The 108,748-nt window shown below is 37.3% G+C and overlaps 6 protein-coding genes across 13 annotated transcripts; 4 read left to right on the top strand and 2 right to left on the bottom strand.

Moving 5' to 3' along the window:
* Positions 1-4,055: 4,055 nt before the first annotated feature.
* Positions 4,056-15,437, bottom strand: LOC128514669 (syntaxin-11-like). Of its 3 annotated transcripts, XM_053488467.1 has the most exons (4): positions 14,202-14,294; positions 13,748-13,884; positions 7,014-7,109; positions 4,056-5,204 (listed from the first exon to the last, which is right to left on the bottom strand). In XM_053488467.1, the coding sequence occupies exon 4, from the start codon at positions 5,190-5,192 to the stop codon at positions 4,329-4,331; it is 864 nt and encodes a 287-aa protein (XP_053344442.1). In that variant the 5' UTR covers positions 5,193-5,204; positions 7,014-7,109; positions 13,748-13,884; positions 14,202-14,294; the 3' UTR covers positions 4,056-4,328. The 3 variants fall into 3 exon arrangements, with proteins under 3 accessions (XP_053344442.1, XP_053344441.1, XP_053344440.1); XM_053488466.1 differs by lacking the exons at positions 7,014-7,109; positions 14,202-14,294 and adding an exon at positions 15,395-15,437; XM_053488465.1 differs by lacking the exon at positions 7,014-7,109.
* Positions 15,438-17,857: 2,420 nt separating this feature from the next.
* Positions 17,858-20,385, top strand: stx11b.1 (syntaxin 11b, tandem duplicate 1). 5 transcript variants are annotated; one of them, XM_053489240.1, is made up of 3 exons: positions 17,858-17,959; positions 18,362-18,408; positions 18,763-20,385. In XM_053489240.1, the coding sequence occupies exons 2-3, from the start codon at positions 18,372-18,374 to the stop codon at positions 19,659-19,661; spliced, it is 936 nt and encodes a 311-aa protein (XP_053345215.1). In that variant the 5' UTR covers positions 17,858-17,959; positions 18,362-18,371; the 3' UTR covers positions 19,662-20,385. The 5 variants fall into 5 exon arrangements, with proteins under 5 accessions (XP_053345215.1, XP_053345217.1, XP_053345218.1 ...); XM_053489242.1 differs by having other exon boundaries at positions 17,859-17,959; positions 18,759-20,385; XM_053489243.1 differs by having other exon boundaries at positions 17,859-17,959; positions 18,362-18,474.
* A 2,477-nt stretch (positions 20,386-22,862) lies between these two features.
* irf4b (interferon regulatory factor 4b) lies at positions 22,863-27,445 on the top strand. The gene is given in 10 exon segments (XM_053489106.1): positions 22,863-22,946; positions 23,517-23,714; positions 23,890-24,076; positions 24,190-24,272; positions 24,377-24,491; positions 24,644-24,751; positions 25,543-25,875; positions 26,745-26,857; positions 27,009-27,125; positions 27,128-27,445. Coding segments are annotated over 9 exon segments (1,284 nt in total). The 5' UTR covers positions 22,863-22,946; the 3' UTR covers positions 27,158-27,445.
* A 2,063-nt stretch (positions 27,446-29,508) lies between these two features.
* exoc2 (exocyst complex component 2) lies at positions 29,509-61,597 on the bottom strand. Of its 2 annotated transcripts, XM_053489007.1 has the most exons (29): positions 61,520-61,597; positions 56,113-56,240; positions 55,767-55,943; positions 55,522-55,648; positions 54,906-55,019; positions 52,964-53,088; positions 51,106-51,186; positions 50,439-50,584; positions 50,214-50,295; positions 48,560-48,662; positions 48,360-48,478; positions 46,335-46,448; positions 46,103-46,227; positions 45,941-46,009; positions 44,308-44,465; positions 44,091-44,212; positions 41,726-41,787; positions 41,569-41,649; positions 41,339-41,398; positions 41,151-41,212; positions 40,965-41,021; positions 40,079-40,145; positions 39,509-39,625; positions 36,721-36,862; positions 34,470-34,525; positions 32,409-32,531; positions 32,240-32,301; positions 31,986-32,045; positions 29,509-30,224 (listed from the first exon to the last, which is right to left on the bottom strand). In XM_053489007.1, exons 2-29 carry the CDS (start codon positions 56,228-56,230, stop codon positions 30,131-30,133), a joined length of 2,823 nt encoding a protein of 940 aa, XP_053344982.1. In that variant the 5' UTR covers positions 56,231-56,240; positions 61,520-61,597; the 3' UTR covers positions 29,509-30,130. The 2 variants fall into 2 exon arrangements, with proteins under 2 accessions (XP_053344982.1, XP_053344983.1); XM_053489008.1 differs by lacking the exon at positions 40,965-41,021.
* A 36,026-nt stretch (positions 61,598-97,623) lies between these two features.
* On the top strand, positions 97,624-98,905 carry foxq1b (forkhead box Q1b). The gene has a single exon (XM_053489398.1). It carries the CDS (start codon positions 97,693-97,695, stop codon positions 98,581-98,583), a length of 891 nt encoding a protein of 296 aa, XP_053345373.1. The 5' UTR covers positions 97,624-97,692; the 3' UTR covers positions 98,584-98,905.
* A 5,350-nt stretch (positions 98,906-104,255) lies between these two features.
* Positions 104,256-106,989, top strand: foxf2b (forkhead box F2b). The gene is made up of 2 exons (XM_053489301.1): positions 104,256-105,540; positions 106,687-106,989. The coding sequence occupies exons 1-2, from the start codon at positions 104,616-104,618 to the stop codon at positions 106,866-106,868; spliced, it is 1,107 nt and encodes a 368-aa protein (XP_053345276.1). The 5' UTR covers positions 104,256-104,615; the 3' UTR covers positions 106,869-106,989.
* Positions 106,990-108,748: the final 1,759 nt, after the last annotated feature.

Genomic DNA, 108,748 nt, shown 5'->3' with positions numbered 1-108,748 from the left:
GGCTGCATGTGTCTCTTAAAGCCTTCATTTGTCGAGAAGAGCTTCCATGTTCCCACATTAACGTACTACATCAGAAAACATTTTACTCTATGCATTATATCCCTCTGTGCGTTCCTCAACAGAAGTCAGAAGTGCATATTTCACACCTGCTAGACACATGGATGTTGACAAGAGGATACAGAGTGATTAGTTAAGTCAGATATGTAATGAACATTACTAGAGTTGATAGAGTATTGAAATGATACAATGGCATTTCCTCATGTCACTGAGATTATGACCACTTCCCTAGCAGCTTATTATACACTGGTCAGCCATAACATTAAAACCACCACCAGGTAAAATGAATAACAGTAAATATCAATTATATATAATTAAACTGGTGGCAGGATCATTGGTACCCAAAAGAAGCGGGTGCAACTGTCAAAGCAGTCGAAAAAACAGTGGGAGGTTCCGCAGAATGCTCAGTAAAACTTTGTAGCTAATTTAAATACAAATATGGTAATTAAATAATAACTCAATTGTGCACAATTGTGTTGAGGAGAAAAAGATGATGGACTGCAACAGCAGAATGCTGGGTTCTATTTCTATCAGTCAAGTACAAAAAGCTGAGGCTACCTTTGGCACAAGCTCTCCAAAACTGGGAAGTTAAAGACTGGAAAAATTGAGCCTTATCTAAGAAATCTTAATTTCTGCCAAGCCACATACGGTAGATGATAGGATCTGAATTTGACACCAGCAGCACAAATCCATTAACCCAACCTGCCTTTTGTCACCATTCCAGGCTGGTGAGGGTGATGTAAGGTGTCAGGGATGTATTTTTGGCACCCTCTGAGGAGATTTTGTTAATATCAAATAAACTCTTTTTTGTAATTACAGTAAGTATTTCTGCAGCCCTTCTTGGTCACAATTTACCATCTTCTAATAATTACTTTCAGCATGAGAAAGCATCATGTCACAAACAATGAAGACTTGGGTGTGACATATGAAAAAAACTTGCCTGAGACAATTTGATCTAGCTAATGTCTGATGCCTGTTGAGTCTTGCTGCTTACAAGCAAAAATTGAGCAATGTTTTCAAACTCAATAGTAGTCGGCACCTGTACGTTACCACCTGTTATATATCCCTACTTGCTTCTCATATGCAAATATCCTGTAACAATACTATTCTCAGCTGAAGACAGTGTAATAACATACAGTAAATGGAGTCTACACAATCGGGGCTTGTGACTATGTTGAAATCAGTTTAGAAAACCTATATAAAATATATATAAGCTTTATAAAAATATATTTAAGCTTTATAGAACACATTAACACATTTCTTCATTTTAAAGTAGCCATTAGTGTATCTTTAGCAGCCAGTTGTCTTCATTAACAGTTGGTTTCAGAACCAAATTACACTTTTTACATTTACTCACCAAACATTGATACAGTTATCAGCCAACTGTATGAAAGCATTGCATCACATTAAATTTCAGTAATTTTATTTAGAGCAATTTTTCACCAAGTACTTAAAGTGTGCAATAAGATAATAATCCAGTGAGCAACACTTTTGCAGACAACCCCTCTCATTAACAAACTCCTTGTTAATGAGAGAGGTCAATTGGGAGAGTCCAGACTGGTTCCAGGGTATACAGCGGCATGAAAAATCCTTAATTTCTTTTTTTTTGTTGCATATTTGTCATACATATTTGATTGAGGTCATCAAACTAATTGGAATATTACACAAAGATAACCTGAGTAAATACAAAACACTGTTTTTGAATAACTGTTTAATTTATTAAGAGAAATTGCCCCTAAACATAATTAATGGTTGTGCCACCCTTGGCATCAACTCCTGCAATCAAGTGTTTGCGGTAGCTGACAATGAATCGTTCACTGTGGAGGAATTGTGGCCCACTCTTCTTTGCAGAATTGTTTTAATTAAGCTGCATTGGAGGGTTTTCCAGCATGAACAACCTGTTTAAGGTCATCTCAATCAGATTTAATTTAGTTTTTTGGGCCATTCAGAGGTGGATTTGCTCAGAGGTGTTGTGGATCATTGTTCTGCTGCATACTCCAAGTGTTCTTGAGCTTGAGATCACAAACTGATGGCTGGACATTCTCCTTTACGATTTTTTGGTAAAGCGCAAAATTCAGGCAAAGTCATCCAGGACCTACAGTAAATATGCAAAGCAGCCCCAGACCATCACACTATGTTTAAGTTATCATTAGATCATACAGATATCATTAGAATAACAATGAGATATCATTAGAGCATCATCTTTCCTGGCATGTAGTAAAGTGCAACCATAGTGCAGCAGTGCAGTAACCATAATGGCTATGTGAAATAGGATATAAAGCGGGAGGGCAACGAACCACAAGAAAAGTGTGTCTATTGTGTGTGCTCCAGTTCACAGTTATTGTAATAGTGATGTGTGATATGAAAGAATAGATGGGGGCAAGGGCAGAGAGGGGGGTGACTAATCATATGTATGGACCTGTACCTTCTTCTACCTGAGGGCAATAACAGGAACAGGTGATGTGCAAAGTCATCAGATTGCGAAGGATACTGTACACTTAACGAAGACAGCGTGTAGTGTAAATGGTGGAGTTAATTTCTAGGATACCAATAATTAAAAAATGTTTCAATGTCACCATTACAACTGTTTAGGCAATTTTACCTTGTGTTTAAAGTTGTTGTGTTTTTTTTTTTTTTTTTCAAATTCAGCTATGTCTACCATTCTATGCAGCCGCCACTAGAGGGCGCATGGGTCTCTTAAGGAATTAATTTATTCAACAAGGAGCTCTGCTCGGCTCTTCTCTGAGATGATATAAGTCCAGTATGTAAACATTTTATTAACATTCTATATTTTCTATATTTTTCTACATGCCTATATTTAACACCTGATAGACAAATAAATGTATACAAAAGAGTGATGTATAACAAAGTGATTAGTTGGGCCAGATATATAATAATATAATAAATATTAGTAGAGTTGATGTCAAAAAGATATTTGACCACTTTATATATTTTGCTGCACCCGCAAAACCACCAGCATTGTGGCTGATCAGACACACCCCTCACACAGTCTTCACCCTCCTGTCTTTTGGAAAAAGGTGGGAAGCATTCGGGCCCTCACATCCAGACTGTGTAACAGCTTCTTCCCACAAACCATTCATCTCCTCAATAATAGGGACTGGACTAATAAATGCACACACACACGCACAAACACACACACACACACACATACAGACATACTTACTCATTCAGATAAACACAATGACCTAAAGTACAGTGAGACTGCACTGACAAACACACACGCTCAAACACACTGATCTACAACCATCTAGCAATTTCACACGCCAACCTGCAATTATTTGCACTAGAACTCTTTTCTTGCTGCTACTTTAACAAGAATGTTTACTGTTTTTTATCTATCATTACACGAACAATTTACTTGCACTACTTTAACTCATTAGCATATGCACTTTATATTGTCTTTTTGTATAGTACTTAGTTGGTGTTAATTTTTTTTGTCTTAGCTAATCAGTTAATAAAGAGTCTTAGTTGAAGAGTTTATTTTGTTAATTTATATTGTTAAAAGAACCTTGGTTCTGGAGGAACATTGTTTTGTTTCACTTGGTCCTGAACAGTATATACTGTACTTAAAATGACAATAAAAGCCTACTTGAGATTGAACCTGATAACAGCGATAACATTAAGACCCCCGCCAGGTAAAACAAATAATACTGATTATGAATTATGCTTGAGTTATCTGGTGGCAGGATTGTTGGCACCCAAGACTCATCTATGCCTGTGGGGAGCAAAGCCTTGCCACCAGGTCTGAATCCACAGAAAAGCCAATGCAGCACAATTCACAATAAAAATAAATGTTGGCCAAAATAGAAAGGTATCAAAACACACCTAACCAATATGGAAAGCCTTCCTCGAAAAGTGTGGATTTACAGTAAATAACGATTAATCTGGAATAGGTGTGAAGACATGGCCAGATGTCCATAAAAATGTTGACTATATACAGTAGTGCATATTATATAGTACATAAAAAAGAAACAGTGTTAAACATTTGTTGTTTATTTTTTACCTCCAATATTCATACCTACATAGTCAAATCTTTGGGAGGAAAACTTTTTTTGATACAGCTTAACATATAAAAATGGTGTTACTCATAAGACAAACCCATCAATGTTAGAACTTAGTAACAGTTAATGTGTCCATTTTATCCAACTTTTAAAATTACAATATTATCTGTTATAAAAATTCATCTTTTAAGTAGTACACAAAAAAATCTTAAAGGCAGTGTACAAAGTACAAAGATGATACACAGTTGATTAACGCTTCCTAAAAAAGAGCTTCTTGAAGGGGTTGCTTTTATCATATTTCTCGGCCTTTACAAGCTTATCCAGCACACTCTTTATATCTGCATCAGTTTTTTGGACATTTGTCTGTATGTAGTCAATCATGTTGTTCTGTTCTTCTACTAGCATGGCCATGTCTAGAAACACTTCGTGGATGCTTCTTATGCGGCTCTCCAGTTCCAGTAGCTCCGTGTGTCGGTTTTCAATCTGGCTGAGTGCAGACTGTATGGTTTTCCCCTCTGTGACAAGGCCCTCACTAAAGATGTTCCACTGGTCATTAATTAGCATTTCCTCAATCTCTTCACCAGTCACCTCTCGCCCCACAATCTCCATCTGCCTCTGGATAAACATTTTGCACATTTCTCTGTGGCTCATCTCAGCTTTGTTGTATTCCATCATCACATCACGGAAGCTGCTACTTAAACCAGCATACTGTGTTCGTGCAATTCGAGAAAGGGCACTTCTGATCCCATGGCTTTTCTCTAGCTCACTAGCACGCATGTCCATGGTGCGAAGACGTGCAAGCACGTCTTTAGCACGGGACTTAATGTTAGCAGCAATGGAATTAGTGTCTAGAATAAAATTTTGCTGCTCATTCCAAGCATGAGAGTTCTGCTCTTCAAAATGCTTCACATCCAAAAGAATTAGGTGAATGTCATGCCGAATATTATTAGCTTCATTAAATATGGCTTTCATCTCAGGGTCAGTTCCATGTTTCTGAAGAGGTTCTTCATGACACTTCTTCAATGAATGTGGGAAAGCTGCTGCACTTTTCCTGATGTCTACATCACTTCTGGAGGCGGAGATTGCCTGAAGTTCGCTTAGTCTGTCCTTCATAGCTGGAAAAACCTGGTAAAAATGATAAACAGGCACGTGTCAAAATACAAGCCAACATGGCATGAGAAACAGCAACAGATTTTTCTATCCTTTTTTCTTGACCTGATTTGCATGTGCTGGACTTGCCCAACAAGTCAGACTTGTTTGCATACCAGTTTCAGTTTTCCAGCATCAGTGTTATGATATACAGTATATATGCATATACAGCCTTAAGGTGTCTGTAATGAAATCTACATAGTGGTAATTTCATAAGGGACATCCAACCTACACTGTTGTGAAATGCCACACTTTGTACCTGTAGCATTTTTTTATGATGCACAATTTGTCAGCTGTATCAATGATTCTGAATATTGCTGAAATTACTGGAATTGCATTAATTATTGAAACCTGGAAGGATGGTGCTGAACCAGCAACTTTGCTATAGAAAAAAAGACTTGAATCTTTGGTAATGTTGCACCATAAAAAAATGACAGTAGAAACCACAGCTATGTTTAATAGTAAACATTTACACATAGCATTTACACACACAATAAGACCTGTGTGTCCAAAAGGGAGCATAAAGATGGTTCTCTAAGGCAATGAAAAAAGTCATATGGTCTGATGAGTCTAGACTGACCATATTCCACATGAGCGAGGGTGTTTCAGAGTAAGAAGGGAAGTGTATGCACCCCCTTCATAGTGGCCACTGTACAAGCCTCTGGAGCAGTAGCGGCTGGTGCAATTTTTAATAATTTTTTTAGTAATTTCTTTTTTTTGGGGGGGGGGGGGGGGGTAGGGGGAATCACGTGACTGCTGCGTAATTAGATCAGGTCGATCTGGTCCAAGCTCTCTAACTTTTTTCTTTCTTTGTCCAATCGCCTTGCGAAGGGGTATTTTAGCAAAGAAATTACAGAATTTTCTTTCATATTTAGCTGGCTTCCATGTCAATCACTATTCAATACAATTAACTAACAATCTGCCGGCCGTTAATAAGACTCGTTGAGAATGGTCCAATCACATGAGCCCAAATATTTAAAAACAATATTGATTCGCTAAGAAAAAGTGGGAGGGTTCATGGCGCACGGTGCAGCGGCCCAAGGATGATATGATAAAATCCAATTAGAGCTCAGTCTCAAATCTCATGTGCAACTCGTGTGTCCGGCGCCCCGCGTACACGAACACAAATGAACGTAATACAGTTTATAAAAATGTTTTTTAAATGTTAATTAATTATTTTGGGAAATACATCAGAATACTCGACTAAATGACTTTATTTATTAAAATAAATATTTATTATGTTTAATAATTATATGTTAAAGCAGCATTCCTTTCTGCCTAACTTTAAGGGGGGCCCTGCATCCCTTATTGACCGGCCGCCACTGCTCTAGAGGCAGTGTTGTGATCCAGTGTTGCTTATTTTGTAGCGGCCCCTTGGATATCAAGACGCAGAGAGTTTCAAACGGGTGTCATTTTATTTCTTCTTCTTAACGAGCACCATGCAACATGAACACCGTGAAAACTACAGAATAAATACAAATACTTTTATGTAGCTTCACAAATAAATTGCACATACATTATGTTCACATATGAATCATGTTTCCAAACAATACAAATAATTTCAACAGATGACCAATATGAAATATGAAATATGTTTTTAAGCCTTTATGACAAATGAAATATCAAATGCTTCTTTTAGTTGAAATACAATATATTATAAATGTTCACAGAAAGAATATGCTTTTATATTGATGAAATAAACCCATAAAGAAATTAAGTATTCTTTAGTATTTAGTATTAAGTTCTCTCAAAATCTCTTTTTAATAATACAAACTCCACACATACCTCATTCCGCTTCTCCAAGGGCGCTAATTCAAGGAGTTTACACCATCAGCTACCATGCTCTCTATCTCAACACACCATCACAGTTCGGAGTACGTTCTTCCGACGAAGCGCGAGCATATTGTGCAGAGAGTATAACAGGAAGTTTTAGCGTCATAAAAAACAGCCGAACTTTTCGAAAAAGAACAGCGCTTTTTCAAAATAAAAGCCTGAACAGATAAGGTGACACTGTCGAAATATAATGTCTTAAAAAATATATGTATAAACTTATAAACTGTGTAGGAAAATATTATTGCTTTAGGATATAAGACATTTACACTCCCACCAAATCCTAGTACAATGAATGAACAAACATACAAAGAGTAAGTGAATTGTGCAGGATTTCTTGACTCACATAGATAAAAAAAAAAAAAAAAAAAAAACAGCCTGAATTTAAGCTATCAGAGGTGTACCACAGAGCAGTGTGTGCAGTGTTATCAATCGCTTTCTTATAGTCTGTTCTCTAGGAGGAGCACCAATTTTTTGATTGGTCTCTCAATAACGGAGGGCTTGGAAGAAGGATCTTGTTTTTTATGAGATTTCTTCTCCCCAACTTGCACTTTTACTCGACGAACCAAGCCATCACTATTTTGAACGGTCTCAATCACTCGTCCAAGTTGCCACTGATTTCTTGGGAGGTTGTCATCTTTAATAATGACAATGTCATTCACTTGGAGGTTGCGTTGAGGTGAGTGCCATTTCTCTCTCAAGGATATGTTCAGCAGATACTCCCTTTTCCAGCGGCTCCAAAACAGTTCAATGAGATACTGAACTCTTCTCCACCTCTTTGTCACATACAGGACCTCCTTGACAAATACTCCAGGAGGAGGAAGAGCAACTTTAGATTTCATCATAATGAGGTGATTCGGTGTTATAGGCTCCAGTGCCTAAGGATCATTGATTCCATCCACTGTTAATGGACGGCTGTTAACAATAGCCATGGCCTCATATAGCAGTGTTCTGAGGGAGGCATCATCAAGTAGACCTGGGCACTGTGCGAAGGTGGCATTCAGCACATTTCGAACAGTTCTGATCCGGCGTTCCCAGACACCACCTGCAGGACTGTCAGAGGGAGCATTGAAGACAAATTCGCACTGCTTCTCAGTCAGGAAGATTTCCAGTAGCTTAGTATCACACTGTTTAAGTGCTTCCTTGAGCTCATTCCTGGCGCCAACGAAGTTAGAACCTTGGTCACAGCGAAGTTTTTGAACAGCTCCTCTCAGGCTAATGAAGCATCTCAATGAGTTGATGAATGAGTCTGTTGACAAATCTTCGAGCATTTCAATATGAACAGCTCTAGAGTACAGACATGTGAAAATTAAGCCGTATCTTTGGTATTCTTTGCGGGCTCTCTTCACAATGAAAGGACCGAAACAATCCATGCCGCTGTGCGTGAAAGGTGCTGAGGCTTCGACACGTTCTGCAGAAAGCTCGGCCATTTGTTGTCTTTCTGTCGGCCGTCGCAGTTTTTTGCAAAGCACACAAGTGTGTATAAGCTTTGCAACCAACTTTCTCCCACCAATTACCCAGAATCCATAGGCCCGAAGCTCCATTAAAGTCTGGCTTCGACCCTGATGGCACGTTTCAGCGTGGAAATGAGACACAATCAGCTTGGTGATGTGGCTGTTATTCGGTAGGATGACTGGGTGCTTGACTTTGTAACAGAGCAATGACTCTTTCAACCTCCCACCAACACAGAGAAGTCCTTCAGACCAGATAGGGTCGAGACGGAAAAGAGAGCTTGAGTTTGGAAGGTCCTTTTTACCCTGAAGCATCTTTATCTCCTGGGGGAAGGCTTGCTGTTGTACGATCTTAATTACTTCGTCTGCAGCCTTCTCACGCTCCTTAACAGTCACATACTCACTGTGTCGTTTCTGTTTAGAACCCAACCTCTTGATTCTTGCCACCACCTTAATAATTGTTGTCCAGGAGGAAAACTGACTGAAACGCCTGAGGATGTCATTGCAGTTTTTGACTTCCGTTGCAAACACCGGAATTGTCTTGACTTCAGATGAGTAATTCTGATGGAGTGCTGGGTGTTAGAAGTAATTTACTCCCCCAGAGAAACTTTGGTCCTCGCAGCAACAAATATGTGGAACCTACGGGCATCATTGTTAATATACGGAAGCACAACTTGTGAGTCTGTCCAGAAAACCTCTTCATCAATCTTTATGTCAAGTTCACTTTTTAACATGACACTGACTTTTGTAGAAACCACAGCTGCTGCGAGTTCTAGTCTCGGGATACTTAAGACCTTTGAGGGTGCAACCCTTGCTTTCGCCAGAACAAGACTGCAATGGACTTCATCCTTGTCATTTTGGAACCTGAGGTAAGAACATGCACCGTATCCCACGCAGCTGGCATCCAAAAAAATGGTGCAACTCTACTCTGACAATGTTATGAAAGCCGTGTGGGTGGTAACATCTTGGGATTGTAACCTCTTTCAACCTCTGAAGCCCAATTATCCACTCCTCCCACAGTGGCCTCATATCTTCTGGAAGTGGATCGTCCCATCCGATGCCTCTGTGACACAGCTCTTGAAGTATACGCTTTCCAGTTAGGCTAAATGGAGCGATGAATCCAAGAGGAAGAAAGGAAACCAAGCCTGGTTGAAGGCTGATCTTTCAAGCTGCTGCTAAAACTGAAAGTGTTAGTTTCAATCGACCATTGAATGCTGAGTGCACGCTCTGATAGGGTTGGATCCAGTCCTAGAGGTTCGATGGTTGCTGCTCTTTCGGAGGGATCTAAGCAGGTGAGGGCTGCTTCTTCATTTGAGTTAAATTTATGGAAGCGTAGACCTCCTCTTTTGCACAACTCCTGTGACTTAATGATCAGTTTCTGGGCTTCCTCAACTGATGGGACGCTGACTAGCCCGTTATCAACATAAAAGTTTTTCTCCACAAATGTTGATGCTAGTGGATAGGCAGCTTTGTGTTGTCGTGCGAGATGTTTTAAGCCAAAGTTGGCACATCCTGGAGACGAGGCGGCTCCGAAGAGATGAACCACCATGCTGTATTCCTGTGGTTCCTTCTCCAAATCTCCACCTTTCTACCAGAGAAATTTCAGATAATTCCGGGATTCAGGAGTGACGGAGAACTGATAAAACATTATTTCGATATCCCAGATGATCGCTACGGCCTCTTTCCTGAAGCGGCAGAGAACTCCTACTAAAGGATTGATAAGATCAGGCCCAGTTAGCAAAGTGTCGTTTAGAAAAACACCATGGAATTTGGCTGAACAGTCGAATACGACTCTCAGCTTGTCTGGTTTTCTGGGGTGATAGATGCCGTGATGCTGAAGGTACCACTCAGTCTCTCCTGCAAACGTTGTAGGGGCAGGCTCTGCATCACCCTGGTTAATTGTTTCTTCCATAAATGTTTTGTATTGATCATAATATTGTTTATTGGTCTTTAATTTCTTCTTAAGGTATTGCAGGCGAACTGTGGCTAGCCTCTTGTTGTTTGAAAGGTTGGGTGGACTATTGCCCTTGAAAGGGAGGGGCATCTCATAATGTCCGTCTTTCTTCTGCGTGATGTTGTCACTGAGAAAATTTATGAAATGAACATCGTTCTGGGACACATATTTATCTTCATAAGTTCTCTCGGTGAAGTCTCCTTCTAGGGCTTTTAGGGCTTCCATCTGTCGCCGATGGAATTGGCAGTTCCTTTACTGTGAGCCGATGCACAAAGCACTGACTTCCTTGTCTGTCTAGGTGAGGATTTGATGAGCCTATGATACTCCATCCTAGTTTTGATCTCTGTGCAAACAGTTGATTTTTGTCTCCAATGATAACCTCAAGAGAAGCTAGTGCTGCTGGACAGTCATATCCAATCAAGAGCTCCACATCAGTCTTGAAGGGGTGGTAGCTTATCTGCCAAATGTCTGAGATAAGGCCAGAGTAAAGCTGTTTCCTTCTTTGGGACGTAAGACTTGTCCACTGGGATAAAGTCACGGCTGTAGGCTTGCTGTAATTGGATGTGGTTCTTAGAGTGCAGTCCTCGTACTTGCTAGATATGATTATATCAATAGCTGTCATAGTACTCAATTTTAATTGTACTGGTTGGGCATCAACATTCAGTTTGTCAATTACATCTTCTAAGACAAACGTTGAGTCACTCCGTGTGTTCAAAATTGCGTACGTAAGTACTTCTCTGTGTGGCTCTTGTATTGAAGACACAAGGCCTGGGACGATACTTGAGGTAGCTGAAACACGTTGTGTTGATGCATGGGATACGACCTTATGCATTTCCAAGCTTGCATGGTTTTCTGTGAAAGTGGAGCTATTCGCTGGTCCTTCCACAGGTCTTTGTTTCCTGTCATCGTGCAAGCTGGTTGGGTGACGACGGCTGCATGTTGCATGTGTGTCGTCTCTTACAATCTTTGGTCATGTGACCCTTCCTCAAGCACCCAAAGCCGAGCCGATTTTCACAGATGAATGCCTTTTTATCTTCACCACTCTTTGCTGCGAAGGTGGGAAACTTGATGATGTTATGAGCTTCACTTTTACAGACAGAGCAAGGTGGTTTTGGTTTACTGCTATTTGTTTCTTGTTTCTCCTGAGTGAAACTCTTAGTTTGTGTATTTGTGTTGAGAGCTTTGGCTCTCCTGGTGATCTTTCATCTGTGGCCTTGAAGTTCATCAACAATGGAGAAGCAATAGAGTTACAGGCTATCCGTGCTTCTTTGCTCAGGAACTTTGTGAAGCATGCAAGATCTGGATAGCTTCCGGATGAGTCAAGTTCCTCTACAACAATTCGACTCCACTTGCGCACGACCCATTCGTGTAGTTTTTTGAGCAACTTGTGGTTTTCCTCACAATCGTTAAGGAAAGCTAGTCCTTTGACGTGGGGAATCGCCTCAGTGCAGCCTTGAAGGAAGTCAGCAAACTCTTGTAGTGCAAGTGGATCGTTGTGGTGATCTTTGGCCATCTCATGAGCTTATCTCGGAAAGCCTTTTGTATGATAAACGGGTTCCCATATCTGTCTTTTAAGACTTTCCATGCTCCATTGTATGTCCTTTCCGAATCTCGATAAAAGAAACCATTTACAGCTTTGCGCGCCTCTCCAGCAAGAAAATTTTTTAGATAAAACATCTTCTCACTTGGTGGGAGGGGCTTTGTGTCAATAAGAGCTATGAATGACATCTTCCAATCTGTAAACTGTACAGAGTCACCACGTAACATGGTTGGTTTAGGGACAGGCAAGCGGTTCATGCTTGATGAGCTGGCGATTGCTTGTGATAGACTGACAGACTCCTGGTACATTGTCACCTCCGGAGCAGTTTGGTGAGGTTGGAATGGTGCAGCATCAGGATTTAATCGAGGTTTAGTTCCCTTTCTGTAGTAAGCAGAGTTAGTTGCGTCATTAATCACCTCATCATGGTTCTTAAACCGTTCAAAATCATCATATGCTCTCACACGAGCTGCTGCTATGGCAACATCTTTTGCTGCTTGTAACTGCTGCAATTTTGGTTCTCTCGTTCCAACTGTTGTTGCATTTCCACCTCTTTTTGTTTCATTTCTACTAACATTTTCGCCTCTTTAATTTTCCATTCACCTTCTAACTTCTGAAGATGTGCTTGCTGTGCTTGGATTACTTTCATGACTTTTGACTGTTCCAGCTTAGCCGCAAGCTCGGCTTGTGCACCTACTCTACTGCTGTGGGTACTGGCTGATCTGGCTCAATCTCTCCGAGGACTCCACTGAGCTCACCGTTTCAGTTTGAGTGTAGCCAAAGACAGACCCATATTCATCTTTGTTTAATGTTTCTCTTACCCTTTCCTTCTAAGTTGATCATTATAATCTTGGTTAATGGTCTCTAGACAGATACTTATGAGGTCACAAATGTCTTTTGTTAGCGTAACACAGGCATCCATTTTCTTTACAATCTCTGGTGTGGTGTTACTGTTACGAAGTATAGGTTCATACTGCTTGTTTACGTCATCATACTTTGCTTAAATGTCTTGCTGTAATTCAATAAGGCCTACTGATGAACAGAGGGTTTTTAATTTTGTCCTAGTCACCCTTGCTACCAGCTTCCAAGCGTCATAGGACTTGTTAAATCCTTTCTCACGTTTTCTGGTGTCTTGGTCATGCATCTCTTGGCCTTTCTCTGTTAGCTTTCTTTCATGTGAGCTAGACCTGCATGGGGTGTCTTTAAGTGACATCTTGTTTGTTTGTGCTGCTCTAAGTCGAGTGTTGCCTTTGATTGTCCAATGCCTGAATTTTAACTTAAGTAAGCTGTAGTTATCTTTTACCACAGAGTAATGTTTATGCTGAGTATTAACAGATTATGGACATCTAAAGGATTTTTAGCTTAAAACAGTAACAAAAAAAAAAAAGACCTTTCTACCTTTTCATAAATAGACATTACCCAAGCGCATGAGCTAGTTTCTTAAAATAGTCACCAGTTTTAGAAGCATTAGGAACTGAGAATTAGTTTGCAAGATATTTTGACCTTATAATACCATATTATTATTGAGGTCACTTTAGTTATGCTGCAAGGATGTGGGTAAAAATTGTCCCTTTTTTAGCTTTTTGCTCCTAGGCACCCAGTGTCGTTTTTTGCAGCTTTAGCTGTACCTTAAGCATGCTGTCCATTTTAAGTCTTGCCTGGGAGCATGAGCTGGATGCAAGTAAAGTAAACTGCCTGGTATTAGGCTGGTGGATGGACCTCAAATGTGATGGCGTCAGCTTCTTACCAGGGATGGCAGGGCTGGTGCAGCAATGAGTTTTCACTGTAGCGGCCCCTCGGATATCAAGACGCAGAGAGTTTCAAACGGGTGTCATTTTATTTCTTCTTCTCAACGAGCACCATGCAACATGAACACCGTGAAAACTACAGAATAAATACAAGTACTTTTATGTAACTTCACAAATAAATTGCACATACATTATGTTCACATATGAATCATGTTTCCAAACAATACAAATAATTTCAACAGATGACCAATATGAAATATGTTGTTAAGCCTTTATGACAAATGAAATATCAAATGCTTCTTTTAGTTGAAATACAATATACTATAAATGTTCACAGAAAGAATATGCTTTTATATTGATGAAATGTGCAATAAACCCATAAACAAATTAAGTATTGACATTCTCTCAACATCTCTTTTTGATAATACGAACTCCACACATTTTCCTTCATACCTCATTCCGCTTCTCCAGTTTGGAGTTCGTTCTTCCGACAAAGCGCGAGCACATTGTGCAGAGAGTATAACAGAAAGTTTTAGCGTCATAAAAAACAGCCGAACTTTCCGAAGAAGAAGAACAGCGGTTTTTCAAAATAAAAGCCTGAACAAATAAGGTGACACTGTCGAACTATAATGTCTTAAAATATATATATATATATATATATATATATATATATATATATATATATATAGATAGATAGATAGATAGATAGATAGATAGATAGATAGAAACTGTGTGAAAATATTATTGCTTTAGGATATAAGACATTTACATATATTAGTCAGGTCTAGGTTTAGCAATGTCTTCCTGTGGGCACGAGCAGATTCCAGGTCCACAATGGCAAGATTTATCAAGCTTAAATTGTGAAAGAATGGATTTGGGAACATTATTAATTTTTACATATGAACTGGCCGCCACTGTGTATTAACCACAACACCATTTAAAATCATTGGAATGTGCTGGAAAAGATTTCATGTAGCGGTTCCACTCTAACACCATCAGTATTAAATGAGGTTTGGGCATTGGTTGGGAATAGAACCCAGGCCTTCCACATGACAGGCATGAAACATACCACTGAGCCCCCAATGCCCAAGGTAGGTAACTAATGATTGTCAGTAATTTGCAATATGGGAAGTAGGAGGTCTGGTGGAGGCAGTGTGACGCTCTGACACGTCCCACCTATTTAAACTTTGTTGTACTGTAGACCATGTGTGTACAGGGAAAAGGAAGGGAGCTCCCAATACTCTGAGTAAATGATTGACTGACCCAATATACACAAAGGCTCATGCAGCAGGATAGACCTATTTGTTCTACTTTGGGCTGATATTGCAAAAATAATGTATAACTTTAATCACAGCAATGAGACATAAAGTAAAAAGATAACATCTGCAAATAGTACATCTGCAAATAGCGATCATAAATTAGGTTTGTGTAAATAGTTCTAATTCTCCATCCTCATCAGCATGTCCTGATCCGAATGCGTGTTTATTCTCCTACCTGTTTTTCACGGTCTTCATTAAAAAATCGCAATCCTTTAAATAGTTCCTTTACAATAAACCTCTAACAAGCGACATGAACATATATAAACATGTATATTATATAAAATTTGCACAACATTGATCACCCGATCACGTTTAAAGTATACTCACTTTCAGTAAAGTATGACCTAATCCTTTGCCTGCTCCAGTGACAGGTAGCTGAGTCATGTGACCTCAGGGCGTGTAGGAGCGTCGGGGGGCTTAGGTGAGCTGATCTACTAATAATAGATGAGTAAGAATTCCTCGTGCACATGATATATAGATCGAATAACAGCACCCGCTTCCTGCTTTTTATAAACTCCGCCCCATTAACCGCCGTTGCACCTGTTGTGTTGTTTACCCTGGAAGCCGGAGTTACCTGTAGCTACTATATGTGTTTTTATAACTTTGGCACATACAATAAGCCATATTTTATATATATATATATATATATATATATATATATATAGGGGGATACAATATCGTTCCCATATTATATACTGTATATATTATAAAAAATATTTCCATATCACTGAAACTAGACGATTTTCATTGTAGGATATCTTGTATGCAGTTTTTTAATACCTCAGTTTGGTCTTTAGGATAGCTTAGATAATTATTATTTTAATAAATATAGTATATTTAACAGAGGTATGCAGAATTTTAAGTTTAGTATATTGAGTTTACAGTAAGCTTATTCTAATGCATAATTAATAAATAATACAGTGTTACATTATATTAATCCACATTTATTAAGTAGACATATTATCTGTTAATGAAAATATAATATTTATTACAGCAAGTGACAATTTAATCAGAATTTCTTCCTTTCTAATGGTTAGCACTGTCGCCTTGCCCTCCAGTGTCAGGGTTCAATTCTTGCTGCGGGATCTCAGTAAATGGAGGTTGTATGTTTATGTTCTCCCTGTACTTGGTAGGTTTCCTTCAGGTACCCCGGTTTCCTCCCACAGTTCAAAGACATGCAGATTAGGCTAATTGGCACTCCCAAATTCCCAAAAATGAGTGTGTGTGTGTGTGTGTGTTCCCTGCGACCACCACCCTGTATACAGAATATAATGGTGTAGTCATTTTGCCAATAAGCCTAAACTCTACAGTTTTTATATTATTTAGTTTCACCACACTGTATCCAGCCAAAAGCTTTGTATAATTTATTTGGGTGTGTAAAATCATTATTATTACTTTTTTTTATAAAAGGACCGAAGACTTCTTGCAAGATTTGGTGCTGATCCCAGCTGCTTAATTTCATCCAAACTTGAATTTAACATTTCTTTTGTCTTTAAATACCTTGTTGTTCCTAAAAAAGACTTTTTCTTTATTCATTTCTGTTCTTGCAGAATTCACCAAATTATCCCACTCCCCTTGCCCACTGTCACCTTGCATCTCCCGGGTATGGGTTCGATTCCCACCTTGGGGTCTGTGGAGTTTCTGCATGGAGTTTGCATGTTCTCCCTGTGCTTGGTGGGTTACCTCTGGGTTCCTCCCACAGTCCAAAAACATGTGTTCTCAAATGTAAGTATGTAAATGGCAACCTGGCCCCTTACGTAACCAAATATCACCAAATGTGGTGGTTGGCACGTGGATGGACTAAAATAGCAAAAAAATAATAAAATAAAATAAAGAAATCTGATCACAATCCCAATCTGATCATTTTGATTCATACACATTCACATTTCATACAAACGTCCATAATTCTTATGATTGTGTAAAGCTGCTTTGAGACAATGACAGTTGTTAAAAGCACATTACACATTAAAATAAATTTAATTGAATTGAATTACATTAAATAAATAAATAAAGGTACAGTCAGGCAAGAATGCTAAAGCAACTGAAACTGTTTTGTGTAATACATTTTATCCAACTAAAACTGATACAGTATGTGCTTTGTATACGTAAATGTTTGTATGTGTCCTCTTTGTACAGTTACTTTATATCCTACTTGTTTAAATGCTTTTTCCGTTTGTGCTTTACTTAAGAAAAAGGTAAAGAACAGTGGGTTTGTTTGTTGTTGTTGTTTTTTTTCATTTTTTGCACAATTGCGCCACCTTGTGTTCAAAACAGGAGCCACCGCGTCTTTAATTTTCTTAACCCTGGGTGAAACTAAAAGATATGCGGGTTAGGCTAATTGGCGTGTCCAGATTTCCCATAGTGTGTAAATGTGAGTGTGTATGTGTGTGTGCCCTGCGATGGATTGGCACCCTGTCCAGTGTGTCCCCTGCCTCTGCCCTCAGTCTCCTGGGATAGGCTCCAGGGCGCCGCGACCCTGAATACAGGATAAAGCGGTATAGAAGATGAGTGAGTGAGTAAGTGAGTGATTGAAACTATATTTTATTTCCAACATCGTATATTTGTGGCATAACATATCGAGGATGTATTTATGATAGAGACTGAAAAGCTCTTCTATAGTTTTGGATAAGGACTGCTCAAAATAGAAATACACTGCAGCCCTAAAATATGCAGCCCATCTTCATTCCACAATGAAAACTTTACATTTACATGCTAATATTTCCGTCTGCTCTATTTTAAATGCAGGTCTTGCGCAAAAAGGTGTGGCACCGCCCTGCCACGCACGCTCTCTCAGCTGCTCACTAACCTGAACCACTCACAATGCTATGGCACCTGAGAAGACCTGACTCCAGAAAGGGCTCACACTGCTGACAGTTCAGGCAAATCATTAAGGTATGGTTGAACTAAATGTTTGAATTAATTCTTTTTTATGATTGTGAGGTGGTGCATTCTAAAGCTGGGCTAATATAATTTTAATTTCACAAAAGTTAAATCTTTTACAATTATAGCAAGTACACATGCATCCTTTAAAAAACAGAATATATATAGTTGTAATTATTTAACAAATACATATACAAAATAAAAACACACAAGAAAATTTTAAAGTTTATACATGGAGTTTTCTGATTGTCTCTCTGAGGGAACCTATAAGGTTCTATATGGAACCCTAAAACAGAGTGTTCCCCTATTAGAAAATGCTCCAATTAGTAGCTAATTACCAGCAAAGAACCAACCACTATTTCTAAGCATATATTTTCTAACATTTGCTTATTTTTTAACATTATTACTGGACAGAAATACCACCATGCAAGAGTTCCAAACTATTTGTGCAAACTCGTTGGGTGAGTGACGCCACCCTTAAATACTTTTGCTAAGTAAAACTTGTTGTGTGACTTTATTCTTTCGAGGTGAGTAGAACCCCCCTTTCTACCTGTTTCAAGTAGTCATTAAAATAATCTGAATATTCTTAGTAAGGTAAGATTTTACATCAAAGTGTTTTCTGACAATTGTGTCTTTGTCTTTGGTCTTTTTAAATTTGCATTTAAGTATGTTGCTTTAATACTATGCTTTAAAAAATGCTCACCGGTGGTTACACAAGCAAGGTAGAATACTTGAGAGCTTAAATTACTGTACTGTACTGTAGGTCAGACATGCTGATATTTTACATTAACCTGTCTCTTTCTCATCCAAGGCAGCCATGAGGGACAGGTTGAGTGAACTAAAGGATCTTGCTGTGTCCAGAAATAATCTGGAAGAGCAGGAATATGCAGAGTCTGTCTCAGACTCATTCAGCAATGTGGACCTGGAAGATGGATTCCGTCAGCAGGCCATTGTCTTTGACAACAATGAGATGGACTCCGTGTTTGATGAGGTTCAAGATGCAAAACGTGAAATTCAGCTCATCCATTTGGATGTAAAGCAGCTCAGACAGCAAAACACACGCATCCTTAGTGAACCAACTCGAACCAGCACGATAAAGCGAGACTCCAATGTCATTGTAGCTGACATTAAATCTCGCGGGGAGGGTTTACTAAAACGTCTTCATACGATGGACTCTCATGCCAAAGAGCTAGAAGAGGAGCATGGTATTAATTCGGCTGTAGCCAGGATCGCTCGAACACAGTATGCTGGCCTAAGTAACAACTTTCGTGATGTGATGATGGAATACAACGAAGCAGAGATGAACTACAGAGAAACATGCAAAACACATATCCAGAGGCAGATGGAGATTGTGGGGCGGGATGTGACAGGTGAGGAGATTGAGCAAATGCTGGAGATGGGGCAGTGGAACATCTTCAATGATAACATTCTCACAGAAGGGAAAACCACACGATCTGCACTCACCCAGATAGAAAGCAGACACCGTGATTTGCTGGAGTTGGAGAACCGACTCCAAAGCCTCCATGAGGTGTTTCTCGATGTGGCCATGCTAGTGGAAGACCAAGGGCCAATGATAGACTACATATTCACCAACATTCAGAAAACTGATGCACAGCTCGAAGAAGTCATGATTGGGCTTGAACGAGCTAAGAGACATGATAAAAACAATCCATTCAAGAAGATGTTCTGTGGCTGCTTCCCATGCTACAAGTAATTTTGTTGGGCAAACCTGTCTGTGTGTTTTATGTGTGTGCATGATGGTCGAAATACACAACAGAACATACAATAGTACAAAAAAAAGGGCCATGTAGGTACAAAATATAAAGTGACTAATCGAAACCCTTCGAAACTGTAAACTCAAAAGTATTTATACAGTTTAAAATGAAGTAAATTTCTTAAGGATATTTAAAACAAATATGAAGTATGCAGTGGTGGCTCAAAGTATTAATGCAACATATGCCATGTATTATAGTTCTGCCTATGCAAAAAACATGTGATGTCACTAATTAGTCACAATGGATGGAAAATTATGTGGCAGGAATTTTACTTTCTAAAGCCGGCTTGTCCACAGCTGCTCAAAAAGTGAATTCGATAATTTCTCTACATGATTCTCAAGAAGGGATCAAGCAGGCATGGATTAAACAAGTGACACCAGAGTACTGTAGACATCTATTTGACTCTATGCCCAGCTGGATCCAGCAGGTTTTAAAGAATAAAGGACATTGTACAAAATATTAATTGGTATATAGTGGATTTATTACATGAAATAGCTAATTAGTCTTATAATATTGATTGTCATTATTTAAAAAGTGGGAGTGTCATTAAAACACTGAATTTCACTCATGTCTCAAAACCTCTGAATTATGTTGTCCTATATCTAAACTTTAAGAAAATGTGAGAAAATGTGACCCTTGTATTAAAAGGATGTTTTAGACCTTTTTTGTACCTGTACATTACTGTTGTATGTATTTGTATTATATGACATGTATATGTATTTAATTATAGCTCTACAGTAGCAGCTCAAATAGCAAGCATGGTAAGTCGGTGTGTTTTTAGCTGTTGGTCATCCCACACACTATTTCCTTTTCAAAAAACCCTTGTTTGAGAAAAAATAGATTAGATTAGATTAGATTAGATTAGATTAGATTGTAATAAATTCATTTTTAAAGAGGTGGAATTTTAGCAAGTGAACAGGGTTATATGGTAGGTTTTTATTCTTTTTTGTTTGTTTGTTTGTTTGTTTGTTTGTTTGTTTTTAAGAGGAGCAAAAATATTTTCCTACCTGAGGATAATCCAAAATTCTGTCAGTGTACACATCAGAACATCTCTATTAGTAACACTAAAATAGTAATGTGTATTAACTGTTAATAGTAATACTCATGTGTAGGTAACCCTAACCCTCTAAATGCTCTTAACTCTTAGAAGAAAAATTGTCACCCTGCATTTCTATTTCAAATATGTCAACACACTGAATTAAATCACATCTTCCAATAAATATATTGAAAACATAAAATAAACCATACAGAATCATGCAGGAATTATTATTTTTTAATTCTTTGGGCTGGTAAACTAGGAAGAGCAGACAATTGGTGAACCGCTATATACCGCACATACCTTTTACATCAGATACATATGTATGATGTGTAGGCCAAAATCTACACAATGTGCATTACCAAGTTACAAGAATGTACTGTACATTTCTCTATCTCTCACAGGGCATCTAATGTCATTCTGTCAGTTGTCACTGATTGCTTCAAATAGAAAAAAAAGGATTTACGTTAACAAAAAAATGATAGCATTCTTCTTCATTTCTTCATTCTTCCAGAGTATTCTTCTTGAGTATTAGTGGAGAGGACTGAATACATTTTCAAAACGTATTCTACAGTGATCTAGGAGGAAGAACAAATCAGACATCTGAAATCTGAAAAACTGTTACTTTATAAAAGTTTCAATGTACAGATGCAGATGAGAGAGAGAAGTATTCAAGTGATCAAGTATCTTGATCAACAGCAAATTATGAATAAGTCAATTAGTTATTTACTTTTTTGCATTGGTCAAACTGTTTTTTGATTATTCCACTGTTCTTAAGACATTTTTACTGCACTTAGAAAAGATTCAAGGGTTTGACTGAAATTAAAAAGTTTGGTAAAATAATTACCAAACAATCGATTCATGATAATGGTTCTGAAATCAGTTTTTTCCCCTCTCTCCCTGAGGGTCATAATGTGCTCTCTTGAATCTGTTGAAATATTTTTGAACCACTAAATTACAATAACAAATACCAGGCTCGCCATGTCATAATGGGCCTTTTATTTAGGAGTTTCCCTTTCCCCATTCTTCTCATGAACAACTTGAATCCCTACTAAACCTGTTCTATTGGCTTCTTTTGTCTCCAATGTTTAACACAGCATAGCATGGACAAATGTTGTGCACCGTTAAAATGTCTGACCAATGTATTACCAAACCTGGGATTTTAAATGCTCTCCAGCCTTCAAGGGTTTATTTTCAAGGTGGTGGAAATGCAGAAATGCAAATATCTCACAGTGATTCATGTGAATCCTCATCTTCATTATCCGTAGGTTCAACATGGACAAGAAATCGGGTGAGACGCCATCCCAGTAATACTGCATGAAGTTATTTTATCCTAAAACAACCATTCTGTCATATGTGAGTGGCTTTATGTCTTGTCCAGAGGAAGACGGTACTTTGCCTCATTCAGAGAAATCATCTGAGTAGGCATGAGTGGTAGTGCTTATTTATGTGTCTTGGTGAGTTAACAGGTGGTTGTAATTAACAGTAAATGCACTGAGCTTCTGTCTAGCGCAATTTTTTAAAATGACGTTCTACCACTACTTCAAAGGAGAATTTGCTTTGATCTATAAATATAGTCAATTTAAGAGCTAATATGTTTTACTTGTAATTATGGAATGTATATAAAAATAATACATCAGAATTTTTTTTATCTTTTATATAAGATGCAATAGTAGATATTATCGGCTTTATTAGAATAACTATGATAAGTGAACAAAAGCCACGCCAGATCACCATACTGTAGGCTATGTATGAGGCATCCATGTTTATAGATTTTTATTATATATATTTTTAATTGTAAAAAAGAAACATTGATTGGTATGTTAAAAAGCGTTTAGATCAGGGCTCAATATTGAACCTAATTTGAGACCTACTCTTTAAGATGCAGTTTATTTATGGATTGTTTGAGCATTAGCCCTAACTAAATGGGTCGTGATTTCAAAGAATGATAAATGATATTTTGAAAACAATGTGAGCAAAAAAATCCATTCAAGCCGCGACCGAGCCCACGCGCGTTTCCCCGCAGGTCTGCTTACGGGACGTCCGCTTCTGACACGTGCACGTGCGCGCGCGCGCACTCTGCCAGCTCCCCGCCCCTTTTGCACTCGAACCATTTAAGATAATTCGCGGTCGAGAGTAAGCCTGCATCCTTTTGACAAACACCAAAACCCCTGAACTCCGCAGCGAGGTAAGGACAAGTCATTCTAGCCACGTAACATGTTATAGTGTGTTAAGGGTTTCAGCAGGTCTAAACAGAACCAAACACTTGTTTAGCTTGGACTGTATACAGGGTGTCCCAAACGTCTCCATTCATATGGGAAATTATAACTCTTTATAACATATACACCAGGTGCGTTAACGCGAGCTCATCGCGAGCGCGAGATAGTGTTTACAGAGAAATGGCTGATGCTTTGTAAAGAAAGCTCTATTTTAGATATAAGCATTTTGCTGTGGTGTAGTGAGTCTTTTGGAAGACGCTTTACGATAGTTTTTTTTTTTTTTTTTTTTTGCGCATTTTAAGTATCCGGGTTTTTCTGTTAGATTAGCCAAACGTGAGTCATAAATCATTGCTTTACATTAGGAGGCAGGTGTTTCTAATCATGGTAACACCGGGAACAATAATCTATGAACTTTGGAAGTTGATAAATGAAGTTGTTTTAAGTAGAAAACGTTCTTGGTTCTAAGTGCACTGAGGGTTCTGTCAGGAATTATTTTTGCGCAGTCTGATCTCTTTTTGCTGGTGCATCTCTCGGGTTAGATGTGTTCTGATGGAGAGCGCGCGGCTATGGGCAGCTCGGGAAACGGCAAGCTGCGACAGTGGCTCATCGAGCAGGTGGACACCGGGAAATACCCGGGGCTCGTGTGGGAGAACGAAGATAAAAGTGTGTTCCGCATCCCGTGGAAGCACGCGGGTAAACAGGACTACAACCGGGACGAGGACGCAGCACTCTTCAAGGTAGAACTAAAGAGAATGCGCATGCACTGTGCATGCAACTTTTAGGCCATGCTGGCGAGTGACGCAAGCCAAACACTTCATCATGACTATACAGTTAAAACGATCAGCCTATTTATACTATGCCGACTGAGTGATGTCCCCCGCATTGCGCTCACATCTTCGACCCTTTCCATAGGCTTGGGCGCTGTTTAAAGGCAAATACCGGGAGGGCATCGACAAACCAGACCCACCCACGTGGAAAACGCGCCTCCGGTGCGCGCTCAACAAGAGCAACGACTTTGAAGAGCTCCTGGATCGGAGTCAGCTCGACATTTCGGACCCTTATAAAGTTTACCGCATCGTTCCTGAGGGCGCCAAAAAAGGCAAGTCGTTCACACTCACAAACCTGCAATCTTTTAAACACCGTAAACATGGAAATGTAACTTCTGTAACATTATTACCGTGCAGGTGTACATTTATGATTTATGTATTACAGCCTCCAGATCTCCAGAGGATACTTCGAACCCAAGCCCTCCAAGTTATCCACTACATCCTTCCTATGCACCCCTCCAGAGTCAGGTAAGGCTTAACGATAGAAAGAACACTTACACTGACCACATGGTAATAGTGTGGCGTGTGTGCATGTCAGTGAATGAGCAGTGACATCGTTTATCCCCATGCAGGTCTGCAGTTTTGTTTCTCCAGCAGAAAGAAGTTGGAGGGATTATCTCTCAGAAAAGCCCCCTATGGCTGAACTCTCTTACAATCAAAATCCATTCACCACTCGTTGGGATACAGGTGAATTACACACTATGAATATCTCTCCATTTTGGTGTAGAGAGCATGTCTTAATGGACACTACACTTTCATATGTGTTCCATTTTTGACTTAATTTTTATATAAATGCACTGTAAATGTAAAAATACCTGTTGGTCTGCTTATCTGCACAGGATACCAGTTTAGTGGCTCCTTCTACAGCTGCAGCGCCTCAGAGTCTTTGCCATCTGCCTTTACGTTAGATGCTAGTATGAAGTCAGCAGAGGCCATGGCTCTCTCAGGTACACATTAATTTCTGTTATGTTCAATAGAAACATGGCCAAATTTTATGGTCATGTAATAGCTAAAAACATGCCTTATATGACAAAGTTGTGTTTGCAGAATGCAAGTTTATTTAATGCTTAAAGATGTTCTATTGTTCTATAACATGTTTGCCAACATGAACAGGGTATGCAAAAATTGCACAAGTTGTAGACCTTAAAGACGCAGGAGGACAAACTTGTTTATAGTAGTCCACCATTTAGTGTAGATAATGCCACAACTTGGATTGATATGGGATCTGATTGTTCAAATCTAAGAACTGAAGTGCAGGATGGCCTGTGCTTGTGCTAAAAAGCATCTCCTATTTGTATAAAAAGAAACAGGTGACCAGGTAGGTGCCGGGTAAGAAATTCTGGCATCAGGTTGGAATATATATGGGGGTCTAAAAAAGAGGTAGGATTTTCAGGCATAAAACTTCAATTATTTTGTAACTTAGATCATCGTTCAACTACTTTAACCCTAGAATGTTTCTTGTTCCTAAAAGGGGAAGACTTGCGGGGGAAAGTGAGGGGATTAATTAAAATCAACGTTATGTTAGTTTTAGTTACGGTCCAGAAAATATCTTTACCATACTTTTAAAGGCCAAGAATGCAATTTCTGTCCAATTAAGGTGTACCCACCTGTTGAGTCACTTCATCATGGTCTTCGTTTAACTGTCCACAACAGCTCACACCAGCTCTGATACTGATAAAAGTTGCTAAATGAAAGGATGCTAAATAGTTGATCTTCTGCTCTTCCCTTTCCTATTTAGATTACCGGCTCCATGTGGCAGTATATTACCAAGAAGCCCTTGTGCGCGAGGTGACTGTGAGCAGTCTAGAAGGCTGTGTTTTGGGTGTGAGCAAAGATGGTTTGCCATACGGAGCCTCTCAAGGTCCAGAGCTTGTGGAACTTCCACAGATTGAACACTGCTCTCTGGAACATGGGGTTCTGCTGTGGATGGCACCAGATGGGCTGTACGCACGCCGATGCTGCCCCTGCAGGGTGTACTGGGAAGGAGGGCACACTCTGCTCAACAGCAAACTTAACAAACTACAAAGAGATCAGACCTGCAAACTGCTGGACACTCAGCAATTCATCACAGGTTAGAATGACTACCTTATGATGATTTTATAATATTTACAGTGTCAGTTTCATTAATGACACACATTAATGAAACACAATATTAATGAAACACATGAATGTGCCCATTCAGCTACAGTAGGATCAGTGAATATAAGCGCTAGAGATTTACTACACTTTTAAGTAAGGTATTTTTATAGTTATTCAATTTAAATTAACTTTTGGGTTTTCTCTATTTTGGATTCTTTATTCCTATATCCGTACAAAGTTTCTGATCATCTGCGGTGGTGTAGCTAAAAGCCCATAGATCAGCCTTTTTCTGTGAAATCACCACTGATAAAAGACCACCGGGAAAAATGTTGTCCAATTATTACAGTAAATAAGGTCAGCGAGACTTACAGTAAAAAATTCACCACACCACACTCAGCATACAATGCACCACAAGCGATAATCTCTGTGCTACAGAGGCCACCCACCTTTCTCACGTCACACTTGGCTGGTTGCAGCATATTTGCATACATGCACACAGGACTTTCCAGGATGTGATTAGTGCACAGATGAGAATCCCCATCATGTCTCCATTAAATGACTTCTTGTAAGACAGATGGCAATCAGGCCAGAAAGAGTGAGAGATTGTATGTTATTTTAAGGACAGATGACCAGGTAATTTCAATGAATGAGCTGTTACAGTAATACTACTACTCCAGCTTGTAGGGGAAAACCTCCTCCATTTTTAATGTGGCTACAAGAGAACATAGATCCAGCAGTCTTTTTAAACCCACACATAAGTTTTATTTTTTATTTTTATTTTTTTAGTTTATGGATTTGCTAGATTGTTTATTTGTAACAAGGATGTGTTGGAATATACTTATGTTTTCTACTCACTCTCAGAATTACAAAGCTACGCTCGGCACATACGTCCTCCACCCATGTCCCAAGTGCTCCTGTTTTTTGAAGCTGACAGCACGGAGCTACAGATACCACGAAGGACCCTCACTGTCCAGGTAATTCATTTTAAAACTGACATTTTACTATTAAGCTTGTAACAACTCATTCACACGGACAAGAAACTGTGGCCTAACATAAGAATGCTTTAGACCTCATTTAGTATGTACACTGTGCTAAATTGAAAATCCACTTTCCGTTACACTTTAGGTAGAACCTCTGTTTGCTCGCCAGCTTCTCTACTTCACCCACCAAAGCAGCATGAACTACATTCGCAGCCACAACCTTTCACCCCTGAGCCCAGAGCAAACGATTCCTTCCAGTCAGGAATTCCACAGAGTCATCAGCCATCACCATAGCAACAGTCTGTAAAATTAAGCTTCACCTTGGAAAAAGGTGTCATGTCAAACTGAAGCACGGACAAAAAGTGGATGCAACAAATGCACTGAGTATCTGGATATCAACATTACCAAATACTTTCTCTGAACACACATAAGCAGTTGGACTTGTGTCTGCAGAATGGACAAAAAAACAAAAAAACAAAAAACAGTGCACTGAGCATAAATCTAATTAGCCCTTGGTATACTTTTTTTTCTTGTAGGTTTAGAGTTCTTTAATATCTCAGGGAACTGTAATAAAACAGTATTAAAATTCTTACGACCAAAGACTGCTTTTCTTGTGGTTTGTATATCCATATGTGCTTCTACAGACCTGTGAAACATTACAAAAGAAATTGATCGATCACTCAGGTTATTGAACGATAGCATTTTCTATCATGTTGAACAAGAAAGAAGTAAGCAATCTACTGTGTGTCTGAACGTATGTGTGAGCACACAGGAAATGTGGTTTTTGTGACAGGATGGTGATGGTTGATAGACCTGCAGACTGATGACATCACGCAGGATGAGGTGGATTTGTAACATAAATAAGTTTTTTTTTCTGACAATAGTTTAGTCCCCAGAAAGGAAATTGTGTATCCAGTCATTATTCCACTTGCTAAAAATAACAACTTATATTATTGTCAACATGCTTCAAGACTAGGTTTAATAATACAGATCTATGTAGCCAGGTTGGTTAGTGTATATTTTGCCCTAGTGTATTAGGGTCTACCTATTGTGTGCCTATATTCACTGTCCATTTTATCCTACCATATTGCTATTATTTTGTAGGTATACAAGTACTGACTACAGTCGATATGTTGCTCTTCAACCCCCTGTACACAACTACCTACCAATAGCCAGGGACCAACAATAAGTTGGCATTTTGTATTGCACCAACATAAATGTTCAATATATGGGTCAGTACTGTGACCTGCTTACACATACTAGCCATTTTATTAGACAAACGATGATATTCTTAATAGAAAGTTGGTGCCAGTTGTTTTCTAGGCCTTTATAGACATATCACATGATATGTTTACCTGAAAATTACCAGTGAGTTTGGGTTAAAGGGTAAAACAGGGTGATGACCTTCTAGGGGAAAACAATTAGATCATCAGTAATATCCTAACTGATGTGATCTAAACAACTAGTGCTTTTTAGTGCTTTCCTGCTGCTTTTTACTGTACGTTCTTTGTGTAAAATAGAGAGACATCTTGAAGTCAAGTGTACATGAGATATTCTTTATGGCTTAACCATGTTAATAATTTCTCCACAAATTAAATTGTTTTACAATATTATCTAGCACCAAAAAGAGAGAACCCCCAACAATAAAACTAAGAAAGACATTGCCAAAATTCAAACTTCAGCTGACAGCAACAACAGAAAAACCTTTATCTTTCTTCAGAAAGAACAATCTTTACTGAAATAGTTAGGGAATAAATAATACACACATGCTTATCTGTAGTCTACATCCTCTCTTTGGGGATTAATCAAAACTGTGTAAACATGTTTGGATCACCTTCCTTCTGCCTACATATAATGGAAAGACAAAATCAGAAAAACTTCCCTTAACACCTTAACCTACACCCACATAGTTACCTGAAACCACAAAGAGTTGAAAAAGTCCTCCATCAAACCTGTTGCTTTAAATAGGACCGTGTGAAGTAGGTACTAAGTATAGAAAAGTAAATAAACAAATCAGACTTAAGTAAGGAAGAAGGTATGTCATTTCATAGAACATTTACCCTTCCAGTAAGAAAATGTCACAAAAAGCATAAACAGGAAACTTCCACCTCACTTATCATTGGCTTTAAAAGAAATTTTCATCAAATGACACACTTTTGTGATCGCTGGTGACTAAGCACTTGTTTTTATAATAGCCTTTTTTCTGTGAAGTAGGTTTTTCCAAACTTCAATTATATGGCGCTAAATCATTAACATGCTCATAAAAAAAATTAATCTAAAGTTTCCAATTTAGGCCTTAAAATCAGTAGTTCTATTACATTCACTGGTTAAAATTATTTCCACAATTTGTCAATTATTCTAATAAAACATCAAAAAGGCCAGCAAGTTGTGAATTTTAATGACCAAATTTTTGGTCAAACATTTCAGTTGTGATTTCAGTTAGGAAGTGCCTGCCACCATGCACACAGAAATAACCTCATATGGTGGGGAGGGACAGGGTGTGAGGCTTTCTTTATGATACCAGACAGGGTGTGTATTCATCCTCACCAGACAGGGTGTGTGGTGGAAGTTAGAGAAGTACAACTATACAAAATATTGTGACCTGGCCTATTAGCAGCCAATATTAATAAAAGAGAACAAACATATAATTTTACTAGCAATCTCAGATTTTATTTACAGTCAAATGGAGAATTATTGGCTCCACAGCTCTTCGTTCTGGCAGGATTAACAGAACTGCACCTGTTACTGAAATGTACTATGGGTTTAAAACCTCTCCATGCAAAAAAAATTAACTCCTGATATTCATTGACTTACACATGTGTTCTGGTCCTTAATTAAGCAACATTGTTTAAAAAAAACAATAATAATATTACAAATTGAGATCTTTTAACAATATTATCACCAAAGAAATGAGAAAAGAAGTTTGTCCAAGGAATTAAAAGTTGGGTATCGTTTCTGAAGTTGATAGTATCTATATATAATTCTGTTTAGTAAGTAATTTGATTAAAATCATCTGCACATTACTACACTAATATTTCCCCTACCGCACAACACAAACCCAAACCGACTTCTCTACAACAGCAAAGAAACTTTAAACACAATATATTATTTAAATGTGTATCCTTTTAATAAATGCGGCAACAAGTGAACGCAATTAGTGTAGTAACAGTGTAATTGTGTAAAGTGTAACAACATTTTAGTCCTATACTAACAGTAGTAGGTTAAGATGCTTTATGTTACTGTTCAAACACTGTGCAGGTTATTGGCTTATCTTTTGATGGGCTGAACAGATGAAGGCTGGAAACAGGTGAGCTGAAAATGCATACTGCTCTTAAACTTATTCAACAACTCCTCCAACAACCTGAGAGAGACACAGAGACAGATAGAGACAGAAAGAGGGAGAGAGACAGAAAAAGTAAAAAAAAAAATGTTTTTAATGCATGAGCTGTTACTTTCAAAATGAGGCAACACAAGAGTAAAGGCAACTCAAAGCCAATGCCACATGAGCCTGATCCTATCCAGATCAATACTAAAATCTAATCAATTCATCTGCTAGTTATAGCACTCTTTCCATATAAATCTTACAAATACTTAACCTCTTCTTTGTTGAGATTCTGTGCTGTCACAAGGTCAAGCCGGAAACATAACGCCTCCATACTTGTCCCCGTTAATCAACATCCTTAAAAAGCTAAATATCTGTGAATGTGGATTACGTCCTGGAAATTAGCACTCCTATTAAGATTAATCATAGGAAAAAAGGATCTATGATTATCCTTTGTATTGATTTTCAGTGACTTCTTGCTATAAAGTGAGCAAAAGGAACACAAAATGTGGGCAAAAAGCTTACAGCATAACAGAGCCAATATTTTTCTCTTTATTTTTCTTGTGCCTGTTGATAGCTAGATAGAAAAGCGCCCATGCGCCAATGAGTTCAAAACAGGCATGTATTACAAAGGCATACACAAAAAATCTGGTAATAATCTGCATCAACTGTACCACTTAATAAGCAACTGTGACTTAATTTAATGGCAGTTGATATCCAACAAAGAACCGATTTAACTTTATTAAAGCTGATAATCAGAGGTTAATTATTATTATTATTTTTTTTATCAAAGCGGCTCAGGCAACAGTGGATTCAAATTAAACAAAGTTAGAGTCAACGTGCTTGAAAAATTTGTTACTGTTTCTCCTTTACAGACCCCCGTACAATTAAAGCTCTGCATACATTTATTATGAAGGGTGTTCGAGTCAAACCAGAACTTGTAATAAAACTTCACAAACACCACTTGCACATTAGAGAAACTAGACTGGGAGTTATTGCCACATCAGCCATTTTTTTACCTGTTTGGGTCATAAAAGGAGTTCTTAGGAGGCCAGTGCATCAAACGTAAAGCAGAAAGTCTAATCATGGCTCGGAGGAAACTTTCTACCTTGATGGTTTCCAAGCACTAGTGAAATGCTGTGATTAGTGTAGCAGAAGATGTATGGTAAATGTTACTCTCATTAATTTGTTCTGTTATTCTGCAATCATAAGTCCTGGTTTGACTTGAACACCCATTTTAATAAATGTATTTTAAAAGTGGCAAGAAAGCATGGCAAGAAAGCTAACTGACATTTCCAAATTCCTTGTAGTGTGTGTGTGTGTGTGTGTGTGTGTGTGTGTGTGTGTGTGTGTGTGTGCACCCAGTTAAGGGTGCACCCCACCTAATGCCCAAAGTCCCTTGGAATAGGCTGACCCCCTGTACAGAATAAGTGGTATAGAGAAGGAACATGTGAGAATTTATGTGGCTTTTCTAAAGGGGATGTTTATTATTAAACATTTACAGCATCTTAAGCTTTACAAAATTAAGTTTCCTGCTACAGGAGACTCTTCTGGACAGAAAACTTCACATGTTACATCAATAGCTGTGTTTTTATTATTATTATAATAATTATAACTTAGGAGGGGCTGCTTCGGGATCAGGCTGCATGACACCACCATATCATTTATTATTTATTCTTTTAATAGCACCCCCAGAATGTTTTATTCTTGATGAAAGATTGTTGATGATTAAATGTTTTAGTGTTCATTTTAGATCACTGATGTTGGATTTAAGGAGGTAGCTTTAAAACACACACTCACTTCTTGTCAGCTCCGCTCTGAAGCTGTGGCAGGGCCTCGACTGCTTGCTTAAAGCTAGCTCTGAAAAAAAAAATAATAATAAAGAATAATTACATCTTTATGCTGTAAAAACAAACCATGAAACACTCCACAATTGATATATATATATATTTTTTTTAACTAGGAATGACATTTCTTATATAGAAGGTGTGTGTGTGTGTGTGTGTGTGTGTGTGTGTGTGTGTGTGTGTGTGTGTTAATGAGAGGACTCTCACTGGCTCTCAGAGGTCAAGTAACAAACTACAGCATCCTTCAGTGCACAAATTTCCAAACGAGCCTAAACCAAAAAGCAAAGAGAAGTACATTAGCATCTTGTGCCTAAAAACATGGCAAGCCTTGGTATTAACATAAGGTACTATTTTTGTTGTCATGTTTTTTGTGTACCTGAAGAGCACCGTTCTTGCTAAAGGATGAGACACACTGCATTAATCGACTCAGCTCTTCAGCCACAGACTCAACGATTTTCGACAAAACACGTGAAACCAAGTCCTTAGAGATGGTAAACACCTAGCAGATAGAAAATGCAAAAAAATATAAAAATACATATAAGAAAAGACTAGAGATTGATGAAATTATGTAAAATAATACATTAAACACAGCAAAATTATAACTGACAAGTGTCCTCCAGAACAGTTGATCAGTTAGGATACAGAATGCATCCTACATTAATTTGTATCCGACATAATTTTGTTAGTTACAAAGGACTTTTTCCACTGAAACCACAGATAATGCATTGCATGTAATACATATATTTTTTTTATAAATGTTTCCAAATACACATCTATTCTGACATGTCATTAACCTTTTAAATACAAAACTTAACATCAAGTTAAATGATGTCCACATCCTGCTCTAATGCATATTAGAGCCTGTTGCAGTTCCCATTTTTTGGCCACTAGCTGGAATAATTAGTCTATGAAAGCAATGTGGGACAGTGACTAGAAGACATCCAAAATGAACACCAAAACATCTGCATCTCTAATTTTTGTGTCAAGCAAAGAATGTACAAATAAAATGCAGGGATTAAAAATAAAAAATAAACTTAACACCTTTAAGGAAATTAATATGGAACAGTTGATATGCAGTACCAGTCAAAAGTTTGAACACAAAGTTGTTGTTTTTTCTTTTACATTCTACACTGTTGTGTTGTTGTTTTTTTGTTGTTGTTTTTTTTTCAAAACTTTAAAATAACACATAGGGCATTAGGTAATTATGTAACAACCACAATCAGGTGTTATTTTAAGACATGAAGGTCAGCCATTCTGGAATAGTTCTTACAAGAACAGTATTGTCAAGTGCATTTGCAAAACCCATCAAGCATCATGATGAAACTGGCTTTCATAAAAACTGTCATATAGTTTTCAAGTTTTAAGTTTTCAAGTTTTATTGTCATATACAGATAACAATGAGGCATCATAACCGTAATGAAATTCTTAGACCCGTGTTCCCCAACTTTACATAAACATATAAATATAAAAATATAAAAGAGGGGGAAAAAACCATTATTTCAAAGGTATGTGTATGTGCAAGTAAGCTAAAATAATTTAGTATTTACATATAACAGTGCAAGATGCAATTAAATATTTTGAATATATATTTAAAGTGGCATTGTTTAAAGTGACATTGTTAAGAGTCCAGTGGTTGTGGTGAGTGTACTGTATATTGGTGTGTGCAGAATATAAACGTAACACCAAAACTTGCCTCTGCTGCAGAGAGGTTGTTCATTTACAGCTATCAGCCTCAAAAATCACCAATTAACAACACCTCAGATTGTAGCTTTTATGAAAAATTTAAAGAGCATAAGTAGCAGACACATCTCAATATCCACTGTTTTAAAGAGATGATTGCATATTTGGATCCCTATAGCATTGTTTTACAATAAAAAAAAACAGAAATAAAATGAGGAAAAAACATGGAATTAAAAGGTTTGTCCAGACTTTTGACTGGTAGTGTATATAGTAAAGATCTGCCCCAATAAATGGGCCACCATTGTCTTGTGTTAATGCAGCTAGAAAATGTGAGTTGCTCAATGGCTTCTAATTTTGATCTCATTAAAAATACATAATAAATAAATAAATAAACATACGGCTGAAGATCTTGGTGTTACAATACTGAAGTACAAAAAGAATGTTAACATAAACTTGTGATTGACCTAGTGGCCAAGTCTTAAAAAAAAAAAAATCAGATTTGAGAATTCTGCAGCGCTCTATGTCTTTTAAGTAGATTTTAACTGAATCACACACTGATACTTTGTCAGTTAATGTCCTAATCTGGGTCAAGTGTGTAAAAAACAGTTGCTGTGTGCTTAAAATTTGGGTGTGAGTCAGACAGGATCACACCCTTTAACTTATTCATAGCAAATGATGGTAAAGTGCAGAGATAAAAGTAACAACACAAATCTAAAATATGATCAGACTTAGGCAGATCCAAGGTGTTATACCTTACCTCAGCATGAACAGAGATGATGCTGACCAAAGCTTCCTTCAAGTAACTCCGTACACCTAACAGAAAGAAAGAGAGAGTGAGAGAAAGTGAGACAAAGAAAGTGAAATACAGGAACTAAAAAAAGAAAGGGACAGAATGTTAAACATGTATGCAGGCACATCAGTGTACAGGGTGTTTCTCATTCCTGTAAACACCTGATGAATGCTGTGTGGGTGTGTGTGAGTAATGTGCGTGCACACACACACATTAACGGAGAGACTGTTTTATCTTAAAGATTTGCAAGAAACATCGCTAATCACACTCGCGTGAGCGCAAACTAATGGAATCACTGCTGTAAAGTAAAAAAAAAAAATAAAGAAAAAAATGAACCTGCAATTTCAAAACAAGAAGCACATGCGTGATACATGATACTTGGTACTCGTAAATCAAGACAATGCTCGTTTTTCAAGTCAAAATTTATAAAAAATCTTTGCTTGTCTTGCGGAACATTTGCAAACCGCATTACTCGTAATCCAAGGTTCCACTGTACATAAACAGTACATCTAGGGCTGTGATAAGCAATAAGATATGCAACAAAAGATGGGTAATTTTTTACGTACCATAAGCTTAAGCATTTGGCAACCCTACTCTACTACTTTGTGGTCCACTTCATTGTGGCTAAATTGTTGTTCCTCATAGACACCTTAATTTTGCAATAACAGCACATGCAGTTGGCTGGGTGGCTGAACTAACAGCAGAAATGTCACAAACTGCCTTGTGGCAAAGGTGACATGATGTGCCAGTGCAATAATTTAAAGTCATTGAGCTCTTAGGTAAAACCCATTGTACTGCCGCTGTTTGTCTATAAAGACTGCATGTCTATGTGCTTAAGTTTATGAAGCTTTGATGTTAAGGTATTTCAAAAGGGTTGAATTATTGGCCTGCATTAAGCTAAGAAAAAAAACTTAGGAGCTAAGATGTTGTGAACTGTCAAGTTGTCAAAAGAAGTATGGTTTGAAAAAAAAAAAAAATCATGAATAAGCGTGATAAAGTAATTCTCACAAAAAATAATAAATAACAGCTTCTAACAACAGTGAAAGTAAGGGCATTTCCACACATAATGTGATGAGAGTATTTTGACTAAACAGCTGTGTAGCCTTAAGAACACCACTTGTTACTGAGACAATTAAAAAAAAAAAGCCTTGGGTTTGTTAACAAATAAAAAGATTGTACTATGAAGTAATGGAAAAAGATTATTTGGTCATGAGTCCAGATTGGCCTTATTCCATAGTGACAGGTACGTCAGGGTGAGAAGGGAAGCGCATGAAATCACGCACACATCATGCATAGTGGCCACTGTATAAGCCTCTGGAGGGAGTGTTATGACCAGGGGTTGCTTCAGTTTATCAGGTCTAGGTTTAAAAAAAGTTATGGAGCAATAAAATTAAGTTAGCTAATGACCTGAATGTACTGAATAAGCAGGTTATTACATCAAGGGAGTTTTCCTTCCCTGGTGGCATGGGAATATTCCAGGACGACTGTGCCAAGATTCATCAGACTCAAATTGAAAAAAAAAAAAAAAAACATGGTTCTGGAAGCAAAAGAAACTATTTTTCACACATAAATTGGAATCCTGACCTTAACCCCACTGAAAGTCTAAAGAATGCTGTGGAGGAAATGAGAAGATTTTATCAAGTTTTCAATACAAGAGCTTGAGCAAAAAGTGAATGCAACTCTGGATAAAAGTAAACGTTATGATGTTACATAAGAGTGTTGAAAGAACACTTGCATTTAAATCACTTTAGGACTCTTGACTACGAGAGCAATAACACAGGATAACTCTAGACATTAATCGTTTGATTTTAATCAGCATTTACACATGCAGCTTTTGATTTTAAATCAAAGATGCTGATAAGTGTAAAATATGTGAACTTAACACTTACACCAAAAAATAAATAAATAAATAAATAAATAAATAAATGCATGTTTCCTAATGGAAGAGTGCAAGGGTAAAAATGCAGAAGTGACAGTAAAAAAAAAAAAAAAAAGTCCACGTGTGTGTGTGTGTGTTTAAAATTTTCCACTCAATCTCTTGAGGACTACATTATTTTTCTTCTGAAGTGTTGTGTCTGAAGTGTTATATTCTGAGAGACAGGAAAACATGTGTGCATAAATTCGTGATAAAAACAGTTTATAAGATAAGAAGAATTGCTACCAGTGCATTAAAACCTCATTTCATTACATCATCCTATAGAGCAGTGTGCAGTAGTACCTGTAGGTGGTAGGCAGTCTTTCCAGTCAAAATAGCCTGCATAGATTCCTGGCTCCAGAGAGCCCACAATGGGATCAGACTTCTTTTCAATGTATGACTCAAGCAGTAGCTCATCTAACTGACGAACTGCCTCGATGCTCACCTTAAACAGACATGCATGCACAAATAAAAAAAATTGATAAAAAAAGCTTATATATGTTTAAATAATGCTTGTATATAATACTGGATTAAATTTACTTACAGTGCTTTTTACTTAGCACAAAACTTTTTTGCTCTCTCTCTCTCTCTGACACACACACACTCTGCATAAACCATTCACTTATGCGTTTGTCAGCTTGACTAAATTTCCCTGAAGTTGAGAAACCACTGCCTCATTAATGAGAAATGAAAATGTATTGATTACTAAGTGTGAAATCATTCTTGGTTATATAATGCAATATTAATTCCCAAAACTGATGTCTTAGCCAAAACATAACCAGTAATAATAACCAGCATTAAAGACTTTACTTCATCTAATAAATCTGGGAAATTATGCAACAAGGTTAAACGGCAAAAGCTTTAACCTTGATATTGACTGGTGACTGTTCGTCCATAGGTCAGTCTGAGATGTTTGTAGGAGTTACACGGAATTTTCATTATAACTATCAGATGAACTGATCAGGTTAACAAAGGGTCAAATGTCTGAAATAGTTTTTCTTTAGCAGACCGTTTTCTGATTGAAGACTAAATTTAGTATATTTAATGTATACCAATTAATAACAAAAAAAAAATGTCATTAGAGGCAACCCCATCCATCTTCTGGTACTAAAAGGTAAAAACGTGGTTTAGTGGTTAGCAACGTTGATGTACAACCTTAGAGCTGGTAATTAAATCTCTCCTCCAGTCTCTATATATTGAATTTGTGTGATTTCCCCAGGCTTGGTGGTTTTTCTCTGTGTACAATGGTTTCCTCCTACAGTCCACATGTGGTGTGGGTGTTTTGCTACTGATGGGACAAGCAGTGATTATGGTTGATGATCAGTTGATTTCAGGTGCATTTTACATGATTGCAATCGATTTTAGTCGTTAAAAAAATTCTAAAACATGCTAAGTTGCACGTTACAACTGCTGTGTAGGGAAAACACCCATAAAGTCCTAGGAACGTGCATGTATATGTGTATAATGCTGACAACTGCGTGTGATTACAACACGGTTGTGTAAAATTGTGGAATATTTCTCTCACAGTGACCAAAAAAAGACCACTCCCGAATGTTGGCTTGCCATGGATTTGAGTAAAATCATACAAGAGCCAAGGAAAATTTTAAAATGAAAAGCGTAATACGCAAAACCTGTTAGAAGGAAAATGCATAAAATGGTACAGTAAGTACTAGTTGCCCTACAATGACAATTTGGGTATGCTTTGACAGCTGTGCAGTAGTTATAATGTTAATATATTCGGTAATAGTTGCTACTGTGAGTAATCCTGGTTGATGTCACTACCAGTCAAAAGAACACACCTTGTACTTCCATTGTCTTTCTTGATTTGTATTTCTTTCTAAATTGTAAAACAATGCTGAAGACATCCAAAATGTGCAATAAGCTCATTTAAACAGTTTATCTTGCTCTGTAAGAATCGCTCTAATCTAAAATCCTGTTAAATGGAGATTATTTTTTAAGGCTGGTAACTCTAAATAAACTGCAGTAGAGGCAAGTCTTGGTCTTGCTTTCCAAGGATGGTCTTCACACTTCATCTTTATGATGGTTCATGGGTTTTGCAAATGCACGTGGCCATACAGTTCTTGCAAGTTTTCCAGAACAGCTGACCATATCTTAAAATATCAATTAACTGTTGTTGTAGGTACTTATTTACATAATGCCCTGTGTGTTAATTCATAGTTTATAGGAAAAAATCCAGTATTGTTCAAGAATGTAGAAAACAAATTTAAACTTGTGTCCAGACTTTTGACTAGTACTGTTCATATAGATAATGTACTCTCTGGGTGAAGAAGTGATTGGTGGTGGGTTTGTTTTTCCTGAAAACACGACGCTCGATTATGGCATTGTTCCTGCTACTTGAGTGCTCTGTTCTTGTTTTATACCATAGTACTATTCAATCCTGGATTCTGATGTTGATTACTTTTCTATGTCAGGCCCCTTCAGACGTTACAGAGGTGACAATTTATTGAGAAAGTGAATTTCGAAATGAAATTAAATAATGATAAAGATAATAAGAATAATCTGTTATTTTATGCAGTGGAATTGCTATACCACAATCAATATATTATACAAATTCCTTTATTCTTCAGAACCTGCTGGAGCCGGCTTGGCATAGAGCCAAAAAGACAGTAGTACTCTAGTGTCACCCACTCAATCCACGGTTGCTTGATTTCTTCCTGAAGATCATGTACAGAAATTTTCCGCAGAAGTTTAAAATCCACTTGAAAAGTCCCTAGTTCTATTTATTTTTGTGCAAAGGGGGACAACACACCGGCTTCAGAAATTAAAAGTCCTGCCTCATATTTGTTCCATCCATTAACTAAACCCGCTATATCTAATTAGCACAGCTCTTCAGCAAGACAGACTTGAACTAATTTGTGACATACCCTATTTTGTGCACAGGGAGAACCATGACTTAAATGTAATGTAAAGCCATAGTACTCATGTGAATGTTGTAGCATTAATATAAAATCCCTCATGCCACTTCTGAGAAGCTTGGCCATGAATCATTCACCAACAAGAAACACACACACACACACACACACACAAACCAGTATCATTCATCTGTAGGCGTGTGAATGTTTGTGCTTACTCTGGTGATCTTGTCAGCTGTAGTGAATCCATGTTTCTCCAGGTGCTGAGCAAGGTTAAGGAAGGTGTGTCTCTCCAGATACTGACAGTTACTCAAAATTATTAAAAGGCGCTGTTCCTGTGCATGCACACACACACACACACACACGCACATACACACCACTCAATTACCAACAATTAAACAGACTTCAGATTATACAACTCTGCACTGCAGGGTGTGAGAGTAAAAAGCCACTAAGAACTAATTGATAAGGCTGCATTCGGCATCAGATTTTATAAAACATGTGAGTCATTAAGCAAGAAGTGAAGGGGGTGCAGGATGAGTAAGAGAATGACAAAAAAACGTGTGATTAAAAGCATAGAGAGACAGAATGAAGGGGAAATCAGCGGCCCTTCCACCACATGTAAGGGGAAACCCCTGAACTTCTGCATGGTCGATATCATGCTCACTGTATGATTTTTTTTGCAGTCAGTTTATTTTCCTGCTATGTTGATTTCATAGCATGCTGTGCTATATGTTTTATGTTAGGTATAGAATGGGATTTAGGGAAATGATTAAAACAAAATTTACCGATGATGGACCAAAGTGTTCGTGAACGCTTCCAAAGAGATCAGGTGACGCCATATCCACAGACAAACTAAAAACAATTAAAATTCATGATGTTAAACAAACATCATAAATGGGCAGCTGACAATTTATTTTAAAACTTGCATTCAAATTTACTCAAATGCACCTAAATAATAAAATAAGCTTATTTTTTTATAAAACTCTTAATTTGAAAGATTGACATCTTAATTTACATCTGTTGTCACTTCAGTTTCCTACAACACTTTGTTTCCTACAACGCTTTTAAATCTTCTAAAAGTTGTTTTTCTCATGTCCCCCAATTTGGTCTTGGCAACTCCTACCCACTTACTAATTAGTTCTTCCCTTTAGCATGACAACTACAATGGAGGAGAAAGGGGGAAACCCATGCATCCTTCGAGACATGTAACACCAACCTGTGTGTCTTTTTAAAATGCTAGTGCAGGGTCACAAAAAATGGCTATGACATACTCTGGATTGAAAATCTTTGTTACACCACTAACTGCAGGACACTGTGCAAATGAAATCTGGCTTTTTCTACATCCCTGTCTAAAAACAGTGCTGTAGTTCTTTAGCCTGTCCAGTCCTCACACCACCTAATCTATACGCAAAGGTTTCAAAGCTTGAGATTTATCCCAATCACACCATAAAAATGCCAATATCAACTTTTTTTTCACAAATTAAAATCTATTGTGTAAGCCTGATAAAGCATCACATATAATAATAATTATATAATGCAGATATATTGAATAATGCAGCAGTTTGGTAAACTCAGTGGTTCAGTTACTGCAATGAAGGAATATGCAGTTAAATATAAAGTGTTGTTCACAGATAATCTACTTAAACCATCCGTTCCCATCCTTTTGCTTACCTAAAAATTGAGTGGTATGCCACCAAATGTGGATGTGTCCCAAGTTGTTTAACACATCTCATGTAAATCAGGAAACAAAAGATAAAAATCCCATCTCTTGTCTCTTATTTATATCTTTTGATGACACACACACACACACACACACACACATACATACATACATACATAGACACACACAGAACTTACATGGAAGTATCGATGTCTCCATCAGTCTTGGTGCTAAGCTGTTCTAGACAGTTGATGAACACCTAAAAATCATCAGAACTGACGATCAGGCACTGACTGAAATATCATTGCAGGATTGCAACTCAAAACACAACTATTTCCGGCATAGTGTGAAAATTGGTATCTGGCCTGTTTGCTTTGCTACACACCTTCATGATGCCCACACACAGCTCACATGCCTTATTTTGAGCTAGATCCAGCTGAAACACCTACAAAGAGGGTAAAAGTGAAAGAAAAGCAGCACACAGCAACACAACCACAGCGACTCTGAAACAGTTCTGTAAGTCGAATGACAGATTTGGTTTTGTTTTTTATTTGTCAAGTGCTGTATTGGAATATATATTAAGAAAAAAAATAAAAATAAAAAAATGCAACTTACATTGATCTCTCCAGGCTTGCACTCCATTGGCTCCTTGAGGGACTGCAGCATGTGCACTATGCACTGCTCAAACTGGGCTGGCTGAAATACACACACACAAAGTTAAAATCCTTGTACATTGTTTTCTTTAATGCCGAATAACATTAAAATGCATCACCAGTGATGTGATTCCTTCATTATCTACGATCCAGTCTTCTTTCTCTGGAAGTCTCTTGACATCTGAAATTACACAGAAGCACAATTTATCCTGATTATTTTGGATGATTTGTTTATGGCTTTATTCCAACAGTCTTTTAATCACTGAGTATATTACATAAATTATATCTGACTTGGATCACAGTCTCCATGTACATGTTGTGTTACTTATATTATAGATTCTCATGATCAATGGCCTGCACAGCTTAGTGCTGAATGATCTAGGTGATCTTAAAACAACAATTAGCACAGCCATATTATTAGGCCAAGTTAGGAAAAGCCAATTGGCAAGTACTGGGTACTGTACTATAACAAAGTGCTGATCTCTATCGCCCTCTGCTGGTCTATAACCCATAATCATGCACATCAGCATGATGGCTGTACACTTTTAAACAGCTCTCATGAAATTTATGAAATGTATTTATTATTTTTAAATATCAGTTGTGCGTCCTGTAAAGCTATTTTCTTAAGCACGATCATTTAAAAAAGTTTAGAGGTCATTTAGAAGAATTCAATGGTAATAGCAGAGGTAGTAATGAAATAAGAATGAAGTATTATTTCTCTTTAGAGTCAAAGCAAGAGGTCTCAAAATGAAAAACCAGATGAAGCCTTATTCAGTGAGTCATGTCTAGATTAACCTAAAAAAATCAGATAAAATTTATGAATAAGAGCGAAAGCTTGTGTTTTGCTACTAGTGGTTTATGAAGCCATGAGAGGAATTTAAAAACAACTTTTCATTGATTGTTCAGGAATTAATTAGCTTTACAAGTCACAAAATCTTTACACATATTTTGCACATACTGGAATTACTGTGTTTACTTGTATTGGTTATAGAAATTAATGCATCTGGAAGATTTATATGTGCTTCCACATTTCCGATGCCTTATGGAAAGAGTTTGAAAGATACCAACTTGATTAAGCACAGTGTAATGCTAGAAGCTTCATGAGAGTCTCAGCTGATCTTTGGAATGCGAGGGTTGTAGAATTTTGTGATTCATTGACTTGGATTCTGTGCAATGCTCTGATTCAAAGATAGCAATGCAACATCCAAGGACCCACAGGCCACTCTAGCTTTGAGTAATGTCAATGTTCATAAGTCTACAATATGGCAAACTCTAAACAAGAACAGTGCGCAAAGAGTAAGCCATTGCTCTCTAAAAATAATGCTCCTGCGCCGCTAAAGTTTGTTTCAGACCACATGGATGAGCCAGAAACCCATTAGGGCCCTATTCTCTATTCTGTAGAAAGAGGAATCTACACTATAACTTTTTAGATTAAATGAAAAATATTGTGTTTGTTGAAAACCAAAATGCAGCATTCCAAGATAAGAATCTCATCCCAAACTAGATAAGAATCTCATCCCAAACACTGGGATGGCAGTATTGTGGTTTGGCGCTGCTTTGATGAATATTAAGGGAAAATTCATTCTGGATTTAAAAAGCATATTCTACAAGAGAATGTCAGGATAACCTTCCATGAACTGAAGATGATTGGCTAGAAGAAGTTAGTCATGCAGCAAGACAACCGTTGTAAGCACTAGAGCTTTTGGGGGGGGGGGAGTCTGAACTGTCCGCACATTGGCAGACAGCACATAATCCTGGGTGTTATGAGCAAATTATTGGCAAGGTTTGGTTAGAATTGTAACTAAATCAAATCAGAATACAGTGGTAACTCGGCATATGAGTTTAATCTATTCTGGAGTCGAGTTCTTAAGGTGAAATTTCATATTGTCAAATGCATTTTCCCAAAGGAAATAACGTAAATGCAGATAATTCGATAAAAGCCATCCAAAAAGTATTACCAATATTAGCAATTTCAAACAATATAATTATATTTGTGCATATAAAAACTATAAAATACAAAAAACATGTAAATTAAGTAAAATATTAAATAAACAGACATTAAACCTCACTTAACCTTAATTTAGGATACCTTTTGGCACCAGCTGCTTAAAAAAAAAACTGAAAGAGGCTCCCTTTGCTTCGTGCTACTAAGTTAGTTCGCTCGAATGCTGAAAATGATTCATATGCAAGACAAATTTCTTGCAAAATTTCAGTTCTTAAGGCAAAAAATTCATGAGGCAGGGTGTTCATATGCTGAGGTATGACTGTATGTATAAAATCGTGATACTTATAGATATGAAATGCAGATGAAATCAGCATTGTGATAATATCATAGGGTGTGTTTCCTGGTGATTCCTATCCCTAGTATTCACACAAGCAAGTGCTTACTGATGACAAAGTATATTTAATGTGACATTCTTCTTAATAATCTTAAATATAAATACCCATAAATGTGGTGACACACATCATTTCACAGTGACCCACCTTCGGCAGTGTGCTGCAGAGTAACAAGCAGGCAATGCATACGAAGGTCGAGCAGCAAATCCTGAATCACCTGCAGCAGGTCATTAGGAATCTCTAGACCTGAGAGAGCCTCATGACTCAGCCTGTGGAACAGAAAGGGGAAAAAAAGCAAAGCCCCTTAATATTAACCACTTTAGATTTGGATAAGAAATGCCACTCAGCTGCTTTGTCCTCTCACCTGACAATGTGTATAATCTGTGTGAGCCAGGCACCAGTGAGGGTGGTCTTGTTGTTCCAGCCCCCGTATACACGCAGCTCATTCTCAGTGAGACTACTGGGCAAAAGAGCGCCACGCACCAGCTGAACCAAACGGCGAGTCACCTCCTCGATCATGCCCTGTATACACGCACAATAAATAATTATTAATCAATTACACACAAATGTGTTGTTATACTGCTGTATAAGATCACATTTCCAAACTGAGCTGTTAAAGCCGTTTTCCAGTGCTGTGGTAAGGACTCTGTTCCTTTAAAAATATAGTAACCTTTATCGACTACTTTATCAATTTAGTGGGTTAGAAAAACATTCACACGGTTTCACTTTCATGTATTCTTGCAGCAATACATTCTTAACACCAATAGGAATGTGTTTTATCCCTCTTTTGTCACAACAAGTTGAATAAATGCAGAGAGTTAGCGGTACTTCAAAATCATACTTCTGAGTGAAAATAATAAGTGGGCCTGTGCATTTTTTCTGTCGTTCTCTTTCATGTGTAACAGGATTAAAACAAATAATATGTGATCAGTTGGTTGATTTTTATTGTCAGAAATAAAAGACATGATTTTAAAAAGACTCCATAATTTTTCTTTAAATTAAAAAGAACAATAACATGCACACAAAAAAAGAAAACAGATATTATTTTTTGGCCCACTGACTGACTCCCAGGGGTTTCACATAAACATAAGAAAAACAAACACTTGACTTGGCTTTCTAACCATAAAGGACTTAAAGAACTGTAACTAGTAAACATTCACAACACAAGCTCAGAAATTGAGGCGAAACGAGGTTCATATTTCTAACTCATTCATGCACTAACCTTCTATAACGCTTTATCATGTATTCAAGGTCGTGGGGGACCTGGAGCCAATCCCAGGAGACTTAGGGCACGACTTAGGGATACACCCTGAACAAGGTGCCAATCCATCGCAGGGCGCACGCGCACACACACACACACACACACACACACACACACACACACACACACACACACACACACACGTCCATTTACACACTACGGGCAATTTGGGAACGCCAATTAACCTAACCTGTGGGAGGGAACCGGAGTACCCGGAGGAAACCAGTTTATATTTTACAACACAAAAAATTAACAGGAATCTTCAGAAAAGAAAGTGAGACGGATAGGCATAACATTACTCCTTTACTGTACATTTCATATTTGCTTCCGTTCTCCTGTCTTGTTTCACAAGAGTTAAACTAAAACTGTATCACACTATACTGCAAACAGTTTGTGGACACCTAATCATCACACCCGCATGAGGGCTTTCCATTAAATTGCTGCCACAAACACAGCGGCTGTATTATTATAATTGTCTACTATAATGGTCTGGACACACCTTCTAATTCCATTGCCTTCCTTGATCTTTACTTCTGTCTACATTGTTAAAACAATGCTGAAGGCATCTAAAATATGTAATAATCGCCCTTGAACAGTTTACATCGAGATGCTACTTGGGATGATCTTTAAAGCCAGCATGTAATGTAACGAAATGTAATGTAATGTGTTTTTTTTAAGGTACAACTCTTTTTTTTCCGCACACATTGTCCATGCACACTGAAGCAGAGTTACTCACTTTAAAGTCATTCTGTCTCTGTCGGGCATTCTTCTTCAGCTTCTCCACCTGACCTGACTTCTCTCCAGTCTGTCAGAGAGCATGCATATTGCACAGCATGTCAGTGCTTTTAAATTATAACACCAGCATTTCGCTTGTACACACATCTGCTTACATACATACCTCACTAAAAAGACTGCCGTTAACATAGGAGATCCACAGTTTCCAGAAATTTGGCAGCTGGCTGATGACAACATCTGACAGTTTCTCCACAAACCTAACCTGCTGAGGGCTCTTGTACTGCCAGGCTGAGAGAGAGCATAATCAATATTACCACAAATGCAGGTCATAATTATTCAAATGATGTGTTACCTGTAATAAGGCATTACTGAAAATAATCAGTAACGTTCCTTACAGTCATCTCTAGGTGTCTGGAAGCTGCTGCCTCTATTTAGAGAGGAAGTGTGACTGATTCTGCTCAGAGCTGATGAACGAGGTTCTCCATCCAGCTCCAGTCCTCCACCACCCACTTAGAAAGAAAGAAATAATAAAAGAAAAAATATTGTGATTCAGAGGGACAGAGAGAAAGAAAACAAAAACTATGACAAAAACTATATAATCACTAGGTGGCACTAGAGGACTTTAAGTTACTGTTCCATTCTCACTTGGGCAAAGAGTTGTGCAAAGTAATACTAATACACATACATTTACACACAAAAACATTTCTCTAGAAAATATTTGGCCCATTGTTAATCTGTTGTGATCTGTGATTTTGGGATTCCTCTCTTGTAGAAGTCTCGTCTCTCATAACAACATTTCTCCTCTCTTTAGAAAGTCTTCCAAAATGTTTCTCTCTCTTACTTTCTCCCTAAATTTCTCAGTGTCAGGCTGCTCCCCTCCTTTACTCTGTGGAACAGAGGACTTCCTGTTTCTGTCAGTTCATGACCAGACCACACATACACTGCTCTCTAACTAAACACACAAGGGCACACCACATGGTCTTGTGAACACAGGCCACTCGAAGAGATCACACAAGATAGTAGAGACACCACTATCAAATACATCTGTAAAACACATAAAATGTGTATGTCTCTACATCAGGACCATAACTTTCAAGAAAGAAATAACCCAATGTATTAAGTTTAATACTACTTAAAGTTGCAATTTTTATTGTTTAAAAAAGTGTTTCCAGGCCTGTAGTAATCAAATAAATAACTAATTTCAAAATAATAACTAATTTTTCATAGTGCCAATACAAAATATACAGTCCGCTCTAAATGTTTTGAAAAGGCAAGGCTAGTTCTTTTTTTTTTTTTTTTTTTTTACTACACACTTAAAACATCTGGATTTAAAATTAAAACATGGATTTGCTATGACAGATCACAATATCACCTTTCATTTCCTGATATTTAGGACATGGCACATTTTGTTTTTACCAGGCCAGATTTCTGGCAATCAGAAATACTGGAACACAAGCCTGACATGTGTTTCTTGTCTTCTAGGTATAAACGTGTTTAAATGACTAATAGTTCTGAATGCCTTTCAAAAGAAAAAAAAGATTTAAAAAAATGCATATTTCACCCTATTATGTGTGTGTGTCATAGCACAGAAGTAAAAGGCAAAAAATACAACTTAAAGTTCAAATAAACATTTCTGAAACAGATAGTCAGCTGATGTTTAAAATGTGCATGATTTCTTATTGAGAGGAGCATGAAGCACGTGTAAATGAAGAAAAACATAACATTCAGCCAAAGGGGGCAAGGATGGCTTGGGCAGCTGAGGTTCTAGGTTGCTAATTGGGGGGTCAGGGCCTCGAGCAGTGCCACTGCTGGGTCACCACTGCTGGATCCTTAGGCAATACTATTGACCTTTACAACCCAGCCATTGCATATTATGCTGGTCCCAAGCCTCTTGGGAGGGTTTTAACAGGAGGGCCATTCTGAGTAAAAAAAAATGTGCCTTGTGGTTTAAATGATACAATCTAGTGACTCTTATGATAAAAAGGACAAAAACCACATTTGAAAATAAATAAATAAAAAAAATTCACTGAAGAACTTTTCTGCTGGTACAGAGATGATTCAAAGCAGAGAGATTAATCAGGATGTCTGTGTGACTAATCAGTCAGTGTCTGCACTTAGCTCCAACTGCCATGGCTAGTATGAAAAAAAATAGAAGCAATCAAACTGAGCACTGGCACCTAAATAAGTAGCAACAACAAGGAGGTTTATGGGTAATTTTCCATATCCAGACAGACTGTCCAGTGGAAAAAGGGCTATGTGAGTTCAAGAAGAACTGCAGCTCTTATTGTTTCGCTGATTTAGCAAACCAGACTTCTTAGATATAAAACATATTGTTGTTTTTTTCCACCATTAACTGGAGACAACACCTTACACTCAGCAAAGCTGTGGCCCAGATGTGTACAGTGTGTTTGTTTACAGACCTCTCTGTTCTTTAATGAAGTCTTCTTTACAGTTCTGCATCAGCTGTAGTATCCACTTATGTTGGGCCACAATACACTGCCATGCAGGATCACCAGGAGCATGCAGGTCTGACAGGTACCTGTAAACCATGAGGAAACATTTGCCTAAACATGCTTTTGAGTAAACAAATAAAAATAAAATTCGTGCAATACCTACTTACCTGATGTAACGTTTCTGATCGTGCAGAGTGGAAGGCATCTCCAGTAATTTATCCAGCAGTAGATTTCTCAGGGCACCGATACGAGTTTCCACCTCCGAATACACTGCACACACAAATACACAGTTAAACCCAAACCATTCATCTACTACAATAATAGGAGGAACAGACATGTTAAATAGATGTTTTAGAAAATGAAAATCTTAAAAAATCTAAATCTTTCTATGTAATCTAATCTACGTAAATAATGATTTTGTGATCCTCGGAACTTATAGCACGTTGTTCAATTTTGCTTTAAATCCTCACTTACGACTGCGGGATTTCAGTCAAGCGTTACAGTTAGAGCGTATTTGATCGTACTTGATAGATAATCTTATCAGACAATGTTTTATTTAATAGTTCATTTAATTAAAACAAAGTAAGTTTGCAGTGGAAAAGAGAGGAAATTCCAATGCCTAGCCAGCATCTGATGCAGCCTTGAAATGCTTTTGTTAGGTATGATGTTTAATGTGTTTTATTGGGTTACTTAAATTGTAGGGAGATGCTGCAGTTTCTCCTGTTAATATTTACAGTATAGTAAATTTTACTATACTAAAAAAATATACATATACTTTAAATATGAGTACAGTTTGTAATCTGCTATCAGTGTAGGTGCATCTTTAATGAATACGAGTACAAGTATAAGTAAATGACTACAGCACCGGGTAGATACCCGACACCAGTATCAATAGCAGCGCGTCTCTAAATCATGTTAAACACAAGGCGTGTTCAAGTCAAACAGGGACTTTTGATTGATTGTACTTTTATTTTTCTATATAATCCTCTGCTACAACTGATGCATTTATCCCAGTATTTCACTAGTGATTAGATAACATCATGATAGAAATTTTTTTCAGTACAACAGAGCTATGATCAGACTGCTCGATTCATGTTATGGAAAGTGATGAAATGCTGGAACGCCCAGCCAAGTTTCTGTAATGTGCAAGGCGTGTGGTGGACATTATGAGGTCGTGCATTGTCCTGCAGAAACTTAAAGAACAAGTGAACAAGTTTGTTTTCTGTTTAATTCTCTAAATGTTAAGCTGAGGCTCAGGGCTGCTGATCAAAGGGTCAGGGGCTCAAGCAGCACCACTGTCGGGTCATCACTGCTGGGTCCCATATAGTACCAGTGCCAAGCCTGTTAAAAAAACAGGAGGGTTTCAAAAGGAAAAATGTGCCTTGTGGATCAAAGATCCAATGTGGTGATGCTTATGATAAAAGTGGCAAAAAAAAAAAAAAAAACAGCTTAACACTAAAATAACTGTTCTGCTAGTAAAGGTCATGTGTTGCTCTAGAGAAACATTACAACTTTGCTAAACAAGCAAAGAAATTTTTTTCTCTTTCATTCTCTTAATGTTCATGTGAACAACTGCAGTGGGTACCGAGCCGCCTCAGCGAGGATCGTCATTCATTCATTAAAACGATTGCACCATTGAAATTTCTTTCTGCAACTGAAAGTCTTATTACAGTACTGCGCTTGGCGTATTCCGTAAATGTCATTCAGTTTTATGCCCTCATTTACGAAAAATCTCATCACAAGTCCAGGTTTGACTTGAACGCTCTTAGAAATAGACAGCAATATTCATTAAAAGGAATGACTATTTCAAGGCTTGTATACCTTTTTTAAATACAGGAACCTCTGTGTTCCCAAACAGGGATTTGGCTTTCTCATAGTCATTAATAACCACGTCATAATCTCCCTAGAAGAGAGAGAGAGACATCAATAATCTTTTACAGTACCAAGATATTGATAACGCAAACCAGAATTAGTAGAAGCTACTTCGTTATAATTACAGTACATACTGAAACAAAGGCTCTGTATATTATGTATTTTCAGCCCCACCTTCTGGATGTTACGCTCAATGTTGAGTGGCAGGTTAAAGAGGAATTTGAAACGCTGCAGTACATTGAGGGCGTTGCGTGTAGAGTCGGCTTTATCTTTTCGGCCCAGAACCTCCTGAAACAAAGTGTCAGCAGTATTGCTTGCTCCTGAGAGAGAGAGAGAGAGAGAGAGAGAGAGAGAGAGAGAGAGAGAGAAAGAAAACACATAAAAGAAGGTCACAGATCTCTTGCTTGCACACGGATGAAATCTGTTCTGCCTGTCTCTGCCTGCCTGGGTGGCCGTGGCCTTGCTGTTCGCACCAGGTCAGAATCTTTAATTAGAACAAGACCTTGAACCACAATAAAAAAAATAAAAAATTACAAAAGGAAAAAGAAAAAAAAGAAATCAGAGCAGATGGCCAAATTATTCACGTTTTCCCCACACTGTGCCCTGCACTGGCTGAGCGACAGACAGTCAGGCACTGAGGGGAGTTAAGGATGAAAGCTTGTCAGTGTGACTGGTTTATTTACATGTGCTGCAGGAAACGAGTGTGTTTATTAATCTTTCATCACATCCATCAAATTAACATCCAGCAGGGGAGAACTATGGATCTCTTTCTAACTACGGGAGTGGGTGTGTGTGTCTATGTTTATTTATGTGTAAGAAAGTGCCTTCTTAATGATCTTACTGTTGAGCACATTCTCTAATCGCCGAGTCATGGAGCCCTCGACCTTCTCAGTGCCATCTGATTCGAGCTTCTGATGGATAGCTAGAAAAGAAACAAATGACAGATGTAATTTGTGGATTATCCACGGCTGGTTTATGGTACCCCAACACAAACTGAGTCAGACACAGACATGTAGACAGACAGACAGACGCACTTGGAAATGCACACATGCACAAAAATATGTAGACACCTGATCCCAACACCCATGTGTGGTGGTGCTCCCTTTTATTGCTGCAAATTTAGAAGCAAAGAATCATCTAGAATGTCTCTGTAGGCTGTAGCTTTAAAATTTCCCCTTCACTGCAACTAAAAGCTCGAAACTGTTCCAGTAAAACAATACCCTTGTGCACAAACACATGGTTTGTCAAGGTTGGAATACATGAACTTAAGTGGCCTGAGCACCTTTGGGATGAATTTGAATGCTGGCTGTTCTCCTCGCATGACATCAGTGTCTGACCTCACTAATGCTCTTGTGTCTCAATGAATCAATCCCTATTGCCACCATCCAAAATCTACTGGAAAGCCTTCCCAGAAGAATGGAAGCTATTATTACAGCAAAGAGGGACTAAATCTGGAATGTGATGTTCAACAAATACATATGTGAGTGATGGTCAGGTGTGTACATACTTTGACATATAATGTGCAGATGCACATAGACAAACACCAACAGACACGCACTGTTTCCTGTTTGCTTCAGGACAGCAATCCCACATATGATTTCAATAGAGATCTGACATGCAACGTGCTCCCACACATACAATACACAAACCCACACAGACAGACTGGTGACGTCAGAGCTAACCTCCAGGCCCCTGGGGTCCCGAATGCTGTTCAGATCATTTCCTGTGTCCTTGCTGTGTTTTGACTTACCCAATGCAAGTTTTGGAAATTTTCTCTGGGAATCTGTGCAGTTTCCTTTAAACACACTCCCACTTCCTCTCAGGACAGTGTTACTAATTCTAAAAAACCTGATCAAAAATCCCTCTAAAAAAGCACTACATTAGCCTCAACAATCTGCCTGAGCTGAAACAATCATATACACATATGCATCTAAATATAGATGTTCCTTTCTTCAACCCTGTGTGGCAGACAAACGTACACAGTTCTTTTAGCCAAATAACAATGCCGCAGAACATTAGCGTGAATTATTATATGCGTTCGAGCCAACCAGAATTTCTAAAACCGATTAACATTTACAGAAGACTTTAAGTACAGTCTGGCCATGAGACAGTGCAAACATTTTAAGCCAGTATATTCGTAAAAGACAGTCCCAGCAGAGGTAGCTTGGGGCCAACTGCAGTTTCTGTAAACACTCAAAAAAAAAAAAATCGATGGATAACTTGTCACCAACTTGTGGAAGAGATCCTTCTGTGTGTAGGATCTGTACACAGAACCATTTATGAACCAAGTGATTTTTTTTACATTTTTGGGCCATTAGAGGAGTTCCTGAAAAGCCAGCGTATTAGACATGATGCAGGCAGCCTTATCATGGCTCCGGCATATTGAGAAAACTTTCTATCTTGATGGTATCCAAGTACTGGTGAAACGTAAGTGCATCATTTTTACACATAAAAAATAACAACACTTATACAACTTAATGACTCATAGAACATAACTACGTGTAAACCACCACAATTCAAATCCATAAAGACGAATAAACCCACAAAAAAGACATACAATCTGTAATTTTTTTTATAATCTAATCAGATTCTGAGAATCCAAGCGTATATATTCCAAAAAAAAAGACATTATGATTTCCACTTTATGAGCAAAGGGATCAAGGAAAAGCACAGAAATGTGTGTTTTGGGCCATGCATACCTGCCAAAGCATCCTGGGCTTCAAAGAAAGTACTGAGTCCTCCTTTCACACAGGCCAGACCGCCTTCATTCTTCTTACTTGCCTGTTTTTTTAGATTTCCCACTGCCATGCGCAGCTGCTCAAAACTAGCACAGGGGAGAAAAAAAAAGCAATGTGTTATTAATATGGTGGGTTTATCAATGCTTTTTCTGATACTGTTTAGTTCCAGGAATATAGAAACCTGATCGCTTTTCAAAGTTTTTATAATTTAACATCATATTCAATATTCACTCTGTTTACAGTGAATATTCCAATCGCTGAAAAATCTATTAGAAATACTATACTTGTTCTGGCTACTTCCTCTGCTTTCCAAATATCTTTTCTTAATATGTTGGAAATATTTATTAACGCAGATTTTGAAGAAAACAAATTGGGTACGAGTGCATCACACAATGACTCCGAATTGTTGAGGTGCACTTTAATGCGACTCTCCTGTTTTTCCACATCCCAAAGGTGTTCTAATGAACTGAGATTAGGTGTCCGAGAGAGACACCCAGACCAGCGAACTCACTGTTATATTTACAGCATTACTATGTCCCTAATAAAGTAGAGTACTTACAGTAGTAAGTATAAGTAAAATTGTGGTAGCAAAACTAACATGATTTGACAACAGAAATGTACATTAAAGTTTGTACAATCTTAACTAGAAATTCAGATTACAAAAAAACGCAAATTCAAAATGGGAACCAACTCTTCATGTGCCATTCCTTGATAATGGAAAGGAAAAAATATAGTATATACTTAAAGATTTTTTTTTTTAAAGTAATATCACATTTGTATTATACTGAACATCAAAGAATCCTGATATTTTATAACACAACAGCACATGCCTGTCACACATTCACTATAAAGTAATTTTCCAGTGAGATTTCAGCTGCATGTTTCTTTACAGATGTGGAACAAACCTTCTAACTAGGTTGTACTTTCAAATTAATAAACCTGAGCAGTTAACACACAGTTAAATATGACCCCTCAGTGACAACTGCACACAATTCCAAATAAACCCAATCTTCCCTGTCCCGGGGTGCTGAATGGTGTAGTAGACTTGGAAAGGGACATATGGAATATTGCGTGGTCATTAAAATCTAAATAACAAAACACATTTATTTCTCTTTATCTCTCCTACACTGATGCATTTTGGCTTGTTTTTAACTAACTAAACACCAAGCAGTGTAACTGCTTTGTAAAAGTTAAAAGGTTTTATAAGTATACTGGAGCCATGATCAAACTTGTTGATCAAACCCATGATCATGTCTGAAACACTGACCTCCTGGGAACTCCTTTAATGACCCCAGCATGTGGAAACGGGTCAGAACTGTACGGAAGATGTGGCATTAATTCCGAGACAAATTGCTGTAATGTGCAAGTGGTGTTTGTGTGGTGCAAAAGTTGTGCAAGTTTGTGTGTACAGTTCCCACTGACAGATGCATCAAGTTGGCGAAAAGTTATCTGGTGATTTTCAATGATCAGGCATTCGAGTCACTGAACTCGGTCACTGAACGTTTTAAAGAAGACTGTACATCCATGAACACAGGGACAAACGCAGTGGCCTACCTCGGCCGGGATCGTCATTTATGGATGTACAGTCTTTTTAAAAACGTTTGCACTATTCAAGTATTTTACTGTGACTAAGACTCTCATCATCATACTTGTGCTTGACATTTTTTTTTTGCATACGTCAATGTATTTTACCCATAAATTTATGATAAATTTCATTACGGGTCCCGGTTTAACTTGAACACCCCTCATATCATATATTTTATGGACCCACAGTTATTATAATTAAATTAGTTTTGCTAATTTACCAAACAATAGCTAAACTAGTGTAATACCCATGTTCATTTTCCTATTCAGTATCCATAATTGTCAAATAACATGTATACGCATCTTAGAGTTGACTAACCTGGTTAAGGAGTGGTTTTCAATGAGGTACCAAGTGGCAGAGAAATTCTCACTTGTGAAATCTCCGCTCATGCCTGGAAACAAATTCTCCAAATCTTTCTGTTGAACTTTTCCCCTAAAAAAGATATTAGAACCAAGCAACTAAGACATTTTTATTAATTTTGCACGCACACACACATATATACATATACATACATATACACACACATATATATCAAATAAACAAAGCAAAAAAAATGCAATTGCAGTTTTCTGTATGTTTATGTACTTTTGTGGCAAAAAAAAGTCTCACACTGTAAAATTTCATTCAATCACCTTTAGCTTTGATAATAGCACACAAAGTAGTTGCCAGTTCTTGTGTAAAAATGATTGATTATTGCAGAAACCTGCAGAGTCCCGGAATATGCCCATGCCATCAGGATAGAAAAACTCCACAGATGTAGTCATTCATTACATTCAGGTCACCAGACTAGTATAATTTGGATGCTGTAGCTTTGCAATTTCCAGTGGAAAAACCTCACTTGGCTTGCACAGAGCTCTATCCTCAATCCCAATTTATAAATTACATTAGTACATTTTTATAACAGTTGTATAATGTCTGTGCCTGTATGACATACTTATCAGTTTCGATGCCCAGTGGGTCAGCCTGCCGTAGAGACAGTGGAGAAATGCCTTTATTCCGGTTAAGTCTCAGGTCATAGTAATTTCCTTCATCTACCCACACAGCAGATTGTTCTAGAATATCTGTGCAGATTCACGCAAACATACAACACACACTGGAGTCATTCATAATATGAGCTATTCACATTTAACTTTATATAAGCGAAAATGCAGAACAACATTCCAAAGGTGAACTTCTAACCTATCTTATCAGCTTTAAGGACTTTAAAAGAGACGGTGGATGTGCCTAGGCCTCCGCTCCTGGTCGTGACGATGATCTCGCCCTTGTCGTCTTTAGCAGGACCAACGCGGCACACAATCTTACTGGGAGCCATCCATTCAGCAGTCAGCAAACAGTTGTGCCCACAGATAGACAGGCCTGGTGAGGTAAAGGCAGAGAAGCACGATTTCTCATCTTTTACTCTTAGGCTGAACATTCTCACTACCCAAGGTATTAAATAGTCAATTAAGAGATACAATCCACACTGTCAACCAGAGAATCTGCTGCACACAAGATTCCAAAAGAAGCAGAAGTACCCATGGCTTACCAATGAGGTCATTAGGTCCAGTGCCCAGGTTTTCTCCACGAATAGTGACTTTGGTCCATGGTGTGCCCTCATTGGGTGAGATGCCAGTTACTAGCGGAGGCTGTCGTGCACGAGACATGGCTCACACCCTAGTGAGAGAGAGAGAGAGAGAGAGAGAGAGAGAGAGAGAGAGAGACAAAAACAACAAGAAAGTAATATTCGTTGCTTGTTATTTTTACTGTGTGAGATACAGATTGAGAATCTGAGGTCAGGAATGTAACACTAAACTTTATTTGCCTACATGGATTCACACCCTGTTATATCTTTATATTTTATAGCTAACATTTAATTTATATTAAATATCTTTAAATTTTATTAGAAGGGAAACCTTGTTGTAAAACAGGCAAGGTTTTCAGTTTGATACACATGCACATGCACAACAAAGCCCTCTTATAGACACTTAAAGGCATCACTGAAAAAGTGATGAAAAAACACTCCAGCCACGAACAAATAAATAAACCCATCTGGCCCTTGATGAAATGGAAACTGAGACGGTGAGTGTGTAGCGAGAGTAGTGTTGTAAAAATTTCACGGTTAGCCGTAGCATATGACCGGACTGTTACCCCAGTAAGTCCAGTGGTTCCCATCATTTGTATACATGTCCTCAACTTTTCTAAATAACTGTAGTCTTTGCCTTCTTCTGCAGTTCCATTAAACCTAAGCTAAATGATTGAAACAGACACCTCAACAGACATTTATAATCTAATCAGCTTTTAAGAAAACATTATATTTTATAACTACATACATTATAACTAACAGCACAAATATTTTCAGTTATTTTACATACATAAATTCATATATTGCAAAGACAAATGTTTACATTTTCTGTTTTAGATAGTTCTGACAACTACAATGTTTCCTGAATTTAAATATATAGGGGTTGGACAATGAAACTGAAACACTGGCCAATTTAGTGTTGAAGGTTTCATGGCTAAATTTGACCAGCCTGGTGGCCAATCTTCATTGATTGCACATTCCACCAGTAGGAGCAGCGTGTGAAGGTTTAATTAGCAGAGTCATAGCACAGTTTTGCTTAAAATATTGCAATGCACACAACATTATGGGTGACATATCAAAGTCCAAAAGAGAAAAAATTGTTGGTGCGCGTCTCGCTGGCACATCTGTGACCAAGACAACAAGTCTTTGTGATGTATCAAGAGCCACAGTATCCAGGGTAATGTCAGCATACCACCAAGAAGGCCGAACCACATCCAACAGAAGAAACTGTGGACGCAAGAGGAAGCTGTCTGAAAGGGATGTCCGGGTACTAACCCGGATTGTATCCAAAAAACATAAAACCACAGCTGCACAACTCACTGCAAAATTAAAAGTGCACCTTAACTTTCCTGTTTCCACCAAAACCATTCTTCGGGAGCTCCACAGGGTTAATGTACATGGCTGGGCTGCTCTAGCCAAACCTTTGTCACTCGTGGCAATGACAAATGTCGGTTTTCAGCGAAAATCTTGGGCTGAGGACAATGTGAAACATGAATTGTTCTCTAATGAATTCACCTTCAATGTCTTTCCCACAGAGTTACGTTGTGGAGAAGACCCAAATGGTCCTACCATTCAAACTGAAACTCCTAAAACCAGGCATTTCAGTTTCATTGTCCACCCCTTGTATTTCTTTTATGCAAAAGTAAAGTTATGCCCTAAAAAGTCTGTCCCCATCTCCCAAAAAAATGATAATAATAAATACTATTCTCATTTAGACTGAAAGAACAACAGCTGATGCAGTTTGGCATCGTTATTGGCGGTAGTTCATTTTTCTGAAATATTATTTTGTATAACCATCACTCTCATCAAGCCAATGATAAGTTAATAAGCTCGCTCTCACTCATTCTTTATACCACTTAGCCTGTTCAAAATTGTGGGAGTCCTGGAGTCTATTACGATTTCGCTGTACTGATAGATATAGCACACTTGTGATGTTATCGCAAGCATCGGTGCACAGCTGTGCTATATCCAGCACTACATTATGACCTCAAGTGTGAGATTGGTTTTATACAACCGTTCTGAAAACACCATTTATTATGAACAGGTTATTATTTGTTTCTTTATTTAACCAGTTATCTTGCTCTGGCAACACATCCCCTTTGTGACTGGTGGAAATAACAAATACCAACAGTTAATTAAGGGTGTAATTAAAAGTGTACTTAAGGGTTATTATAATATGTGGAATAATACATGTAGTTAAACATCCCAGTGTTCCATTATTACCGGTCATGGAAAGCCTCTCATTTAATCAGAGCCCTTTGTCTTAACTAACTGTTATACAATGTGGTATATTTAGAACTAGAAGTTTTATCAGCATCATCCATTTCAAATGCATACGGATTGGCCTATTTACAGCATATTCTACATGACACAGGAGTAGATTTGGGACCCCTTTTTGAAACTGGGCCTTATAAAGCAAGGTTGTTAATGGTTTCCTAAGTTAATTAAGGAGTTAAAAAGGAAAATATACTTTTCACAAAGAACTAATAACACTTAAGATTTCAATGAGTCTAAAATAATACATTCCTACTTGGTTTGACTAACTCGTATGTTAAAAATTATATGTTTAAAACATCAGGCAGGCCTGCACTTAAATACACAATAAAGCCAGCAACAGCTTAGTAGTTAGAAATTTTTTCATGCTTATGTCAGCATGTCACAAAGACAGAAGATATTTTATATTGCATTAATTTTCAAATAATTACCAGTTTATTTGGATTTTACTCATCAATGAATTCATGGTGACATTTAATATAGTGGAACATTCATGAAACAAGTTATCACTTACACACACATACAGTGAGGTCAATAAGTATTTTATCACCCTGTGATTTTGCAAGTTCTCTTAATTAGAAATCATGGAGGAGTCTACAATTTTTAGCATAGGTACATTTCCACTGAAATTCAGAAAATCACATTGTATGATTTTTTTAACAATTTATTTGTGAATCACTGTGTCAAATAAGTACTTGATCATTTGCTTATCAGCCAGATTTCTGACCCTCAAAGACCTGTTATTTTGCTTTTAAATAGTCCAGCTACACTCTGCACATGATTCTAAATAAAGTAGCACCTGTTTGAGGTCATTAGCTGTCATAAGGACACCTGTGCACCCCACAATCAGCCAAAGTCTACGTAGATACATGGGGTATCGATGATGCTAAGAATGGTGAAGAATCATCCCAGAACTATATGGGAGGAGCTGGTCAATGCCGTGAAGAAAACTGGGACCATGGAGGAGTCATGGGAGAAAGTCTTTCTCATGGGAGAAAGTCCTGTGGTCAGAAGAGACCAAGGTAGAACAGTGCAGCATAGGACTGGAAGCGTCATGCTCTGGGGGTGTTTTTCTGCACAGGGGACAGAATGACTGCACTGCATTAAGGAGAGGATGAACGGGGCTATGTATTGTGACATATTGGGCAAAAACCTCCTTTCCTCAGTCAGAGCAATAAAGATGGGTCGTGGCTGGGTCTTCCAACATGACCATGACCCAAAGCACCCAGCCAGGAAAACCAAGGAGTGGGTTCATAAGAAGCATATCAAGGTTCTGGATTGGCCTAGCCAGTCTCAAGACCTAAATCCAATAGAAAATCTTTGGAGGAAGCTGAAACTCGAAACTGGGAGCTGACAGATCTAGAGAAGATCTGTATGGAGGAGTGGGCCAAAATCCCTCCTGCAGTGTGTGCAAACCTGGTGAAGAACTACAGGAACCGTTTGACCTCTGTAATTGTTAACAAAGGCTTCTGTACCAAATATTAAAATTTTTTGACTCAAGTGATCAAATACTTATTTGACACGGTAATTCACAAATAAATTGGTTAAAAAAAAAAAATCATACAACGTGATTACAATGTGAAATCAGGATTTATCTTTTTAAATTCTGTCTCTCACAGTGGAAATACACCTATGCTGAAAATTGTACACCCCTCCATGATTTCTAAGTAAGAGAACTTGCAAAATCACAGGGTGATCAAATACTTATTGACCTCACTGTATGTATGCATGTATGTATGCATGTATGTATGTATATACAGTGGGGGAAATAAGTATTTGATCCCCTGCATATCTTCTAAGTTTGCCCACTTATAAAAAAATTAAGGGTTTATAACTTTTATCATAGGTTTATGGTACAGGATAGAGACAGAATATCAAGCAAAAATCCAGAAAAAGAACATAATACAAATGTTATAAATTGATTTGCATTTCAGTGAGGGAAGTGAGTATTAGATCCCCAAACAACCAACAATAATTTTGGCTCCCTCAGACTGGTTATGTGCTCATATGGTACACATATTAATTGAAGATAGAGGTCCTTACAACAACGCGTAACGTGTATAAAAGCCACCTGACCACAGAATTTCAATTTCAAATCTCATCACTATCCTTTCAAACAGGTGTCAAGACTATAGACCTGCACAAGGCTGGAATGAGCTACAAGACCATGAGCTAGGAGCTTGGTGAAGAGGAGACAGCTGTTGGAGTGATTATTTGCAAATGGAAGAAAGACAAAGTAACCATCAATCGCCCTCAGTCTGAAGCTCCATGCAAGATTTCACCTCATGGCGTAAGAATAATCATGAGAAAAATGAGGGATCCGTGAAGGACTACAAGGGAGGAGCTTGTGAATGATCTCAAGGCAGTTGGGATCATAGTCACCAAACAAAACATTGGTCACATGATTTGCCGCCAAGGATTGAAATCAGTGCAGCAAGGTACCTCTACTCAAGAATGCACATGTACAGGCCCATCTGAAGTTTGCCGATGAACAGAAGGATTAGGATAAAGTGAGACCAAAATTGAGCTCTTTGGCATCAACTTGACACTCTGTTTTTGGAGGAAAAAACTGCTGACTATGACCCCAAGAACACCATCCCTAGCACGGAGGTGGAAACATCATGCTTTAGGGCAGGTTTCATGCTAAAGGTACAGACCACGGTGTTTAATAAGTTACGTCTTTAAAAAGCGTCGTGGTTTTATACTCCATGTATTAAAGGGAGTGAGTGACAGGCCACTGAGGTCCTTCATCTGTAATGACTCGGTTATACTGTGTGTGTGTGTGTGTGTGTGTGTGTGTGTGTGTGTCAGTCTGAAAATGTCTTTGATGATTGACAATGATGTTCATACAGGATAATATTTTAGAAAAGCAAACTGATGTGCCGAGCAAAAGCGATAACAACAACAGCTGATGTCAAACTACATCAGCTGTTGTTGCACAAACATCCGCTAGCAAGCTAACACTTAGCGAACAACCTAGCATTTTTAGCTACGACAGAGAAGTCAATTCTCAGAGCCACGTCAAAAAAAAACGTCTGTAATATCTCTCCAACATTCTCACTTCAGCGACCAGGACAATTCATGAAATATTACTCACGGATTTCTCGGCAGCTCAGCTGTAAGCGGTTTCCTTTTCTTTCTTTTTTTTTTTTTTCTCAACTACGAGCACTTCCGGGTCACGCGGTGTTATTGCTCCTCCCCCAAGCAGCAAAGGGAGTGACACCTCACAATCTAATTTGGATCAAATGTTCATTTTGGAAGATTGCATTTAGAGTAGTATTTAAAGAGTTGCATTTTTGTGTGTTTTTGTATCTCTAATTTTTATCATTTAATAATTTTGACATTGTTTAAATGCATAGGTTAAAATGAAGGCAAAAAACACATTAAACACATCACAACATGGGTATTTTAAAAGAGTTCCAAGCTCCATGATGAGTCTGCACCCCCAGACCTGAATTTAGTAACTATTAATATGTCTTATGTTTATTCTGGTCTTTCTCTTTTAGAGCCCAATCTCCCTTTATACTGTATGAATATCTATTTAGATTTGGATACTTCCCTATTATGGTGGCACAGTGGTGTAGTGGTTAGAACTGTCATCTTGCACATCCGGGGTTTGGGTTTACTTTCCACTTTGGTGTCTGTATGCATTAAGGTTGCATGTTCTCCCCATGCTTGGAAGGTTTTCACCCACAGTCCAAAGACCTGCGTTCCTAAATTGCAAATTGCAAACTGTAGTGTGTGAACGTGTGTGTAAATGTTGACTGAAGGTCCTACCACAGTCATAAAATGGGAATAAATATAATAGTAATCACCATTGTCCTCCATGTTCCCTAGTTGGATTAAAGAGGTTCCTTGATGGTTGAGTGGATGGACTACCCTATTATGTGTGGTTACAGTATGTTTGTGTATCAGGATGGCTTATTTAAAAAATTGCCTACAAATTAATTAAATTCTATACACTAATCAGGCATAACAACAAAATCACCTGCCTTATATTGTATAGGTCCCTCTCGTGTCACAAAAACAACAAAGCAGCTCTGCACTAAGGTGTTGGCAGCAGCTCCTTTAAGTAGGCCTACTGTAACTTGCAAGGTGGGGCATTCATGAATCAGACTTGATATTACAGCATATCATGCAGAAGTTCAGTCAGGTTGAGATTTTTAAAATTTGGAAACCAGATCAATATCTTTGAGCTCTTTGTCATGTTCCTCAAATTATTAATAGTGTAATTGATTTCGTAGAGCAGCTAAGTGCATTATTTTGGTGGAGAATGCTACTGCCATCATGGAATACTTGGTCTGCAACTATGTTAGGTAGATGTTATGTGTCAATATAAATGTCAGGACCCAGAGATTTTCAGCAAAACATTGCCCAGAGCTTCATGTCTTTACCAGAACGCCCTTTTTTCCCATAGTACATTTTGGAGTCATCTATTGCCCAGGTAAGTGGGGCCACACACCCAGCCATCCACATGATGTTACAGAAAATGTGATTAATCAAATCCAGCCAACTTTTTCTATTGCTCTATGGTCCAGTTCTGGTGTTTACATCCCTGCTGTAGGAGCTTACAGCAGTAAACAGGAGACAGTATGTACACTCTGACAAGTCTGTGGCTACACATCCCTTATACATGACCTAGACTGGGATGCACAGTGGGTTCTAACACATTCCTATCATAGCCAGAAAAAAAAAAACTTTTTATAGCAAACTGGGCTACAATAGATCTTTATTGGGATTGGCCCAAACAGGCTAGTCTCTGCTTCTCATGTAGATTAATGAGCCATGGCTATGACCCTGTCACTAGTTTACCCTTTGTCCTTTCTTGGACTACTTTCAGTAGGTACAACTGCACACCAGAAACCACCTAGAAGACCTGTGTTTTGGGAAACAGACATTTTTTTAGGCACCACTGTGTGGCCCTTGTTGAAGTCTTTTTACATTCCTTTGTTTGCCCATTTCCTTCTTCTAGTACATCAATTTAAAGAACTGACTTTTCGCTTGCTGCAAAATGGTATGACTGTTCAGTGTATGTATGATCAGTCATACACGCAAGTGTAATGCAGTTCACTAGTCGTAAGTGCCAAAACCTTAGGAAGGCAACACAAAGCATTAAATATATGTTTGATTTGGGTTGTTGACCTGACATCTAATACACTTAAATCTAAACCTAGCTGAGTGAAAAATTATAATAATAAATCTAAATTAGCTATGTGCAGATGTGCAGTTTTGTTAAATAGCTATGATTTTCATTTCCTGTGTGTGTGTGTGTGTGTGTGTGTGTGTTCCGTACACATTTACTACTCATATTAGGGAATTTTATTAATTTTATTAGGCAAATTGCAAATGCCCCGAAACCTAAATCATCCCCATACTACAATTTTTATTTTCAAAGTTTTTGTATTTTTGTGAGGTCACAAACCTTATGTTCAGTCAATAGTCACCTTTAAACAATAAACCAGCCATTGCAGGGTCAGTTTTTGTACTTTCCATTCTGCCCACTCACATAAGTTTTATGAACACATTTTTTACAGTTTGGTTGCTTTAAAAGGATCGTTCAATCAGGCACAATTCATATTCAACTCACCCAAGACGTGAATGCGCCATGCAGAGCAGACCACCCAGCCAGAATGTGCTGTTATCTGTGCAAGGCGAGGAAACCCTCCCTTTGATGAGGACTTTTGGGAAGCACATTTTTTTTTAATTATGCTGGTTTAATCAGAAAAATCTAAAACAATTTGGCCTTTGTGGTTTGAGCATATTGTGTTGTGTGTGGCACAGTGAAAATCGTGATAGTGTTCTCTCTTGAGAATTATATCCATTTCGTGATTTCCTGTAATTTTCATGGAAGAATAGCATAATTACAACAGTCCCTCTACGTTAACACCCCACATGCATTACATCACAGAGTGGGTGGTAAAGTGAAAGGCTCTTGGCTTTAGTTCTAAGGATTCCTGTACACTTTTAAGCTTTTTTAACTTTAACACACCTGATCCATGTCATGAACGTGCCCACTGGCTGAGAAGTAACAAATTATAATTAAGGAGGTGTGGATGTTCTTCTTCCACAGGCATTGATATGTTGTTTTTGTCATAAGATGTTAATTAACTTCCTGAATTTGTGTGCTTGGACCTTAAATTTATAAAAAAAAAATCTTCAGATTCTTTTCTGATAATGATACACAAGAAAGGGAAGATTTTCATTATGCTAAGTTAATATTCCTTTCATAAATGAAATAAGGCCTGACCAATATAAACATATTTTTTAAATACTGTCTATTTATTGTTTTTAGTTACTTTTTAAAGGTTTCAGCTGTATAATAACAGCACAATTATAAGCCTAAATATAACTGTAAAAACAACTGGTTTAGATTTGACGACTAATTTAAATGTATGTAACCACTTTGACCAATAGGGGGAGCTGGTGAAATACATAATATCCCGTAGTGGCGTGTGTGTGTGTGCGCGTGCGTGTGCGTAAGAGAGAGAGAGAGAGAGAGAGAGAGTATGTCGGTTCAGAATTGAGTTGTGGAAGGAGGGTAAAACCTATTAAAATCCAAATACATAATACCCCCCCCCTCCAAAATAAATAAATAAATAAATAAATACTTATAAATAAGTAAATAATGATAACAATATAAGTATGTATGGATAAGGGTATACGTGTGACAGGACTAGTTTACTGCATCAGACATGCACAGCAAATGAAACCCTGAGATTACATCTCCACCCACACTATGTAAATCACTTGGAAATTTTCCTGCTAACATAAACCTGATACATCAACAACCCACTCACCTCCCTCTCTCTCTCACGTTACTTCTCGCTCTGTCAATCATAATTTGGACCATTGACAACATTTGGTGTTTTGAAAAGTAATTACTCAATATTTCACCACTGCAGACTGACTAAAAGGTTGTTAATTCAAATCCCTGAATTGCTAGAGTATGCTCACATTATCTGGTCCCACCCTGTACTGTATTCTGGCTTGGTTAATTATGTTAAAGAAAAAGAGAAATGCTAGAGTAAGTGAAAAACAACAGCGCTATAGAGCCACTTTGATTTATCAACTTATTCATAAGTTGGTATAAAAGATAAATAAAAAAGAAAAAAAGAAAAAATACACACATATTATGTGCACAATATTCCATAGATATACATTAGGCTCATCATTGTAAGAAAAGATTACACACACCTAAAGTTGTTACAGCGAGATGCAATAAAGAACAATTGAATGTATGGCACACAAAAAATAGAAAAGAATATTTTCCTCAAAATTTTTATTTTTCTGGACCTTTCTTTCAATAATTTACCTTATTTTTTTTTGTATATTGGTGAAAGGACATAAAAAAATGAAAATGCATTTACCCTTTTTTTGGTGTCTGTGTATTTTAGGCCTATGTATGGAAGCAAACTAGCATCATAATAATTTAAATTATATCATTTTCAATAACAGTTATTTATATAACAGTTATTTACAGTTATTTGCTTTTTGAATTAATTTTACAGATTAAATAAAAAAAAAAAAAAGAATATAACTGCATTTACTGTCAAGTATTTAAAGCAATGTAAACTTTCATCCTGTCTTCAGCATAACCTCAAATCATCAGCTAGAAAGTCCACATCATCAGCTAGAAAGTCTGTTTGGACCACGTAGTCTTCTAACAAGACAATAAACCCAAATGCACATCACACCTGGGTGTGGAATGGATAAAGCAGCTAGATTTAAGCTTATGGAGCCTTATGCAAACCATGTAATGGACATATAGACATATAATATAGATTTTTTTTAAACAATACTGAAATGAATCATCTATTGCTATTGCAACTGACATAATGCCACGATGTAAAAATACCACAACTGTACTCATCATAATTTTTATAACTTTAATTATTTACTTGTTTTAATTTAAAACATTGGAATCATCTGAAATAGTCCAAAACAAAAAGATCCAACAAAGCAGATGTGAAATAATGATTCGGGCACAGGGAAATGGCTGGATTATCTGCCTCAGGCCTGACAGTATATTCTACCTAATAAGTTCTACCTTTTAAATATATGAAGCACTGCAACACATACAGACTCATGTTCACACACAGGATGGAAATGACTTTTTACGGTCATTTCCGCTCTTTACAGTCTTTGAAATATCAAAGACACATGGTGTGCAGAGCTTGGGAACTCATAATAACACGTGGAAAGGCTAATGACTCATTGTTCTCCAGCCTTTCTTTGTGACCTGGGGGAAAAGTCACTGATAAGAAAATGATTAAGAACAGTGGGAGGATGCAAATAGTCCCTGTTAAACTACAGAACCCACTGGACACATCATGGACAATATAATTACATGAATCCAAAGCAAGGCTCACTACACCAAGACCAAAAGTATGTTGGTATGTTTCATTGTATTGTATGTAAGTTATGTATCCCTTTTGCTCATCCAAACTTGTTATTATTAGTGAATGTGTGGAAAATCAAGTCCTTACAGTAACTTAGATGCTCCTTTATTTGAAATAGCATGGTATTCAAGAGGTGATCTTATATTCTGAACAAGGTCATAGTGTGTCGAAATATGCCAAAATGAACATATCAGGGTATGCTATCAAAAAGGAACATTACCTCACCTTTCATGCCAGTCAAATGACCCAAGAAATACCAAACAGAGTATGTATGTGTATCAGGAACTCTGAGTCCAGGGTGTAGGCGTTTAGTGGGATGAGAACAGAGGAGGTTTAGGTAAATTGGGAATCAATCTCCACCTTTAGTTTAATTACCTTCATCTCTCTTTCCTTCTCCTACAGGAAACTAAATAGCAAGAATTTGCATTGACTAATGCATTTTATAATCACAGGCTGTATTCTGCATCAAGATTGAGTCAGTATACAGCCATGCATGTATAGTTGTGAGATAATTGTTGTAGCTATATAAATAGATATTTTTATCATGAATTAAAACTCTAAATTTTAATGCAAGTCTAATATAAGATTAACTTTATCCCAACCATGATGAACACCTAAGCATAACTCTATCCCAATCATGATCAGAATCTTAATCCAAGCCTAAGTAAAACAATCCATACACATGAGTTCTAATAACTTTTTTTGGTCATGGCTCATCAGGTATAGAGAATCTTAAACTTTAATATATTTCATAAAGAATGCGATTCCTAATTTACAGCCTCATTAAATTAAAATCTTGTTAAAATACTAATTACTTTATCCTTTTAATGTTGCTTGCTTTTTGAAGCAACTTGGCAAAAAATTAGCCAAAGTTACTTTGATGTCACCTTTCTATTTTTTGTGCAATCATGGGGTCCAGGGTAAGGAGGACAAAAATGAGAACTACAACAAGAGGCCTAGACATACTGTAATCACTCTTTTCCGGCCAGGCTTGATTCCCGTCTCTGTGTGCATAGAGTTGGCATGTTCTCCCCGTGCTTGGTGGGTTTTCTCCAGGTACTCGGTTTCCTTCCACAGTCCAAAGATATGCAAATGCAGGTTAGGCTAATTGCTGTTCTTAAATTGCCCGTAGTGTGTGTATGTGTGTGCCCTGTGATGGATTGGCACCCTGTCCAGGGTGTACCCTGCCTCGTGCCCTAAGCTCCAGCCCCAACGCGACCCTGAATAGAGAATAAAGCAGTATAGAAGATGAGTGAGTGACTGAGTGGACAATAGACACAACAGTTAATGACTTTAATCCTTCTGTGAGTTTGTCTCACATACAGGGAACCACATCTGCTATATCAAACACAGCTGGATTTATTTTAAGTCACAAATCCATAAGTTATCCAAAAAAGAATTTGGTCAAATATGTACTCTCTTTTAACTGATTTGAAACAATGTGATTAGCTCGTTTAATCTGTAGTCTTGTGCAAATAGCAAGTTCGGTAATGTGTCTGATGAGTGTGATTATCAGCAGCAACCAGAAACTATCCTAAATTGGACCGAATTCATATAAAACATCTGATTTCAATAAAACCATGACTGAAAAGGGTGCACATGAGAAAGATCACCAAGCTATTTACTATTGAGGCAAATTAAGCAGTAAGATTCCTGTGTTATGTCTAAAATGTTTTTGCCAAGCTATTCATCTGTGCTGAATCTGTACAGTTTTTTAGAGTAGAACACAATGGTGCACATATTTACTAGATGTACAACTTCTATTTGAAGTTACTTTATAAACCACAATAGTAGCCTATAGAATGTCAGATGTAATTGTCTTTGAAAGTAATTTAATTACACAACTAATTATAGGTACCAATTAAACTCTCACTCATTTTCTATATAGCTTATCCTGCACAGGGTCCCGGTAGCCCTGGAACACTGGAGCCTGTCCCAGCAGCTTTTGAGCTTGAGGCAGAGTACACCCTGGACAAGGTGCCAATTCATCACAGGGCAAACAAGCACACATACTCGTACACTACAGACAATTTGGGAACACCAATTAGCCTAATTTGCAAGTTTTTGGACTGTGGGAGGAAACCAGGGTAAGCAGAGGAAACTTACTAAGCATGGGGAGAACAGGCAAACAAAATTTAGTGTGTGTGTGTGTGTGTGTGTGTGTGTGTGTAAAACATAAGATAATATACATTTGATCTTAGCAGGTCATCTTAGTATTAGATAAAATACAACCTCGTATAAACAACTACATATAACTTTTTTTCATACTGCCATTATTTATTTAACAAAAAGTACCCCCATGATTCAATAGCTTATAGACCCACCTTTAGCGGCAATAAGTTGCAAAAATTGTTTCCTTTATGACTTTAACAGTCTATTACATCACTGTGGAGGAGTTTGTGCCCAATTCTCTTTACAACATTGTTTCATTTCATTGTCAAGTTTTTTTTTTTATTAAAATAGTTGTTTAATTATTTAGACTAAGCTATTCCAAAAACGTAATTTTTTTTTATTATTTGGCCACTTTGATGGAGTTTTCCTGGTGTGCTTTTGGTCATTGTTCTGTTGCATGAACCAATTTCAACCAAGCTTTAGCTTAGAAAATAATTACACGGTAAAAACACGTTTTTATTATATTTTTACACATACAATTACAAATAGAATAACTTTTAAACATGAATGTAGATCCAGGAGATAACTTTTTTTTTTAATAATACTTATTATTAAGTATTTAATAATAAACTAAAGTATTTACAATATTTTTTTCACAGAAAATTTACACCCAATCTAACTCCAGAATTAACTTTAAATATGTTTATATTTTAATAATAATTATAAAAAAATAATTATAAAAAGAAACTAAAATAAACTGGAAGGGAACAGATGTGGCTACTGCAAACCTAACAACTATTTTTCATAACTGTTACCAAACCTAAAACCTAAATCTTCAGTTGTTTGGCTTTTAACAGAGATTACAGTATTAAGTGCCACAATTACAGTGTTAAGAATTTACCTTACTCAACTTGTATGAAAAGTTTTAATTGCTTACAGTTAAGCTCGCGCTGGAGCTGGCAATCAGTTTATTTTTTACATCTTCACTAATATGAAATAAAAAACAAACAGACCTGCTTTTTTATTTATTTCTTATGGAATTTGTGTAAAATTGGATTGATCCAGAACCACAAACAACCATGTAATCTCACACACATCACATTTATACACAGGTGATTCTGAACCTCTGCATTAATGTATTGTAATGGACTGTTGTTGTTTTTTTTAATGTGTACTAGGGACAGATGCAAAGTTAATGTTGAAACACACAGCGTCAAAGTACTGTTTAAACCCTGTGGTGGAAGGTGATAAATATGATACATTTGTTGTTATGTTTAATCTACATAGCAGAATAGACTAAGCAAATTTTATTTGGATATTTTTTTTAAATATAAAAAGTTTTTCACAATTTCGTGAAAATCCCAGGAGATCAGCCCATCTAGTACCAAACAGCGTGTCACAGTTAAAGAATGATTACTTTCATCACACTTTCTTCATTCTGATGTTTGATCTGAACATCCACTGAAGCTCTTGAACTGTATTTGCATAATTTTATGCATTGTCCACATCATCAACTAAACAGAGAACCTTATAAATTAAGTGGTGTCCCTATTAAAGTGGCACAGGGCGTTCCAGTCAAACAGCGACTTGTGATCCAATTTCTCATGAAGGAGCCCACTGGAATTGTTTCTGTTAAGCTTCAGTAAGTGGAACACCTGATTCTTGAAAATCAATGGATAATTTGTTGCCAACATATGGAATAGACACATCTGTCTGTGCGAACTGTGCACACAATCAATCATCAACACACCAACACTGTGTCTGTTATTCTGAGCAATGAAAATTTCATTATATAAACATAAACGTTTTAGGACTAAGTGTGCGCATGCATGCATTTCACAATACAGTACAAAAATAAATGTTTTAGAACTGTTTTTCTTGTGTGTACGTGTGTGTATTTTTGTGGCCTGATGGCTCTCCTGCTATAAGGTTGTTTACAGAAGTTTACAGACAGCTTACATTTCTGCGAGGTGTTCCAGACATGAGAACGCTTTAGTACTTCTAAAATATGTAACCATGTTTATTCAGTCCATTGAGTTATTTAATGTAATGCCATGTGTAAGAGCGGTGGAATGGCACCTTGTTGAGTGTAAAGAATATAAATGAGCTGCCAATCTTAAATAATTGATGATAATTGAGCCATTTAGTCTTAACTGTCTCATGGTCCTCCTAACCACATTTCTAACTTCTTTTTTTTTTTAATAGAAAAGATTTCCCTTATGATTTTTATCACATATTTGTCATACTTGCTGATTGTGTTTCTGTGTATTTTGTGTGAAATTATTTGTAGAATTGATGAGATAGTGTATCCTCTGTCTTGACTGTCAGCTTGCGTGCCTCAGAAAGAACGGTTATGCACACACATTTGACTGCACAGACGAGATGTCTTGCACTGATATAGTAGTCACACCCATAGGCATGTGTGTGTGTGTGTGTGTGTGTGTGAGTGTGTGTGTGTGGTTTACCGTCTATAACTGCTTTAACATCTTTCAATTTCCAACACAATCGCTGTTAATGTCTTTTACTTATTAGCTGAAAGAAGCTTTACAGAAAAGGGTTACACACAGACTTTACAACATTTTCTACATGTGGACATTTTTTAATTGTATGATTCACACACTTTTGCCAAGTGTCAAAAACAATGACAATGTGGGGAAATTTTGTGTAATTTCAATGTTTGACTTTTTCTGTGACTTTTTCAGTTTTACATGTTAATTTTTTACCTTCTATAAATATTATTCTTATAATATGTATACTTATATGTTTATAGTTGAATCATGAATCATGTTGACTTTCTTGTGATTTTTACACAATCAAAAATGACGTCATGATCGCGTGTGAAATGTATGTAAAGGGACTACAGATTAAATAGTCCACAGCTCAATCAAGTGCATCACACACACACACACTCAAACTATATATATACACACATATATATATATATATATATATATATATATATATATATGTGTGTGTGTGTGCGTGTATGTGTGTGTGTGTGTGCATGTGTTCTTTTCTGCTTTAATAATTACCCTCTCTTTTCTGCTCTCCAAGACCGGCTGTGTACATCGTAATTATTGCTGTGACCTTTGCCTTCAAACAGCAACACACATGTAGAGAGAGCGAGAGAGAGCGAGAGAGAGACACACAAAGGGAGAAAACCTGTACATTTGTATAATAGGCCTGAGTGTGTGCTTAAGCTCAGCTTCATTCCATTCCTAAGCTTTTTTGGTAACTAAAACAATATACATTCAAGCTTAAAATCAGTTTAAAAAGAATCAAACTGAAACTGCTTTCATAATAATATTTTTTTGTTTACTGTAATTATAAAATTACTTGATAAACTTGACAACATTAAAAAAAAAATTCTTGACTAGTGCAAGTGCTAAGATTTGCAGTGTAATGCAAATATCACAATCAAATGAACACTGCTCTTTTGAGCTGTACAGTTATTCAGCTCAGGATTTTAAGTCTGTTCACAATAAAGTATAAGTGGGCACAGAGTTATTCTTCAGTGGAGTAAAAGATAAATGTATGAAGCTGCTTTTAAAAGGTAATCAACATTCTACAGCAGCAAATAAAAACTGCTGAAATACATGATACCTGTATTTGCAGGCTCTCATTTTCATTCTAAAGCCTGTATCAGGTAGGAGGTGGGAGGGAAAGAAACGTAGGATTATTTCTGCTGTATGCTTTAATTCCTAAGAGTGTGTGTGTATATGTCTGTGTGTGCTACTTCTTTGATAATACACTCTTAGCATAACTTTCTCATCCCTAAGACATTTTTCTCTTGAACTCAAGCTAAGTAACTGACTCAACTTCCATTGCTATAGCACACACACACACACACACACACACACACGGTCCTGACCTCGCTAACAGATAAGCCTGCTACTGTAAACACATTGTAAATCCAACATGTAGGAACTTAGTAAACAAATTGTTTCTGTCTGTCTATATCACCCACAGTTTACCATGCAGGCTAATCATAAAATCACAAACTATCCATTTCTGTGTTGTTGTTGTTGTTGTTTTTTCTTACTATCGCGATGAAGTCTATGTCCTTACCCTATAATTACACAGTACAACAATCATCGTAAACACCAGTATTGATAAAAAGGCAAAAATAACTCATACACACACACACACACATTAATAAATAAGTTCAGCTTATCAGGAAGCAAATAAATTTGATAGGCCAAAACCTTTAGCATGAAGAACAGGTTGTTTTACGGTTCTATAAAACAGAAGAACAGATTACATAGTTTATTGATTATTGTTAATTATTAGAAGTTCAAACCACTAATAAAATAAGGGCATGGTTTAAAAAAGGTACCAATGGACAATTTATATCAAAAATATAGTATTTTCCTTTCATTTAAATCTTTTCACAGCAAATCATTTTAGATATTGTACAAAAAGTAAAAGAATTAATAGATGATAAATCTCCTTTAAAAGAAGAAAGCCAGCTCTTTATCAATCTGTCTCTGGTAATAAATCTCTAAATTGCACTCACAAATCAAAATCAATACGACACCTGAAGCCTTATCACTCCGATTCTAAAATGTTGAGGTTTATGAGCATACTGCTGTATATGTGTGTTTATCTTTATACTTAATAGTTAGATGTAAATCTGTTTAACTTTATTAATAAGGGCAAGTTTTACTGGCGGAGTTGAATCAGCTAAAGTAGAAGCTCCTATTGGTCAGCAGGCTGATAACACAGCTATAGCGTGAGTGTTGCTCTGTGAATAGTGCTCGATTGGTGTGTGTTCGAGGCAACTTGTCAGGTTAAGTAGATTTTTATTGTCACCCCTTCAATAAACACATGTATAGTGGAACAAAATGGTGCTTCTCCAAAACAGGATAATACTGCATGGATTGAATGAGAAGGACTTCAGGTAAAAAACGACAGCTGGGAAACAGTGCATAATGACATTGAGCATTTTCGCCAAACACCTTTTCTTCTCTACATGGATGTGTGGAAAAAGTGTAAAGCATTATATAAGGTATTATAATAATGCGTATGTGTGTTTTACACAATATTAAACATAACAAGGAAGTATTCTATAAATGTAGTAGTATGACTGGTATACATTTGACTTGTCTTCAGTATAAGATTTCCTTTTTGGCAAAATATTATTTGATGTTACAAATTGCCTCAAACTTTATAGTAAAACAGACAGAAGAGGATGACAAAGAGAGACATTTTCTTCTAGCCCAGAAAGAGAGCCAGCCTTTCCTTTATGTTGAGAAAAGGGTTTGGTCTGGTTTGATTTTTGTTTGTAACTTGGTACTTAGTTCATTTTTGGCACTTAGTTCATTTTAATTAAAGCCAGGGCTGAGGCATGGGCTTAGTGGTTAGCACTGCACATTTGCACCTCAAGTTTCCAAGTTCGATTCCCGCTTCAAGTCTGTGCACATGGAGTTTGTTCTCCCCATGATTGGTTGGTTTTCTCTGGATTACTTAAATTTCCTCCCACAGTCCAAAGACATGCAAATTAGGCTAATTGCCGTTCCCAAAGAGTGTGTGACTGTTTGTGTACTGTATGTATGTGTGTGCCCAGCAATGGATCCCCCCTCCCAGGTTGTACCCTGCCTTATGCCCCAAGTTTCCTGATAGGCTCCAGTCCCCTTGCAACAGTGTATACTGGATAAAGCGGTATAGACAATAAGTGTGTGAGTGATGAAGCCAAATCCTTTGCTATTATAGTAACTAATATTTAGAAGCAGGCTTTCATAGAATTAAAGCACTGTATTTAGCTCACATTTCAACACTTAATCTTTGATTCCAGGTATTTTCCAAGCCCAAAATTGGAGGAGAGTGCTGACTCAAGTGTTCGAACCAATTGTGAAAACGCCCTGAAAGTAGATAGACTAAGCACACACTGTACTGTAAGTGTACAGTGTACAATCCAAGTTTAAAGTATGCAAAAAGGACAGTAGACAGAATTGCACATTAAGCATCTTCTGGTTTAAACAAAAATGTCACAAATTTCATGTTTGGTCGATGGAGGATATAAGACATACTGTAAGGAATTACATCCTTTGTGTGTGTGTGTGTGCGCGTGTGCATGCGTGCGTGTGTGTGTGTGTGTGCATGCAGTAGTTTGCCCCACATCAATCTTCTTATGCCACCAAGACCTTGTGATATAAAGGATTGCTCAACCCTAATAGTTTTATTATCAAGCCATTGATATATATTAGTTATTAGCTTTTCCATATAATCACCACGCCTAAACACAACTATAAAAAGTTATGATGGAAGTGATAACCAATGTTCCACACCATTAAATGTATGCAAATATGTTTCACTCTTTGCGGTGATCCTTAGTGTATTACATACCTATAACAACAAATAACAGAAGGTTATATCGCTCTTATGCCATAGCATTTTGCCAACACAATTTTTGCTGCAAAATGTATATTATTATTGTTTATAGATTCATTTATGGTTTACTGAATATCCACAAAACAACAAGCTATTTATGTTGTCACTTTTAACAGCTGTCAGTGAAATAATAAAGCACATAAAGTACTATTTATTATATCTAATCTAACATGATCTAATCTAAGATAAACTAAGAAAAGCTAATAGAATCTAAAATATTGCCAATTCTTTAACCCTCTATCTGTTTTCTTTCTCTCTTTATTTTATAGGACAAAAGTCCTATTTACAATAAAACCTTTACATGATATTATGATGGAAATAATAAATTACCTTCAACCTATAATTTGTCAGAACTATTATCCAGATCTTGCTGTCATAGAAACATAATCAATCAACCGATTAGAATTGAGAAGTCAACCGTCATGTAATAAAAAAACAATACAATAGCTTAACCTCTTTATCATATTTCAAGTTACAAGTATAGCAAGTATCCAATGCCACAATTATGCATATGACATAAGAACCTGAATAAGTTAATGCCCTTTACAGGTTGGCATAGCTGGTAGTGTTTGCTTCTTCACAGCTGCAGGTTCCCTCGTAATGCTCTGAGCTCAGCTTACTGTCTGTATAGAGTTTCATATAGCCTCCTTGTGTCTATGTGGGTTTACTCTGGGTTCTCCAGTTTCCTCTGACCTTCCAAATACATGCCAGTAGATGGATAAATGACGCTAAATGGCCACTATATATGAGGTTTACAGGTTTACAGCAATCTACAACATAACAATAATATAAAACTAGATATATAACATTTACTGAAGATGAAAAGAATTAAAAGATTCTTCTACTCAATGTAAAACCATACAGTATAGTGATTCTTAAGCAAAAAGAATGGAAGCATTAATGGATGTTAAGACAGTGACAACATTTGGCAGAGACCCTTATGCAGACAACTCACATTTATCTCACTTATACAACAGAGTAGTTGAGGGTTAAGGGCCTTGTTAATGGGCCCAAGAGAGGTGACTCATGACCTTCCTATCAGTACTGTCTTGTAATAACTTGTAAACAAGCCAAAAAAGCATAACAGTTCGAGTGTAGATTATCTGCCTACTTAGTTCATTTTGTCTTTATTTGCAAATTAGACCAACTAGGTATAATTTTGAAAATTGACACAGCTAGTGATTATCATCTTTCTCTCTCTCTCTCTCTCTCTCTCTCGGTCTCTCTCTCTCTCTTTATGTAAAAACTTACATAAAATAGTATTAAAGTAACATTGATTTTGCAACTGTCACAGTTTAAACTTTTAGTGTTAATAGTCTAAAGCACATAGTCAGAGAATGTAAATCTAAGGCACTACTGCAAACTTGCCATGGAGCACGCAAATGATAAGATCAGAGAGAAGATGCCTTTCATTTATATCACCTTTAAATGCATAACAAAACAATTAAATTAATGGAACGAGGAGATGAAACAAACTCTTTGATAGAAACTTCTCTTTGTGCATGCCAGATAAAGGTGTTGTTGTGATCACAAATTCACTAAACAACTGATTAGAAACACATAAAGAGGATAGATGTAGAACAGTTGAATAAAATCAAGTTTTAAATTAAAAAAGGATGCTGTACTATGTGACAAATGCTTTAAATAAACAAATTTTTAAAACAATAAAAAATTAAAAAGGTGTTACTTTGGCATTTTGGTATAAATTACTTAGGAACACTGGGAGCACCGTGAAGTAATTGAACACTCCTAGAAGGGCAGTCTATCGCTGGCCACACATTTTGACCATTATATAATATTTTAACATTTAGAGGCAATTAAGAATAGCCAGCCCACCTTTAAATATATTTTGAATAGTGGGTGGAAAAACCTGAAGGCCACATGAAGAAGATGCAGAGAAACAACACACATAGCATGAAGAAGAAGAAGTAAAGAAATAACACACAGACAGTAACCCAAGTTCAAAATTCTAAAAGTTAGGATTACAGGCAGGGCTAAAGTGGATGGCTTTGGCAAAATAATAATAATAATAACAATAATAATAATAATAATAATAATAATAATAATAATAATATTATTATTATTATTATTATTATTATTATTATTATTATAAAGGAAAAAGAAGAAAAATATTACCTGTGCGTAAGGTTCTTAAAAGATTAAAACAGATAGCCTAGTACTGCATAACAAGTCCTTCAGCCTAAGTCATGATGAATGTATAACATTTATAATGTGTTTGAATGAACAAATCAATATCATCCAGTGATTTATCAGATCTCTTGTCCAGGCCTTGCTGTCATAGAAACTTAACAAATCAAACAATTAGAACTGAGAATTTAACAATGATGTGATTAAAAAGCTATTACAATAGATTAGCTTCTATATCACATTAAGAGGCTACATTCCAAGTATATCAAATATCTAATGCCACAATTATGTGTTTACCATAAGAATCTGTTTTAAAACACTTTCCATTTTGGCACATTAGGTTGTGTTTGCCTCTTCACTGCTACAGGTTCCCTGTTAATGCCATGAGCTCAGTTTACTGACTGTATAGAGTTTTATATTATTTTCCTTGTGTCCACGTGGCTTAAAATATATATATATATATAAAATTGTAATATTTTCACATTTATATATAACTAAATGAGACTGTAGTGTTAAAGTTGAAATCATTTTAATTTTTTTTTTACTGTATACTGACACATTGCTGAAACAGGCATGTCAAGTTTATTCTGGTTTGCTTATTCAATAGCTTATCACCTCAACTGTACTTTATTGCACCACACAACTTCTACGCCTAAAGATAGAGAAGAGAGACACACTTGAGAATTTTAAAGCCAGATCAGAGGTGTGTGCATGTGTGCTTTGTGAATGTGTGCTTATAACTGTCTCAGATATACATTTAAATTAGCGTTATCTGCTTGTTGTCTACATATGCACAGTATTGTACAGCAGCACTGAATACAAATAAATACATCAACATTCTTTTATAATTTGGTGGTTTAGGCATTTAACAAATCTGTGTCACTAAATAACATTAATAAAAGCTCATTTAATCGGTTATCTTGTTAGCTTTTACGGTTATTGATTTATTTTGCCATTAGACAACACAAAAAAATACAGATTTTTCAACTCATTACACATTTACATAGACAGAACCAAAAACACAACATCATCAATGCATTTAAGGTCCTTTTTAGCTCAATTTTTTTATATTTATATAATTTACTTAATTATAGTTAATGCAGTGAAATCAATCAATTTGAGGCACCGACCTTTGCTAATGAATCACTATAGTTCAAATATTTGCTCACACTAGAGTTACACACTCCTCACTTAAAATTTAGTTTTCCTCCTAGGTTACCCTATAATAAACAGAATGCAGCCATAGTAACACCTTGCTTCATTGTGACGCATAACATAATATTTTATGGAACTTAATTCAATTCTAATAAATGCAAAATATGTATGTTTTTGTGTACACATGATATGTTTCCTTGCATCTTAGAGCAAACACACCTGGGGGCACGCCCAAACACAAACACTGACATGGCTTGACAACCACTTCAAATAGGAAAGGTGTGCAAAGTCGCAAAAGAAAAGTGACGTTTGGAGGTGGGGTGTCTAAGAAGTGAACAGCACAGTCACAATAAATACTGTTTGATGCTGCTGTGTATGTCAGATCTGAGCCACAAAAACAAAAATGAAAGAAGAAAGAAAAAGACTGATAGCAAGGAACATAGAGAAGGAGAGAGAGAAGTACAGGGCAATGTTTAAGAGTGTATATCTTCTGTTACCTCATGCTGAACAAAGAAAGGTTTACACTGCACAGGAATTCAAAGAACTTTCATCAGAATAAGAGCGAGACAATGGAAGCAAAAGCCGAGAGCGGGCCTTATTCTAAATCTAGCACATTGTGTTGCAGGCTTTGATCCTGCTGTACTTGCCTGCATGTGTATGCTTTTCAAAACTGCCACTTTTTAAATGCCTTAAGACCTGAGGCGCAGACTGGATATTTGCTCAAAGATTAGTTTACGCAAAAACACAGATACAGAAAAAGCGCCCATTCAAAACCCCCAAAAGCCTGCCTCATCTCTTACACACACAGGAGTATCAGAACTTTGTGTTGAGTGTGTGTTTAAAATAAAACATTAGCAGATCAAAGGATCACTGCATGAAAAAAAGCTGTATCTGGACAAATATGGGTATGGGAAATCCCTGCTAAACTTTAGGTTTGCCAGATGATTTTTCAGTGCTTGGAAAGGTAACATGCGAGAGGAAATTTTGTGAAACGACCAGATACCTCATGTATGTGGATGTATATGGGAATCGGTGAAAGTGTCTAGGAATCCTCACAGCTAGCAGTGAGAGGTGATGGCTGTGAGGTGTAAAGGCCTTTTGTATGTTGATGACTAAATTCAAATTCAAATTCAAATTTTATTTGTCACATACACAAACATACACAGTACGAAATGTAGTGAAATGCATTTTACGGCTGCCATTGACCCTAGAAGAGAATTAAGTTTACAAATAAGAAATAAATATGAATAAAAGAAATACGATAGAAATTAAATAAAAATTAAATTAAACTAGGAAAAATAGAACTAAAAATAAAAATAGAAATGTGCTAGGAAAAAAAATAGAACTAAAAATAAAAATAGAAATAGAAATATGATGTGCAAAAATAGAAATCTACTGTACAAATTGAAATATACTGTGCTGTGTGTGCAAATATGCATAGAATAAAGTGACTTTGTGCAGAGGTTATTAAAGTGTCTTTGTGCACTGGTCCAGGATGTAAACGTAAAACTGTAAAATGTAGTGTAGTTGTGAAGGTAGGTGTGCAAAGTTATTAAAGTGTCTTTGTGCAATGGTCCAGGATGTAAGCGTACGACATGTAGTGTATATATGAAGGAAGGTGAGCATGTAATTGTCCATAGTGTTCATGGATGTAAGAAGATTGATGGATTTGATCAATTATGAAAAAGATGAAAAGATTGTTAGTTCTGCATAGTGGTGTGGTTGTGGTTGAGAGACCTTATCGCCTGCGGGAAGAAGCTCCTCCTCAGTCTCTCTGTGTTGGCCTTCAAGAAGCGGAATCGCTTCCCAGACCGCAACAGAGTAAACAGTCCGTTATTGGGGTGACTGAGGTCCTTCACGATCTTCCTGGCCTTGGTCAAGCACCGCTTGCTGTAGATTGAGTGCAGGTCAGGGAGCTCGATGCAGATGATGCGCTCAGCTGATCGCACCACCCTCTGTAGAGCTCGTCTGTCCTGCATGGTGCTGTTCCCGAACCAGGTCGTGATATTTCCCGTCAGGATGCTCTCTATGGTGCAGGAGTAGAAATTCCTGAGCATCTTGGAGGGCAGTCTAAAGTCTCTCAAGCGTCTGAGGTGGTAGAGACGCTGCCGGGCCTTTTTTACCACGGTGTTGATGTGACAGGACCATGCCAGGTCCTGCGTGATGTGAACACCGAAGTATCTGAAGCTGTCCACTCTCTCCACTGGGCTCCTGTTGATGACGGGGGTCTGGTAGTTCCTCACCTGCTTTGTACTAAAGTCCACTATCAGCTCCTTTGTCTTACTGACGTTCAGGAGGAGATTGTTTCTCTGGCACCAGTTCTCCAGATTTCCAACCTCCTCCAGGTAGGCCGTCTCATCGTTGTTCGTGATCAGTCCCACCACAACAGTGTCGTCAGCGAACTTGATGATGGTGGTGGAGCTGGTAGTGGCCACGCAGTCGTGGGTGTACAGAGAGTACAGCAGGGTGCTCAGAACACAACCCTGGGGGGCTCCAGTGCTGAGAGTGAGGGAGGCTGAGAGATGTCCGCCCATCCTTACTAGTAAAAAGAGGTGCTGTCCTTATTATCATAGACGGGTGGGGGATTAGCCATGGTGTGCCTTTGTCTCTTCAGATCGAGGGTTTAAAGGAGAAGCAAGCTGCACACACTGCTCTTCTCTATCCAGCGTCTTGATGCACTTGAGCACAAGTCTGATGAGCGAAGACTGCAGGAAGAGTCAAGCCATGTGCAAAAAACAGCTAAGAGGGTGCATAACGTGGGCATTGCGGGAAGTTGACCTTTATATTAGCTGACAATATAGTAGTTAGCCTAAACTCTTGGCTACACAACTACCTTTTGTTACTTGCATTGGTGTAAGTGTCCAGCTTAATAAACAGTTTGTCACATCCGAATTATACGATGTTGTTTAAAAATGTCTGTAGTAAAGCGTTTTTAATTTAACGTTACAGGAAGCTGTAAGGGAAATCCATAATTCAGAAAACAACCCACATAAATACGATCCACTGGGTAGACTGGGTAGGAATGTTGTTTCTTTACATGCTATGTGTATGGTTTTACATAATCATTTTAAATGTAATTAATGGCACTAATCTCTTTCCAAACAGAATAAGTTTACTTCATAATCAGGCAGTGATGACATATCTGCTGGAGGAATTAAATAGGACTTTTGCAGATGCAGACCATGAGTGTATAAAGGGTTTTAGAAATTGTTATTGTAATTATTTTCATGTCCCTTTATTTTTGTCCCCCTAATAATTTAAATGGTTTCTGTCACTTATCAGATTTTTTTAATCCAGCATGTTAAAGGACAGAATATACTCCTTGTCTCGGCCAGTAAAGTCTCAGCTAAGAGTCTCCATTAAGACAGGGGCTAGAAACAGAAAAAGATAAGCAAGTGTACAAATGCATCTATATATTAAGTTTGGTACATCTCTGACCCAATCAATTCCAATCAATTTTAAAATAAAAACCAATAGGGAAAAACAGAGTTGTGCAACGGTGTAAAATGCAAATAGAGCTTCAGGTGTGAATGTTTCCTGACAAAATCCTTGAGTGGATTATTTGTCATGGAAGGATTCCTCAGCAAGATACATCCGAATTAGTATCAATCTGGAAGTATCCTAGCTTGGTGGATACTTGTAGATACTTCTGAAAATCAGTGCTGTATATGGGAGTTTCCTAATACAGATACACCTCTTTTCATGCAATGGATTCTAATGTGTTTAGCTCTGAAGTGTATTATATTCATACAGTACAGTATGTGATGCCCTAGCAACATTTGATGCAAGGAATTGCAAAGATATACATGTGACAATCAGGAGCGCTTACAGGAAAGTACATGAGAGTACACTTATTTTACGCCCAAGTGAATAAGCACATTGGGTTTGTCCCATATTGTATTTTAAAGTGCACTGAAGCATGTATAAGCAATTTCAAAGTGCTTAAACACAAACACACAGTCTGTCCCTGATGTTTTTTTATTCTGGAAAGAAGTGGCTTTTTCACTGCCCTTCTTAGAATGTATGAAGGTGAGCGCTAGCATCAGTCCTGTGACATCAGTCCTGAGACCATTCATGTGTGGGGTTGCTTTTCAGCCAAGGGAGTGAGCTCACTCAGAATTTTGCCTAAAAACACAGCCATGAATAAAGAATGGTGCAAAAACATCCTCCTAGAGCAACTTCTCCCAAGCATTCAGGAATAGTTTGGTGACTAACAATGCCTTTCTCAGCATGATAGAGGACCTTGCCATAAGGCAAAAGTGATAACTAAATGGTTTGGGGAAGCAAACACTCAAATTTTGGGTCCATGTTCAGGAAACTCCCCAGGCCTTAATCCTGTCTGGTCAATCCTCAAGAAGCAGGTGGACAAACAAAAACACACAAAATCTGACAAACTCTAAGCATTGATTATGCAATAATGGGCTGCCATCAGTCAGTGATGTGGCCCAGAGGTTGACTGACAGCTTGCCAGGGCAAATTGCAGAGGTCTTGAAAAAGAAGGCACAATACAGGTAATATTGACTTGTAATGTAATTGTAAATAAAAGCCTTTGACTCTTATGACTCTTATGAAATGCTACTAATTATACTTCAGTATACCATAGATAACTCTGACTAAAAGATCTAAAAACACTGAAACAGTAGACTTTGTGAAATGTAATATTTGTGTCATTCTCAATACCTTTGGCCTCAGCTCTATGTATGAGAAATGATATTAGTTTACAGATCGAAGCCTATATATTCATGCATATATAACCTACTTTATAGTCATAATAGATGTCTTTCATGAGTTGTGATTAATCCAAAGAATGAAAGGTCAAGCAAATATAAATATAACCACTTTGAAATAAATGTAGTCAGACCATTCGAATCAAGTAATGTGAACCATTTTACATACTGTATTTTTGCATATTTTTACATATGTCATGCACAGACAGGACAGTGGCATAGTGTTTAGCACAGGGCCTTACATCTCCAGGGTCGAAGGTTTGATTCCCACCTCCAGTTTGTGTGCATGGAGTATAGACAGTATGTTCTCCCTGTGCTTGGTGGGTTCCTTTCGGATACTCTGGTTTCCTCCCACAGTCCAAAGACATGCTTATTAGGTTAAGTGGTATTCCCAAATTGCCTGTGGTATGTGTGTATATATCCTGCAATGGATTGGCACCCTGTCCAGGATGTACCTCGCCTCATGCTCAAAGTCTCCTGCGATACGCAGGCTTCAGGTCCCTTGCCACCTTGTACAGGACAGGCAGTATAAAATATACTAAACAATAAATTCTGCACCTTTTACCTTAAAAATTATTTCATTTATGTCAAAGGTTGGCGTCCTAATTTCAAAACAATTCCTAAGATCAATACACTCATAATAAATCACCCAATATATCTATGTAAACATAACTTAAGTACCATTACCTAATTTTTAAGCCATTAAAATTAATTCACCATTTTTTCAAAATCTACTATATAATCACGTCATAAAACACAAACCTTTTTGTACAATCATACATTAGTTGATTATTTTCAACCTTGCAGTTGCTTATTCTCAACCTTGCTTTTCAGCTTCTACTGAGTGTTCAGGACATGAACTCTCATGCTCTATTCACTCGGGTCATACTGTGTGAGCATTTTTCCTTAAACTGCTCTAATACTAAAACATATTAAAATAAATCTTTAACTAAAGCAGACACAAGTCTCTTGCTGCCAAATGAAATAACATTACACTAAACCAGTTCAGCCTTTATTGTCTCTAATGTTTTTTTGTTCCTCTTACAGTGTTTACTGTGTTACTGGGTGTTTGATGTTATCTGATTTACCCTGTTTTTTAAAATGTATTTCATGTTTTTGAAAATGTGCTTTTAATTTTAGTCCAGTCCACCAAATCATATTCCTCCTTTGATTGTCCATAAAAGACTTATTAGTCTCACTCAATTAGATGACTAGGTATACAATATACTGTAAAGACATACAACAGTATGCAGAAATATTCTGTATTTTTGTAGTGTTACACATAGGAACTGAAAAATAATTACTTGGGAAAAAATGTTACAAATGGTAGGAAATACAATAACCGAAAGTTATGTGCTAATAAAAAGCTACAATTAGTGAGTGCATCACAAATTCTTAACTTAGAATTTAGTTCTGGTTCAGCCAGTTGCCGTCGGAAGTTTAGTTGAATGGAGTTGATCTTTGTACAGTTAAAGTGTCACATGATCCCCATATACAGTACCTAAATCCCAGACTTTGTTAGAGAACACACTGAACCAAACATTTACATTGCATTTATGGCATTCAGATGACGCCCTTGCCTTTTAAAGTCTCTACTAATAAATAATGGTTCACTAGGTCACAGACTAAGAAAACTATCAACCTACAAGCTTTGTGGGAAATAAGATCAGCACACAAAACATACTTTTTTTTTTTCTTCTTTTAGACAGCACAATAAAAACAAAGAAGCTATCAAAAGAAGAATGGAAAAAAAATATTCTGGTAAAGTAGCAATCAGGGTCAATGGATCGATGGTGAATTACGCTATGTGGGCACATTACTCCAATTTCTGCTCATTGCATGTGTAGATCCCCTGTTCTTCTGTCTCACTTCCTCCTCTTAATGATTCAAGCAAATAGGAAAGATTAAAACCAGATCAATAAGAGATTGTAATAACCAATAACAACATCTGCCAGCACTCCAATGTCTCTAACCACCTTCTTATAAACCAGCTTTATAAAAACAGACCATCATCTTCTAAGCACAAAAGCTTTACAATACTCATAGGTAACACATTCATTTGAAGTTCTGTAATAAACAATTTATGAGCAAGTATAACAGTACTGATTAAAGATCAGTTTCAAATCCACTACTAAATGTACTGTATTTAAAGCAAATATGTGAAAGCTCAGAGGGTGCTTCTCAATTCATGAGAACTCACTGCCTTGCAATGGTTTAGGTTTTCTCTCCTCCCAACACACATGATTATGTTCATGATCATTTTTGTATCTCATTATCACGCTGTTAAGGAGTAATGGGAGCAAAGGGAAGCTAAACTATGACTGGAGCCCTAAGATTGGACCTGAGGTCTGCTAAAAATCATTTCATATCACAAAGTGTTATTCCTTTTATACCAAAACAGGTAGCAAACGTGTTTTATTCATTTAGTAAATAATGGCAATCCTATATAACCTTATATTTAATATTGTCCAATATTTAGCAGAAAAGTTAGCTTCCCGTGACAGAAACATACCTCTGATTGTTATATAGTACTAACATTGGAGACTCCTTCCTAAAATTCTAAATACATTCTTTTCACAAAAAACATCACCAATTACATCAGCTTTTTAAATCAGGTGGTGTTGAGTGTCTAGTAATACAAGGGCCTATGCTCTTAGTAGAAATGATAACATATTAGAAAAGGAGAGTTACTGTCAGAGCTGCGGTGTTAAAATGTTTTTTAAACAACCAGAACTGAAGATATAACAGTGCTGTAATACAATGTATTATACATCGATCAGCTACAACACTAACACCATTACGGGGTAAGTTAAATAGCATTGATTATCACTTATCTACCAGTAAATTTCTGTCAAAATCATGATCACCCAAGGTTCATCTATGCCTGTAGGAGCCATATGCCAGCCTGTCCAGTCTGAACTCACAGAAAAGCCAATGCAGCACAAATTGCTAAAGAAAAAAAAGAAAAAGAAAAAAAAAGGGTCAATGCTGGCCATGTGCATTAGAGTCTGAAATGTATGGGGTTTAGCAGGCAAAAAAGTTCAAGGTTGTGGATCCTGCTATCAAACGCCCCAGATCTCATTCTGATCAAGCATTCAATTCCAATCTATGCGGGCCACATCCCCTACAGCACCCAAGGGAACCGCTACCATCCCAGAGCCAGACACCACAGCACACCCCCAGAGGTCTTGTGGAGTCATGCCCAAAGGGCACAAGTGGAACCTACTCAACATCGGGCCTAATGTTTTGTGTTTAAATATTATGGCTGATTGCTGTTGGACTACTGATCGGAAGGTTCCCAGATGCAGGATGAGCAAAAGAAGCAAAACTTATTCAAAATAGTACATCAATAAAACTGAGAGAAATGGACTATGATATATGCCACAAATCTTTTTAAGATCCCAGAAAGTTTTAAGGGCTTTTAAGTGCATTTCTGCTGGAAGAATAGGAGGCAAAGCAGAAAAACCAAGGCTTGAGGTTCTGAGTGGGGTTTTGCATGTTCTCCTCATGTTTATGTGGGTTTCCTTTGGGTTCTCTGGTTTCATCATGGCTGATTCTCTATGTTTTGTGTGTGTGTGTGTGTGTGTGTGTGTGTGTGTGTGTGTGTGTATGGTCTCGTGATAAGCTGGAGTAGCATCTGGGGCATATTCTACAGCCTTTGCCCCAAGAACCCTTGATCTGTTCATTTGTTTAAGTGTACAGTTAAATACTAATTCTGTGTAGTTTATGGGTTTGAGACATGGCCTCTCTGACTGAGAGTTGTTTCTTTATGCCTAATTGTCTTGTTCAACAGAATGCATGAATTTGCCGGGTGGAGCGTGCCGTGCGAAGCGCTGCACGTCAAAGCGTGAGTATGGGGATTTGATTTCATCTTCCGACAAAAGACTACAGAGCAGCTGTTCTGTCCAACCCTGATCCTGTTTGCCAGTTTGGATTAATTATTTATCATAACCAAAGTTTAAACGGATACAAAACCCTACAGAATAGATGTAATGAATAATTTAGATATCATTTAACCTTTTTTTGGCACAGGTGAAGAGACAGGGCTGCCTGTATTAACACTGTGTGTTGAGATTCATATTAGACAGTAGGTTATCATATACTTTAAAAGATATGTTTGTTTGTTTTTTCTCTGAGCTGGATTCTGTGCGGATATAGCGTGTGAGGAATTGAGATTAAGGGTGAGAAATTGTCTGAGGCTGCATGTTGTAGCTATTGTCGAAGATTTAGAGTCTAATAACTTCTATAGACTATCCACTGACGGCCTATTATAGCAACACACACAAAGACATTCCTTAGTACAGAATCTCTCTCTCTTTCACACACGCACATGCAACCTCTCCGTGACCTCTGTTCTTGTCTGTGTCAGCTAAGAACTTTCAATGTGCAGGTGAACACAGTGAGGACAGACTTGTTTTTAACAGACACAGAGCATTTAAAATTCCTCCTGCATGAATACACGCAGGTCAGCTTAAACCATCAAACAGCCAAACCTTAAGCATGAATTGTTCTTAAGCTATGCTCTGCATACCAGACTGAAAGACTAGCCTAGATTTCAAGTGCTCGTTCAATTTAAGATCAACAATAACAAGAATGAAGCTTTCTCAGATAAAACACTATGATCATTTTATCTATTATCCCTCTCTCATAAAATACATACTGTATACAGTATGAATAGGACATTTCTTATATATTATTATACATAAGATAATGTAAGACTCATATCAGAATGAAAATTTGTTTGTTAACAACAAATTTTAAGCAAATTTAAAGTACTTTCTTTAATATTTAATAAATGTAACAAATGTAAAATATTTGCATATTTAAAGCATTTTCTTCAATATTAATTTTTGCATTAACATTACAAAATAATGTTATATTTTATATACAAAAATGTTAAAAATAAACATGTAATTAAATACAAAGAAATGTTATTATTAAAATAATTTAATAAAAATCTTATATTTAAATTCTAATTCTTAATATTTTATTCATTTTTTTTTCTAATTAATCAACAGTTTGTATATTATCCAAACTCTTTTCTATCAAGGAATTATATTGAATACATTGTTTACATATACTGTACAGCATGACCTGAACATTGCCAATAGTTTTATTGATCAAATTTCTCTTTAGGTCAAACTATTTAAGATAAAAAGAAATCCCTATGTTAAAGTCTTGCTTCGAAACCTGTTACCAATATACAAATGTATCTTCAATAAAACCTTAAAATTGACTTGGCACGCTGAAATCATTTAGAGGTGAAAAATCTGATAAACATAAGATCAGTCGTGAGAAACATTTCATAGTAAAATGTTTTAGAAGATAAACTGTGAAGATTTACAGTTTAATATGGAGAAACGAAATCCTCTATAAAATACCTCTCCAATGAATCACAAACCAAGTGCTTGAAACCATATGGACATTTTTATGCGGCTGGATAATTACAGGATGTGTTGGATCTTGTGTTAGAGCGGAGAAAACAATATTGTGCAGTGCTGCTTCACTGCATAACAACTACATGACTGCTTACATGATATTTCTATAGGCTCTATAATTACCAGTCTTAAATGCACTCAAGAAACAATAAACAAGCCATCCTTATTTTGGTCTTAATGACAGAAAATGTGTCTAATTTCCCAAAGTTTGTAATAATTTTATTTTGTATCTTTCACAAATGCTGTGCCGGGTGTCCCAAGAGGTCTGTCTCTTGTCAAACACATAGACGCACGCCTAAACAAACACTGAAATTGTCCCGAATTGAATACGAAAGTAAAGGAAGAAAGATAATACAAACAAACAGGAAGCAAAAGAGTAATAAACCTAGCCAGGCATAAAAACAGGTGCAGGAGCTCTCACAGAAACTCTATTTTGGGCAGGTGTGTGTTTGGATAAAGGATGTAATTAAACAGGAAACTTTCTCTGACTCGCACACACAAAGATGCATTACCACCCACCACCAGTTGGCCAGAATCTTTTGTTTTTTTGTTTTGTTACTCCATAATCAATTTTTTTTTTCCACAGCTTTAAACTTAGCTGTACACTCGCCAGTCACTTTAATAGAAACAGCTGTACCTCTGCTTATTCATGCAATTATCCAATCAGCCAATCATGCGGCAGAAGTGCAATGCATAAACTTGTGCGGATACAGGTCAGGAGCTTAACTTAATGTTCACATCAAATATCCTCATGGGAAAAGAATATCATGTTTCATCTGGTTAGTGGTAAGCACTTTCACCTCTTACCTCCAGGGTTGAGCAGTTGAATCTCACTTCCAGTCTCCAGTCTCTTTGCATAGTCCATGTGTTCTCCCCTTGCTTTGTGGGTTTCCTTGAGGTGCTCCAGTTTCACCCACAGTCCAAAGCAAGTGTTTTAGCTCTGATTGGCATTTCCAAATTGCCCGTAGTCTCTCAAGATGTGCAAGTGTGTGTGATAGAAGGGTGGCATGAAGGCTGGGACTTCAGCAATGACTGCAGTGTGAAGTCATAGGTCACTGCGGCCAGCCATTGTTCATGATGATGACTTGAATAGAAGGATGAATGATTGTTGGGCTCACCGAATCTGTACATCTGAAAACTGTAAGAAGACCAGGTAGCATTTCTTTGGTCCTTAACTGTCCAGTTTTTGTGAGAAAGTGTGTCAGAACTAGCTTTAAATTCCTGTTTTTGACTGAGAGATTCAGCAGGTTGTACTTTATGAGATATCTTTCTGTTTACCATGGTTGTAAAGTGTGGTTATTTAGGTTCCTATAGGATTCCCATGCATTTTCTAATCATTTTGGTCAGAATCCTATGACCTTTTTCACCAATATTATAATTCTGAGTATGTGTAAACTTTGGCTACTTTGGTGAAATTCCAAGGATTTTTCAACAGTTTCTCAAATACTCAAACAAGTCCATCTGGCATCAACAACCATTGCCATACTTAGTCACTGAGATCATATTTTTTCCCCTATTCTGATGTTTGATGTGAACATTAATCGAAGCTCTAAACCTGTATGTTCATGATGTTTTTACGCACTTCCCTGATCCATATAATTGGTTGACTGGAAAACATGCACAACGTATAGCAGTTCCCATTAAAGTGTATGGACTGTATGGTATACATTTGCATATTTAAAGCATTGAATCCAATTCTAAGTGTATATGTATGTATAAACAATTTCTTATAAAAAAAAAAAATCTCAAACATACTATGAAGTGCAAGAGAGGAAAATTTAAGGTTGAGGTAAGGGGTAAATATGTTTTTATCTGTCTCAAACCTAATTGGAATGATGTCATGGCAGGTATGGTCAAAAGGTCTAATCAGAGGTCTGTAGTGCAGGCTCACTAGGATAAGATCAGTTGTTATTGTTTGAGACACTGTTGTTTTGTTACATGCTTGTTTAAAAAAATCTAATCTGTAGAAGTTAGTAGGAAAAGGTAGATTATTAAAAAGGCATGCTTTCATGTATTTCACGCGAATTGACTGTTAAATAAAGTTGTAGAACAGATGTGTGAGAAAGAGGATTGTTGTGTAAAAGTAATATTGTTTTCGCATGATTTGAAAAGATGCGAACAACATGAGTGTATCCGATGCCAAAGTCATCACTGACGAATTCTCAATTCGCTGCATTGTCTAACTACAATCTAAACACCGTGTTTTCTTTGGTAAAATTATACTCTTCATGGTATTTGAGTGAAAATTTGTATGTTTGAGTTGCAAAACACACAACAAAACAGATACTCATTGTGATTCCTCATGTGGAACAAGCAATTTATGTCATTCTGTCCTTCTTGTTATGAATGCTGATGTTTTGTTGCTATGCCCCAGAAACAGTTAAAATAAAAGGCATAAACAAAGATAAGTTCTGGCTAACATCAGAACATAACAAAGGATGGTACAAATCGGTTCAATAAATTAGTAATTAAGTAATTGTAATCCTGCATGTACCAGATTTGGGTACAATTAATTTTTACTGCACTGACAAATCTTTGTAAAAGTTTTTAGAATAAAGAAACCATAAGCCCCAGAGACGCTCTAAATACCATACTTGAATCAGTGCAGTTAGATCCAAGTTTGTTCATTTATCTGAGATTTGTAGGCTCATAATTTCAGCTCAGCTAATGTCGTGTAACACACCTCCTTCCCTACATTTGTCAGTCATTATACAAGCTTATAAAATTTCAAAAGTACAGTTGAGACATGCTTTAGATGTCAGTGTCAAGTTTGATTGAGTGTTTAGGCTGCTGGAAGTCATTTTGTTTGGGAAAAGGAAGGGAAATGACTAAACACAGAGCAGAAACTCAATCTGACTAAAGTGGTCTGGAGCTGTTCTTCAGGCCAAATGACTAGATTTGTGTTTGTTTTAGTTACAGTTAGGAAATCAGAAGCATCTGAAGCATTTGCATGCTGGCAGGATTATTGTGATGCATTGTAATTGCTCAACAAAATGTGGTCAGCTTTATACATCGGGATGTGATTTATTATGGAACGATTCACGAAAGGAATGATTGAAATAGAACATATGTCACATTGTTTAAAAGAGGATTTGACAGTTAAATTGAAATTGTTTATAAATAGGCTTGACGGCAGGACTCAGAGTTCTTTTAAGATCCATGGTCCAGAAGTGTAGTACAAGTCCACTCAGAATATACAACTAGCCAAGGCTATGTTACAGTACATGTTGGAATAAAGAACTGAATTAGATTTTGTCACTGTATTTGTCTGTAAAAATACTCACATTACACAATTATTTAAAGATTATGTCAGGTTTATTACATGATCTGCAATTTTAGTTGCTCTTAACAGAAACTGAAATGTCGAAGTATTTTAAGGGTTTTACAATAAGTAATCGTACATGAAATTGCATACTTGTACAGTATCACTCACTCACTCATCATTTATACCACTTTATCCTGTATAGAGGGTCACAAGGGGCCTGGAGCCTATCCCAGAAGACTCAAGGCACGAGGCGGGGTACCCTGGAATATGTGGTACAGAGTATAACAGAGAATGAGTTTTGTTTTAACCTTCGATTTGGTTACAAACCTTAAATGCAACAAAACTTTTCTCAATAATAGTTTAGCTTTTGATTTTATACAGGATAAAATATTTAATTTGCTCCCATGTAAATGAGTAATTTCAATATTGCACAAGCAATAGAATGAATATACTGATTATCAACATAGAATGATTCTGTCATAAGAGGCAACTGGGTGAAAAAAATGTATATACAGTAGCAACTAATTTGCTCTACAAAATTGAAGTAGATCCAGAAGAAACCACAGTCACTGAAAAGCCTATTGACTGAAAAACTTTCTCACAGTGGTTTGTACATCCCTATTAAAGTTGTGAAAATCTGGTGAAATCTGGTCAACTGATTCTGGGCTAATTCTATAATAATAATTAATTCCTACCTCTAATTGTACTGTTTATGTTATTGTGTCTGTGTCAGTGTTAAAGCCACAATTTGCCAAGACTTGTTCACCTGCTCAACAAACATGACAAAGTGTGTAGTTAAAGTGGATTCATGTTAAAAGAAAGAACTACTGGCTAAATCCTTTAAAAGCTTAGAACCTTACTTTCTTGGTAACTTTCCTAAAATCACATTAAATAATCCAATGCCATTAATTCATTTTCTCTCTCTCTTTCTCTCTCTCTCTCACACACACACACACACACACACACAGTATACCAAAACATTATAACATATTTATATTACCTGAATACATACACCCTCACTCTATCAGCTGTTGAAACTGACTTCTTTGGAAAGTTGTGTTCATTTAAGGTGCTTCAGATGAAACAAAGATGAGTTTATGCCAGCACCTTAATTATAAAACACCCAGTGGTTTCACCAGCTGATTCTGTGGTTTTTGTAGTGTGCTTATGATTGCATGTTGCACCCACAAGTTGCAGAGGCTTGTTTGCTTGCCCGATGAACCTGGTAAAACACACACTGCTAAAGAAAATTGGTTCGCATGGAAAAAAATATCCCGTGGGCTGCATGTAGGTGTGGTAGTGAAGACAGATTAATGATTATCACTCGCCTCATGGCACGCGAGGAACTCAACTAACTTTACATGACCTTTTACAGCAACCTCACCTCTGCTCATATAACCTCTTGGAAGAAGAAACAAGCATTGGGAAAAATAGAATGAGTAAAGGTGAATGTTAAAAAAAACTACTCCATTGGTCATGTAATTTGCAGGGTCTTTGTCATGATTTTGTACGATACAGTTGGGTTTGGAGTTGTTTGTGATGTAGAATGAGTGAATGAGAGCTGGACAAGCATATACTGTAGTGAGCAAGCTCATCTAGAGTGGATTTGCTGTCTGCTGGAAATCAAACATGTAGGATGCTATTGCAGAAGCCTTAGATGATTTTGAATCAAAGCTGGAGCGTGTTAAAGTTGAAAAGAAGGGTCTAAAAAGTATATTTAAAGAAGGTGAAAGACTCACTCTGAAGTCTTTCAGGTTTAAGGTTTCTAAATAACCATTCATTTATTTAAACCATTTGTATCCTGTTCAAAACCAGGTGTATCCAGAGCCTTTTCAGAAAACTTTCCATAAACCAAGAATACACACTGAGTATCCCAGTCTATTATAAGGCACCATGCACACACTAACTTACATCTAGGGGAATTCAGCATAACCAGTCTGACCTATTGGTAAGTTTTTTATGACATAGGAAGAACTGATCCTTGAGATGTAAGATGGTAATGCTACTTGATACACAACTAGGCTGCCTCCTATTAGTGCATGTTTGTATCTAATCTGTGTATTAGCAAGACATACAATTACACTACAAGCAGCCCTTCTGATGTTAGTTTTAACACATATGCATTTTTTTCTTTAAGCATTGTTTCCTTCTTTGTTTTTATACTTTAATTGAAATAGATGTTAACCAGTCAAAAGTAAAGACACAAGGTTAGATTTTTTTCTACATTCTAGAACAATATTAAAAATAAGGTAACTAATTTTGGTAATTGATTCGATACCCATGTTACCATCAGACTTTTTTATGATAAACAGAATCAAGGCCTGCTATATTTCGACTCGTAGTATTTGGCTTAAATAAAGTACTAAACAAACATTGTGACACTACTGTCTGCCTATGTCTGACTGAGAATTTCACCCTTGGTCTTGATACATGACTACAAACTCAGGTTATGCAGGGTCACCGCACAACAGAGAGTATTGTTCTTTCTCTTTTAGCAAACTCAAAATCATAGCTAATAACCAGTAAAAAGTCAACCAGTCTACATTCTAGAACAATATTAAAAATGGTAACTAATTAATAACAACAACAACAGTCAGCTTTTATTTTAAGACACAAAGTTCAGCTGTTCTGGAATAGTTCTTGCAAGAATTCTATTATCAAATGCATTTGCAAAACCCATCAAGCACCATGGAGACCATCCTATTTATGGTGTATTCTGGATGCCTTTAGCATTGTTTTACAATGTAAAACAAAATAAAAAAATCAGAAAAGACCAGACTTGACTGATTGCGTACATCAAGTAGGCTACGTATAGTGGTAAAACTTTATAATGTGGCTCTCCAGTAGAGAAGCCTTCTACCCTAATCTAGACACCTAAGTCATTAAATTTGAAGGGATTAAAAAGAGAGACAGTAACTGTCTGACCTGTCAGTGACCTTGTGCTCACCTATGAGAATCATTCCCCCCTTTATCCATGTTCTCAGTTGCACGCATAGCTTTTTACTTTGGCAGGCATTCAAAGTACATATTGGCAGCTTTCCAAAAAGAATGCCCAAATTCTATGCACTTGCACACTAACAAGTACTAAGTACACAAGGATTAGCCCACATGGTGAATTCTTATCATGCATTTTTATTTTCTGCAACAACATGCTGCACACTGCAGCATTGCCATAAAGTAAAAGTAGATTTTGACATATGAACATTGTGTCAATGTTTTTCCATTCTTTTAAATGTCAACAACCTCCACCCAGCAGTGAATTCACTTATCTAAGACTGACACAATGATTTACTCACAAAAGCCAGCATGATATTGTCAGTCCTTCTGGAAGAACCACGAAATGTTCTATGCTGAACCTTATAACCTTATAACCTATATTCTAATCTAATAGAACTTACATACTATACTAACTGAATAGTGTGTATAAGTACTATTAACCTAACATGTCTTCATTAATTGATCTTCATTTTTTTTTTTATTAATATTTTGCAACTTTTTAATCCTGATTAGGACCCCACTAACACACACTCTTTCACACATGGTGGAATTTAAACATGCCTTTTGAAATTTTGTAAAATTATAAGTATTTGCAGTCAAACCCATATAACTCCTAAACACAGGAAATGTCTCAACCCAGTCCTCAACCCAGAACTTAATAAACAAATCTTTACTTTTTGTAATCACTTTATCCAGATTAAGGTCATGGTAGAGTCAGAGCTTATTCCATAAACAGAGTATGAGTTCTGAATACACCCTGAATGGGATGCCAGTCAATTGCAAGGCTGCAAGAACACACATTCACACACTGATTCACAAGTTGGTTCACTTCCAGGGACAATTTATCTTAGGCAGCTTACCCACTGGCATTTTTGAGAAATTCAAGAAACCAAAGAACCTGCACAACAAACTGAAAACTATGCTCTATGCTGCCATAAGGATCACTATGAAGAGGGCCTCTCACCATGTGCCTACCATTTCCAAATGTGTTGTACTGTAGGGTGATGTTTGTGTTTACACATTGCCTGTAGTGTATTGCTGGGTGCATAAGTGGGTGTGTGTGCCTTGTTTTTGCACTTCATCAAGGGTATCCTGTACCTTGTGCTCTGAACTCCCTAGCACTGGCTATGGAAGTGAATAAATAAAAGAATACTGTATATTGTTTTTCTCTCCTTCAAGAGGGAGCTTTCCCTCCTTATTTTAATGGATAATTATTTTATAGTGTGAGTAAGAGTTTGACTAGCTCACTTAGGGCCCTCAAATAATTAGTAACACCCTGAATGTACACTACCAGGCCAAAAGAAATAAGTCACCACCTGGATTCAACTAAGCAAACAGGTAAGAGCCTTAGATTGGATAATTTCTGTAGTGATTAATATGGTTCCACTGGCAACAAGTTATTTAACACTAACCGATGCAGGGAGTAGTAATCATGTCAGAAGGTGTTTCCGTGGTTGTGGCAAAGATGTTACTCTGCTTCAGAATGGTTACATTGGGGAGAAAAAAACTATGGAGAATGCTGAAACTACTAAAATTGGGTCAAGAACTGATTATTAAATAGTGGAAGGATGAACCATCATCTTCTAAGAAGAAATGTGGTCAAAAACCATCCTGAATGAGCATGATGTGAGATTAGAGACTTAAAGGCTTATTATAATTAAATTGTTAAAAACAAACACACCCAACACTGTAATTCACAGCTATGTTTAATAGTAAAAGTAGTAGACTAAACAGTTGTTTTGCAAATTTGCTAGGGAGCAGTGGAAACAGTCATGTGTTGATCAGTCATCAGTCATCTGTTGATTCCAGATTCACCCCTCTCCCAGAGTGATGGTGCATCAGGGTAGGAAGAGAAGTGGATGAAGTGATGCATCAAGCCGAGTGCCTACACCGTATACAAGCCTGCGGTAGCAATGTTATGATCTGGTGTTGCTCCTGTTGATCAGGTCTAGGTTCAGCAGCATTACGTTCCTAAAGAATGAACATAGATGCCTACCTAAATATACAGAATGACCATGTTTTTTTTTCATCAGGGCACATCAAGGCCGCGAGCATATTGCAAGATAAATACAAATTCATCCAGAATTCATTAAACTTAAATTGTGGAAGAGTGGTTTACATCATTCTCTCAGATGGATCTGCCACGTCCGAACCTGAAACCCATTGAGAATCGTTGGCATGGGCTGGAGAAAGCTTTACACAGCAGCTTGACTCTCCCATCATCAATAGATGATTTTGGAGAGAACTGAATGCGACTCTGGACTGAAATAATAACAAAATGCGTGAATATTTTATGGCCTGGTAGTGTATCACCTATAATAAATTAATTACTTGATTGAAGTACACCTGTTTATAATAATGAATCACCCTGGCACTCTTTCTAAACTCTCTCTCTCTGTCTCTCTCTCTCTCTCACACACACACACACACACACACACAAACAAACGCAGGTGCAGACGCCGTATTTCAGCACGTTTTAAACAAGACCCGCCCCTGTAGGTTGGCCTGGAGCGCTTATAATATTTAACAAGCCGTTGTTAAAGCGCTCAGTTCTCCCATAAGGACTTCCCTGTAGAGGACGAGGGAGATTATTGTTGTAGTTCATTGAGCATCTTGCCCTAACGTGCAACAAGCAAGACATGAAGCTGGAGGTTTTCTCCACCACTCGCATCCCGGAGAAGGACGCGCTCGGTGAGGCTAAAGTGAGCTCTCCGCTGTGCACTGAAGAGGAGCTGGGCTCGGACGGAGACTGCGCGGTTAACAGCCCGGCCCCCGCGGCGCGCGCTTCCGGCACCACAGCCAAGCCGTACACGCGCAGACCCAAGCCTCCCTACTCCTACATCGCCCTCATCGCCATGGCCATTAGAGACTCGGCCACGGGCCGGCTCACGCTGGCTGAGATTAACGACTACCTGATGAAAAAATTCCCCTTTTTCCGAGGCAGCTACACCGGCTGGCGGAACTCCGTGCGGCACAACTTGTCGCTGAACGACTGCTTTCTGAAAGTGCTGCGGGATCCGTCGCGCCCCTGGGGGAAGGACAATTACTGGATGCTGAACCCGCACAGCGAGTACACCTTTGCGGACGGCGTTTTCCGCCGCAGGAGGAAGCGCATTAGTAAAAAGCCTCTAAAGGACTTGGATGCCGGCGTGCCGGTGCGCGACGAGACAACCAGAAATGGCACCAAGTTCTCGAGTTCATTCGCTATTGACAGCATTCTAAGTAAACCGTTCAGGTGCCGAGAGGAAGTAAAGAAAACGGTTGCCAACGGGACTGAGCTAATGTTGCCCACAGTGTCTCACTTCATGCCGCTGGTCATGAGCTATCCACTGCTCACTGCACCGTTATTCCATGCCGGCTCTGAATTCACGCGTGTGTCTCAAGAGGGCAGATGCGACTCCTCGAACTTAACTAAGCGTGTGCCTGATTTCCAGAGTCACCTCCAGGATCTGACATATTCCCACATTCCCGTTCACACCGCACAGGAGGCCCGGTACCACCCCTTCCGAATTGACTCTTTGCTTTCCTGAGTTACACAATAGTCCATACCCGGGTTATGTGCACTTTCTATGTTGTATGGTCTGAAAACTATATGGTGATTTGCTGTAACTAATATGGTATTCACTTTTTACGCAAACAGTAAGTCAAAAACTTCTAGTGTACATGTGGCACCAGGCATTGCGTTTACTTGTGCTTGCGAATTCCATTTTTATTTATCAGTAAGGACTACAGAAATGTGGTATGTATTTATGTGTATATAGTTTGTACCGGTAAAGTTAAAATGTGGATATTTTTTTTTTGTGTGAGCTGCGCTCCACCAGTAGCACTGTAGCACTGATTTGTTGCTAATAAAGAGAAAAATCCAACCCAGACAAACGTTTTTGCCTTTTTCAAGTTTGTTACACTGAGGATGTAATTTTGGGGGAAAGTCAATAATAATATCGAATCATTATGAGTTATCGATGCAAAGTAAGCAAATCTTGAGAGTTAGTTTATTATTATTATTATTATTATTATTATTATTAGTGACAAGGTGATAATGCGACGTTTTAAAGTCTAATTGCATTTGTGTCACTTGTTGTATTATTGTATATTCTATTACTCAAAAAGAACTTTGTGAACTGATAACTTTAGAAAGCTACAGGCAGGTAGGCCTATAATAACACACGATATGCCTAAGGACAAACACATAAGTGTATTCATGTATAATTACATGTTTTTATCGGTATAAGCCATCAAAAAGCAAGACTTCTAATTCATAACAACAATGACTGAGTACTTTAGGAATTAACCACGATGTTCTGTTGTAATATGATGACAGAAATGCGAATTTCAGTTAGGTTCACTGTTGAACTTCCTTCAAATAAACGTATAGGATAAATTAAAAAAAGCAACGACAAAATAATGTTTTACTTATTCCTATATTATATTATTACTATAATAAATATAATTCCTAATGTTCTACTTGAGAGTAAAGGTTACCTGTACACAACTGCATACCAACACTCCTTCTGAAAATCTAAAAAGTTTGCTTTGATAAAAAGGATATAAGTGTTGATATAAGGTAGCTACAAAGGGAGCACTCCATAAGTACAATGGCACTTTTGTGCTTCACGGGCGCGATGAGGATCTGGCATGAAAGAATAGTAAATTTATACCGCAGACACAGACTACATAAAATGTCGATTTGCATTATGACTGGGAATAAAGGACAGTTTCAGATTTTACAATAGTAACATTTTAGGTTAAGTTATCTTATTCGTAAGTTGTGTTTTTTTGCGTTAGTGAAAACAGAACAGTCTGCGTTGGAAAAAACAAAAACACATTCACCATTAAAAAATCTCAGTTTATACTGGACAGAAAGATAATATGTAATGTGTCGAATAATAGAGCGGGCCGCTATCACAAGTTGTAACCTTGGAACATCTGTTGTTTTGAGGATTTTTCCCCCAAATCCGATATTCAGGTGTGATGCTGCGACCTGCAGGTGGACTAGCAAAATAACACAAACCTGTGAGCACCTCCATTAATAAAACTGCAACGCACTTCTGTTCAACACCGGATGTAAACAAGCTTATTCTTTATCCCTATGCTTTATCGGCTTTATGTCTGGTTATATTAAATTTACAAAAAGGCTCAAACGATGGGCTGAGGAGTTCAACGACTCTAACGACTATACTGTATTAATAAAATGTAGCCACGCGACTTTAGGAGATCATTTATCTTGTAATGCTGCTAAAAGCAGTAGCTTACAAATGAAAGAACAAATGAATGAATGAATGAATGAATTAATTAATTAATAATACCATATAGTTATCATATAAATTCACAGTTTATAAAAAATAAACTACATCTTTAAGTAAAAGTATTTGTCAATGCAATTCATCTTTAAATTTATGATTTGGACTTTTAAAAAATCACTTTCTCCAAACTGTGATGATAATTATTATGATGATTGTTGTTTTTGTTGTTGTTGTTGTTGTTGTTGTTTCTTATTCTTATTCTTCTTCTTTTTCTTCTTCCTCTGTGATGGGGCCATTCACACTCACACTGCTCATTTTACATTTGTCACCTGCCACTCATCACTCACTACTCACACCTGTCATCTGTCACTCACACCTATCACTCACAACTCACACCTGTCATCTGTCACTCACACCCATCACTCACCACTCACACCTGTCATCTGCCACTTACACTCACCACTCACACCTGTCATCTGTCACTTACACCCTTCATTCTCCACTCACACCTGTCATCTATCACTCACACCCATCACACACCACTCACAACAGTCATCTGTCACTCAGACCCATCACTCACCACTCACACCTGTCATCTGTCATTTACACCCCTCACTCATCACTTACACCTGTCACTGGCCACTCGCACTCATCACCAACCACTCACACCCATTACCTCACATGTAAACCTATAACCTGCTACTCACCCCATCTCTCACCACTCATATGTATCACACCTCTGTTACCTCCCTATCCCCGCTATTGACCGCCACTAAGACCCATCACTCACCACTTACACCTGTCATCTGTCACTCACACCCATAATTCACAACTTACCCTGTCACCGGCCACTCACACCCATCACCCACCACTCAAATTATTGCCCTGCTCTCAGACCCACTCCCGGCCCCATACTCATCACCAGACATTTACACCCAACACTCACCACTTACACCCATTATTTGACATTTACACCTGTCACATGCCACTGTCATCTGCCATTTATTTAGGACTCATTCTCACACATAGTTTTATCAAGTTTAGTGTCATCCTAAAGTTTATTATATTTATTTATTTTACTATAGCTAAAACCCAAAAAGTGTAACTGCAATCAGCTGTAATAAAGCTACCGCAAAAAATATATTTTTATAAGTTTGTGTAAAATGTGCAAAATTAGGCCTAGGTTGTCCAAGGCCTTTTGTCATTGGTTGTCTTTTGTAATAATTCGCTACGTCAATAGGGGGCGCAAATGCCACTGCACTAGTCTTTTAGCTATAAATAATACCATGTTTTTATGGTATTATTTCATCTAATTCATTACCAGTTTGAATATTTTGCAATATTTGTTGCGTATTTTTTTAAGTTGTACTAAACGAATATAACACAAAGTACTTGCAATTGTAGGACGTTAGAGAGACGAGTGGGGTTAATTGCTGCTCAATACAACGATTGGAAGTATTTTATTTTCCAAACATAATGTATAGCATGAGCAGATCATTCACACGAGAACCTACATTCAATCAGTGTTGCCAACTCGTCAGTAAGGAAAGTACGTGAAAAAGCAGCTTTACCTGCTTCTCCAATGTGATCACATCCCAGCATAGAACAGTGTTCAGCGATAACTAATGCCATGGTGGCTTCAGATTTTTTGAAGAGTCTTTTTTTTTTTTTTTTACCATAAATGGCAGTTTGTTTTGTGTGAAACTATTGTAAGGCTTTGCCTTTTGTGTATGTTTCTGAGTTGACGTGTTTTTTTATATCGCAAAGTTTGGCATAAAAATCAGTCTTGCAATACAGGCAATATGCAGTTGAATTTAGGATTTGATTCCCACTCCCTTCTGAATTTCTAAAAGCATATTTTTGACTGAGACATGATGAACTAGCGAGCTATATGTTCATGCTAAAGTTACAGAGAAGCGCACACACACAGTGGATGAGGTAAGTAATGAGGCTGTTTAAGTCAAATGCAGCGACACACAAACAGGGCCGAAGCCACTACCCCAAACACCCTTCCCCAACAGGGTGAACACATAGAAACCCCCGCAAGGCATGCTGGTCGTCAGCCGCCGCTCCGCCCACGCCACAATATGTACAATATTGGCAATACTGGGCAACTTTTAAAATCAATGATTTTTAATGTTTTCATTAATTTCATTTAATTTTAACAAACTTGGTCTCAAGTTTGAATGCATTAGCTGTTATTCCCAAGAAATAATAAATAAATAAAAATTTTGTTATGTCAAACAAAGATAAACAAGAAAAAATAGCATTGTCAAATGGGACATCAGACCCAGATGGACAAGGCAATCAAACGTCCACAGATTACAACAATATAAAGATGACGACATTGACCAGACACATACCGTAGAGCAAGTGATGAATATCCTTAGGTGTTATGGTAAAGTGTGTGTTAAAATAGTTCGTTGCGTAAAGGAACACCGGTGAGTCTTTGTCTAGGTCAGTAATTGTAGCTTCAAAGTACAGTAGCGCAGAACTGAGCTTCCTTTAGGCCGACTGGACATCCGGGACTCAGCAGGAGTGGAAGGAGCTCCACGGGCGGCGGAAAACGACCCGAAAAACTCGACCTGTAAACGTTTTATCCACATCCTCATCGAGTTGCGCGTAAAATAAACATTTCTAATTCGCATTATTTATTTCGCAGACCCTTACTCACTCACTCATAAATGTGGTCATGGAGATTGTGGGGGATTCATCTGAGATACTTTATGTACATGTATCTACAGGCGTGTACATCATTGGATCAGGAAAACCAATACCAATTTGGTTTGCAGTTTTACTATACATTTTAACAAATAATATAACCTTAACAGTGTTTTATTTTCAATGTAAATTGAAATGTCAGTGTAAATTAATATCACTTATACACTCCTAATGAGCCATTTTTGTACACCTGATCCAGATTATCGAAACCAGATTTTATGGAAAAGTAGATCTTCAGCAGGAGGATTAATGGACACTCGTGTAAAGATGTCTTTTTGTTGTTAATTAGGACTGTTTACTAATCGGGAAAGATGAACAGCTTTCACACCTTATTTCATTTTCATCAAGTATCTTAGTGCACAATCAAATTTATTTGTTTATTTAGCCAGAAACTAATAAATGAAGAAATAAAGATATAAAGCAAAAACGTAATAATAATAATAATAATAATAATTGTTATTATTATTATCGTCATTAATAAAAAATATAATATAATAATAACTATTATTATAATAATATATCTTTATAAGTAGCAATAACATGTTTAGTAGATGTATAAACATAACATAATAGTAGACGAATTTCGAAAAAAAAATTGCTCACGTAACACTGCAGAGCGTTTGAATTGATTATTCTTTTCAAACATGGGGTGAATATTTTGTGTTGGCTCGTCGGTCTAATTGGGTTTTTGTTTCTTTAATTAATGGGAAGCTCGGGGGACTTGCTTTGGCCTCCGAACTGAACTCTGATCTTGACTCTCTGTGTGTGGTTCTCAACATGAGCCTGGTGGAAAAAGTCTGTTTCCACTCATGTCAAAATCATTTGTAATAAACATTCTGTCTCCACCCTGTCAAACAAACAGGCGTTGAAAAAGATACCTTTCAGTCTCGTGCTGACCAGGTTGTGTTTTTACTGAGTTCTTTGTGAAGTCAGATACGCAGTTTATGCCTATTGAAGCGTTAAACACTTTTCACTGGGGCAAACTTGAATCCTAGTAAAATTATACAATGAAAATAAAAATTGTACTAATCATACATGTTTTGGTTCAGTTCTTGGCGTGACTATTTGTCTGCTGTGTGTTTGACAAATGATGAAGCAGTTTGAGAGGGTGGTTAGTGGGGAGGGTGTGTGTGTTGGGGAGTTTGGGGCTTAGTGGGGGTGCCTCGGACGAAGGCGGAGAAGAAGGAGGAGGAAGATCTGGACGGTCGGCTCCCGGGTTCTGTTTAGTTGAAGGGCCTTGGGCACTGTCGATTTCTTTCTCAGAAGAGGATTATGGATATCCTGTCCAACACTGAACAGCAGCGCAGCACAACTAAAAGCCATCTCCACCATAACGATACGACTCGTACGAGAACGACACGATGATGGACGGCTTGACTTTTTCTTCATGCCCTCCTTCCTGACTGATAAGTTTTCAACGACGATTATGAAGACATGAAACACCGGTTTTAAAGTCTGAGCGTCTTCATTTAAATATTTGAATGAGGTTAGTTAAAATAAATAAATCTGCTTTTTATTGCTTCGTCGACGACGAACGGCGAATTCTTGTCTTGTGTCACTGGACATCTGTGCTGAACTGAGCTTCAGAGCTGAAGAGGATGACCACTGAGAGCTCTCTAGAGTCCAGCAGCCCCATCATGAGGACGGGCTCGGAGTCAGATGAAATGCACCCCGGATTAATAGACACTCCGACTGGCCCTGGAAGCCAGGTCACTGTGCCCAGCAAAGGAAAGAAGAACAGCTCGGGATTGCAGCGTACCGAAAAGCCACCCTACTCCTACATCGCGCTCATTGTGATGGCGATCCAGAGCGCGCCGACAAAGCGACTCACTCTGAGTGAGATCTATCAGTTCCTGCAGACGCGGTTCCCTTTCTTCCGAGGTGCTTATCAAGGATGGAAAAACTCAGTTCGACACAATTTGTCCCTAAACGAGTGCTTTATTAAGTTGCCCAAAGGAATGGGGCGCCCTGGAAAAGGCCACTACTGGACCATAGATCCTGCGAGTGAATTCATGTTCGAGGAAGGCTCTTTCCGGCGGAGACCGCGGGGATTTCGGAGAAAATGTGAAGTCCTCAAGCCCATGTACCGCATGATGAATGGCCTTGGGTTCACTTCCGCCATTTTACCCCAAAACTTTGACCTGCAGTCTCCAACGTGTCACGCTAATACCTATAATCTAGACGTGATACCAGGACCTGTTTCTGGTGGCGGGTATGACCCTCTGAAAATTGGTCACTATGGACACATGGCAAACTGTGCACTACCGACAAATGAAAACTATGGGGCAAACAGCAGTAGTCCAATCTCCTCTTGTCCCACAAACAGCTCGATTGAAGGCCGTTCGCAGTTTTCTGGTACGGCTCATCATTGCCCTTCATCTCCTTACCTAAAGCGCACTCCTATTAGCTCTGGTATTCCAGGGTCTTCTACACAACAGCAAAGTGCATCATCATTATCTTCATCCTACTCGGTGGAGCAAACCTATCTGCAGCCCAGCATCAGACACGGTGCAGACATGACAGGTATGATGCAGACATCAAAAGAAATATGGATATTTATAGATCCTAGTTCATATGTAACATTGGGAAATGCACAGTTACTGATTTACTTTGTTTTAAAAATGTCATTTGGGCTAGAACTATATATTAAATAAACTCTTTATTGTGTAAAAAATGACACGAAACATAAGCAACATTCAGTATGGCATTTAAATAAACATAAGCAACAATATACAGTAGAGGCACTTTATTTTGTCGGATGTCATTGGTGTTTTTACAGTGAGTTACCAAATTATGAATATTTATTTAGTTTTTGACTTGGGCTATAGTCCTATCAAAACTATAATACGTTTTTTTCACCTGTTCATTCATAACCAAGACAACCTTGCAAGATTCATTACTGATTTTCTGTTCAGTGTAAGATGTGTTTTCCAGCCTTACATTTCTGCACATTACTATTCTTTCAAAATTTTTAAATAGGTTTTAATTTTCTATGCACGAAATTAAATTTCCCCCAAATTCAAATATTTAGCTTATATCTGATTGTTACTACTTTATAATAATAATAATAATAATAATAATAATTATTATTATTATTATTATTATTGTCATTATAATAATAATAATAATAATAATAATAATAATAATAATAGATTAAAAGCTTAAAGTTACAACATACTTTATAACTAAATAACCCAGATGTTACGGAGAATTTCTATACTATCCAATTATAATAGAGTTTTCTTCTCATATAGGGGAAAGTAACACTTTTTATTATATCCCCAGATCTAAGCCCACTGTACATTTACCTGTTGGGTAAACAAAGGTTAAAATTATATATTTAAATGAACTGCAAATACATCAGAATACCGGATACGTTAACACGGGTCTGTGTGTCTTTACCAATAAATAGTGATCACGGAGTTGATGGATTGTAGCTTAAATAAAGTTAGGTTTTTGCTAAAAATAAATAAATAAATAAATAAATAAATAAGGGTTAATTTATCCAATAAATAAATACGTTCGGGACACCGAAAAGTATTGGGTGCGAGATGATTCAAACAGAACTAAACAAAGCACAAAACAATTCATTTTTTACTTTTTGAATTTGTTATCGCAAATACGTATATTGCCCACTTTCGCATTTGTTTGTTTGTTGTTTGTTTGCAGTGGGCGTATCTTGCTACCAGGCCCACTCCACTCCTGCGGATGAACGAAGAGACTTTGTATTAAACTTCAGTGGAATTTCATCCCTCCATCCAACTGCTAGTGGATACTATCCTTATCATCCTCATTATCAGCAGCATGTTCACCCCAGTGTTCAGCAGGACGTCAAACCGTGTATAATGTAAAGGGATTAATTCAGATTAGTCTACAGTCTATTGTCTACTACATCCAAGTAAATCAATCAGTTTATTACAACGCCCAAGGCGTTTTTGTTTCTTTTATTTGGTTATTATTATTATTATTATTATTATTATTATTTTACAAGTTTGGTTTGAGGCACTGCATGTAAAATATTATTATTTAGACTGCTTTAAGCTGCTATAAATAAATATCCTACTATGCTCTGTTCATTTGTGAGTTTGAGATGGAATCGAGTTGAAATGTCATTATTAACGATTATTTGAGAAAACGCGCAGTGCTTGCAGAAAACTGTCATAGATGTCGTCATTGATGTCACTTTTGTGTGTGGGGCGGGGCTATGATCACTGCATATTCTATAATAAAATGTAAACAATAAAAAAGATACGTTATTATTATTATTTTTAATTATTATTATTATTATTATTATTATTATTATTATTGCTGTTGTTGTTAATTGCATTGACAAAAAATGAATGCACCAAAATATAGGCTAAACATAAAGGGCAGAATTCCCACTCAGACAAAAAAGTAAGTTGAACAAAAATAAATAATGGTAAATAATGGTAATAAATCTATGTTGAGGTTAAAATAATTGTATAACTAAATAGAATTAAGTACGTTACAAACTTTGTTTGTTTTAGTAAATAAACATAACATCAACTCCAATGTGAAAGCTACAGAAGGCTATAATAATATTTTGGGTGTACGTTAATACACAATTAATAATTTGAAAAAAAATTGTACTGTTGTACATTCGAACCCAGATCATCAAATATTTAAAACTGTACTGCTATAATAGTACCTTAATTTCTAATACATAAAGTTTCGAAGTTGAAGAGCCAAATGCAATCATTACCTGACAGATTCAATACAAAGCAAAAATTAGGGACGATTCCTAAGTGAGACATTACATGTCATTTTTATAAATAAAATTTCGGCCCTTTTATAAAAATTCACTTGTGAGCTATAACGATCTTGTTTTGGAATAATTTAACAGAGTGAGACAATAGTTAAATATTCATATACCTTCATATTTGGGGATTAAACATTCACTTGTTGTTAGGCCTTTAAGTACATTTTCACGACTTGAACAAGATGGCAAGTTGTAATAAGATAACAAACTGTGATATTGCGCCGCCATCTAGTGGCTCGATTTTAACTTGTCACACTTCACACTAAGGCATGGCAAAATTTCATCCTAAAACATTCGAGTTCTCTGAATAAGTAGGCTCCTTTTATCTTTACTAAAAAAAGATGAACGTGTAGTTTCAACAATAAAGCATAGTGGTATGTGTATCCTATTAAGCACATAATACCAACCATACATACCCATGAGGCACTGACATGTTTGCACAGTGAGTATAAACCGTCTGAGTCTGAGAGTTTAACTGTCCAGAACAAACAGGCTTGAAAAATCCATGGCTGCTAAAGGAGGGAGCTCTTGCCAAAATGTGGTTTAGAGTTTCCCCTTCCAGACTTACTGCTCTTCACACACGTGAACTTAGACCTGTGTTTCTTAACTTCAGGTATGGAAAACTCCTAATTCTTAAATTTCATGGTGTCTTTAGCAAACCTATACATTTATGTAATGAAATTAAAAACGTTTATAATGTACATTCTGAAAGGGTTTTAAGGTAGAATACTTTCGGAAAACTTCACAACCTCTAACTATAGACAGCCACTAAGAAAGCCGTAAATATTAGAGGTAAGTAATAAAAAAAAAACGATATACAATATTCCTAACGGCAACCCTGATCTTATTAACATTAACATTGCAAAAGATCACGTGGCACATGGAAAACATTTTAATACATTTCATTGGAACACATCATTTTAAGGTATAATGCTGAGTCTATAATAAGTC

Source organism: Clarias gariepinus, chromosome 27 (assembly GCF_024256425.1).
Source record: "Clarias gariepinus isolate MV-2021 ecotype Netherlands chromosome 27, CGAR_prim_01v2, whole genome shotgun sequence".
NCBI classification, from domain to species: domain Eukaryota; kingdom Metazoa; phylum Chordata; class Actinopteri; order Siluriformes; family Clariidae; genus Clarias; species Clarias gariepinus.
This window is presented reverse-complemented; position numbering and strand designations above follow the sequence as displayed.

What these genes read in the sequence shown, in the direction of transcription:
- LOC128514669 (XM_053488466.1), bottom strand. Translation starts at nt 5,192, where the DNA reads ATGAAGGACAGACTAAGCGAACTTCAGGCAATCTCCGCCTCCAGAAGT.
- stx11b.1 (XM_053489240.1), top strand. Translation starts at nt 18,372, where the DNA reads ATGCAAGAGTTCCAAACTATTTGTGCAAACTCGTTGG. An exon ending in TATTTGTGCAAACTCGTTGG is followed by an intron (nt 18,409 to 18,762) that starts GTGAGTGACGCC and finishes CATCCAAGGCAG; the next exon opens with CCATGAGGGACAGGTTGAGT.
- exoc2 (XM_053489007.1), bottom strand. Translation starts at nt 56,230, where the DNA reads ATGTCTCGTGCACGACAGCCTCCGCTAGTAACTGGCATCTCACCCAAT. An exon ending in AGCCCAGGATGCTTTGGCAG is followed by an intron (nt 51,187 to 52,963) that starts GTATGCATGGCC and finishes TTTCTTTTCTAG; the next exon opens with CTATCCATCAGAAGCTCGAA. An exon ending in AGACTGCCTACCACCTACAG is followed by an intron (nt 34,526 to 36,720) that starts GTACTACTGCAC and finishes TCTTTCTGTTAG; the next exon opens with GTGTACGGAGTTACTTGAAG.
- foxq1b (XM_053489398.1), top strand. Translation starts at nt 97,693, where the DNA reads ATGAAGCTGGAGGTTTTCTCCACCACTCGCATCCCGGAGAAGGACGCG.
- foxf2b (XM_053489301.1), top strand. Translation starts at nt 104,616, where the DNA reads ATGACCACTGAGAGCTCTCTAGAGTCCAGCAGCCCCATCATGAGGACG. An exon ending in ACACGGTGCAGACATGACAG is followed by an intron (nt 105,541 to 106,686) that starts GTATGATGCAGA and finishes GTTTGTTTGCAG; the next exon opens with TGGGCGTATCTTGCTACCAG.